The sequence below is a fragment of the Rhipicephalus microplus genome, chromosome 3, assembly GCF_043290135.1.
Source record: "Rhipicephalus microplus isolate Deutch F79 chromosome 3, USDA_Rmic, whole genome shotgun sequence".
Taxonomy (NCBI): domain Eukaryota; kingdom Metazoa; phylum Arthropoda; class Arachnida; order Ixodida; family Ixodidae; genus Rhipicephalus; species Rhipicephalus microplus.
Genome location: NC_134702.1, coordinates 107,471,014 through 107,615,192, shown reverse-complemented (window position 1 = coordinate 107,615,192; position 144,179 = coordinate 107,471,014). Strand labels below are relative to the sequence as shown.

General features: G+C 45.8%; 4 protein-coding genes across 4 annotated transcripts; 3 read left to right on the top strand and 1 right to left on the bottom strand.

Moving 5' to 3' along the window:
• Positions 1-30,337: 30,337 nt before the first annotated feature.
• Positions 30,338-36,319, bottom strand: LOC142802895 (uncharacterized). Its single transcript, XM_075887976.1, has 4 exons — positions 35,678-36,319; positions 33,345-33,707; positions 32,187-32,339; positions 30,338-30,745 (listed from the first exon to the last, which is right to left on the bottom strand). The coding sequence occupies exons 1-4, from the start codon at positions 36,131-36,133 to the stop codon at positions 30,647-30,649; spliced, it is 1,071 nt and encodes a 356-aa protein (XP_075744091.1). The 5' UTR covers positions 36,134-36,319; the 3' UTR covers positions 30,338-30,646.
• Positions 36,320-39,230: 2,911 nt separating this feature from the next.
• On the top strand, positions 39,231-97,223 carry LOC119184693 (uncharacterized). The gene is made up of 3 exons (XM_075887975.1): positions 39,231-39,249; positions 45,986-46,149; positions 96,594-97,223. The coding sequence occupies exons 1-3, from the start codon at positions 39,231-39,233 to the stop codon at positions 96,864-96,866; spliced, it is 456 nt and encodes a 151-aa protein (XP_075744090.1). The 3' UTR covers positions 96,867-97,223.
• A 5,129-nt stretch (positions 97,224-102,352) lies between these two features.
• LOC119184694 (uncharacterized) lies at positions 102,353-118,433 on the top strand. The gene is made up of 2 exons (XM_075890129.1): positions 102,353-102,811; positions 117,081-118,433. The coding sequence occupies exons 1-2, from the start codon at positions 102,512-102,514 to the stop codon at positions 117,351-117,353; spliced, it is 573 nt and encodes a 190-aa protein (XP_075746244.1). The 5' UTR covers positions 102,353-102,511; the 3' UTR covers positions 117,354-118,433.
• Positions 118,434-122,245: 3,812 nt separating this feature from the next.
• LOC119184695 (uncharacterized) lies at positions 122,246-133,340 on the top strand. Its single transcript, XM_075890127.1, has 3 exons — positions 122,246-122,695; positions 129,547-129,834; positions 133,264-133,340. Exons 1-2 carry the CDS (start codon positions 122,381-122,383, stop codon positions 129,811-129,813), a joined length of 582 nt encoding a protein of 193 aa, XP_075746242.1. The 5' UTR covers positions 122,246-122,380; the 3' UTR covers positions 129,814-129,834; positions 133,264-133,340.
• Positions 133,341-144,179: the final 10,839 nt, after the last annotated feature.

The window sequence follows — 144,179 nt, the reverse complement described above, 5'->3', positions numbered from 1 at the left end:
CAGTGAATTCCAACTGTTGGGTCTAGATGTACTTCAGTTGGGTGCAACGAAGTGTCTGTCAGTCCTTTTTTCCTGGTTTGTCCTCGAATTTTTTTTTTTTTTGCGCAGACTTGGGTGTGTTTGGTTTTTTTGACGTCTTTACATTAGGCATATCTGGTTGTTGCTGATTCCCAGATATCATGTTTGCAATTATCGGTTATTACATCATAAAAATATTCATGCCTGCACGTGCGGTGAATTAAATGGTCTGCGCATGTCCTCCAAGAGCCTATATATTGTGAATGCTTCATGAAAAGAAACTTAGTTGTGAGTTGGCGCTCTTTCTGTCTCGTCTTTTTTTCTCTTGGTCAACCTTGCGCCACGTATTTCAGCCTATAGGGCAGCTTATGAACTGCCGTGCAGCTATGTCAATAGTTCACCGCTTGTCTAGCCGAACGTGTAATTCATTATAGTGCGGTTTACCTTCGCCCAGCGCAAACAATAAATCACTCATTAGCACTGTTCTTTTGTTGCAACCGAGCACGGGACTCAAAATGTCGGCGTGCACTTGCCTTGCACTACGATTCACATTAAGTGAACAGCCACTATCAACTAACCTTTTGACTGGTATTAAAGCCAATAACTCATGTAACACCGAACACGGAGCTTTTGGGTTGCAATAGTTAGTTATCTTTAGAAACTGATAAACGTAGGAATAAATTAGCTGCTTTCAACTTGCCAATTTTGTAAATAATTTCTGCAGTCACTTTTTAGCGCCTCTCTCGCATGTTTATTTTTATGATCCCAGACTATCGATCTCAGCATACGGCGTGCGTACACCTTCAATAAATGTGTAATGAAATGAAAAGTGCGTTTTGTGAATAATAAAAAAAAACTCCCGGGGCCTGTATGCATTTGCCTAAGGCGAGTCGAAGGCAAAAATCATCATCATCGGCGCTTTCGAGCTCAAGTGAGCTTATGTATGACACACCTTGTTTTGAACTTAATCTGTAGCTTGTGATGGTGGTGATTCAAATAGCAGAACCGTTGGGAAGGGGTGGCACAGTTCAATCACACAGTCGTTATGCAAATTACATGGCATGACACCTGGTGATATTCTGCGCTTCCACCGAGCCATATCACCTCCGTTGACGTCGCTCTTCTCCAGACACGACAACTGTGCATATTCTTTTTGCAAAAGGGTTTCAAACATAGAGTTTGCTGAAATAACTAGATCGGACTTTGGTGCTGCGATCATCCAGCCCTCATGGGAATGAGGGCTAGTACAAAAATATGCCTAGCCTTGCTGCTTGCGGGCTTCAAAAGCATTTGTGGCTTTGTGTATTGCTGTGTTCTGGTTTTCTTTTGAACAAAAGAATGCAGTGATGCGAACTGCGTGGCCCGATTTGAATTGTTGAGCCTAAAATTTGAAGAGTTGAAGCGTAACTGCTAAAATATTTACCGATTGTTATTTCGTGACAAAGCAGCTCCAAGCCACGAGAAGCTAAGTCAAGCCAAATGTAAGAAGATTAGACAAATGTGTGTACTACCCATCTTTCCCATGCTGGGTGAAGCGCCGTGCGTTGCAGCTCCCATAGACAGTAGCGGCAGAGTTCCCTGTATTTACAGCAAACTGGTTTCAACGACTGGCGAGGCTCTGTGGTGGAGCACTTTACCGCCATTAATTGATTGATTGATTGATATGTTGGGTTTAACGTCCCAAAACCACCATATGATTATGAGAGACGCTGTAGTGGAGGGCTCTGGAAATTTCGACCATGGGGTTCTTTAACGTGCGCCCAAATCTGAGCACACGGGCCAACAACATTTCCACCTCCATCGGAAATGCAGCCGCCGCGACCGGGATTCGAACCCGTGATCTGCGGGTCAGCAGCCGAGTACCTTAGCCACTAGACCACCGCGGCGGGGCTTACCGCCATTAAGAGAGCCAAATTTAGTTCTCTCTTGCGTGGCCACCGCTACTGCGATACAGACAACTAAGAGCGCTGCTCGGAGAGTTTCGAGATGTTGTACTCCATAAATTATTGTAGTGTATACAGGCGATGTCATCCACGACCACTTTTCGCTCAGTATGAAAGAGCTGTCTAGTAAATGGAACGACGCAAAAATATAATGTGTGCGTGCGATATGTGAATATTGCTCATAAATTCGGAGTACATCATCACAATGCGCTCCAGCTGCTGCGCAGTGCAGCGTTTTGAGGCCTAATATAGTGCTTAGTTTACACTGAATCTTCCTACATCTTCGTATTATTCTCGTTACCATGACCTTATTTATGCAACGATAAAAAGTGATAGCACGTGTTTCACCAAAATTCCGAGTAAGTGGTTTTTGTTTTAGAGCGCTGCGCCAAAAGCAACGGGGACTGAATGATTTGTTGATCTTTTGTCTGTGCGCAGGAGTACGGGGTGTTTTACGTCCCAAAACCACGACATGATCATAAGAGACGCCGTATTAAGAGCTACGGTCACTTTGACTATCTGGGGCCCTTCAAAACGCACTGACATCCCGGGCCTCAACTATTTGGCGTCCACTAAAATGCGAGCGCCGTGGCATGTCTATAGAATCTTGCCTATTAGACTTTTCTTATTTGATATTTTTTATTTCTATTTGGCAGAATATGAAAAGGAAGAATGTTTTTTTCTAAACCATGCCGCAAATATATGCAAAGCTGTGACAAAAAAAAAGAACATAGCTTATCCACAAAGTTAATGTTGACGAATGGGTGAAAAAGCGGGATCGCTCGGTGTTACCGTAAGTCACCCGTGAGAGTGACCCCTCGCGCGTGCAAATGAGCGCCAAGGGGTGTACAGGATGTTTATTCGTCGTCGCTGGTATATGTTGTGTTGAGTTGCGAATTTCGTTTCGCTTTCAGTATAACGGCTTTGAGGTGGCAAATTTCGCCGAAAGTTGGCAAAGAAGAAGTCTATAGGCACGTTCTTCTGGTGGTTGTAGATTGTGTCCCGTCATACAAAATGTATCGTAAAACATATCGAGACGACGTATACTGCTCAAGCCAGTCGTTGTCCGCGATCTTTATCGTCATCTTCTTCATCAGCGTCATCGTCGTGGCGTGAGGTGGCTACCTCACATGTTCTGTGCCGTGATGGCAGAAAGGAAATGCGCGATCTGGAACACGTTTGTTCTTCATCGTCATTAGCATAATCGTTTTCATCACATCGGCGTCATCGTCATCAACATTACGGGCACGGTGCACGCCAGCGCCGCCAACGGAAAAGCCGCGACCTGAAGGACCTTCGTCCTGAGTGTGGTAAACAACTTAATGGACGATGGCAAAAAGGGAGAAGGGGAACCGAAGAGTTGTTTGTTAGGCAAGTTGGTACATACTTAGTAAACTACAAAAGCCACGAAACGCCGAAGTCTGTCTCTGTTTCTAGTGCCCGGCTTTTTTCCGATTTCGGTGTTTTGTGGCTTTTGTAGTTTACTAAGGGAAAGGGTAGGGGATTGAAAACGAAACACTAGCGTGTTCGGACGTCCCAGAGCAATTACCTACTCGCGTCAAACCCGTGGGGGCGCCGCTTCCGGCTACTGGCGTTCCAGGATGCCAAGCACGTGCTGGACCACGTCTTTCTGGTTGCCTGGCTCTTGGCCTATTGTTTTGCTGTAGATGTTAGTTGGCATTGCTTCTTGATTACCCGGCGATGGCGCACAATTCCAAAGGAGGTGTCTATTCGTCCTCAAAATATTACTTCATGAAGATTGCCATGTTACATGGTGCAGTGCTAGTGTCATATGAATTCACACTTTGTTCGAACGAATAGTTATCGCGCCAGCGACGCGCAATTAACGGGCGAGAAATATATAAACGGGGTTGCTGCACCTTGTCGTGTTGTATCGTGCGTGGGACACGACACGCGGCGAACACGAGGTCCGGGGCCTGAAGCACCGGCCAAGAAGAATGAACAGAGTGGCACACATGAGACCCAGTTATATGTGCACAAGAATCACTGTATATACATATATACAACGCCCTCTGTGGGGCGAGTGAAGCGAAACTGGAAGCGTAACCTAAACCACGACACCACATCGTTCCCCCCATCCTTAAAATGAAGAGGATGCGTGGTCATACACACAATAAATGCATGATAAGAACAAAAACGTATGGTATACACAAAAAAGTAGCGAGGTCCGCAGCATATCAGCGTGAATAAATGCTCAGCAAACACACGAAAATACAAAGGTAATGCACACTTGAAATAATAACATCACCATATGTGGGTTCCTGCATTTGAGAGCAGTGCCTTTCCTTCTTAACGTGGATGCGTCAGTGGGCCCGATGACGGACCTACCTACGTCCAACTATAAGCACCTGTACGTAGTTTATCATGGTATATACAATGACTATAGACCTAAAATGTCCAATGCGCCATTTGTTGGTGACTCAAAGCATCAATGTCTTGGCGTGGACCCCTCACATATATCACGATATGTGTAAGAGGTGTAATGAAAATGTAGACATCACCCACGCCGGTGCACCCGAAGCATTTCTACTCAACTTGTAGCGCTACCGATGCCAACGCTGTAGCGCAACAGTGGCGGGAGTCGGAGACAGCGAGTGTGACGCGGAACTGCGACAATATTTGATAACGCGCTCGACGAGTCGCTCTTTGCTCGAGTTGCCGTTGTTCGTACCGTTCGCTCGAACATCCTGCAATTCTCGACACTCGCAGAGATCACACAGCTTTAGCGACGTCTGACCGGGGTCAAAAAAAAAAAAAAAAAAAGGGAAGCATGTTGCGGGCGTCACTCGACGATCAGAATACGACGATTCGCGGTGCACGGACTCTGGAAGCGTGGCATGTCTACCTCTGCAGCCATCCGATCCCGTGTGGGAGCCTGCTGATGGGCCTCGCTTCGTCATCGACGTCGCAGTGCGGCAACCTGTGGCATAAGCACTGGGTAGTCATCTTCGACTTCGGCGAGAGAGAAGTGTTCGTCTGCGACGCCACCAAGGACAGCACCGGGGAACTGAAAGGGCGTGGGTTCTGGGAGGAGAAGACGTACGTCGACAACAACACCTACTCGGTTGAGGCAAGTACAACCAAATGTGGCGACTAAATTCTAGAACAATTTATTTTGGCGCCTTATTGGTCGCACCATAAAGGGCAGCAGTGTTGGGCCGATCTTAGTTAGGCTCGTTCTGTTTGGCGAAAAAAAAAACGGCAATGCTGACAAGCTTCCAGCCTAATTAAAATTTAAAACCTCAATGTTTCGCATGAATGCAACTACAAGTAGAAGAATTAATGTGAGTAATTCGTAATCAAGCAGGAAACCCCACACACGAGAAAAAAACTGACATCATCTAGTCTAATAATCTAATCGCACGCATGTGTGCTTTAATGCAATAGCTATAGACTGACTGCACATGCTTTTGTAAGGTCATATAACCGTAAATATGCTTTTTAACCAACCGAGCACTGTGGAAATTCCACCATTGCGGGCCCCACCTTTGCACATTGCACCATTTCCGTTGAGTCGCGACGCGCCTAGCATGGCGCTGCTGCGTGTCAAATGCACAGCCATTCGATGTGCTTCCCAATAGTCATGATAATGAATCAGGATGTAAAGAATAAAGAATGATAACATTTGCTCATTTAAACCACCGACGTTAGGTCAGTACCATTTTTATTTGCTATACAAATTATTTCATGGAAAATGCGGACATCGCCGGAACATGATAGTTGTTTTAGCCAACTCCAGAATCTATCTCAAATAAACGGTCGGTTAGAGGATAGCCTATTTGTTTTTGTGCTCACCTTAATATTGTACAGGTATACGTACAAACTTTATTAGCATTTTACAGATCTAATTCTCGTATACTACTCGTGCGTGCGCCAACGTTAACCGCCAATTTGTATGCTATATTTGAGAGAAGCTTGCCATAAGCAATCATTGTACTCAGCTTTTAGAGGCGAAGCTTTTTATCGTGTGGCTTGTGCGTCGCTCGTTGTAGTGGAGGAGGAATAAACTTTATTCATAAAGAGAAGGGGAAATGGAGAAGCCAAGTTTGACGGGGGTTACGTTGGGGCCCATAGGGCCGCAACACTAGCAGACCAATCCACCAGCTTGGCCTGTATAAGCTCGTTGTAGTGCGTAACCACCGGTGGCACATACCCGCAAGAGCGGTTATTAGAATGTCCGCTAGACGGCTGCACTTGTATTTGATGAATACATGATGAAAAGATGTGAGACAGCTGTACTTAGAGTGTTCACTAGATAGACAGACAGACATACAGGTGGACGCACGGACGGACGGATGGACAGACAGACAGAAGGACGGCCACACGAACAGACGCACAGATGGACAGACAGACAGACGAACGAACGGAGACACGGAAGAACGGACGTTCGGACGGACGCGTGGATGGACGCACCGACGGTCACACGTATGGACGGACACACGAACGGATGCACGGAAGAACGCATAGATGGACGGAAGTACAGACGGACTAACGAACGCGTTGCCCCACCAATCATCATTCACTCCGTGGATATCCTGTGATTTCTTTTAGGCGGATATACCGCAAAATTAGAGTCTGCGTTACATGGGGAGGAACAAGTCACGTGAATATTGATGTAGATAAAGGGCTGAGGCGGGGATGTATCTTTTGACGTTGTTACTTCATATGCATGGATGGAAATAGTGCTTGGCGGGAGAAGTATTGATCTCTATCGTTTACGCAAATAATCCAGCGTATGGTAATGCAGCGGCTCTTGGCTTTGTTTAATGCTGACGATATTTGCGTTATTCATGCCGAAAAATCCCTCGAAGTTGTGCACTTGACTGAGGCGAGTTTCCGTCTTCGGAACAATTACAATGATCGAACTATTATCCGGAGTTTCAGGTGGCCACATGTGGACGTGATTTTGAGACACGCCGGATAGGGGAAGTCTTTTCAACGTGCACCGACGTCCAAGTGCGGGGGCCTCCATCATTTTTCGCCTCGGTCGAAATGATCCCGCCGGGAGCAGAATCGAACCCATAATTTCCACGTAGCAGCTGAGCACCGTGCCACTGCACCACATCGGCAGCCATGGGGACTTAAGTGTATGGGAATTTCTGTAGACTGAATACTTTCCCCGAACGATCGCTTCCTTTACGCGAATGCTACTAACATACTTTTATTGTTAAACAAGAAAAAAACTAATTTATCATGCAGAAACTGTATGCTGTTCCAGTAATAAGTGTGGCAAGCATAGCTTCTCAGCTCGGGGAAAATAATAATGGTAATAATACCCAGGCTTTTACGCGCCAAAACCACGATATGATTATGAGGCTCGCCGTATAGTAAAGAGCTCCAGAAATTTCGATCACCCGGTGTTATTTGACGTGCAACGATGTCGCACAGAACGCGGCGATCCCCTAGCATTTTGTCTCCGTCGAAATGCGACTGGAATCGAACCCGCGACCTTGGGGTCAGTAGCCAAGCACCGTAACAGCTGCGTCACTACGGTGGGCTGAAAAAAGAAGTCTACATGTATTGAATACCAATATCGACAATTGATTGACAATGTCTACTTCCTGTCGAGGGAAAATGCTGCTTGCTTGGGCATTTCGAACGATACGCTTTCTAGTGCAATACAAAACCGTATGGCAATGAAGGATGGTATAAAAAGCCGCACAACGACACGTGGGCGTCCCTTGAGTAAGACGGGAAGTGCGCGGGCGCACTTCGGAAATGTGTGCCGGAAATCAGGCCCCGGAAACTCATCGTTATAGTTTCGGTTTCAAGAAACATGCACGCTCGTAGCGGCTGCCGGGCATCCTAATTTGGGGTTCACAAGGTGGGGTTGAGGTGAACGGTGGAATTTATTGACTTGCACAAGTTTTTACAAATAGCAAAAATAATCCAATACCCTTGTATAAAGAACTTATCTTTTTTATATATGTCTTTTCTTATTATTTATTTTGTGAATTTCAGGAAGTGATTGAGTTGCGTTCGTAGCGCTTGCCTCCGCTTCTTCTCACCCTTAGCTCAGTGGTATTAGAAGTTGGATCGCGCTCAGTTATCTCGCTTGGTTGGCGTGGCAACTACGGGAAAGATATGGAGGGCAAGTTGTGGCGGGCAGAGAACGGAAGGCGCAGTGAGCTGAACAAGTGAACTATGCATTCTTCGAAGATGGCTTCATCGGGCAACACATGTTTTCTACGGCTCTGTGGTGTGCCAGAACGAGAATTTCTAGTTTCACGAAGGTTTTTCAGCCTTTCCTAAAAGCAATGGGTGAGCACTATAATTTTGACCCATTATTTGAGCAGGTATTCATTTTCCATGAGTACACATGAGCAAACCCAGTTCAATGAAGCCTGACTGGACTGACAGAAGTGCAGTGTCGCTTGACTAATTGGTGAAGGCGGTAGCCAGGCTCCTGTCGGGAGAATGCGTTTATTGAAAGGCTTGAATTCGGGTTGGCTCTGCTGCATAGTTCTTTTTTTTTCTGTCGGTGTGAAGTTCAAATGATGCCATTTTATTATAGGCTGCTTCCTGCTCACGAATATTTTGTAGCTGGGGTTTGAAAATGTGTTAGTCTTTACTTCTAGTATAGTGTTATTCAAGTACACGTGATAAACTAAAGGCTTCTAAATATTATTACAGAGAATGTCGATGGAGCCAACGTTTTGACAAGTGAACATTTCTTTTTCAAGGTAACGCCTTTTCTCTCACGAAGACAAGTCAACCTGCCAAAACACTTTTTCCAGCGACGTTTTTTCATAAAAAACTTCTGATCGCTTCAAGCCTCTCCGTGCCTCTGAACTCCAGTCTCGTTTGGTACCCAAGTTCTGTATGAAAACTATGGGCCCCATCGTAACAAACGTGATTAAGTCATATACGACGTGTCATATACTAGCAATTGTTGAGCATTTTCGCAATGGTTCAGATATTCTGGGTTCAACGTTTGCTCATTATGTCCGTATGTCAGTTGCAAGTTGAAGCTGATTTTATATATTCACTTTTTCACTAGCCCCGCCGCGGTGGTCTATAATGGCTAAGGTACTCGGCTGCTGGCCCAGAATTCGTGGGATAGAATCTCGACTGAGGCGGCTGCATTTTCGATGTTGGCGAAAATGCTGTAGAACCATGTACTCAGATTTGGGTGCACGTTAAAGATCCCCAAGTGGTCGAAATTTCCGGATCTCGCCTCTACGGCGTCACTCATACTCATATGGTGGTTTTGGGACGTTAACCCCCGCATATATAATTATCACTTTCACACTAAGTGTATGTCTGGTTGTTTTTTTTACAAAACGTGCATTAAAATGTTAGTTTTATTTGTGCTGATCGAGCTCCGTCTTACTGAGGAATCGGTCGGCTTAACTTTAGCCTCTTCAGAAAAGATTAACAACAAAATGTTACGGGTGGCCACATCGCCCATGTGGCAAGCGGACCTGAAAGAACACACGAGCGCATTCCGCTTGCATCCGAAGTGGGAAAGGAGGGCTTCCGCGGCAACCCTCCTCCTCTCGAATTTTCATCCTTTTCCTTTCGTTTGCGACGTCACCAGTGACGTCATAAAACAATGTTCTGTTCGGGATTTATTTCTAGTAGCATGCCCAGCAACCGCCAGTGGTAACAGCGGCGTTGCCGCTGCCGAAAGCGAATACATAGGAGGAATAGGGAGTTTCTGCACTCTGCTCCGACATCAGTATCTCCATTTCGAAGGAAGTGGAAACAAGTTGAATATGCAGCATGCATCTGAATGTATACGTTTTAGATGCGAAGCATATCTTGCTTGGGCCTATGTCCCGCGGCATCGATGGTGTCCGCACTCACGCTACACTTGCGAAACTTTCCTCCTTCCCTATTTCCAACAGCTGCGCGTTTCTCTCTCCACTTCTCTCCACCACCTGCTTGCGTTTACTCTCCCTCAACGCCCTCCGCTCACTCGCTTCACAGCATCGATGCAGGGAGCGTCTGCTAGCGAGTTTCTTGATGGAAAAAAATCTCAGCACATCCACGGAGTGAATGATGATGAGTGGGCGAAGCTCCGGAGGTTTATCGGTAGAGCCGTGAATCTTCCGTCCACTGCGCCCAGTACACTATCAAAACAGGCCCTCCATCCGTTCATCTGTCCGTACGTATGTCTGTCTGTCTGTCTGTCCGTCTCCTATCCCACTAAAGCACGCGTCTCCTACTCATCGGAGTGGAAAGAGCGCCGTAGCGCCATCTTAGTGAGCACTCCGATTACTATATGGTGGCTACAAAAGACAACTACAACGGCAGATAAGCCTACGCCTTTAACAGCTTCCTAAAACCGCCTCCTCGCGCTGCACAACCGTTCACTGGTCACTCCGTATCTGTGATTCCGACCTATGACAACGGTTGTTCCTAGATTGAATTCTGAAAGTTGCCCATATCAGAATAAAAATCCGTAGATTGTCTTTTTTATGTTGTTATTCAGGCTAATTGACTTCTAACGAAGCATTAGGATAGCGCGCTTTGTGGCCGAGTTCTTCTGAATCTTGCTGAAATAAAAAGCACTATATATCAGCCACCCTTTAAGGTCTTTTCTTTTCAGTGTTCTGCGGAGTTGCACATAAGCGCTTGCAGATGGCACCAGTAGCCATAGAGACAGATTTGTCTATTGAAGACAAAGACGAGATTTTTCTGGTCAACTGGAACGGCGCATTTCTTTCACTTGCAGCTTGTGAGGTGGCGGTCTCTTTTCAATTTCACACATTTGCAATCACTATCGCATTTTGAGTGGATGTGTGTGGGCCCTCTTGAAGTGGCTCGTAGCTACGTCTTTCCTCTGTACTTCCAATCGACTCCCCGTTTGGCCAAACAATTCCGTCACTTTTCGCTCTCATGGAAATGTCACGACGGAGAGACTCAAAACACCCGAACAGTCTTCTAAGTCTCCATTCATGCTCTTTCCGCAATATTGAACCCGTACCACTTTACCTAATATTTAGTCCTGCTTTCGGTCTGTTCTTCTCTAAGCCTTCGGGTTATTTCACATAAAGACATTTCTCGGCGAAGACATGTAGTAAGCGTCAACTTGGTACGTAACTATCAGTATCGAACCAATAAAAACTTGGCAGCATATCCACGGAGTGAATGATGGAGAGTGGGGCGAAGCATTCGTCCGTCCATTCGTTCTTGCTTCCGTCCGTCCATGCGTCCATCTGCGTGAGCGTCCATCCGTCCATCCGCCCGTCCGTGCGTGCATCTGTTTGTGCGTCCGTCTCTGCGTTCGTCCATGCATCCGCCCCTGCGTCCGTTCATGCGTCCATCCATCCATCTGTCTGTGTGTCCGTTCGTCCATCTATTCAACACTCCAAGTACCACCATCTCGCATCTTTTCATCATATATTCCCCATATAGAAGCACCACCATCCAGCGGAGATTCCGAGGACTAAACGAGAGGTGGCACATGCACACTTTCTTACGGCTTGCGCTTCGGGTCTACCTTTAACCACCTCGAGTTCATGGTATATACTAGTTCATTGTATTCATGGCACTGCGGCCCAACACTCGCCAAACATTTATAAAACCAAGGAGGTTACGCCCAGCGAGTATAACGTAGCAACCCTTTCTTGTCAGATAGGGCTCAGTGTACATGCCAATGGCTGCTAATGGGAAATGGGAGGCAGGAGAATTCGGCTTTTAGTTTCTTACGGCTTGCGCTTCGTATCTACTTCCCACCTTTAACCACCTCGAGTTCATGGTATATACTAGTTCATTGTATTCATGGCACTGCGGCTCAACGCCCGCTAAACCTTTCTAAAACCAAGGAGGTTACACCCAGCGAGTACAACGTAGCAACCCTTTCTTGTCACATAGTGCTCAATGTACATGCCAATGGCTGCTAATGGGGATCGCAGCGTGCGCGTTAACTAAAAGCGAGATGCTCCTGTCTCTCATTCCCCATTAGTAGCCATCGGCATGTACATTGAGCACTATTTTTTATTGTTCAACTTCGCACGGAAAAAATCTCTCAACGGCACCACCTTGGAGGTCAAAATGTTATACTTGTTACGCACTGCAACGGCTACGAGAGACGAACGAGAGCCACTGTAAGGAGCTTCGCCCCTAAAAATTCCTTTGTTTCACAGAGCAGCAATAAATCAGAGCCCTCATTTTAGCACGTGCATGCTAAAATCTTACGACGACGAAGTTTCATTTCCCCCACTAATCGGCACATAATAATCTCGCGTTACAGAACTGATGAGTCCTTTCACTCGACCCAGCATAAAATCAAGGCTTTTAAATAGGAAATGCTTTAAATAGTTGTAGTTATCGCTTTGCAGACGATTGATTGATTGATATGTGGTGTTTAACGGCCCAAAACCACCACATATATGATCACGAGAGACGCCATAGTGGAGGGCTCCGGGAATTTCGACCACCTGGGGTTCTTTAACGTGCACCATATCTGAGCTCACGGGCCTACAACATTTCCGCCTCCATCGTAAATGCAGCCGCCGCAGCCGGGATTCGATCCCGCGACCTGCGGGTCAGCAGCCGAGTACCTTATCCACTAGACCACCGCGACGGGGCGGCTTTGCAGACGTACGAATTGAAAGAGCGGGATCACTAAGTAATGTATTTCATCGGGTCGAGTAATGCAACATTTGCAGATCCCTACATAAATCCCTAGATTTAAAAAAAGAGACGCCTAATCCCCAAAGAAAAAAGAAAATTCCAAGATCTAAGGATGAATCCCTATGGTTGGCATTACTGCCCCATACATATAGGCACTGGATCTTGACCTGCAAGGTATATAGTGCCGGTGGGAGATTTCTGGTGTGCTGTTGTCGAACAATGAAAATTCGCAGAGGGCGCGCTAACTAAAAGTGGACTGCTGGTCTCTGTACCCAATCGGAGTCTTCTGTCTCTCATTGGCCATAAGCAGCAATTAGTATGTTCCAGTAGGAAACACTTGCCTAACACTGCGTGCGTTGCGCCTCCGCAGATTCTCTCCTGCGCAACGCCCTGATCAGCACACAGCGTCAACGCAGCCACCAGTGTAATCATTAGCGCTCGCTGCTTCACATTTACACATGGTTCCTTTTAGCAGGAAGATGGCGTCATTTTCGTTGTTGTTGTTGTGTTGTTGAAATAAAAATAGACGGAGGAGTCGTCATCGCACGATGACACCAACTATCGGTTTCTTTAATTATTTTTTCTCTTCACGTGTAGGTGCTTGCGTGTGACTCGGCTGTTAGGATATGCTCAATAACAAGTGGCACCTCCCTACTACTCCCAAAGGCGTTGGTAGCCGCGAAAATACTCCCTCCGTTTTCAGTGGACACACTTTAATATGCTACATTACAATTATGTCAAATAACTTCCCTTATACTTTCCTTGCATTATCTGTTTGAGATCGTTAATATTGTGTCTAACAAGAAAGAACGAACCCTTATGTATACATACCCTTCCTTTCTTCATCCATTAACGAGAGTCTCTTTCTGGTAGACTTGATGCCTTTAGGCAGTATACGAGGTATTATTGATCAGCTGCCAGCACGCACTAAGTTCACGCGCTACGTGACGCCAAACCGAATTATAAAGCGTGTCCCACACTCGCCGCCATGGCTGCTGGTGGCGCTGACTGACACTCCCATGTTTAAACCACATACATACCCAATAAGCCCAATAAAGTGGATGGGGGCGATCACCATCATGATAGCTCAGTTGGTAGAGTATCGAAAGTGTCATTGGAAGGTCGCAGGTTTAGTTACTGCCCACGGCAAGTTATCCTTACATCCACTTTCTTTCTTGCTCTGCTATACAAGCTGTTATCGCCACGTGCGCAATCGTAAACGTGCAAAATCACCCCCCCCCCCACACACACACACACATGTCGATCACGCGTGATAGTCAAACAAAACGAGGCAGGATGGATGGGCGGCTGCGTATACCAAAGAAGGGCAGAAGACAAGTCACGTCTAATACTTCGCGTATATGGGTCATTCGAGATGTTACGGAAATCGCTGTTTGCGCCACGAAGTGCGCGAAGAAGGCGAGAAAAGCCAGGAGATACTTATGTGCTCGTTGTTTTGTACTCTGAGAGGTTGGGGAGGGACCTTTTAAGAAAAGTGACGGGGTTATAAAAGACGCCGATGTAGTGGCACGTCGTACTGATAATAACAGAAGGGTACATCAATACAATTGATGTAGGAAGTTATACTCCTTGTCTGAGAGTATAGGTGATGTAGAGGCGAGATGTTCCTTGTCGCTCTTTATTCGCAGAGGCACCTGGGACAGTACATACTTCTGAAGGAGCACGTCGAAAAGGTCGTGAAGAAGATTCGCTACATGGGCAAGTATCACTTCAAGAACAACAACTGCCAGAAGTGGGCGGAGAAGCTGCTGGATCATCTGGAAATAAGCGTGCCCAGAGAAATGCCCGATGCGCAGACTGTGTACGAGCACGCTAAACCCTCCGTCTTCGCCGCACTCAGCGGTATAGTAGGGATCGGTGTCTCGCTCCTTCTGGGTGTCGTATTTAGGGTACACAGCTAGTGGCCATCAAGGTGCTCTCGTAAACGAAAAAAAAAAGTGGTTGGGAGGTCCCACAAATGGCATCATGGTGGGCAGCACAACAAGCTTCAGGCTTTCTTCCCTGTGTACAACAGAACCCAGTCACTCAAGTCTTACTTTAAAAAAACCTCTGACTATTCCAATTACATTCAATTCGTTTAGGTGGTCCCTACTTTCGACAAAGAAGGGCTCAGTGAACCCGCCCCCCCCCCCCCCCCCATACATCTTCTACCCGTCCTACGCGAAGCCCCCTCCTCCTTTTTCGTCTCCTCAGCAATTCGCTTCCCTTAGTTTTTATTTCTGTTTGTTTATTCTTTTACGCAGCCTATCTCTCAGGGTCAGCTTATCTCAATATATTTTTATACGATTTCACCATTTTAAGTCCTTATTATCTCTCTTTCAATCCGTAATCCCCTTCCCCGCGCAGACTAACAAACTTAAATTTCTGCGGCCTCTACACTAAAGCTCTTTGTTCTCGATGCCAGATTACTCCCTACACCTGCTAATAAACTGCAATACTAAAAAAATGTGTATAACCCCCCTCGCCTAACTAACTGTAATCCTCTCAAATGTTCAGTTCTTAGGCCAGCGCCCTTCCAGACAAGAGGTTGTGAATTTGCTAACTTTCTTAGACTATTGTTCAAGTTTGTGTGCGGAAACAGACAGTATCTTGCTGTTGGCAATTCATGGAATCATCTCCTACTTTATTCAGTGTACTTCGGCGCGCACTGCTTGCTAAGCTTGCCATCCCTGCGATCGAGCTTCACGTGGTGGCACTCGTCTCGGTCCGTGGCGCAGCTTACCCACGTTGTATGCGTTAATCATTGGCTTTCGTCGATCTGCAAAACCGACCGAAAAACTAATGTTAATCAGAATTTCTGGCTGGTGTGCGGCGTCGACTGTGTATTATAAAACGCACATGTAAAACTTTTTTAGCAAGTCTAGCATGTGTTGTAGGCTATCCAGTAATTGGCGAGGAGAAATTAGAACTGAGATTAAGGAAAAAGAAAAAAAGATGTAAACATTTATTACAGAAAAAATTGGCCCCGCATCTGCATGTTGCACTGCAAATGTCGTCGAACGACGATATTCTTCCGTCTGGACAAAGTGACTAAACCATTTATTTGATGTTCTGCGCGAGAAAGTCGGTGAATGGGATTCTGGAGGCGGTGCGTTAAAGGGCCCGTAAACCGCCCAGAGGTCGGAAATCAGTTGTGGTGTGGAAATTGCGCACGAGTGTACGAAGAACACGGAGCAGCGAGAACTCATCGAAACGGTTCTTTACTAGCGGAGTTAGACGCGTTTGATTATCAAAGCAGTGACGACCACATCTTTCCCTCTTTTCTGTGTTTCCCTCGGCTGGTATTTTGTCCTATCGTTCCTTAATAGAGAAAGTAGCGACACTCTCCTTCATATCCTCTCCAAATTGTCCACTGATCTCCACTAGGGTTGCTGGATGGCGCTTCGCCGCTGTCGCGGCCTGGCGCGCGCACGGCCACCGGAAGTTCAATGGCTCGTCCCGGAAGTTGAGCGTCTGCTATGCTTCTCAACCGCTGATCAGCGTTCCCATTGACGCATTTTGCATTTTGTTCTCACTTTATTGCATTTTGGTGATACACATCGCGTTCAGATTACAACTTATGCTATACCGAAACATGCGACGTTAATATGAAGCAGTTTATAATTGCGAAGGAGAACGAAAATGTCACTTAGGTATCGGTTCGAGAGGAGACGACGCAGCTCGAACGGGTTTTATGCTGGCGAGTGGACTTTATGATTTGTGTTAGGATGCACGTCTTACAATAAATTAACAGTCATGAAGGGGCTTGTATTAGTCGAAAACAATAAATCAACAGCCGTGAAAGACTTTGGATTATCGGAAAATCAACTAGCTAAGCGAGTTCGATAACAACGCGGAGGAAGCTGCCTGAAACAGAATAACCGATTTGATGTTTGCTACGTGCCGGCCAAAAAAAAAATCCTGAAATGGCTGTGCGCAGCTTGCTCCTGTTTTACCTTTGAGGGTTAGTACATCGGAACCCTTTACAATATGAATTCAAGCATATGTATGTAACCAGCAGGTCAAAGTAAATTCCTTTAAAATGCGCTTTCTCATCATTGCCTGACAAAAGGTATCGACCTTTCTCTTGAAAGAAAATTTCTAGCTTATGAACACATTTATTGCTAGTTTTCAGGGACACCCACCCATTGCGCACACGCAGTGCCTAATGCAAACTGGTCTATCCAGATTTAGATTTGCCTAGTGGTTACGGCTTCAATTGGACATTTTAGTGTAACCCTTAAAGAATGATAAAGGAGGACGCATGGAACTGCTTCATTCGAATTGAGAGGCCTGCAATTGTACGAAAAACTCATTTAGTCAGAACGTTTGTGCACGTGTCCTTGTTACTGACAATGCAGTGCCTGGAGATGATTGGCAATAGTGCATGCAGGTTAATATTTAAGTATGCTTCCTGCCTCGCCATTGAAAACAAAACAGGCATACATGTACAAACATGGATTTCACGTGTTTATTGTACTCGAAGCACTTAAGAACTGCCACGTCACGTCACTTCACTGGTGACTGAAAATAATCAACTCTGCAAGTCGCTTGAAGCACTTAAGAACTGCCACGTCACGCCACTGGTGACTGAAAACAATCAACTCTGCAAGTCGCTTGAAGCACTTAAGAACTGCCACGTCACGTCACTTCACTGGTGACTGAAAATAATCAACTCTGCAAGTCGCTTGAAGCACTTAAGAACTGCCACGTCACGTCACTTCACTGGTGACTGAAAATAATCAACTCTGCAAGTCGCTTGAAGCACTTAAGAACTGCCACGTCACTTCACTGGTGACTGAAAATAATCAACTCTGCAAGTCGCTTGAAGCACTTAAGAACTGCCACGTCACGTCACTTCACTGGTGACTGAAAATAATCAACTCTGCAAGTCGCTTGAAGCACTTAAGAACTGCCACGTCACGTCACTTCTCTGGTGACTGAAAATAATCAACTCTGCAAGTCGCTTGAAGCACTTAAGAACTGACACGTCACGTCACTTCACTGGTGACTGAAAATAATCAACTCTGCAAGTCGCTTGAAGCACTTAAGAACTGCCACGTCACTTCACTGGTGACTGAAAATAATCAACTCTGCAAGTCGCTTGAAGCACTTAAGAACTGCCACGTCACTTCACTGGTGACTGAAAATAATCAACTCTGCAAGTCGCTTGAAGCACTTAAGAACTGCCACGTCACGTCACTTCACTGGTGACTGAAAATAATCAACTCTGCAAGTCGCTTGAAGCACATAAGAACTGACACGTCACGTCACTGGTGACTGAAAATAATCAACTCTGCAAGTCGCTTGAAGCACTTAAGAAATGCCACGTCACGTCACTTCACTGGTGACTGAAAATAATCAACTTTGCAAGTCGCTTGCGGATGTTTGGTCGTGTTATCTTTGCAGTAGCTTGCTTCGTGGCATGGTGCATCCTGATCTTCACGTAGCAGCCGATAACACATTTAACAAGACGCACAAAGTGGTTGGAGTCAACTGCTGATTCGAACATATATATGGTCATGCAGTTCCGGATAGAGCTTGTTCGTGCTCAGCACTCCCGAAAGTTCTGCCATAACCTTTGCTGTCACAGTGTCAGCTGCATTCTGTTTTGGAAGGCCTCCGTCGTGAACCTTCTCCTGCAGTCGAACAGCTTTTTCAGTCAGCTGACAGGTGTACGTTGTCGATGACGACGGCTTGGAAAGACCTCCACGGTTTTTTCTGTTCAGGAGTGCCGAACCACATGTCTCGGCAATGGTGGCCGAGTAGCATACTGCGCAAGGTATTTTACGTTTGACCATTCGGCAAACAAACCCTGCGATGTAACCAACGACGTTGTCATTTGGCTGTTCCACTGGGGTCACATCCACAATGGCAGTTCTCTGCTTAGGCGGCTTTCTCTCAGCAGTCCTCTGAAACAGCCGTGTTTAATTCACAGTTATGCTAATTTATTACTGCGAGTGCAAAATGCTGTAAGTAAAAAAATATGCTGGCGTCAAGCATATTATAGCAGTCTAGCAGTTTTGAATTATACCACTAGCATCTTAGACAGCTATCATAGCACCACTGAGATATATAACGCAGATAGGAGCATTTCAGAAATTGAAAGAAAAAATTGGGCACTTAAAATTCAAGACCTCGCGCTTTGTAACGTAATGGACATGTTTTTCCAATTCCGTTTCATTGCTTACAGTACATAATTTTCAGAGTAAGTCTGCGAAACAATTCCTCAACCACAGGTTCTCACAGCTACATTTAGATTTTATTGTGCTCCGAGCTAATTTGTAGGGCGTCATTTTTAAAGAGACTCAGCAGATGAACTACGAAAGAAGGTAGCGCCCATTCAGGCGATTTCGGTGTCTAATAAACGTAGCATCAACTGTAGGGGTAGTTATACGAACGCTAAACGAGCGAACTGCGATGGCCGAACAGTATGCTTTTTTTTCCGGGCCGCTATACCAAAATGCCGAGATGTCGTACTATACCTTTTCCAGGTGCTTCGGGAAAGAAAACAAGGTGGGCACGGCGTCAGGCTGTAGCCAAGTTCGTGCGCCCGTTCTGTCAAAACAGTTGTCAGTAAAGTGGTCACTGCTAATATAGTGGTTTTGGGACGTTAAACCCCACATATCAATCAGTGGTCACTGCTGAGTCTGCTACCTGGGGATGGAATCCATTTGTCCCTTCTTAAGTTTACCACCCAACGCCGGTATAAATCCGGCTTAGAGCGTGGGAACCTGCGTAACAAGAGCCACAGCTTAACAACGACACTGATATGACGTTTGCGTTTCGCTACGTATCACGCACGTCGCACACAATATTGTAATACTTACAAGTGGAACGTCTTCCCAGACGACTTCTCTGGTCTGCTGGTGCAGTTGACGGCGCAACAAGCAGGCATTTTTAGCGGAATGCGCACGAAACCAGCCCATACGTAGCACGCGCAATGCTGGAACGGCGGCCATTTGTCCGACTTCCGGGACGAGGGCTCGAACTTCCGGCGGCCGCACGCCGGAGAGCTCGAAGCGCCATCCAGCACCCTAGTGGAGATCAGTGAAATTATCCAACGCCTCCTCTCCTAAGTGTCCAAACCTTATCTATATCCTCTCCCAAACGGCCACCGTGCGGGCGCCGGCCCTATAAAACGGCACGCGCCACTTTCCTATCATGAATGCCTAGTCACGCTGATAACGCGCGAACCGTCTATTCATCGTCACAGATCTATCCGTGTTGCCCCTCCTTTCACTACCGCTGGGCGTCCGGTATTCCAAGTCTCGCACACCACGTACGTTATCAGTGTGAGGGGGCATTCTTGATAACATAGGGTACAGCTAAACAAGAAAACATAAAAAAGAAAGAGGTTCGCGCATATTTCTGGGCGACGGCCCGTGTAGCAGAGAGGTGAAAGGTGGGAGAGGAGGTTGCTCGGCGTGGCGGCACCAATTATTAGAAAGACGCTACTTTCCCAAGAATATTAACGAGCTTTATCCTCTCCCACACCGCTTTGCCCTCTCGCCGAGCGCCCCTCCCAATCTCGCGGGGACGGTTTTTTTTTTGCAGGTCGAACCGTTTCGCCCACGTGACCATTCCGGTGACGTCGCCAACACGTCACGGCTGCCATGGCGCTCTTCCTTTTTTTCCATTCGATGTCCGTTTTGAGTTGAGACAGTGAACACCGTCGAGACGAGTTTGGGCGAGATGAAAAAAAAACTGTGGTCTTGGCTGAAGAGGTGCCATAAAGTGACTGAAAAAGCCTTGGATGTGAAGATTCCTTCCTATGTGGAACATACGAATGTCCGCAAAGAGCACGTTCCGGGTCAGATCCGTCGTAATCGAGGATATCGTAAGCTGAGGGGTGTTTGCAATTCGTTTCGCGTCCGTATTCCGAGTACACAAACATGCGGAGGTCACTTCGGTAGCAAAGTGGCTTGTGCTTCTTGTTTTGCGCACTCTCATCGCTGTGAAATAGCCGGCCAGTGCCGTAATGCCCTGTGTTGAGACTTCTTATTCGCAACGTTTAGCGTTAGCAAACGACTGCATCCGCTGCTTCCAGTTTTTACGGACAAGCACGTACTATTACATGCTGATTGTAGGTGAACATTTTCGACAGATGGCTGGGTGAACTTTCACCCTAATAACATAAACTCTCCAACGAAGTTATATTCCAAAGATAAAACTTAGACTGTAAACTAACCCGACGTTTCAAGACCGATTCGGTCTCTTTTTCAGGGGTGACTGCTTGGACGGCTCCGAAGCTAGTAATTTTTCTTGGTAGTTTCACCCTCTTCATCGTCCCCCTTTCACTGTTATTGTTGCTGCGGTGTTTCTTCAACTAGTTTTGTAGACCGGGGACGTATACACTGGGTATACCAAGGGAACTGTCTCGTTCTGTCCTCGCGATTCTAACGATTCACGCGCCCGTAATGTGAAATGGGAAAAGGTCCAAAAAGATAACAAGGAAAACATGCATCTACACGGAGATCAAGGCACACACCGGACAATTTACTGATAAAGATGAGAGTTCAGCCAGACAGCGCATAATGCATTCGCACTTTCTTTCCAGTCCAAATTAATCGAACACGCGCAAATGTTTTGCAGCATCCACGCAATAACATGTCGTGACAGGCAAGCAAACGAGTGGCACACTAACGTTTTTTCATCATTTTACCACAAAACACGCCAACATATTTAGCTTACATAAGCAGCACGTAATCGTACGCGCTTCTCCGTATAAATTGTAAGCAGCGTATGCAGTCGTTTGCTAACGGCAAAAGTTGACGATAAGTCTCAACACGGGGCATTACGGCACTGGCTGGCTATCTCGCAGCGAAGAGAGTTCACAAAACAAAAAGCACAAACCACCTGGCCACCGAAGTGAGCTCCACATGTTTGTGTGCACGCAAGACCGACGCGAAACAAATTGCAAACACCTATTGGCACGTGAAAACGTCGACGACGACGGATCTGACCCGGAACGTTTGTTCCACTTCTCAGGAGGAAGGCATGTTCATATCCAAGACTTTCTTAGACACTTCTTCTTATCTCTTTAACAGTGATATTAGAATAGTTATCACATTTTTTCATAGTTTTTTTAACCTGGCCCCGGCTTGTCAAGACTTCAAACTTACGGCTAATTGTAAAAAAAAACGTGCCGTGGCAGCCGTGACGTTTTGGTGACGTCAACGAATTTCTCAAGTGGGCGAAACGGTTCGAGGTGCAAAAAAAAACAAAAAAAACTCCCCAATCTCGCGTGGCTTACGTCATCGCTTAGGCGCTGCTTGAAACACTGTCTACTTCCTGTTGCCGCGACTCCGGCCATCTACTCCGTCAGTTGCGTGCTATTGTTGGCGAACCATGACTGCTGTGATCGTGCCAGTATGGAACCTGCGTTGCGCACACGCCTTCGAAAAATCGCCAACGCTATGGACCCGTAAGGGGACAAGCCGTGCCCCACACGTGTCCACGCACGCGGGCAACACGACGAACAGCAACAAGCAGCGCGGGCAGCTGCTTGCAGACTGACCGGAAGTTTCAGGCCCTTGTTCGACCAGTCAAAGCATATTTGGCATTTTGGCTCGGCGCGTCAGAGATGTGGCACGGTGCGTCACGCGGAGGCCTGAAGGGCCCGGAAAAGAGGAGCGATGGTTTTTTGGAATTCGCGGCGCGCCAGCGGCTTGTAGCGCTGCCACGTTGTTATGCCAGCGAGTCCTCGTCAAACGTCCGTGCCTCTGAAAAAGGCAATCTGGGTCAAGGCCAGCCCGCAGTCCGCCTGGCGCGAACAACTCCACGGCGTGAACACGCGCGGCGCCTCTCTGGCCCACGTGCATTGAGTCAGCGGCGCACGTGACAGCGAGCCGGCGTCCTCGTGTCTGGTGGTCTGACGCATGGCGCGGCAACCCCATTGGAGGAGTCTGCCCTGACGACCAGCGGCGCTTCTGATTGGACATTTTGGTTGGACCCGGTGCATATAAAAAAAGCCCTGCGGCGTGTCGCGATCGGCGGTCCTACGCGAGAGGAGTCCCCATGTCGGAGAGCCGACATGTGTGTGAGTCGGCGGTCTTAGGCGAAAAGTTGACCTATGTGTTAGAGAGGAGAGCTCGGCTCTTCGAGTCTCTGTCGGCCCCAGTGCCGAAATTGTAACGCCTCTGTATATATGCTGTACATAAACATTGTTTAACTCACCGTCGTCTCGTCCGCTCGTCTTATCAGCTCTGCGCAGAAGCAGTCGCGAGCTGAGAAACATACGCTACCAAACGGCTGGTGACCTTCCCGACGGAGTTGAAAGCAGTGGCGCCTTCGGGGCCGTGTTGGCGTCCCCGTCTTTCGCAACAGTGGTGGCTTCGGCGGGATCGGTCCGTCTTTCGCAACAGTGGTGGCAGCGGTGGGATCGGTCCGTCTTTCGCAACAGTGGTTGGCAGCTGCGGGATCGGCCGGCGTCAGCGACATCGATGCGGTGAGTGCCTGATGTTTTCCCCTCAGTTCACCAGACTACTCTAGCTCAGGTTGTAGTAGTTTAGAGAAAGGCTGTGTGAAGCATTAGAGTGAGCTTTGATCGTTTTAAGCAAAGTCGAAGTGCTTTGAAACCAAAGTTAATGCGGAGAGGGTAAACACGGGAGAGTGAAAATTGCTTGCGCGTCTTGCTAGTTGACTTATAGTGGGAACGGCAAGTAAATTGTTAACAGGGGCAAACAGCAAGAGGCTAGTGTGAACGATGGAGAACCTTAAAGTGAAGGAACTCATCGAAATTTGTGAGGAACTCGGCATTACTTTGGGCCGTGCGAAACGAAAGCAAGCGATCCTTGAGATCATGAAGGATGAGGGAGTGTCGGCTGAGGAAGTCGATGAGGCCTGGGTGGATATTAAAGCACGCCGTGAGGAGGCTGAAAGGCGAGAAGTAGAAGCTCGCGAAGAAGCTGAAAGGCGCGAAGCTCGCGAACGTGAAGAAGCTGAAAGGCGCAAACGTCGCGAGGAGGCCGAGAGACAGGAGCGTCTCGAGTTGAAACGACTAGAATTGGCAATCCTACAGTGTTCGCAGGCGCCTAGCGTAGCTTCTCCAACAGCTCAGGTCAGCGGTTTTAGAATTCGGGACCAACTGCCACCGTTCGTAGTAGGCGAGGACATGGCGAAGTATCTCGTCAAGTTTGAACACGTCTGTGAGCGAAACGCTTTGGAGCGGTCTCTTTGGGCGCGGAACCTGCTAGCTCTTCTTCCCGGCGAAGTGTCCGACGCGATAACTTGCTTGTCGAGGGAAGCGTTTGAGAGCTATGACGAGGTTAAGGAAGTGCTCTTGAGACGTTATAAGTTGTCACCCGAGGCTTTCAGGCAAAGGTTCCGGTATGCTGAAAAGGGGAATGAGTCACACGTTGACTTCGCGTTTCGTCTTAAAGCCGATTTAATTGAATGGCTCAAGGGCGAAGGTGTTTATGACGATCGCGATAAAGTTGTGGAATGCGTTGCATTGGAGCAATTCTACCGTTGCATCGAGGATAATGTCAGACTTTGGCTGCAGGACAGACTTGGGGAAATACGGTAAAACAAGGCAGCTGAGTTAGCTGAGGAGTATTATACTCGCCGAAAGTTGCATAGCAGGGCAGTGCGCGTTGAAAGGGAAGAGAGAAAAGGGGGCTTTTCAAAGAAACCTGATCAACGGAAACCCGCTCCGCACCGTAATTTCAAGGACCCGTGTCTTACGAAGGACAGTGTAGGGGAAGGGCAAACAGTAGCGGAGAAATCGAGTGAGGTTTCTACCACACAGGCATTTGAATCGGAAAACAAACGGAAGCCGCTAATCTGCTACAACTGCAAAAAGGAAGGGCACATCGCGAGAAACTGTCAGGAAAAGTTTGCTTTCGCAACGATCCGAGAATCAGAAAAAAACATTCGGTTGTTGCAGCCGTATCTCAAAGAAATTAGGGTGAATGAGAAAACGTGTCGAGCACTTAGAGACTCCGCGGCAACCATGGACGTTGTCCATCCTTCATTGGTGTCTCCGGATGACTTTACAGGAGAATGCGCGTGGATCAGGCAAGTCGCCGAAGAGCAGAGTGTTCGCTTACCAATCGCCACCGTTGTCATTGAAGGCCCGTTCGGTAAGCTTCGCACCGAAGCGGCTGTGTCTGCTGCGCTAAACGATCGTTTTCCTTATCTTTTCTCCAACAATTCGGAGCAGCTTCTCAAAGAGCAGGGCAAATCGTTCTTCCCCAACTTAGCGTGCATGGCCCTCACGCGATCGCAAGCGCGGAAGCTATCGCGGCAGCTTGATCTGGTTCAATGCGGTGAACTCTCAAGTGACCTTGTCGGCGGGTCGACGGAACCCCAGAAAGGAAAGCTTCCGCATGAGTCATGTGAGCAGTCACGCGAGCGGCCCGTCGCCGAACCGACCGGCGCGGTTTCCGTAGAAAGGGGAGACGACATGGCACCATTGAGTCAGAGCGAGAGGGTTGCAACGCTCTCGCCTGTAGCGGAAAGTTGGAGCGAGCTGCCGAGAGTTGATCGAGAGACGCTCATTCGAGCGCAGCGTGAGGATCTCTCGATTGAAGCGCCAGTGGAAAGCCAAATTGAAGCGCTAGTGGAAAGCCAGAAAAACGCGGCAAAAGTGCTGTCGAAGGAGCACTACGAGGAATCGGTGAAGAAGCGTGCTTTTGAAGTTGATAATCAGGTAATGCTGCTGCAGCCGTCCAAAAGGAACAAGCTTGATGTTGATTGGGAAGGGCCCGCCAAAGTATTATCGAAGCCTTGCGATACAAATTATGAAGTGAAATTAGGAAGGCGGCCGGACAAAATTTACAACTTGATGAAACCATACGTTCAACATCAAGCGGTCGTAAATCTGTTGTTGAATGCTTCAAAGGAAGAGGAAGCAGAAATTTTGAGTTCTAGTGAGGTAATTGAAGGGGAATCGAAAGTAATCCGGGAGCAGATAAACCTAGAGCCTAGCTTAAGTGAAGGAGGACCTGAGAAAGATTGGTTCCGAGTTTGAAGACGTGTTTTCGGACCGCCCCGGAAACACGAGGGTGATCGAACACGATATCGAGCTAAGTGGTGAGGAGTCAATCCGTAGCAAGCCATATCGTTGTTCCCCTGTACAACGTCGAAAGTGTGAGCCGCTCTTGGTGCCGCATAGGTATCGTCGCCTAAAAGTGGCCGGTTACTGAGGTGGAGCATGTTGCTCCACAGCGCAACTTTGACGTTCGCTATCAAAAAAAAAGGGAAAGCTAAACGCTAATGAAGGTGCATTGAGCAGTGCGTTCTAGCTAGTACCTTCTCAACCTTTCGGTGTCTCGCTGGCGATTCGGGGCAAAATTTTGACCTCATCACGACCTGGGCCGAGCGCTCTCGTTCAGAGTGATCTCAAGGGGCCAGCTTTATGTGGTATTCTAATTCGTTGCGTTGTTGTAAGTGTGAAAAATTCAAGTTCTTACTTTAAGAGTCTTGTGTCCCACATGTGCCTCTTGATGTAGAGGGAACGAAATTCCGATAGACACTTAGCTAGGTATATGTTGTACTATACTTTGTCTGGTGTTCTGTCGGGTGACCGAAGGCACTTGCGTGTGTCGTGTGTTGTCTGTTGTCGATCCGTTCTTGGCAAGTTGCAGAACCATCGACAAGTGCTGAAACCGAAGATGGTCAGAAGAGACGAGCGAAGCTGGCCGGAGAGTTGTGGCGACAAGCCAGTGGAGCTGGGATCCGTCGTCAAGAATGGGATGTGTTCCTGGAACAGTCTGGAGCTGTATTCTCCCCATGGCCCTGGAGGCGAACCTGGAGGGACCTGGCGAACGAGCGCACCTGACATCCGAGCCCCGTGGAAGCAGCTCGGCTTTCCGGTGCATTGTCTGGCGGCGGGGGTGCTGTTATGCCAGCGAGTCCTCGTCAAACGTCCGTGCCTCTGAAAAAGGCAATCTGGGTCAAGGCCAGCCCGCAGTCCGCCTGGCGCGAACAACTCCACGGCGTGAACACGCGCGGCGCCTCTCTGGCCCACGTGCATTGAGTCAGCGGCGCACGTGACAGCGAGCCGGCGTCCTCGTGTCTGGTGGTCTGACGCATGGCGCGGCAACCCCATTGGAGGAGTCTGCCCTGACGACCAGCGGCGCTTCTGATTGGACATTTTGGTTGGACCCGGTGCATATAAAAAAAGCCCTGCGGCGTGTCGCGATCGGCGGTCCTACGAGAGAGGAGTCCCCATGTCGGAGAGCCGACATGTGTGTGAGTCGGCGGTCTTAGGCGAAAAGTTGACCTATGTGTTAGAGAGGAGAGCTCGTCTCTTCGAGTCTCTGTCGGCCCCAGTGCCGAAATTGTAACGCCTCTGTATATATGCTGTACATAAACCTTGTTTAACTCACCGTCGTCTCGTCCGCTCGTCTTATCAGCTCTGCGCAGAAGCAGTCGCGAGCTGAGAAACATACGCTACCAAACGGCTGGTGACCTTCCCGACGGAGTTGAAAGCAGTGGCGCCTTCGGGGCCGTGTTGGCGTCCCCGTCTCTCGCAACAGTGGTGGCTTCGGCGGGATCGGTCCGTCTTTCGCAACAGTGGTGGCAGCGGTGGGATCGGTCCGTCTTTCGCAACAACGTGCAGAATCGTTGATCATGACGGGATTTTGCGCACGACGCGCGCGTTTACTTGAAATGCTTGAAAGAAAATGGGGGGCCCTTTAGCTTTGCCTTCAAGAGTTGAACGCGATAGCGAAATCTAGTGCGCCCTTCAACCGCTAAGTGCATACTTATTGATATATTTTCTTACGTACACACGCATGCAAACACACACTCACGCACACAATAGATTGTGCCAGCGCGTTTGCGTGAATGGTACATACAGGTTTTTGATTTAAAGCAAGAGTCGCATGTCCTCCAAGATGCACGCCGCGTGCTAGCCACCTCGGAGGCCATAAAGAGTCTGACAATGGCTCACAGATGTCAGCACATTATCTAGCGTTTGATGTTTGCTTGATAGACGCCTCTGGAAAGGCATGATATGTTTTCCGCTAGATGGACATAGTTGTCCATTTTTACAGCTGTTTAAATGTTCCTGTGTGTTTTTAGCGGCGATGGCTGTACTATCCCGGCCTTTTATGACTGGATTTGAGGCCTCCCAAATGCGCCTACGAATCGCCGACTGGGCTCGTTTTCGTCGTGACACCTTTCGAACAAAATGCGTTAAAGGGGCCCTGAAACGCTTTGTCAAGTAACCGTAGAAAGAATTCACTAGAAGAGCTTATTGCCTCAAGAATTCAACGTCGCAAATTTTGCATGAATCCGTCCAGTGCGAGTGGAGTTACAAGTTTTTCGCATGCTGCGATTACATTCCCTCTTCTCTCGTCCCGACAAAAGCGCTGGAAGCTAAGCAGGAAGGGGCGGCAAGGGCATAGAAACTACACAACTCGTGCCTCGTGACCTTGAGCACTTTTTTCTTTGAATGCGCGGCTTTCTCAGTGTGCTCGCGAGCGCACGCGTGGACAAGTAGCGGCCTCCCGCTGTGATCTCTGTAACGAGCTTTTTCGCTCACGGATGATTTTTCGCTCACAACCAACGGGGCTGACACCAACGGCGGAATTTCTGCGACGCGAGCTCTCTAACGCGATCGCGTTAAAATATCGGAGGTGGTTTACGGGCCCTCTAAAGGGCCTCGATCAGCGCAGCGGGTATGTGCCACCACCGTGTCGTCTGAGTGAAGCGCAGAAAACGCCCGCCTTTTCATGCATAGCGTTGAATTTTCAGGTTAGCGTCATAAATGCTACGCTCCTTAGAATTACGTATGTATGACTTGTAAAAAGAAGTGCGCCACAGTATATTGACGCGTTGATGTTCTGCGTCAGAAATGCGCAAAATTTGCTTTTAAATCGATACTACGCAGAAGTATGAAGACAATAACATAGTCAAGAGTTCAACGGAATACCGTCTGGTCAGGTGAGGGCATTGTTGAAAAACAAGTCACTGACCAATGCCAAACAGTACAAATCACGTTTCGCAATCCGTACTGATTCCTTGTTCACAATCTCTGACATCGCCGACAGCAGGTTACACGTTGATAACATTGATGTGAATAAACGTTCAAAGACAAACTTCTTGAGACCACCGGCCATGCTACGGGCATGTATAAGTTCAATTTTCGTGCTAGTCTGCTACAAGTGGAGCACACGCGCCATTTTCCACGTCGGTCTTCAGATGTGCAGTTAGGATATTGCAATTAAGATATTCAAAGACATCTCGACACTCGTACTAATCAAGTTTCTCAAGCAGGAAACTGCATCGGAAGGAACGATTCTTAGGCTTTTAATGAGTTATCATTCAGTATTTCAGGTTCAGTAGAACGTGATGTCCGTGATAGATATTTTCACCTTTCAAAGTACCCTGTTCGCTAGCGAACACACAAATACACCTACTATTTTCTCTTTCTTTCTCTTTACTAATTCTCCCTCCTCTTCACCCTGCCTTTTCTTTGCCACCCTCTTGCTATATGTAGTATGGTACATAATATGCGAAGGTATGCTACGATATATTCTGCTATAGCGTGTGTCCATGTTGCAAAGAAACGAAATAATTAGTTTCCTCGACAATTCCTAAGGATGGTCACCTAGCTAACAGATGTGTACGAGCAAATGGGGAATCGGACAGAATGGTATATTGCATTAGCGAGATGTTTATCATTACCGTCAATGTGTTGTATAATTGGAAAAAGGCCTTTGCTTAATGGGACAGAATGGTATATTGCATTAGCGAGATGTTTATCATTACCGTCAATGTGTTGTATAATCGGAAAAAGGCCTTTGCTTAATGCATGCGTATCTGATTCAGAGCAGGATGCCCATTCTTCACTGTTATCTCGTTGTTGTACCGAACTACGAGTATAATGAACATGTTAGCTCAATCGGCATTGTATTTGCTTGCGAGTGCTTAACCTATGTTGAATAAGTACGACAAAATAAACAGACTATATAACTGAGTGGTTACGGCACTCAAGCTCGGGTCGTGGGCACGTAAATTTGAATACCGCTTCGCCAAGAATTTTTTTGTTTAATGAATTCCTCTTTTTTCTATCTTTCTCTCTGCACTAGTTTTCTCGCCAATCACAAATATTGCATCCCGCACCGATCAAATCGGCGCACGCGTTATGAGAGTTACGCAAAACAAGACGAAGGAAGAACGTTCCTGTTCATGATCACTTTGTACGTATACCCCATGCGTAAAATCTCGAGCATAGCAGCTCTGTTGTAAACAAAAAAAGACAAAAAGAGCTGCTCTTCTCGCACGGGGTTGATGTTCTGGCTTTTCGCGCTCCAAGGATCATCCGAATTAACCGGTTGCGCCGTATTCTGATTGAATTAACGAGAGTTTGGTGGCTTCAAACAATGCATATGCTACCCGGGACGAGCTAACACGTCGTAATTACCCGATTTTCTAAATTAACGATAGTCGCATGAACGGACTATTACTACACGCTTGCTCTAAACGCGAGTGAAACAATCAGGTTTTCCTTCTGTGAGGCAGGCAGGAAGGCAGGCAGGCAGGCAGATAGATAGATAGATAGATAGATAGATAGATAGATAGATAGATAGATAGATAGATAGATAGATAGATAGATAGATAGATAGATAGATAGATAGATAGATAGATAGATAGATAGATAGATAGATAGATAGATAGATAGATAGATAGATAGATAGATAGATAGATAGATAGATAGATAGATAGCTGTCTGCCCTTTGTGCTGCTCTCCACTGTTTGTGCCAGCAGCCTCACCAGTAACTATAAGAAAAGAGCCTTGAAATGCATACAATACGACAAGAAAGTATTTATTATTTATGATCCCGGCAGGGCCATCGTCAACACCGTAAAAACGTTTTTCGTTCAACTAAAAAGCAAGGGGCACTGTACAGGCTCAGGACACAAATGTCCTTGGGGGTAGCAAGGTCCAGGTCGTTGCCATTCAGTTTCAATGCGTAAACAGGCTATAATGCGGAATATCCGTAACCGTTGCACCTGACACCGGAGAGTTGTTCACCGGCTAGTTATCACGATCCTGTTCGCCTGATTGTTTAGTAGTGGTGCGCGTGAAATCACAGGTTAATCTCGATGGATCCCGTTGTTGTTTAACTTTCTTCGCAGGCAGAGGGATCTGCCGCTGCACTTTCTTCACCTCGGTGGTTCTGGAGGGCGTCTTGATGTCCAGGTGAAGCAGCGGCGGTCGCCTGCACGTACGAGAATGAAGATCATGAATGAGATGTATTTAAAGGAGTGAATTGTAACCTATAACTTGAATACCTATTTCAAGGCTAATAATGTTATTATTAGAAGATTGCAGTAGTACACGACTGAGTCAAAGCTATTCCGGGGTGAAAAAAAAACTGTGTGCTTTGAAAAACATACACCATCGAGCCAAATGCGCCACAAGTTAGGATACAAGAACTTGCAACCATCATAATCAGCGTGATCCTTACAAAGCAAACGCCAGCAAATGCAGCTCTGCAATACAAAGCTAGATTTTGTAAAAAAATACCTATTAGTCAACCGTGGTAATGTCATCTGCGTGAAATTACGTGTATTCGACATTGGGTATTGTTGATGCTGAGGACCGAAAGTATTTTCGGCATCCTGCAAGGACAACGAGTTTCAAACAGTGCCCGTATAGCTCTGAGAAACCTTCGTCTCCGGGTACTGTGAAATCTCACTACAGTGAATGCCTCCCGAACCTCAGAATGTGTCTAGTGTAAATTTATTATTTTTATTTCAATACACTGCAGGCCTACTTACTCCAAACCGGAGGGGCACGTCAGAGGAAAAAAAATAAAATACGATGGTACCTTAAAGGCTGCAATGGTATTATAAAGAACTAAGGCAGTACAATAAAGTTTCAACAACTAATGAAAATAGGTGCATACAATTTTAAATGATCTTATTGAGTGTGATGAAGCGTCAGCAAAAATGCCGTTGAGTACTCAGTGCGCATATTTATTTTCTGCAGGAATGCAGAGTAGCATGCCTGTTTTTTTTTTTTCTTTCTTGCCCCCGTAATACCAGTGGTCTTTAGTTCTGTCAATGTAGTCAAGTCAGCACATCTCTAGTGTGACGACCTAAACTGGCCTAACCACGCTGGTCCAGTGGCTACTCGGCTACCGACCCGCAAGTCCCAGGATCGAATCGCGGCTTCGGCTGCTGCATTTCCGATGGAGGCGGAAAAGCTGTAGGCCCGTGTGCTAAGATTTGGGTGCACGTTAAAGCACCCCAGGTGGTCGGAATTTCCGGAGGCTTCCACTACGGCGTCTCTCATATTCATATGGTGGTTTTGGGACGTTAAACCCCACATATCAATCAATCAAATTAACTATACCTTAACTGGAGAGTGTTCTTATACTGAGCTTCATCGTCAATCAATTGCCTCAAACAACACGCTTCCCTAAAAAATTTGCTTCGTACCAGCTCGTCGTCCACCGAAAAAAAAAACATTTGTGTGGACCACATGGTTCGTTGGAATGTGATAATTTTGCTTCATTACGATTGTGAACGTGCAGCAAAAGAGAATCTGGCTCTCGCTCGTCTTACCAGAAGCTGCGCCACGTCTCTCGTCAGTATTAAAGTATGCTAAATCACACGCAGCATTTCGTTGTGTATACTTGTCACTCGAGAACATACCTGCAAAAAGAGATCCCTGGATTTAAGCTCGGGAAATACGTTGAGAACCCAGGGGTTGCGAATTACGAGGGATTCCAGCACGCACTCCGCATGTTTCATCCCAGCAAAGCTCCAGGACCTGGACACGTACTGCTGTAATCGATGCATTGGGCCCTGCGTCACAGGTAGGGAAGAACCAGGCGTAGGTGAACGCTGTGAGCAGTACTTTTTTTGGTTTAATAATGACATTGAAACAGAATATATTCGTTCTGCCATCTGAGAAATTGAAAAATAAGGATACAGACGTCAAGTTCTCGCCCTTAATAATGTTATATATTAGCGAAATATAGCGGATAAAATATGCCATCAACCCAGCAGTAGAATTCCATCCGTATTACCCTTTATATTTCAAGCGCCTCATCAATTTGTTTAAATTTGGTTCTTCATATCTATTTCACTAGAGGTAAAGAAGTGACACAATCTCTCGGGTAATAAGCTAACTGATGCACACTACGAATTTCTTGACAGACAAAAACAGAAAGTATCTCAGATCAGCAATCTCGTCTTACAAGAGAACAGAAACTCGGTTATATTGAACTCTGAAGCGAGTAAAGTTGTTTGTACATATGCAATTTTCTTCCAGAAATTCTTCCTTTATTTTAGGTTAAAAGCAGAGAACTTGCTCGGCTAGGTGAAGCATTTCGATTGTGTAAGCGTCGGCATTCTTTAATATATAGTGATTTTCGGTTCGGTATAGACAATATGCGATGGTAAACAGCCTTAACCGATCCTATGATACAACATTTTAGCTGAGGATTCTTGAGAACACCATTATCCTAGCGACAATCGACCTTTTCCGGGGCCTAACAGCACCTCCAGAGGAGATCGTCGAAATATAAACGGGCGATTCCTTGGCCTCTGAAGTTGTCCACAGCGTGCCAGTAGGCCATCTCGGAGGCCTGCATTCGCGCCTTTTTCAGGGGGAGACACTCGCAAGTTTGTGACACCAGCTGTTGCTGGGTCCGCACCTGTGGTTGCTATTCGGCCTTCAAAACTCACGGTGCGTGCCTCGTCGATGCCAGCGCGCATGCGTACACTACCTGCCCGAAAAAGGACCACTGTTGCAGCAGGGAAGCTGCCTTCACTTTAAAGATGACATCCACGAAAGTGTGTACGTACCTCGAACCTGCCCTTGAGTATAACGCTTCCGATAGCGGCCCGGGTATGAGGCCATCGCTCGGCGAAGGCGCAGATGGCGTCTGCCTTCGCCTCGTCATACAGTCGCACCGACACTTCCCCCGAAACGTTCGGGAAAAGCCCAACGAGGTCCTTGGCGCGGGTCTGATACCAACCGCGGTTCACGTCCGAGCCTCGCCGACAGGACAGGTTACAGAGCAAAATGCCCAACAGCACGTAGAAATCATCCATCGTGGCGGGAAGATACCAGTCAGTCATCAGGTCCCTCAGCCGCTGGCGCAACTCCCCCTTGCTCAGTTTCAACGGTTCCAGTACCAGACCTTCTTTGTCGGCACTGTCCAAAACCTGCCAACAACAGGTAAAAAAAGCCATTTTTGATCATCCAGTTGGATTCCCACTGCATTCGGACCGTTCTTAGTAAGTAGTACTTAGCACTTCAGGGAATAAAACCAACGCTGCTAGACACGAGAAGTGAATTGAGAGTACCTGTCGAAAAACAATCAAGAGCACCTTATTGAAGGACCACAGTGCCTACATGTAAAACACGATTGGACAGTAATGCCGAGAAGAAAGCGAAACTATTTCGCAGTTAGCCAGAGTGACGGCATGCGTATTCGAAAATGTACCCGCATGTACTAATAGGATTCGACCATCTCACTCAGTGCGTAATGGTGGAGATCGTAATGATGACGTAAAGAAGCTATACGACATTGGGGCAGAGTTATCATTGTGATCGGCGTGCTGGGGATGCGGGATAAATAGATATATGTATGCGAAGAAGACTGGATTTCAAGCTGGTCTTAGTGAAGACGACTGTATATATAATAAATAAATACACCAGGACATGCCCCTGGTAACAATAGCTAGACAACCAATGAAGCTGAACTAGCCACCTAAAGAAACCAGAACACAGTACGCCCCCACCCCAAAATTCTTTTTGTGAAAGGGTACATGCAAGCAATATTTCCCCTCAGAAGCACATCTCTGTACTAACATCAACAATACGCACTTTAAAGACAGCCAACAATTAGAGCTTCTGTGAACCAAGAACTACCAAAACAAGCCATTCGATGTCATTTCCGCTCTCTATGGAATTCGTCCTATAAGCCTTGTGCCATAAGAGGCCTTAGTCGAGTCGACACTGCTATACAGAGTAAGAAGAGGATCAGCATATACTCCTGAATGGTTATTTAAAGTCAAGAGGACTCCTTCCCCGCTGTACACCGAGTGCAACGATTTCGGGGATATTCAACACTATGTCATGTCGTGCAAGCATTATTGCCGTAAAAGATAGACATAGCTAGACAGTACGAAGAAAGCATCGAAGGCTCCCCCACGGATGCTGTGAAGCCGTTGTGATTCCGGCAGTTGCGCGGTTGATGCGAAAGCAAGTGACTTGCATAGTCGTACGTTTTTTTTCCGAGAGACAGGGTTAAGCGATGCTTGGTGAGCCAAACTACATGGAAAAGCCACTCAGGTGGAACATATGCCGGCCAGGTCTGCCAGGCTAACCCCGCCTATAGCAACATCATCATCACCACAACCACGACGTAATGATTGGAGAATTGCGCATGGCATGAAACTCATTATACCTAAGTGTTACAACAATCGTAATATTGTGGCGCACGTGATGAATGACAAAAAGCAGATTGTGAACATTATGCCGCATAGAGTGGGACGTAACTGCATATCTAACATTTTCTTACTGTAGAATATTATTTGAGGGCCTTAATCAAAAATACCTATTCGAGCATCTTTTAAAATAAAAAATGCGTGCTCCTTGTTTGAAAGCTAATAAAAATTTGTTGGATTCACTTCGGTATCATTGGATTCGTACGCTGAAAAATAATGTTTGGTCAATGCAGAATGCGGGTGACTATCACGCATTGCTGGGCACATTGACATCCCGCAGATAAAAACAACAAAAGCATGTAGTACCATTTGTGCAATATAACGATAAGTCAATCTGATATGATCACCAGCCTGTAAGCTAGGTATATTCGTTCATTGCAATTGACCACATACAACAGATCGGCCTTTTTACTACGTCACACCGTAGCACCTTTAAAGAAGTCAGTTAACTGGCTTCACGAAATTCTTACTGAATTTTGTTTGCAATTGAAAATGAGGTAATCTCAGTTTGTCCAGATTGAACATTAAACAGGACTGCGTCAACACTTCTTCCACATGTAGGTGCTAAAACTATTGGGACTACATAATTTGGAACGAATAGACCTTCTTCTCTTAATTTATGACCGCACATCACCAGTTTACCTTATTTCGCGATCGCACAAGTGACAAAAGAGGTCACCCACTTTCTTGAAGTCGTCTCCGCACATCAAATCTATGAAGCCAAGCAAACAGGGGACAGCGGTGACCGGGTCCATACTTCTTGTCACGAGACGGATCCAGGTTGCGTTAAACTGCCCTAGCGACGGGAACACGAAAACCTTTTGAGTGGTCATTGCGGGAGGCGTAGATCTGCCGACGTCCGTGGTCTTCAGCGTCGCAGCTATGCAGAAGACGTCTTCGCGTGGTACGACATTGGCAGGGTTGGATCCGGGTTCTAGTCGCAGTGCTTGCGTCAGAAGAATGTTGGGCATGGCGGATTTCCGGAGCGCTAACGAGAGATGATTTCGGGGTCTCGGGTTTTCCTCGGCCTCCTTTAGCGTGGAAGGGTCGGGCGTGACACTTTCCAGGGGTTGAGGTTTCACTCCCCTCATCTGTGCTGTTTGCCACTGTGCGCAGACATACCCTTGAATTCGCTTCATTGGGCCCTGCGTGATGTTAAAGGAGAAAAAATAGGCGATTTCTAAAGGGCACTAACGAATATTACGACCCTAGTCTGTTTTGTGATAGAAGGTACAATAGTACAAAAGAGATGACGATTCGAGTGGCCTGGCAGTCTCCTAGCTATTTCCTTTCGAATGATATCTTCAGTTTTCGAGTAGTGAACAACAAAGCATGCAGGCTGGGACTTGTACAACATATTGTGCTCTTGGTCTTGTGCAAAAGGGCGACTCAGCACCATTAAAGAAAAACTAATATTGTGGTTCTTTTATGTAGATATTTAGAAAATGAGGAAAAGGAACTTGAACCAGTAGCATTACGAACATGTGAACTTCTCGAATAAAACTAATTACGAACGCTTTCGTATGGAATGGAAACATTTAAAGAAATTCTTTTAACATTAATATTTGTATATGAAACACAGAACAAGGAGCTTAGTATACTGCTAATATGTCAATCATTTGCAATATAAAAATCATTGAGTGCATTATAAGTCTTTAGAAGTAACCCTCAAACTACAGAAATTGAGTTATCATGAAGGGAGGAAAGACTTTCACAATACGTGAATTTGACACTTCACAGTATAAAATGCTCGTAACCGTTTCTATCGAAGTTTTGAACTTTGTGATCTCGAATATACCTCAATATTGGTAACAGTCTCAAACTTCACTCCGAACCACATTTCGAGGGGACAAATAGAGCCACATTATTCAATATATAGCTGGCTTCCATAAAATCGTACGTACCTTGAAACGACCTGCTGAGATAGTGCAGACGATCTGTGCTACGGTGCAGGGCCACATCTTTCCTAAAGTGGAAAGGGCGTTTGCCTGCGACTCACTGTACAGCGGTACTGGTGGTGGCTCCGAAACCAGCGGGAAAAGTAGGGTGAGGCCATTCACCCGGTCCCGGAACCAGTCGTGGTCGTAGATGGTGCCTTCCTCGCAGTTCACGTTGCACAACATTACCCCGAACAGCACGAAAACATCGTCCATCGTGGCCACGGGCTGCGAGCCGGACATCACCTTTTGCATGCGGCGGTTGTCGATCTTCACCTCTTCAAGCCACAGGCAATCATCTTCACTGCCTTGCGAAATCTGACGTGCAAATGGAAATACAAATGTGAATGCAAGGTTCCTGCGATATCAGTGTTTTTTTTTTCGAAAACCACTCACGTATACATCACAAAACAAATCAACGCGTTGAACTAACATCGCAAAGCTTTTTTGCTGCAATCCCACCATGCGACTCTGCAAAATCATGATACGACCTGGAGTTCCTTATCAAAATCATGATTTAAGCGATAATCAGTACGTTAGCTACCACGGTTTGTTCCCTACCTCTTGTCTCGCATAAAGAGGTAATCCACAACACACGCCATTTCACTTCTACATAAAACGAATGCTCTCTCTTACAGTTTCTTATCCAGTACATAGTGAAATCAGCCTGGTCATTGCATCGAAGTACAATATCCCTTAGTAGGACACTTTGGTTAGTTTAACTGAATTTCAATTTGTACATTTAGAGTCGAATAAACGGGCCCGGTAACACTTTCTCAAAAGGCTATGAAACGGACTCACTAGAGGGCTTATTGCCTCTCGATTTCACCACCGCGAAAATTTACGGAATCTTTCCAGTGCGAGCGGAGTTTGTCGCACATGGCAAATACATTCTCTCTTCCCTCGTCCCGACAAAAGCGCTGGAAGCTAAGCAGAAGGGATGACACGGGGACAGAAAATGCGTCACGCTTGCCTCGTGACCTTCAGAAGTTTTTGCTTTTTTTTTTCTTTCTTTGAATACGCGCCTTTTTAGTGCGATCGCGCGTGCACGCGTGGACAAGTCATGGCCTCCTGCGGTGATCTTAGCATCGAGAATTTATTGGGAATTCCAGGCTGCGTGCTGCGCTATAATTTTGGCTCGCAAGTTTTAGGGAGCATCGACTACACCGCTAGGCTGCGTTTTCTGACTATTCTCCAAAAGTGTTGCAGGCCCTTTATTACAGAGTTACATACACATAGTTTCACGCGTCAGTATGACCGTAAATAAGTTTTTATGAGGTTTTTCTAATTAAAATTTTGTGATTATGAATATTTATGAAAACTTTTCAACAATAAATATTTTTACAGCACACTTTAGTACGAGCTATAGTCTAGTCAATGTAAGACCGCAGTTGCAATTCGTAATCAAACGCTTATGCTCCAGTGAGCATGCTTTCGAGACTGTCGTTATAATCTAAATGACCGCTTATCTTGCCTTGCCACTCGTTCAGTTGGACTATTTTTCACGCTCTTAAAATCTGGACAAGCCCCATCTGTTTTAGAATCCGCATTCGATTGTAGACATCAGCTAATATCGCTCGACATACCCAAACCACCACGAAAAAGAAAAAAAAACTTGTTTACCTTGTAATAATCGGCCCTGCAGAATAGCTTGATGAGGCCAAACAGAAAGGCGACCACTGTGTCGACGTCACCACCCCTTGTTACCAGGCGAATCCAATCGGGGTTGAAATCTTGCACACGCATGGGGAAAGCGTAGACTTTCAGTCTGGGCACCGTGGTAGTCATGAAGCTGTAGAATTGCCGGCACTGTGAGTGAACGGGAGAGTTGGATGGCGCCACTTCCACCTTTGGTCGCAGCACAGAAGGCCCAGATTTCGCTTCTTCCTGAGCATGCTGCATCGAAGAGGCTTCGGGTGCGACGACTTCCAGGGGCTGTTCCGACGCACGAGGCTTTTCAACGGAAATTTTCAGAGGCTGTTTCACAGCAGGAGGCCCGGGAAAGATGGCACCACGGAACCGCGTAGCCACCGGATTCTCGCATTTGGTTGCCTCCGGGGCCTCTTGCAGCTCTGGAATCTCAGATCCAGCGGCATCGAGAGGTTGTGGCTCTTCGCTAGAACTGAATTCATCGACTTGCAGGGGCTGTAGCACTACACAAGGTCCGGCTTGCACGGACTCCTGAGCCTCGTGAACAGCAAGATATTCAGATATGGTGATAGGTACAGTCCCAATCCCTTGCACAGTGTGCAACCATGCGAAAACATACGGATTCAGTCGCCTCATTGGAATCTGCATGATGGGGAAAGAAAGTTCAAGTAAGCGACAGTTTTTCTATCACTCCTTTGGATAAGAAAGTTAGAAAACACACAGGGGAAGCTATTTGCATATAGCTTTCCAATGTTCTCGTGGTTCCTATACTGAATAACATCAACGTTGTGCAAGCCATGAAAAACAGCATGCCAGCGTAACGACAAATACTTTTGGTTAGTTGGAACTCATGTTAGACTTGTTTTAATCGACACTACTGCGATATCACTCCCGTCTTTTGTGAAGGAAAAAAATGAAGATTTAGGAGCTCGTTTTTTCTTAGTTCAATTGGTTAAAAAAAGTCTGTGTTTTTCGCCACTTTATTTGACACTTAATATGGCAGGGTGGTAATGTTGCGCAACAAGAAGTTGATAATTCACGATCCCATTATTATAATGCTGAAGCTCTTTAAAAAGTTTGGAATAATTCCAGCCAGTGTGATCACATCTTTTCCTTTCCAATACTTATTGTAAACATCAACCCCACAAACTGGAATCAAAAAGGGGAAAGAAATTACCTACTCAACTACTAATCATCTTCAGCGTCAATCAGATTTAATGCAATCAAAAACCGTGTAACAGTGATTCGAATAGCGAGAAAAGGTGATCTTAATCAATGCAAAAAGTACTCTCACTACAATCAAACATCATTTTCAGACGAACACACAAATTACTGATAACTACCGCTGTCAAGTAGTTCTTTTTTTTTCACACTGCATCGTCCTGTTTTCAATAAACTGCAAAGAACACCACGTAGGTTAAACCATAGGACATTAAGAAGGTTACAATGCCACATTAAAACCCTTTGAAGTATGATGAAATAGTGAATTGGATCCAGGAGACTCAATAGTTCTAGCAACACGTCGCTTTTTATGAATCAATCTTTTCAGAAGCTTTACTCCTAGATAAGCATACCACTGCTTAATATATAGCACAGTGGGCTAAATCTAAGTGATTTTCGAATGCTCTTAGCAATATTATTGATGTGTGCGTGCCTCCATTTGTGAGAAGTCTTGCTGCATTTAGTTAGAGATTCTTTTTATTATTTATTTTGCACAATACTCGTATGTTCGGTTGCCCACCCGGTACGTACCCATCCCATCGAACCACATGGCACAACAAAATCTGTGTTGGCTTAATTGTTTATGCCCGAAAATAATAGAGTTGGCTTGGCTAGAATGATAGCTTGTGACTTTGATTTCCATTTAGCTGCATCTACATATATAAAGCAAAAGGAACAGCCATTACTGATCACTAGCACGAGAGAAGCCATATTTTCCTTTTGTTAAACGAAAATAAGCATTAAGCTGAAGGTTTTATGAATTGCAATATTCTACGAGAATGGTGGCACAAACGAGACAAAGACTTTCAGAAATTAACATCATCATAATTACCACGAGTAGTTTCACAGGCTGTCCTAACAGCACGGTTGGGCACATACATAATTTTAACACGTACGAAATTACATCTATCACAGCATAACTATTAGAATATGACTTTCAGTGCTTCTTGAACATCAGTGTTCAACAATGTTAAAATAATGCGAATATATTCATTTATTCAGCTAGCTGCGAGCATATATTCAGCTAGCGATCAGCTATCTGTCCGTTGCCAACAAGGTGAAAGTAAATCATTGGAAAACTAAGGTCTCTTTATTATTTGATCTGCTAAAGAACCTATCAAGATTTTGTGGAGGCTACTGCACAATAAACCATATTTAAACAGCAGTAAAAGCACGTTAGTTCGATGTTCACCTCATTGGGAAAAAATGTTCGAAATAACCAAATTCCGAAATAGTGAAAGTATCGAGAAAAAAGGTAAGGCTGATCTGAAACATCAATTGATCTTCATCTTACTAATTAACGAGCAAATCCATTAGTCAGTTTGCATACAGCCGCCAGTTTTGGCATACGCGACTTCGTTCACAATGTGGCAAGGCCCGCGTGTGCCTGGTTTCAGGCACAGAACCTATCGCATATTCCACTCGTTTACGTGGATCAGTTATGTGATGCTGTGCGCACACTGCCCGAAGTGAAAATCGAAAAACTCAGTGCATCCGCTGTGAACAAATGTATGGTAGCTAAAGACACAGACATGGCGACCACGCATTTATGAAGGCTGTAGCTGTTTCGATTGTTCGCGGACGCAGTTGTCGCTTCTTTTCATCGAAATTCGCTTCGCGCCTTCAACCATCGTCTGAATTTAGCGGGTTGTGGGGCAACATGACCAAATCATCCAGAGTTTGATGCATGCCGATGAACAATATATTTGCTTGCCGGCACCAAAGAACATGCCAGACGTTTCCGAATTCGCGAGCTTTAAATTAATTAGTGCAAATGGTGTCACTGAGAAATATGGAAGTGTAGGAAATGTAGCAAAAACTATAAAAAACCACCAGGTCTGCGCGGAATGCACAGCACTGTCACAGCGAAAGCTGGAAAAGTGACCTTTCAGAGCCTTTTTATGGGCGAAGCTCCTTGAGCCATACGCATGTATACATGCATGTCTCTTTTGATACGTGACCGCCTAGTTCTATGACTCACTCAGCAGGCGTGGGCAGACGGATGAACAGACGGACAGGCAGACAGACGGACGAACAGACGGAAAGACAATCTTTATCGTGAGGTAAGAAAAACAAATCTTCGGCCCGCACCATCAACATATAACAGGCAATGCCAATAAAAAAATGAACAAGGTAGAGCCAAGTGAAATTTTGAGGGGGCAGGATGTGCAGGAGTGGACTCCACACCCAGTCGAACCAGACAAAAAAAAAACTCTTTGCTTGGTGTACAATGTTGATTTTGCTGCTAACATGAGACGGAGAGAGCCAGACGACAAGCCAGTGGGATGTTGCAAGTTTGCTTTTCGGGCCTTCAAGTGTTGCCCTGTCGAAACGACAACAGTGCACCGTCGGCGGCGGCAAGCGAAATGCCATCGAAGCCTTTTTTCGATGATTTCATTAGTAAGACTTGAGAATGGTACGAATGAAATACTGTTTTTAATTTATTTTAGGCATTTATAAGCATGAATAGTGTGAATGCGTAGAAGATTGAAAAGTAGCCCACTTTTGGTGGAAGCGTGAAATCGAAAACATACACTGCAGGCGCGCCGCACTGCTTGTCAAAGGCACGCGGGTATATGTTTCTGCAATTGATATCAATTAATTGCAGAAACTTTGCCGAGCACTGTCAACGAGGTGCTACGACATCTTGAGCTACAGAAGTGCAGGAAAGTTAGCGGTACACCTATGTTATTTTAGCGAAGTTTTCGTGGAGTGCGATGTATATATCAGCCAGCGCTGGAGAGCTTCTGTGCTCCGGGCATCTGCTTTAGGGCTATGCGTAGTATGTACCTTATTTGCACATGAACGCTAATTCATGCATGTTGTTGACTCCTGTACATGCTTAAACGTTACGTACGTGGCCTCTATTGTACGTGAACATTGCTTGACTCGCAATAAAACATTATATTGCTGCAAGTTTTTGTGATTGCGTTGTCCTTTCGCTCCACCTTTTGCGGCATCACTAACTTACTGAAGTAAGTAGGCGAGATACTTGTGAGCTTCTAGAAAGTAGTGTGCTGCAATGTACTATATATATATATATAAACGAGAGAAATCGAGAGATGGGGCTTCTGCAACGAGCGGGGGACAGGCATGACGCAGAAGCAGACGATTACGGTGTCGTCTGCTATGTGGAAGGCTAGCCGCCATATCGAGACGCCGTTGCGCTTTCGAAACGTATTCATTTTATACGCTGCTATAAATTATACAAACAAGAATCTTAGTTCCTAATTGCTGAAATATGTTATTTGAGTGTAACATATATTGAAAACTTTTTCAGTTATAAGTAAAATGGTAATTTTCCAATTTTTTTACAACTGTCGCCAGAATCCAGACGGCGCAATCATCGCATCCAATTTTCGTCCCCATTGGCTTTATGGGTATGCCACTCCCTTGCAGACGGACTGACAGACAACCGGACAGAGGATTCGCGGTTTACCGATAAAACCCTCGGAAGTTTTTCCTAACTCGTCATCATTCACCCCGTGGATATTCTAGTTTTCAACACGGAGTTTCTCATAAATACCTATAGAATACACTAGCCACTGTACCTAGAGGGAAGTGTGGCGCCACAGTCTATGTGAGTTTCTTAAGACATGGTGTTGGAGCGCTGGGAATGACGGTATATGTGTCTGCGAGGCTTGTGTGTGCTGCAATGTTGAGCAAGGCTTCGGCTCAAAAGCGAATACGATGGCTTGAATAAAGCTTCTCTAAAACAAAACGCTTATGTTTATAAGTGGATCTCATTCACGCGTATTCTATTCTGAAATAAAAGTCCACTTACTTTGACGGCACGACCAAGATGGCGTAAAGGGTGTTAAGGAAGTCAACTCACAAAGTCTGTTTAATTTCAGTTCTGTTTGTCGTTTACTCGGGAGGGACGGTATCTGCACCTGCTACCGTGATTTGCACATTTGATAAACACTAACAAATGCTACCTGTAACGATTGCCACTGCGATAATGGCAACGGCGCTATGTTTTTGTTACAATTTACAACCGCAAAAAAACAACAACTCAGTGGACTGAGCAGCAGAGAGAGTTTATCGGCGGTTACTGGCAAATTTCTTATCCGTTTCTCGCTCCTTCCAAAGGGCGATATCAGTTCAGGCTTTATGAAACTTCTATGCTCATTCGATATATACGCCCACACAATTGATTTTGATGTTTTTTCACACAACGCACACCGCAGTCGTGCCAGCGCACCGCTGTAGCTCTGAGGAACAACTACATAACCGTTTGGCCAAAGCGAATGCAGTGCGCCAGAAACATTATGCTATCATAATGCTTCAGTAAGCACACGAATTGACGTTCTAAGTTCTCGCATAACAGCCAGCGAAGTGCTGGCGAGAGCGACCGGTGGCTGTCGGTGAGGGGAGCCGTACCTTTGGTGGAAGTGCTGCAAGCGCGTCGCATCGATGTTTGTCGCTTCTTGCGCGGACACCGTTCACAATAAAAAAAGATTCATTTAGGTTAAGTGATGCCGCAGCTGTGCTGTATTGTCATTTTTTCTCATCGAAGGTATATATTCTAAAACCCAGAAGCGCCGATGACAGTTGTACGAGCTCGGTCGGTATGACTAACCTTTGGTGAAAATCATGGTGATAGAACAGAAGGGTGAAAGTCAAATTCACTGGGGCTCATCATGACGCATGTCGAAAGTGAAAAATTATGCATATTCGCACGCACTTAAAGTTACGGCTCAAACAATAGATTGTGCTAGAATTACCAGAGTTACGTTTCTAGCGTGGCGACATCAAGTGACTGCTGCGTTCTGATCTAACATTGAAAGGGGCAATTGCAAACTGGAGCCCATTTATTTGTCGACAACTGGGCGCCAATGTAAAACATTTAGTGTCATGTTCACAGTGACAACTCTAGTCTGCTAAACACCACAACAACAAAAAAACACATCGCGGATGTTGAACTGATATAAGTACGTTCGCGAAATGTAAACATATTCCCGGCCACATATTCTATGCTCCACAAAAATTGAACCGTTGTTGACACCACAGGAATAAAAAAACAAATGTACTAGAAAGCGTAATAAGCAGCATTGGTTTCTTTTGACCGTAAAAATATGTCTCTGCGCATTCAAGAATGAAACACTACAAATGAGTGATTTCACATACTGTCATGTGCTTTTCATCATGCCACCATCACCCACCAAGCTTCCATCATGCCACTGTCATCCACCTTGCTCACCAAGCCTTCCACAAAACACGTTGTGCCTCGCCACAATTATCCGTCTATTTTCCACTGACACCACCATCGGCTCGCCACCACCACCACCATCTGCCATCATTTTTTCCACTCTCGCCGTCATCAGCCATTATGCCCACTACAGTTCCCACCAGATCCACTAATATTTCCACCATATCCACTATTATTTCCACCATATCCACCAATGATTCCAGCATCCACCAACCCAGGATTTTCAATAGGGTGTCCATCCGTCCGTCCGTCCATCTAGTGAACACTCCACATACCGCCATCTCCCATCCCCTGTGGTACATACTACTAGTACGTGCTTGCGCGTGAGACACTAAAGTGAAAGAAAAACTTTGTTCAGAACGTTGCTGTTAATTAGGAGAACTTTTTTGTTCGCCATCTTGAGTTCATTACTAGTAGAGAAAATTAAGGCTGATGTTTTATAGGAGCTCTCCGCTACGGTGTCTCTCATAATCCTGTGGGGGTTTTGGGACGTTAAAGCCCACATATAAAAAGGTTGATGTTTTATTTTTAAATGTCGCACCTAGATTTCTGCGCCTGACGTCTGAAATTTACGAATGTATTTTGTGTATTTCCGTGACATGGATTCAGTGAAACTTTCTGAAACTTCGTATGTTAGGTATATGTATACCCTCAGATGACAATGTACTTTTTTTTATCAAACAGAACCTGCGCAGGACGCAGTTAACACCGTCAGAATTTACGACTTCACGGAGTTTGGTGCGGGAATCGCAAGGTGGCATTGTTGCCACGCGTTTTCTCGCATACCAAGCGTCCCAGCGTCGTCTCGCGGTAAGAGTAGTGTATATTGGACTCTGAAGCTGTACTCTACAAATACGCTAAAAAAATCGTTTTTCTTTTTAGTGTCCCTTCAGAAGTGCTCTAGTCTAAATAGCTCTTTCGTTTTCTTTATGCTTCTCTATATAACGCAAAATTCTGACACTCGTTCACAGACCAACGTGGGGCCGATCCTGGTGAACGCCTACCAGGACACGGGCGACCCGCTGAAACTGCGCAGTGCAAACGCAGCCTCCCAGTGCCCACAGCTAATGCAGCTGGCACACGAAGCTACCAGACAACAGGCCGAGACCGGCTACCCGCAGGCCGTCATAATAAGGTAATATTATGCCGGTCTCGTAATACTTCTACAGTCTTGTGAAGCTTTTTCTTGTTTTTATTTTTGTATATCGAGTTGTTCGAACTGACATTGCTGAATATTTACCCATAACTTGAGGCATTTCAGTCTGTACACTTATAATACCGGAACATGTACATGTATAATAATTTTATGTGAGATTCAATTGCTTCACTGTATCACTGCGTATTTTTGTTGCATTTTGTTGTATTTTTATGCATCATTCATGGTGAATTATTGCAAAATTTTATTATTGCCTTGATTTTTTCAATGTTTGAATAAATTTTATTGTTGTGTTTTCTACCTGCCTGGTCTTTAGCGACTGCAGCATGTTCTAAAAAAAAATTCTAGAATTAGTTCGTGTCAGCATCAACAGAAGGAAATTCAATCCATGATGAAAGAAACGAAGTCCATCGACAAAATAAAAGATAAAAAAAGAATAGCGTTTCAGCTCCTCTACCATGCCCACAATAGGCCGAACAACTATATAGTGAAACGGGAACCTCCTTTTTCTTTTAAACTTTTATCTCGTTTATGTGTTCATACAGTCAAATCTCAACAATTTGAACACGCTTAATTTGAACTTGCGGTTAATTCGAACTCACACTGAGGTCCCGTCGTAGTTATGTATATTCCAATGGGTAAAAACGCCCTGTAATACGAACGTGCAAGCACTTGCGACGGTTAATTCAAACATACCGCGCTCCGAAAATGCTCCAAAAAAAAAAAAACGCCAGGCTTGCGCGGAAGGCACATCACAGTCACAGCGAAACCTAGAAGAGCAGCCTTTCAGAACCTTTTTTGAAACACTCATTGGGTAACTACTGCAAGCACACTTGCTTGATACCCACTAGGTCATTATGAATAATTTTTTGGGTAGCAGGCCAGCATTCGCTATGCTATTTTTCGTCATTCTTCTGAGAAGCGTGGTATCTGCTAAACGCCTGCAAGTAATTTTGTGCCGATTGTCCATGCAGTGGCTGACGACGATGAGGAGTTAGGGCTGAAGTGGGTATGCGGCACAGTTAATACAGAAACAAGAGCAAGCTTATGGGATGATTTGGAGCATCGGACGGCCCACTCGTTACACTATTCGCATTGTGCGACGACTGGTTGTTCTTTAGCTGTTGTAAAACGCTTTATAAGTCGTATTAACGCGATTACTTTTCCGACATCCAGCCTGCCTAAGGCAAGTTTGACAATTAGTCGCAAGCACCGGTGTAGCTCAATTGTAGAATACTGGGCTGGCACACGGATTCGAGCCTCACTGTGTTATTGGTGCTAGGTTTATGCGCCCAATTTCGCGCCATGTGGTCACGGACCACGGCGGCGGCAGTGGCGGGCAACTGCGCGTGACCCGAATTGTGATCTCATAACAGCTTTCGCTGTAAAAATGCTTTATAAACACTCATTGGGATACTTCAAGCACACCGTGGGTACCCACAGCGCCATAAATAATCATAAATTTTGTGTAGAAGGCCAGCATTCACTATGCTATCCTTCGTCATTCTTCGAAGAAGCGTGGTATCCGCTACACACTTCTTGGAAGTTTTGTGCAATTTTTTTTTGTGCAGTGGCTGATAACGATGAAGAAATATGCGTGAAATAAGCGGGTAACCGCCACAGTTATTAAGTGATCAAGAACATGTTTTCTAATGGGTTGCAGCATTGGACGACCGACTCGCTATGCGATTTGCATTGTGTGACGCCTGGCTGTTCCTTTGATGTTCTACAGCAATTTATTACTTGTATTACCGTGATTATATCCCCGACATAGAACCTGCTTAAAGTCAGCTTAGAAACGAGTTCCAAGCACTGGCGTGGCTCTGTAATAGAATACTGGGCTGGGATGCAGCAGAGCCGGGTTCGAATCCTCTTATGTCACTGTTGTTTTGTTTTTATTTACTGAGTTTGCAGCACTAGCTTAGCTCAGTGGTAGAATACTGGCCAGGCACGCAGCAGACCCAGGTTAGAATCCCTTTGTGCCGTTGGTGTTTTTTTATTTTCCGAGTTTTTTTTTCGTTCGATACTGGTTACTCAATCAATTCGCATAAGTGTTTACTCAGTTGCCTCACAGTAGAAGCAATCAGTGAGGAGAGCCAGTTTCACTCACACACAGCCATAAGCCCTTGGCGAAGAACAGTGCAGCGTGCGTGGACACCATTTTTATTAGGGGGAAGGGGGGAGGGAGTATTCGCCTTCTCGCGCACTCGCTTGAAAAACTTAAATCCTTCATCTGATATTATGTTCTGCTCCTTTATCTGGTCAACGAAATTCCGAGAAGCCTCAATATTTCAAAAGGCCCCATTGTAACTGCAAAGGTGTATCACCTTTCTTTTTCAGCTGTTAATTGTACCTAGTTTGCGAATAATTCAGTTTGTTTTTCCTGTACCACCCTTTTGTAGGTGAAGTTTGCGGGTGCTGGGGTTTCAACAGCTCCATCAATGAGATGTGCTTTAGTTGAAATTGTATTTCCATAACTTTTCAGAGGAGCTCATTGCCATAAAGAGAGACATATCGCAACATCAGAAATTTTAGCATCGGGAGCGTAGTGCTCATGAAATGTAAAAAAAAACTCAAAATGCCATATATGCAGAGCCGGTGCTACATAACCCTTTAAAAAACGAAGCGCTTACTTGTATACGTACATCGGACTATGTACAGATCTACGCCTTGAGGAGCTCCAGCCCTAAAATAGTCATGCATTAATAGCAAACACAAATAGTGCCAGAGTCAGGACTCTGATAGTACTTTGATTCGCGGAGATCCACTAATGTCACTGCTAGATGAGTAACAAAGATGAGTTATCACAAGGTGCGCACGAATCAGCGATGAAAAGCTAGAAGGGAAGCATTGTACTTAGTATGTCGGAAAATGGGTCCATATTCAACAGTCTGGGATGATAGTGGCACTTTGCGATAGGTAACGGCGCACTGGAAGTGATAAACAAAGGTAGTATAGTTGTCATTGTAGTATAGTTGCAGATCCGAGTCATTTGTTCAAAGTAAACTGAATGGCAACTATCGAGTTCAGCGTATTTCGCGTGCCCTCTAAAACCGTGAATCGTAGTTTCCTTTATCCCTAGACGGAAAGCAGTATAAAAGCTTCATCCTTTCTTTACTATACGCTATGGGGCAGAAATCTTGGGACCTGCAACAAGTGCTTAACATAAATTGAGGACGACTTACCTAGTCATGGAAACAAACAAAAAGCTGAAAAAGTAAACCGTATTTGAATGGGCTATCAAGCGTACCTAAAGCTACTTGGTGAAAAAAATAACGGCATAACCACGGAATGAATGATGATGAGTGGGTTGAGTGTAGCAAGTGGTAGTTTGGTCACTTGCTACAAAGCGAAATTGTCATGCGAAGGGCATCATAGCCGTCGTAGCGTACACTTCTGGGCACTTTGTCACGGTGAAACCGATCATGCGAGAAAAGAAAAAGAAAATCGTGAAATGCTTTTGTGGCTTCCTTATGCCACACGAAACCGCGATCAATTTGCCATATTGTCATTGAGCTGCTTTTTAAAACTTCTTTTCGCCATTCATGAGTAAGCGCGCAATACTTTTCAATCTAGCAACAATGACACTTTGTCGCCGACATGCGGTTGCAGCCGTCGCGACGCTTGTCTCTGTCGCTAGGAAATCGCGTGCATGAGTTTTGGGCTTTATAGCCCGCCAGCACATATGCGTGCTTAAGAGTCGCCAAGACGAGTTTCAACAAGCGCGATCAAGGTAGTTACAGGTACTGACGTAACTTCGTTGTCACGTGTAATCCCTCCCTTAGTTTTTTTTTTTTTGTTTTTAGTGCACCCATAGTTGAGAAAAAGGAGAGAAAGTGCTCAAAGCGCCCAACAGATCTATGTATCTTCACTTCTTGACAGATTGGGCAAATTTGGCAGATTCGAGTAATTGATTCGTGAGGCCATACCTTACATAATGAGGACGTTCAACAAATAACAGAAAAATCAGTGCACGACCTCTTTAAGATTCAAGGAGATGCGTGTGTGAGTGAGGAAACAGAAGCGCGTAAAAGTCTTGCTGCGAAATGTACTCCTTCGGCGCTTCCGCCCCCATTTCCCATTGCGATGCTATAGGGCTTTGCACACCCAAGACAATATCCTCTCGACATGACCATGCACTAGAATTAGACAAATACATCGCTCTTGCTGGGTAAACAAGGCATATACGGTTACTTCACCAACGAACATGTATGGAACGTAGGGCGAGGGGATTAGAAATTATTGAGAAACAATGCTGTCCCGAAAAGGAGAAGCTCGCAATTGTTGAATAAAGTCCGAACTTTACCTACAGGATTGAAACTTGCGAGATGACCGAGAAACTGAAGATATGTTCGAGGACAATGCAGAGCCTGATGGTACACGGAGGGGTACACACTTAGCTGGTATAGGGACATCTTGAAAGCACAGAGCGATACTTTCATGCAGCATTTATTCCTACACTGTATTAACAGCAAATAATAGTTTCAAGTATCGTTTTGTGGGTCGTTTTCTATTTGTCATTTTATTCGTGCACTCCAACCGACTCCATAGCGCCATCGCGGCCGCTGGGTGAAAGAGCACTCTTTCATCCAGCGGCCGTGATGGCGCTATGGAGGTGGTCACTAACGCAAACTTTAAAACTAATTAAAAATCATGACCTTCCAAGCTATATTCTTTGTTGATATCTTGCAGATATACGAATCTTCATGAGAATTCATCCCGCAAGTTATCTCGGCCCCGAAATTTTGTGTCAGTACACCTTTAAACCGGAAAGCTACCATTTTGGCAAGTGCACAAATGTACACACGGGTGAGATACAAGCCAATAGCGACAGAATATTTTTAGCAACACGAAAAGTTTACTGGACAGTCAGCTCGCCACATTGCACACCGCAAATCTTAGATGTGTAGCTCATAAGCGAGTGAAGATAAGGTTTCTATTTTAACTGAAAGAACTGTGACATATAACAATCATGAAAGGGGCAATCTGTGCATGCAGCATTCCTTCTGAAGGGTTTTATTGGATACACGACCTTTGTCGAAAAAATGCGCCCGTGGAAATCTCTAATTATCTGTTATTTGAAGAACGCTGCAATAGGTACCACGTAAAAATATCACTTACCTCTCCAAGATGTTGTACGATGTGACAAAGAGGTGACGACGGTAGTCCAGTGACGAACGTGTCTAGCCGCTCGTCGGTTTGGGCAAATTCGTTAAAAACCGCGCCGCGAATGAGTGCTGGCGATGACAGGAGCTAATGCTCTTTCCAAGACACCACAGACAGCTGCTGCTGTGTACTTGATGTGCTAGCAGACTCAACTGATCGAAGCAAGTCGCGACTGCTTTCTCCGTGTCCAAATAAACTCTGATCGACTGAGGCGTCTCCCCATTGGCCAATTCCAGTACTGTCACGGTGTATGTGCACGTGACAATGTCTTCGCACGAATTCTAACCTCTCATGAGGACAAGCAGAAGCAGCTATTCTTCCCCTTCATGCACCCCCATCTGCCACCTTCCTTTGGTAGAGACATTCCTTCGAACGCCTGAGTACGGAACCGGTTTCCTGTTAGCGCCTTGCAGGTTATCAGCTACCATTTTTTGACAAAGCGCCTCCAAGGCTGTGTGTATAAGAACGTTCCGTGAACAAAATATTTTGTGAGTGGAGAAACGCCCCCTTCTTTTGAAAATGTCTGGTTATCCACGCTTCCATTGTACGTCAGCCACATTAGCCCTGGAGCGTGGGTGGCAGTGAAAGGTAAAAAAGGGTGAAGTTCTCCAGGAGAACCACTTGCTTTGTGAAAGGAGGAGCTGGTTCGGGAGGAACAATAAAATGAACTTTACTATGCTTTGATTGTGTAGCACGTTGTTACAATGAAACCCATGCAAAACCCATACCTGAGTAAGCAAAATGTTGGTACTTCTATATTCATTCGACCATAGCTCAGCCGTCTTCTTCACTGAAGTGCCCCGTAAATTTTTCCATACGTAGTGTGCATTCACGTGCACCGTAGTGGCCATCCTCGGGTACCAGCTGGTCTGGTTGGGACGCTGCGTGAACTTCTACAAATTTATTAATTGATATGTGGGGTTGACGTCCCAAAACCACCGTATGATTATGAGAGACACCGTAGTGGAGGGCTCCGGAAATTTCGACCACCTGGGGTTCTTTAACGTGCACCCAAATCTGAGTACACGGGCCTACAATATTTCCGCCTCCATCGAAAAGTCAGCCGCCGCAGCCGGGATTTGATCGAAGCTATCTGTGGGCAAGGAACTTGCTAGCGCATGCTCCCTCTGTAGACAGTAGTCCAAGGGTGTTTCAATTAAAAAGAACAAGCAATAAAAAATAAGCGTTATGCGTCTCCAAATAGCGTGGTATTGTTTTTAGCTGTAGATAGTGTGTCAGAATACTTTTTATTCGCCAAGCAAAGTAATAAATATTGCTTAATGAACGTTTAACGTTTAAATCCTGACTCCAGAGAAAGAAAAAACAGTGCAAGACTTTCAGCCCATATCCAGAAGTAACAAAATTTTCATTTTTAGGGTAACAGAACGGTGCTGGTTGATTTTTTTTCCAGTGTTTCTATATATATCTATATCTATCTATCTATCTATCTATCTATCTATCTATCTATCTATCTATCTATCTATATATATATATATATATATATATATATATATATATATATATATATATATATATATATATATATATATATATATATATATAGAGAGAGAGAGAGAGAGAGAGAGAGAGAGAGAGAGAGAGAGAGAGAGAGAGAGAGAGACGGACACACAGATGGACGTGCGGACGCACGGACGGTCACACAGACGGACGCATGAACAGACAGATGCAAGAACGAATGGACGGACGGATGCTTCGCCCCAATCTCCATCATTCACTGCGTGGATATGCTGCTATTTTTTATTTTTCTCTTTCACGATATTGCATGACTCAGTATATAATACTGCTGTTTACCACTCTGCATATCTCACGGAAAGAAATCAGAAGGTTTTTTTTTTCTTTTCTCATTAGTTACGAAGAAAAAAAAAACCTTACCGTTCCCTTCGTGAACTAATGAGAGACGACTGAAAGGCGATAGCTATCCTCTTTTTCTTCCTATTCAATGCAATGAATGTTTCCTACTTCCCTCCGCGGTATTTCTGCGCCCAACTTGGTCTTGTTACTGTCTCGAAAATTGGAGACAAAGCTAGGTTCCTGCCCCTCAGCTGGTTATGCACTACCCTTATGATCGGCCAATTTCAACCCAGCGAAAATGGTATATGATGCAGTCAAGTTATGTGACCTTCCGATACGTCACAAACATTTATGATATGTGACGTCATATGATGACGTTTTCGCGTAATGACGATTTCTTGTATCACTCCTGTTCACACCAACGACGCGAAAAGACAAGGGACACTGCCGGCGATCAGTTTTCGCCTTTGATGAGGTGTTTAAAGCTGTCACCTTAATGCACTGTACGGCTGTAGCTCAGTAAAATTACAGCTTCCGCTGCTGTTCGGGGAAGCATGCTTGCAGTAATCACTGGCGGAACAATCGGTCTCCTAATAAGTATCCGTACTACACCCTAATACGTAGCCGTCATTTACAACCCGAGTATTTTATATATTATACGCAGTGGTGGCTGAAGACTACCCGTCGCGTTTGGCAACATGGCAATTGGTATCACTAAACGGGAGTGCGCTGCATCCGAACAATCAACCAATCAGTCTATCAGTAGCAAAGCTGCCTCGCTGTCACTGCCGTGTGCAACGCTAACATTACGCCCAGAAGCTGAATGGGAACCCATGCGCACCACACAGCCATTCGACCTCTACTTTGTTCGCTGCTGAATTAAGAGGCTAAAGGGAAGAAAAAAGAAACAGAGATAGTAGCCTGGTATTAAGGCTACAACAATCCGCCCACGAATACACAGACAAGCTCGAACAACTGACCACAGGCCGCGTTTTTCATGCATGTCACCTTGTGTCAAGTTGAAGAGTCCCTATTAGACTTCAGACTTTAACAGCGCCGGTTCAAAACATAGGCCATGATTGCAGAAATCGCGCCGCATATGAAGCTGTTCTTGTTTATTTCATGATGATTTCTTTGTTGAGGCTCTCAAAGGGTGAAATAACCTACCGTAGTTCCTCATTTCCTGACACTTGCTTTTTCTTGGTGGCAACACAAGTAATGCTTTGCGAAGAAAACAGATGATGACCTATATCCCAGGAAGCAGTAGAGCGACATTTTATGCTATTTAGTGCATGAAATCCAGGCTTGCACATAATGTACCACGCCCCTAAAGAGTAGCAAGCATCGGGGCGCATTAGGCCCCCAAGCTTGTATTATTATCTCTTGGCAAAGGCATCTCTCAAAAAACGGCTTTCAATTAGTAAAAAAAGCAACTCTAAGTCAAGGGAACACCATGGTGACAAAACGATCTTCCGCTGATTACTGGCATGAGCTATCGGTATCGGCTCAGCAGATGATGCGCGAGCGCCTCGATCGAGTAGTCGCGAACGACACATGCCTTCGAAAACAGCTGGGTAAAGTGCTTCACTATTCTCGTTTCCAAGTTTCCATTACACCCTAAGCAATGCGAATACAGCCGAAAACCAAGCCGTATGACAGCTTCGATCGAAGCCTCGGCATTCGTTGGCGCGAGAGACGACGCGGCGGCATGTAACTCCAGTTACGGTGCCTGGTGGCAAAACGCCGCACTAGCCCCGACGGCCCATGGCCTCCGAGATGGAGGGCGCGCAGCGTGTTCCTCTTCGGCCATTCCAATCACCGCGCACCCCAGCATACAAACGAGTAAAGCCTCGCGTGCCAGGCTACCGTGAGAGGGCGCGGATTTTGTCAGCGGTGAACACCACGGCAGACAGCCGTGGTGTGTTACTACAGTGTCTAGACACTGTAGTGTTACTGCATTCGATTCCAGCGTTGCTCGTTTTCTCTTTTTTTTTTCGCATACGAGCAAGAATCAATGGCAGAATCTTCTGTCTGAACTGAAGGAAAGCATTTTTCAGGGGACACCACGGCAGACAGCAAACCTCGTGAGGTTGCAGCGTGCGACATTTTTTTTTTTCTTTTTTGCGTACCAGCGAGAATTACCGTCAGAATGTTCTTGCTGAACTGAAGGAAAGTATTTTCTTGTTACTGCATTTATTTTGGTTCCATTTAGGAAGAAAAGCAGGGTAACCTTGACATTCTCCTGATAGGGTATTCCAAGAAGCTATCAATTTTTCTGTAGCAGTATTATTAATAAAAGTCTTTTTTATTTGCGGTCCGGTTTGGTTTGGTGTTAAACACCTTGATTTGAAAAATATAGAGGCATTTTAGCATTCCTCTTTTCTGGAGACTTGTATACTGAAAAGTGGGCTAATTATCGCAGTTGATTCGTATTGCTCTCTTATCCTGTCTCAAAATTTTACTGTTATATCCCGCACGGATTCCTATGAGGTGGTCAACCAAAGCGCAGTTACGCTCTCAGTAACTCAGTGTCCTGTTCGTGTCATTGAAGTAAGGTACGTGAGAAGTAGTTTTGTTGGAACATTGTAGAAGACTTCGATTAGCCGGCCTACAATCGCTGCCCACGTTTTCACAGTGAAAGTGCCTGAGTTGTGATCGTCTCTTTTAAGTGTGAATACACTCTATAAGCGACCCCAAACCATCCACCGCCGTCGGCGGCGTCCACAGTCTTCTCTCTATCTTTAAAAGAAAGAGGACTTGGCGGGCCGCAGCGCGACGCTCTACCGAATAAGCCACGGACGCGACGCTGATATCGGTGTCGATAACGCGCCTTATACCCCCTCCCCCTTCGCTCGCTCCTCCGCTCTCCTCGCTCGCTGCAGCTGCGCGCGCACCCCTCTCTCTCGCGCGTTCGCCTTCTCTCTCAGTCTCCCGTCGAGAGTGGGCCGTGAGGGAGAGTAAAGTTAAAATCCGTTGGCATTCGCCAGTGAGTTAACATAAACTCTCCCGTATGATCAAATTGCGATTCCCAGGAACCATTACACCATAAAGGCACCATAGTGTGAATAATAAATATAATAGTGCGAATTAATAAGTACCCCTCATAGCATCACCCCATGTATTCGCACTTAACCATGTTCACCCTCGGGGAAATGCTTGGGAGTTTTTTTTTTTTCGTCATGTGAACTTTGATTGTGCTTTGGTAGCACAATAGCAAACTCAGTACATTCAACTACATCCAAATCAAAAGGTCGAAGATGTAGCATAACGGCATGTTTCTAGTGAAAACTAAGTATTCGCCGAAGTAGACTACTGAAGAAAAAAAAAAGTGCAAATTGTCACTGCTCTTTAACACCGCAGTGTTTCAAATAAGGTACATCAAACTCTGAACGCGTGTATTGTACTTCTTGAATAAGCAAAGCATTTTGACGTTCGTTCTTACATTGCCTAACATATTCATTGAACACCGTAAAATTCACAGGGCGAATGGGTGACCATAAGTGACCAAAGCGTGCCTGTAACTAGCTCGTGGTCGTTGCAGAACCGGTGACGTTCAATCGAGACACCGTTTAGATGCATTGCGACCGCCTGCACCCTCCTCCCTGTATTCTGCTTCTGCGGCTCGACGGGAGGATTCAATAAACGGCATTTTAATGAAAAACAGCGCTGTTTCCATGAAAGGAAAGAAAAAGCAACATTTTAAATCAAGTGTAACCCGTGAGAATAGAGCGTGTTACTCTTCTGGGTTCACTTGTTGATTGCGCTGTGATCTTTTTCTTTGCCAGTGCCCTCCCTACTATGCAGCCTGCATACTTCAAAGCACAGTTAGTGTCCAGCACACCCGGATCTCTTGCAGAAAGATCGCAATTATAAGCGCTCTAATATGAGGGGATCAAATCTACAGCACAAGTCAAATTGAGAATATATACACCCAAGCATTGACTTCGCCTCTCGTACACCTTGGCTCGATCTTTACAAACGAACACAAATTGATATAAAAGCGCGAAATCATTTTGTTTCTCGCCACATGGAAGCTTCACCAACAGCGCATCAGCCTTTTTGACTGAAAGAAAGAGCGCCGTGGTGCGGAGAAAAGAGCGGGCTATGCCCACCTCTGTAAACACGCTCTCTCCATCCGTTTGGGACTCTCTCCATCCGCTCTCTCCATCCTATCTGGCATGTGTATTGTCTTTGATTCAGATGTCTAACCTAAGCTCTTCTTACAGATAATCTTCGGGTCCACAACAGTGAACGTGTTGATAATCTTTCTAAAGAGTGATGCGGGGCATGGCCAGGTTAAGAGAAGCTGTCCGGGGGACACACCAGTAGGTGTGCTTTTCTGGTGTATAGGCCAATTAATCATGTCCCATTTTTTATAAAAACATTGGGGTGATTCTCAAAATCACCACAGTACCCACGGCTACTTTCCGTGGTTATTCGAAACAAACCTTATATTACAAAAAGGTCGGGACAAGCGATCACGTCGGAATAGCCTGATTTTACAAATTAACGAGCGTTGCATTAACGGGCGTTTGTTACACGCTTGCTCTAATTTTGAGTGCGTGAGTGGAACATTCAGGTTTGTCTTTTTTGAGACAGACAGACAGACATACAGATTGACAGACAGATTAGATAGATAGATAGATAGATAGATAGATAGATAGATAGATAGATAGATAGATAGATAGATAGATAGATAGATAGATAGATAGATAGATAGATAGATAGATAGATAGATAGATAGATAGATAGATAGATAGATAGATAGATAGATAGATAGATAGATAGATAGATAGATAGATAGATAGATAGATAGATAGATAGATAGATAGATAGATAGATAGATCTGTTACCGATGAATCGGTCGCTACTTCTAACCATTTTAACCAATATTTTCACTCCGTATTCTCTCCAATCCAAGATGGTACACCGTACAACATGCCTCTCCCAAATCTGTCCTCAGAATTTATAATCGTTGAGGGTGTTATTAACATGTTACTCAACCTAAAAATTAGATCTTCCGTTGGGCCCGACAACATACCCAATGCCTTCTTGCACCGATACGCTGAGCCGCTAGGGCATATTCTTACTCACCTTTTTAGGTTTTCATTTGACTGTACGGAAATTCCTGACGACTGGCGCATGGCCTGTGTCGTACCAATCTTCAAAAAAGGGGACCGCCTCTTTGCAAACAATTACCGCCCTATCTCCCTGACTTCTAGCATCTGTAAACTCTTCGAACATGTAGTATCAGATTTTATTGTCTCGTTTTTAGAAGCCAACAATATTCTAACGCCTTGTCAGCACGGGTTCAGAAGACGCTTATCTACGCTTACCCAGTTAGTAACCACTATTCATGAACTTGCGTCTTCACTCGATAAGGCTGAAAAAATCGACGTCATTTTTTTAGATTTCAGCAAAGCATTCGACCGCGTTACTCACAGTAAACTAATCCTAAAGCTTCAAAAAATTGGCTTACCAACAACACTCATAAAATGGATCCAGTGCTATCTGTCTAACCGCAAGCAGTTTGTTAAAATCAGTACTTGTTTTTCTGATACTCTCCCTGTAACTTCCGGTGTTCCTCAGGGCAGCGTGCTGGGACCCGTTCTCTTTTAAATTTATATCAATGATATTTCTGACGTTATCCACGCATCGTCGATTGGTTTAAAGTTGTTTGCGGACGACTGTGTACTCTTTAAACGAATTTCATCCCCAAGTGACCAAAGTAACCTGCAATGTAACCTTGATGCTGTCTCTGATTGGTGTGAAAAATGGTCCATAGAACTGAACTGTGACAAATCTGTGTTGCTCCAGGTAACTAACAAAAAATGCATTCACGTCCTCCTACAGGCTCAATAACCACACGCTGAAACAAGTAGACGAATATAAATATCTGGAGTTACTATAACAAGCCGGCTAACTTGGTTCAGTCACATTAACAAAATTTGCGCATCGGTCTCCAGAAAACTCGGGTTCATCAGGCACAAACTAAAAGCCGCTCCTCCACGTGTTAAATTGCGAGCTTATAATTCCATTGTTAGGCCGCAACTCGAGTACGCAAGCGCAGCATGGGACCCATTCCTTAAAAAAGACATTCACAAATTAGAAATGGTGCAAAGAAAGGCAGTCCGGTTCATCTTTAACAGCTATCATAGCCGAGCTTCTCCATCGCGTCTCATGGAAAACAACAATATAATGACCCTGGAACACAGGAGGCAGGTTGCGCGTCTACGATTTCTGTTTTTGCTTAATTCCCAACAATTCAATATTAATCCAGGACTTTATATTCAGCCCCGCTTATCTCGTTCAACTCGAAGCACCCATGAGCACAATCTAACTCAAATTTTTGCACGCACTAATCTTTTTAAGCACTCCTTCTTTCCCCGCACGGTCGAGCAGTGGAATAGATTGCCTGTTGATGTGTTTTCGGCGCGTGATTAGTCGGATTTTGAAAAGCGTGTACTTTCTGCAATATTTTAAACATTCACTGTGCCGCTATGTTTCTTTGTGTACTGCTATTTTTTTTTTCACAATTGTTGGACTGTTTTCAGAATTGTGTACCAATTTACCATGCGGATTTATGCTTTCTATGTAATTAATCTCTGCCCACCTGCTTGGTCTTCGGAATGCAGTATGTCTTAAATAAATAAATAAATAAATAAATAAATAAATAAATAAATAAAAGATAGATACCTGTATGCCCTTGGCACTGCTCTCTATTCTTCATGCCAGCAGCCCCACGACTCACGTTAAGAAAAGAGGCTTGAAATGCATATACCGCAAAAGAATATTTGTTTTATAGGATCCCAGCAAGGGCATCGCCAACATAGTAAACACTTTTCTCATCCAACCAAGAAGCAAAAGGCACTGTACAGATCGTTTCCATTCAGTTTCAATACGTAAACCTGCTATAGTGCGGCATATCTGTCGCCGTTGCACAAGACACCGGAAAGTTCTTCACTGGCTAGTTATCACGATCCTGGTCGCCTGACAGATCAGTTGTGGTGTTCTGAAAATTGCAGGATAGTCTCAACGGATCCCGTTGTAGTTGAATTTTCGTCGTAGGAAGCGGGACCTTCCGCTGTACTTCTTCTGTCTCGGTGGTTCCGGGGGGTGTCTTGTAGTCTAGGTGAAGCTGCGGCGGTCATCTGCACGTACGAGAATGAAGATCATGACTGACATGTACATGGAGGAGTGAATTGTAACCTACAACCTGAATACCGTATTTCAAAGATAAAATTTTTGTTTGAACAATGGAAGTAGCAGATGACTGAGTCAAATATATACTGAAGTCGCAAAAAGATTCCACCGCGGAAAATTTAACCAATGCTTCGAGCCAAATACACCGCAAGTTCCGATTCAAAAGCTTCTAACCGTCATCAGCAGCGTGATGCTTACAGAACAAACATTAAAATAAAAAGCTTGACTCTGTGAAAATTCGTGTTAGTCAACAGTAACTACTGGCAGGTGCGTAGCCAGAATTTTTCTTTTTTGAGGGGGGTGGGCACCAGCTAGATTTCGGGAGGGGCACCCCCATTGAAACAGTCAATTTTCGCTCTCTATGCCATGGCGAAAAAAAATTCGGGGGAGGGGGTAAAGCACGTGCACAGTGTGCCAACCCATGGCTATGCTCCTGAGTTCTAGTACTACCATCTGTGCGAAATCCCGTGGATTTGACATTGGATATTGTTGAAGCTGTGGACCTGAAGTGTTTTCAGCATTCTTCAAGGAACACGAGTTTGAAACAGTACCCGTAATGCTCTGAAAAACCACCACCTCAGGGTCCTACGAAACCTCAAGAAAGTCACAGCTTTGCAAGCCTCGGAGAGTGACATTTTATTTACTATATTTATTGCAATACACTGCAGGCAAACTTGGCCCAAGCCATTGGTCTATACACGTCAACAATGAAATACATATAAGTAGGAGCCAATATATGCAATGCTACAATAAAAATCTAATTCGGTACAGTAAATTACCACATAGTACGTTAGAATGCAATAATTCGTCTTTATTACCGTTGATAATAGGCGTTGAACGCGGATCTGGCTCTCGCTAGTGTCATTAGAAGCAGTGCTACACCAACATGATAATTATACTGTGTTAAATCGCAGACGTTTTCGTCATGCACACTTGTCATTCGAGTACATACCTGCAGAACGATATCCTTGGGCTTCAGCTCGAGGAAAATGTATATGTCCCAGAGTCGCAACTTACGAAAGATTCCAGTTCACTATCCGCATCATTCATCTCATCACAGCTACAGGAGGCGAGGACGTACTGCTGCAACCGATGCATTGGACCCTGCGTCACAGGTAGGACAAGACCAGGCATGAGAAAAAATTGTGAACAGTACTTTTCTTGACTTGGAAATGACATCATAAGCTATATCTGTTGTTTTTTACCTTTTGAGTATATGACAATGGAAAAATACTAGGATAACATCAACTTCTCCTCCTGAACATTGGCTATCATTTGAGAACCATGAAGAAAAAAATATCAACAACCTAGCAGCGGAATATCATCTGTCTTACCATTCATGTCTAAGGTGCCTTATCAATGCAGTTTAAATTTGGTTCTACATATCTCATTATACTATATGTAAAGGACACGAAACAAGCTCTCACGTAGTAAACTGAAAAAGGCTCACTGACGAATTTCTAGACAGACTAAAAGGAAAAGTAGCTTAAATCAGCAATGTCCTCATACAAAAGAGAACAGAAACTCTGCCACAATTTGAAGGGATCTAAAGTTGTTCGTACATGTGCTAATATTGCCGAGAAATTGGTCATTTGTTTAATGTTTCGAAGTAGAACGCTTGCTTGGCTATATTCAGCAGGTCTATTGCAGTGAGCATAAACATTATTTTATAATATAACGAATTCTCGTTTGGTATGCACAATATATATATACAATACGAGATGGAACGCAGTTAGAACTGATCATATAATATACCGATTTGACACTGGATTCTTGAGAAGAGAGTGTTCCCATTAGCTTTTTCTGGGTCCTAACACCACCTCAAGTGACGATCGAAAGATGAAAAATAAACTGGTATCCCCTGGCCTCTGAAACTGTCTGCCGCGTTCTGGTAGGCCATCTCAGAAGCCTTCACCCACCGCTTCCTTTGGGGAAAACATTCGCGAGTTTTTGACAACATAGGTCACTTTGTCGACCCGTGTGGACGCGATTCGGCCGTCAGAAGCCGTGGCGCATATGCCTCGACAATGCTGGTGTGCATGCGCAGACTCAAACAAATAACTTGACTGATCCTTTCATGTCAGAACCGGTATAACACGAAAGCAAAACGTGTTTTTGCGGAGGTGGTTGAGCATTTATTTCGCATTGTTCCAGCAATACTAACAAATTGCAAAGTCACGTTAGCAACGTGAAGCAGCTCAAAACTTGCAGCGCACACCTCAAGCAGAAAGCACGCACGAAATTAGCATACACAGGGCGAGCGAAGACTAACGACTGTCACAATTCTTCCCGCGTGGTGTGTCAGCAGCGTGCTCCTTTCGTAATCGCGACCGTGGCAGCGTGCCAAGTCACCTTCGACCTGTGCCGAATTACGAGTCTGATAAGCGCACGCGCAGGAGAGACCTCGCTTCGTGGGGGTGGCGACCTTGAGAGCACGTCGACCTTGAGACCGTCGCGCCATCTCGCCACTGATAACGAAAAGGCGCTAACATTTCGGAGCTCTGAGAACTGCCAAACGGTGTATATAAATGACCGACCGTTAGCTCTCCAGACGTGCTGAAAATTGAGAGGTTGCTGGCTCAATTATCCGCGACAGAACCTGTTAGTATACTTCTTCAACGTCATTTCCGTGACGGAAACACGTCAGTGGAGCTCTGTTAAACTCCCACTTAAACACTTTTGTGATAGTACGAAGACCATGACAGAGAACGTACCTCGAATCTGCCCTCTAGTATAATGCTGCGGATCGCGGCCCGGGTATGAAGCCACCGCTCTGCAAAGGCGCAGGTGGCGTCTGCTTGCGCCTCATCATACAGTCGCACCGACACTTGACCGGAGACATCCGGGAAGAGTTCAACCAAGTCGCCTGCCCGGGTCTGGTACCAACCGCAGTTCACGTCCGAGCCGCGCCGACAGAACAGGTTGCAGAGCTGAATACCTAGAAGCACGTAGAAATCGTCCATGGTGACCGCAGGATACCAATCAATCATCAGGTCGCTCAGCCGCTGGCGTAACTCTGCACCGCTCAGTTCCACTGCCTCCAGTGCCAGGCCATCTTTGTCTGCACCGTCTAAAACCTACCGACAAAAAAAAAACCAAATGTTAGCATCCAGTTCTATACCAACTTCATGCGGAAAGTTATCGATACATACGTATTGAGTACTTCAAAAAATAAAAGTAACGCTACTGGTCTGGGGAAAGGCTAGACACGACAAAAGAAGAGAAAATACCTGTCAGACGACTAACAACAACAATACACGAATAAAACGACCAGAGAATGCAGGGAAGATAGCGAAACCATTCATCAACTAGCCATAGTGATGGCATGCGTAGACTCAAAAGTACCTACAAGTACAAAGTGGGTTCAACCGTCGTCCCTCTGTTGGTCAGTTCGTAACGGTGCAGGTTGTAATTATCAAATGAAGGAAATATACCACATTGATGCACAGTTGTCATGATGGATGTTATAGTCGCGTCGTTCGATAGACAGATCCTGAGCGTATGAAAAATACTGACTTGCATGAATGTCTAAATGAGGTTACTGTGATGAAAATGCACCTTTAAATTCCCCATCAAAAAATTTGACAACGATAATACGTGATCGAGCCACCTGAAAGATCCAAAGCGATCCCTGCCCCCCTCTTAAAACTCTGTTTGAACAGGTATACGGAAGCATCACCCTCATGAAAACATTCGCCTATAGCTAACACTAGCAATACAGAATGGTTCGAGACTTGCGCCCGGGATAGAAGTAAATAGACCTAAATTTTACAGCAAGTATAATACTATGGCGTACGGGAAGTATGACAACATGCGCATTGTGAATATTGTGTTGCACAAAGTGCGATAATACAGAATTTGGCTTGTAGCCTTCACTGTAGATGCATATGTAATATTGTCTAACTGTCGATCATAATTCAAGGCCCTTTTCAGAGACATATATTTAAGCATCTTTAAAACTTTAAATGGGGGCTCCTTTCGAGGTAGCCATTCAAAATTTATTTGATTGGCTGCCGTTTTTAGTGGACTCATTTTCTGAAAAGTAATACTACCCAAAAAAAGAAAACTAATTTTTCCTTCGAGTAACTAAATTTTGGGCCATGCTAAATGCGGACTACCTTCATTCATTCCATCACGAATTCAAATGTGTAAAATAAAAACAACAGACATAACACCATTCGTCAAAACCTTTATGGTATATAACGAAAAGTAAGCCTGTAAGTTAGATTGCTTTGTTCATTATAACTTGTCTCATTCAACCATAAGGCCCCTTTTTACGCTAAATTATAATACCTCATAAAGAAATCAGGTAACTTGGTTCATGAAATAACTTCTGGAGTTTATCTCCAATTGAAAATAAAGTACTCTTGGTTTGGCCAAAATAAACACCCCCGGATTCTGTTAACGTCTTTGAAGGTATTCTACGTTTGTTGTATATGTTGCCATTAAAACTTATGTGAGTTCATAATTTCAGAAGAATAGACCTCCCTATCTCTGGTTATGAACGCACTCAACAGTTTACCCTATTCTGTGATAATTGAAGTAAATAAAAGAGGTTACTAACCTTCTCGAAATCTTCTCCGCACACAAGACCTATGAAGCCAAGCAGACAGGGAACAGCGGTGACCGGGTGCATACTTCTTGTCACCAAACAAATCCAGGTTGGATCAAACTGCCCTACCGGTGGGAACTCGAACATCTTTTGAGTGGTCTTAGCGGTAGTCATGGATTTGCCAGCGTTTGGGGTCGGCAGCGTGGTGGTAGCGACGGAGGTGACGTCTGCGTGTGAGAGGTCCACTGTAGGGTGGATAGCGGGCTCTTGTCGCGACTTTTTGGCCACAGGAGTATTAGGCATGCGAGATTCCTGCTGCACTGACGAGAAAGGATTCCATGGCGGCGGGGTTTCCTCAGCCTCTTGTGGCATGGGAAGCTCAGATGGTATGCTGTCCAACAGTTCCCGTTCCGCCCGCCTCTTCTTGGCTGTGCGCCACTGTGCGCAGACGTAGCCTTGAAGTCGCCTCATCGGACCCTGCGTGAAGTGAAAGAGGGGAGATCAGTGATAAGTCAAAGGCACTCAAGAATATTACGTTCCTAGTCTTTTTTCATGGTGGAACATTGAAGGCACAAAAGACATGACGGTTTTAGTGGCCTTGCAGCATTCTAGCCATTCCCGTTTGAATTTTGTTTATCGTTTGCAAGCTAACAACGAAGCATGCAAGCATGCCGGCAAAACGTCTTACTATAGCACAACATCCTGGTCTAGTGCAAGAGCGCAACTCAGCTTCATAATAGGAAAACCAAGGCAGCGGCTCTTTTATTTGGAAATGTAAAAGAAATAGGTAAAGGCACTCGATCCATAGGGTCACAAAATTATAGCATTTGAGGATAACACTAATTGCGAGGACTTCCTCACGCAAGGAAACAGTTTTAAGAAATATGTTCAACATTGACATGTCAATGTCTCACACACATACTTCGTGCATTTTCCACTTTCGATTATAGATTTCGGATAGCCAATGATTAGGTGCAATATAAGTCTGTGGTAGTGACTCTCAAAATAAAGAAAGAGCTACCATAGAGGGCAGGAATACCTTCACCACTACATGACGTGGATTTCACACAAGCAAGCACGTCGCTCGCAATAGTTGCTTTCAAACTGTTGAATATGGTGAACTTTAATATACTTTAATATTGCTAACAATCCTAAACTTCCCTACGCACCACATTTCGGATGTAATGATTGATATGTGGGGTTTAGCGTGCCAAAACCACCATATGAATATGACAGACGCCGTAGTAGAGGGCTCCGGAAACTTCAACCACCTGTGGTTCTTTAACGTGCACCCAAATCGGAGTACACGGGTGTACAGCATTTTCGCCTCCATCGAAAATGCAGCTGCCGCAGCCGGGATTTGAACCCACGACCTGCGGGTCGGCAGCCGAGTACCTTAGCCACTAGACAACCACGGCGAGGCACATTTCGGGTGTACAAGTAGTGCACGATCGGTCAACGTATCCTCTACTTTCATCAAATCGTACGTACCTTGAAACTGCCTTCAACGACAGTGCGGACAATCTGCCATATGGTACAGGGCCACAGTTTTCTTAAGGTGGAAAGGGCTTCTGCCAGTGGCCCACTGTACAGTGGCACTGGCGGCGGCTCGGAAACCAGAGGGAAAAGCGGCACGAGGTCATCCACCCGGTTCCGGAACCAGTCGTAGCTGGTACCTTCCTTGGAGTTTACGTTGCAGAGCATCACACCAATGAGCACGAAGACATCGTCCATCGTGGCGACGGGCTCCGACCCGGACATCACGTTCGACAGATTCAGGCTGTCGATCTTCAACGCTTCCAGCCACAGGCCATCTTCTGCGCTGCCTTGCAAAACCTGACACGCAAATGTAACAACAAATGTCAGCCGGAGGTTCCGGTATATCAAGTTATTGTCAAAAACCACTCGCGTACGCATTATGCAGAACAAATCACCGGAAAGCCTCATTGCTGAAATGCCACTCCACGAGTCTGGAAACTCACGACAGCCCCCGAAGTTCCACCACAAAATCATGATTTGCACGATGTTCAGGATGTTAGCTTGAACGCTTTGTTTTCTTTCTCTTGTCACGGATAACGCGGTAATCAGCAACGCATGCCCTTTCACTGCTTAATAATGTCTTCGATAGAATACTTCCTAACTTATTTTATCAAGTCCACAATTAAATCACTGCTTTATTGTGCCAAAGGTTAATATTTTTTTATTTAGAATTGGAGTTTCACTTAGATTTAAATTGCAGTTTAGGGTGTTCTAAGTAAAGAGTTCGATACAATAAATTTTCCATAAAAACAAAGGTAGATTTTTTTCCAGCAGTTTTTCTAACTCAAGTTTGTGATTACGAACACAGTATGCAAACGCTGCATCCGTAAATCTTTCTGTCCAATTTAGTGCGAGCGATACTGCACTGGCAATTGATATTCAAATGCTTATGCCCCAGTCAGTGTGCCATCGAGACCGCCTTTGTGGTCTAGGTGGCTTCTGGTTCTGCCTTGCCACTCGTTCAGTTGGACTACATTTCGCGCCCTTGAAACGTGGGCAAGCTCTTTTTACTTTAGTATGCGTGTCCAAATGTATACACCGGCTGATCTCGTTAGACATCCCGAAACCACCACAAAAAGAGAGCTTGCTTACCTTATAGTAATCATCTCTGCAGAAGAGTTTGATGAAGCCAAACAGAAAGGCGGCAGCTGCGTCAACGTCACCACTCCTTGTTACCAGGCGAATCCAGTTCGGATGGAAATCTTGCTCACGTAGTGGGAAAGCGTAGACTTTCAGTATGGGCGTTGTGGTAGTAATAGACCTGTAGAACTTACGGGACTGCAAATGCACGAGAGAGTTTGATTGCGCTACTTCCACGTTTGGTAGCACCACAAAAGGCCGAGACCGCTCGCCTTCTTGAGCCTGTTGCACCGCAGGGTCTTCGGGTATGACGACTTCCAGGGGCTGTTCCACAGCACGAGGCCCGAGAAAGGTCGCGCCAAGGGGCTGCGTAACCACTGGTGCCTCGGATTTGGTTGCCTCCGGAGCGTCTTGCAGCACTGAAATCTCGGATACGGCGGTATGCAGGGGTCGTGGCGCTATGGTATCTCTGGATTCATCGACTTGCAGGGGCTGTTGCACGACAGGAGGCCCAACTTGCACTGACTCCTGAGTCTCTTTTACAGCAAGAAGTTGAGATACTGTGACAGGTATGGTCTCAATCCCTTCAACAGTGCGCAACCATGCGGAAACATATTCATTCCGTTGCTCCATTGGACCCTACGTAATAGAGATAGAAGGTTCAAATAAAAGAAAAGTTTTATCTTGCACTTCTTTGAATAATAAATACAGAAAACAAACAGGGGAAGCAGTTTGCATGACTTTTTGCAATGTCCTCGCAGTCCCTGTACTGTATAATATCAACGTTGTGCTAGACACGAGAAAGAAGTATACTGAAGTACCAGCAGACCATTCTGACAGGTTTGACTCCTCGGTGAACCGGTTTTAATTCCCTGTACTACGACCTCTCTCCTGACTTCGTTGAAGGAAACAAGTTTTCTTGTTAATTCTGTTAGTTTCCAAAACTTTTCTGTGTTGTTTGCCACTTTGCTGGAAACGTCTTATGGCAAGGTGGAAACTGCTGCGATAACTACCAGATAATCCACAAATGGAGCACTTTTTATGGTAAAGCACTCACGAATGGTGCGAATAACTCGAGCAAATGTGATCACAACGCTTCATTTTGAATACACATTACAAGCTCAAACCGTACTATGTGGAATCAAAAAAAAGAAACAAATTAACTACTCTATTGGTCACCTCCACCGTCAATCAGCTGTAATGCAACCAATGAATATGGGGCAGCGATTTCAGTATTAAAGAAAACTTGTCTTAACAATTGCAAAGGTATCAATGCTGCAATAGAGCATTATTTTCTGACGGGCACCCACGTTACTGATAGCTACCGTTGTCAAGTAGTTTTTTTTTTTTTCGCACTGCATCGTACAGTTTTTTTAAGCGCAAAGGACACCGCGAAAGTTAACTTGTAGCACATTTAGAACTGTAAAGGTTCACGTTAAAAGCCATGGAAGAATACCAACTAGTCGACTAGATCTAGAGGACTCAATAGTTAAAACAACGCGCCACTTATTAAAACATCACTATTTTGAGAAGCTTTACTCGTAGAATAGCATATCACTGGCTAATGTAACGGAAAGTAAGACGCACACTCCAAAATAAAAGAAGGTCAGAGAGAATTCTGACACGCTAATACTCTTGGGGTACTCACTTGACCCCTTTTGGAACGTGGAAGCAAAATGAGTTGCCATTAAGAAGGGAGTCATATAATTCTCGCGGAGCGCGTTTCGATTGCCTTACGTGTGCGTCCGCTGTGGACAACAACATAGTGCATCCATCCGCTGTGGACAAAAAGGGGTCGCTAAAAACGCGTTCATGTTGTCCACACAGGTATACGAAGGCACGCACGTGGCCTATGCCCAGAGTCGGAACTAAAGGGGTGAGCACTGCATCCGCTGCTTAATTAACCAGGCTAGCTAATGCATAATTGTCGGTGGACACCACATGTTTATGAAGGACCGCAACTATTTTGGGTGTTCGTGAACGCAATTTTCACTCACTCTCATTGAAATTTGCTTCGCGCCTTCAACTGTCGTCTGAATTGACCCGGTTACGGCTAAACATGACCTAGGGAAATTCCAGTGTTTTCTCAATATTCACCGATTTCCATAAAACTTTGAAAATGTATTCGCGTTGCTACCGTGGTGATATGTTCCCAATTATGCAACTTTAAGTCACTTACGTTTTTGAAAAGCAAATTTTAAAATTGGTAGCTGATTCTGCAATAACACTTGTAAACGGGGGCTACCCTGCCTAATGACGCCAGGGCCTACTCTTACTTTTTAACCCCGCCTTTTCCGGCAGACGGTTTCAAAGCACGATTTTTTCTACGAGGTGACGACAACACGAGCGCAGTTCAGTTTTGTCAGCTTCATACAGCGTGTTAGCATAGTCATTGACGTCGGGTCTTACAATATTGAGCAAATAGGAAATTGATTCGGGCCACGTCAGATGTTTCAGGCGCCGGAGGGTCGAAATAACAAAAAATTCATGCTTCCGCGCTCCGATAGCAGCTGCAATCATCGCTGAGCTTGTCACTGGTAGGTTCCGATTAGCCGCACAACTTGATTCCTGCTCGGATGACATCGCCAACTTGCTTTTCGCGCATCAGACGATCGAGGCACGAGAGCTATGTTTACACGCTGGCCTGCCGTGGCGGGGTGTGTAGCGCATCTCGTGACGTCATCGGCGACGGATTCTTGTAACCTCATCGAATATTCACCATGGACGACAGAGCCGCTCCATGTTTCTGTTTCTGTTTTGACTCCTCATATTTTACTTAGTTATAATTATGGACGTGTGCCTGGGCAAATGAACCACCCTAGTTTTCTCAGGGCTGTCAATACTAATAAAAAGTGGCATTATCTCAGTACGGTTGAAAATACACCGGAGTTTCCTTAAACGATATGTTTGCCGGCACCGGGGAGCACGTCAAAATTTTCCCGATGAATGGGTGTTGAACTAAAGTGTTGCACTGTATCAGTTAAGTTACAGCTAAATACGGGGAATATAACCAAACCATATCATGTAGCTTTCACATTTTTCGCAGGAACATTCAATCCCTGTCAGAATATCTGAAGTGAATTTCAGCAAGAAATACGAAACCGAGGTTTACGCAAACCACATATAAAATAATTAGAGGTAAACGTATTTAACAGATGTTTTCCTGGCTGAGTGCCAATTATACGAGAAAATTAACTATGCAGCCACGTTTAGTCTCAGTCTTTATTGTTGATATAAAATTAAAACTGGCCTCATACGACGGGTCAGATTTTAATTTCAACAAGAAAGAATTAAGCTAAGAGTGGCTAGAGAGCTTTTTTTTATTTGTACAGATATAATATATTTTAAGAAATCTACAATGGCTCCATACACCCTCCATATTCGTTGATTTCAAAAGCAATAAGACTCTAACAGAGCATGGCGTAAACCAGAAAATTATACTTTATTTTTTTTTCTAATTAACGTGTGTTTCTAAGAGCTTTTCACACCCATGCACTGAGAGCGAGTAGAGAGAGCGCACTATTAGGAATACCTATAAACGGCGATTTACTAGTCATTGCTAGATAAGTAACTAAGAAGAGTGGTAGGAACCTGCAGAAAATTTAGCCCACTTCTAACCAATGGTTTCTCCATACCGCCCTTGACATAGAATAGGCTCACTGCGATATAGGGCATACGTGTTGGAGCTGTGCACTGCCACATTTCCGAGCCCGACCCCGCTGACTGCATCGAAGGGACATAATTTTAGTCTGTCTGGCAGACCGATATTCGCAAAATGCTAGCGTACGTGTAAATGAATACTAGGCATGAACAGTGCTCGAAAGCTTCCGGAAAAGATGGCCGCGGCACTGAAAGCAGTTCCCTCTCCATCAAAGCTATTAAGTTCCCGTCGTGCACTCTGCAGCTTGCTGCAGAGTGCACGACGTATTGACGAATTTATTTGCTCGAGATTCATCTCCTGAAGCTTCAACAGCGAATTCTTTGTTGAGGTTCGGCACCGTTTTTGAGAGACTTACTGAAATAATCTATGCTGTGGGCATAATTATCGAATCTTGGTGGACATGGATCGGGTGTTTGTGAGTTGTATTTTATCGCCTGTAGATGGCGCAGCTTGACGTGATGGCAGTTAACGGAACCGCCTTTGCGTGAACGAAATGCCGGACAAGCTAAAAATATTTAAAAACCAAATTTTAAGCCCGACCCACCTCACCTTATGATGGTTTGTTGCGGAGAGAAGATATTGCTTTCCCATAAAGTGATAATATAGTGAACATATCGAACTGAAGCATAAGCAAACGACACACGACAGGCACTATATATGCAGATTTCTAGTTGTTAGGGAAGCAAAATCAATGATTCAGCTTGTATGTAATGCGACGCTTTTACATCACATATTCATGCAGCCGAACTGAAGTTTCAGTCACAACGCGCATTGGTATCCGGAATTGCAATATATTTTTGGCAACCAAAGCAAGCTTGAGATTTTTAGCCTTCTTGTTCTTCCAGAACTTCACTTCACTGAAGCAGAAGAGGAGAATGACTTAATTGGTAGATAATCACAGAGCTCATTTGGTGTGCTCATTGATACGGGCTGAAGAGCAACTCCGGCACATGTATATTTTGTCATTATTCCGACTTTGCCCCTAGCCCGATAAAAAAAAAATGTTGCTCAAGCCAGACACAGTCAGAGAAAATGTTGGCCTGCCTGAGCCCATAGGTGGGGCACCGTATGCCGTATCAGTAACAAAACAGTTCTCGTTTCGGAAAGCACAGCCAAGCCATCTACCATCGTTCTTACAGTGATCGTGCAGCACGTACAGGAAGGAGCTCAAAAAAGCGAGGGCACATGGTACCATGCATCTTTATGTCAAAAGAAGAGAACTAAGGCTACAAAAAAAATGTCAAGCATCACTCCATGTTTATACGCTTCCTGTATATATTTTTCCGAGCATAATTATCTAAAAAGCTTTCAATAAATAGATAACGAACATGCTTATTTGATCCCTCTTGGGTGAGATACAAGTCAGCAGCGACAGCAAATTTCTAGCAGCATGAAAAGTTCACTGGGCGGTCCGAAAAGCTTACATGTGGAGCTCATAAGCGAGTGAAGATAAGGTTTCTATTTTAACTGAAAGAACCGTGACTTATAACAATCATGAAAAGGGACATCTGTGCATGCAGCATTCCTTCTGAAGGGTTTTATTGGATACACAACCTCTGTCGAAAAAATGCACCCGCGGAAATCTCTAATTATCTGTTATTTGAAGAACGATGCAATAGGTACCACGTAAAAAATATCACTTACCTCTCCAAGATGTTGTACGATGTGAAAAAGAGGTGACGACGGTAGTCCAGTGACGAATGTGTCTAGCCGCTCGTCGGTTCGGGCGAATTCGTTAAAAACTGCGCAACGAATGAGTGCTGGCGATGACAGGAGCTAATGCTCTTTCCCGGACACCGCAGACAGCTGCTGCTGTGTACTTGATGTGCTAGCAGACTCAACTGATCGAAGCAAGTCGCGACTGCTTTCTCCGTGTTCAAATAAGCTCTGATCAACTGAGGCGTCTCCCCATTGGCCGAATTCGGTACTGTCACGGCGTATGTGCACGTGGCAATGTCTTCTCATGATTTCTAACCTCTCATGAGGACAAGCAGACGCAGCTATTCTTCCCCTTCATGTGTTCCTCATCTGCCTGCCTTCCTTTGGTAGAGACATTCCTTCGAACACCTGGGTACGGAACCAGTTCCCTGTTAGCGCCTTGCAGGCTATCAGCTACCATTTTTTGACAAAGCGCCTGGTCTATGATTCCAAGGACTGAAGGCTGTGTGTATAATAACGTTCGGTGAACAAAATATTTTGTAAGCGGAGAAATGCCCCCTTCTTTTGAAAGTGTCTGATTATCGACGCTTCCATTGTACGTCAGCCACATTAGCCCTGGAGCGTGGGTGGCAGTGAAAGGTAAAAAAGGGTGAAGTTCTCCCGGGGAATGACTTGTTTTCTGAATTGAGGAGGCAGTCCGGGATGAATAATGAAAGGAACTTGACTATCGCGTGGATCAGTTGCAAGAAATTACAATGCAACCCGTGCAGGCACGTGAGTAAGCACATTTTCGGTACTGCCGTATTCGTTCGATTATAGCGCAACCGTATTCCTCACTAAAGTTTCCCGTAAATTTTTCCATACATCGTGTGCATTGACCTTCACTGTGGTCACCATATTAGAGTACCAGCTGGTTGGGACGCTGCGTGAATTTTTACTGGAACGTGCGGGGCGAGAATCGGAGATAGCAGATTAGTCCCGGTCTCCCCCCCCCCCCCCTCCTCAACGTTCTTTTGCGTTCACGTGGGCTTGGCGTGGCTGGTGAATAGATGAAAACAGGGGAGCACAAAAGAAAATGGGGACGGAAGGATGGTGTGTGCTCTCCTGCGCTGACACTCTCGAATGAGATAAAATGTCACGGTTGCCACCATGTTTCGGTACACAGAGAAGAGAACCTCTCTGTGAAGTCACGTGAACAGTATGTGTTGACTTGTATTGCTGCTCAAAGCTAGCGACTTTCTTCATAAGTTTCACTGTCGGGAACGTCATTCTTCAAGCAATGCGAATTCCACTGGTACAGTATACGTGCATATTTGCAGTAGCTTCAGAGAGGACAAAAATAAAAGAAAAAAACAGCAACAATACATACTGCTTGTATACTCATCTTTATGTTGGAGCGCCGGTAACTGAACTACAATGCGCTTACCGCAGTTGACTAGGGTGTTGGCCATAATGAGTAAGAACAAATTGAAGACAGAGCCACATGCGACAGTTCCGAGCAGTAGAGATGAATCAAAACGGGCCGACTTTTGTCAAGGGTGTGAAATATCTCACCGATGGCATCTTCCAGTGCATAACCGAGATCTCGAATTGCGTGCATACGTCTCGTTGTAACAGAAATGCGTCCACCATTCCCGCATCTGAGATGATGTGAGTAGACTTGTATTCGAATAAATATTTATTTCTGTGACATGGTGACATATGTCAGTAAACCACTTTACGGGCAAATATATATAATTTTGTGCTGCCTTGTCTTATTCTTTTAATTATGCATGTTCATGTCCATTCCGGCAAAGCTACAGTTAGCCAGCACGAATGAAATGAGAAAAGTCGCTCTGGTGATTAAGAAACATTAATAAAATATAGCACCAAATGAAAAATAACGAATGAAGAGTGAAGTACGAAGCAACATACTTGAATACAGTTTTTCTTTTCTTAAACGTTACTTCAACAATAGTACACTAAAATACCAAAAAATAATAATGGACGCTTCCCAAAATTTCGAGTGTGCCCGTGAGTACTCTTCTCGAACAACATCAAGTAGGCTTTCCCGCAGCAGGGTTCGCCAACCAGAACGCTCGTTCTCAGCCTGCTTTTGTAGCTCTAAGCCCTTTCGTTCCGCCACATTCTAGTGTGGGAGAACGACAAAGGCTTGACGCTTTTCAAAGCACACTGCAGGAATGTCACGCCTCGTTGTACGTTACTCCAGTGCACCAAAGCAACGGGAGGAACGGGATAAAGGGAAGGCACGGGCTAATCGTGACTGAAAAAAAAAAAATAGTTTGCTGGTTATTCTGAAACTGGCTCGCTCGTGCGCAGTTACTCTTTGCAAACTATATATACCTTGTTACACACGATTGAATCATAAATGTGGTGCAATATAGATCTCAGTTATTCCATTTACATTGGTATGAGTTTTCATGCTCTGTGTACGTAGATTTCGCTCCGCAGGCAATTTTTTTACATCACTTCGCATAATTTACTTCACTTGAAGCAAAATTGGCGAAGTCTTCACCGCCCTCGAAATACATCTTTAACTGTTTTCAAAATACGACAAATAGATACTTTTGTTTTGTGAAAATATGAGTCCGTATGAAGCCACCACTAGCGCCTGTTGGTTATGTTTAGATTGTTAGTGTCTGTTGGGTTTCTTGTTCCCGGATCGGACGCCTCAATGTTCTCACTGGATATACGGGCAGCAAGTGCTCGATTACTAAGTTTTTTTTTTTTTTTTTTTTGAGTCACAAAAATTGACCACATTTTCTTTTTTTTCTTTGAAAAATACGTTTGAGGAAACGCTTTGTGAGGTCTTTTATTGTGCCAAGTTTGTTTCATTAGTTCAAGACAACAATGAAAGTAATAGGCACATGCTAAGTGGAGGAAATTTCTTCGTCTATTTGCTATTTTACGAAATTCCTTCTGTCGATTTCATGTATATTCTGCTATCTTTAAAAAAGCTTACAGAAATATTTATCTAGCATATGTAACGTCTTGAATCGCACGATCCTGCTTAATCCGGCCACGCGTTCTTTTTTTTTTCTTTTCCAGAAGATGATACGTCCCTGATAGGCATCTGGAAAAATACGCGGAACATTTCAGTACGTGTGACGCCGACCAGTCATGTCAAACTTTTCCTAGAGTCATGTGGGTGTGCTATTATTCCCTGTGACATCGTTTGCGCCTCGTGGCACACGCGCGTCTTGCAGATTCAGCCCGATCACGGAGAAGTATTTGGTGGTGGTGGTAGTGGTTAAAAGAAGAAGGCGCCTAATTTTTGCAGCACGGTAGGAAGCGCAGCGCGGCACCTGGTAGTACTTGAGGAAGAGCGACTCCCAGGCCACGCCAGCGGGCGAAAGCGACGCAACAGCATCACGCATTGTGTCCTCTGAGATAACAGACGCATGTAACCTGCCGCACGTTTGCCATCTCGGAGGCCACGCCCGGAGCCACGTGGTTTACACCAACGCTCGGCAGATGACGCTTTCAGCGTGTTTCGGCTTTCAGCGGGTTCTGTTCGGGCTGTCAAGGTGGATGGACGTGTTTTTTTAGCGCTCCGGATCGACTGAGCAGATAAGTGTTTTTGCATGTTTTGAGCTTGTCTTTATAATTATAAGGCTGCGGTTGAAATCTTCGTAGCACTTATTTTATGGCACGGCTTTTTCGAGGGCCAGTCACCAGGTATTTATTAGTTGGTGCGGGTGTGTGTGTTTGAAAATTTTTTTGTTGTTTTTTTTTCTTTTGCCACCCCATGGGGGAGGTGCGCGTACATTGGACACGCAAATTTTTGTAGTAGAGCTTAGACTTTCTTTTTTTTTCGTAGTGCAGGGCTCGAGTTTAGTAATTATCGAGTATAGGGACAATTGGTGTCAGAAAGACATGGCTAAAAAGACTGTAAGGTGTTCAGGATGTGGAGTGGGGTTGAAAGTGGACCCAAGCGTAGAAGCGGATGGAGAAGAGGCTGACGCGAAGTGTAGGCAATGTGAGGTCGAGGGAAAAATGGAGAAAATGATGGTTGCCCAGAGTGAACTGCTGATGAGAATCGCCGAGCTCGAGACTGCGTTGGCGACAAAGCAAGAGAAAAGAGTGCATATTACGAATGATTTGAAATGGCGTGCACATGTCGAGAATGTATGCTGTGCCTCTTACAGAAAACTGCGTTTCTTGCGTGCTAAATTACCGAATGCTACGAAAGACGTCAAGCTGCTTGCATATAAAACATTTGTACGCCCTGTTTTAGAATATGCTTGTGCTGCCTGGAGCCCCCACCAAAAGGATTTTATAGATAAACTGGAACGAATTCAGAGACTTTCCGCGCGATTTATATGTTCGAAGTATAAAAGGACTGATTCGGTTACCGAGATGCTAAAACTAAGTGGTTTGGAATCTCTAGAAATTAGACGACAAAAGCAGCGCCTAAAAGTATTTTTTCAGATATTGCATGGTCAAATAAAAATAGATAGAACAATTTACGTACACCCCCCGCATAAGCTCAGCAGCCGGATCAATCATGACGCGGCAGTTCGCCCCTTCGGTGCTCGCACGGACGTCTTTCGCAAATCTTTTTTCCCTGATGTTATAGAAGCGTGGAATAAATTGCCGCGACATATTGTTGAAAATTCTGACGTTAAAAAATTTGAATGTGCTCTTGATGTTTACTTTGCCGAGCAATGAATATGCTATTGTGTTATTGTTCAAAGTGCTGAAAATATCAATGTCTGTATTTACTTTCCATATCCTATGCTTCCCTCCCTGTAATGACCCTCAAGTGAGGGTTGACAGTATAAATAAATAAAATAAAAATAAAAAATAAAACGAGGGCAATGGGAGAAAGAGTGAGGAAGCACTAGTGAAGCTGAACAAAGAAGCGGCCTACGGAGAGAACAGTAGGGAACCGGCAACCATAACGGTGGAGAAGGAAGAACAAGCAAGTTTGGTAAAAACAGGTTTAGCCGGTTCAACTGTCGTAAAGCCCAGCTTCAGCGAGGTGGTGGTGGGGCTGGGAGGGAACAAAGCAGCCGGCGTCACAGGTGCAAGTAGCCCCCAGGTGCAGGACGCTCCAGCTGAAAAGTCACAGCATGTGATAATCGCCGGGGACTCGAATTTAAATTGATGCACAGAAGCCATCAAAGAGAGGGTAAGAGGTGACAAGAGGGTTGCAGTAGGGGCGTTCCCAGGACGCAAGCTTGAAGCAGTCATGAGGCAAGCGAGCGCAAAACTCAAAACAACAGCTGGTAGACGAAACCTCGTGATAATTTCAGGCGGTTTAAACGATGTCTTGAATGAAGATACAGCAGGACTAGCAGCCACACAGGCGAAAGGCGTCGATGACATGCGTGCCACTTCTCCTAAGGTACAGGTAGCGATATGCACGATACCGGAGGTACCGGTGCGTGATAGCAACCTGCAAAGAGCGGTTGTCAACGCAAACCAAGAGATATGGCGGATGAGTCGAGAGAAAGGCTTTGAGGTGGTGTAAATAAACAGAGAGGTGCATAGGTGGGGTGGTTTTCAACGAGACAGAATTCACTTCGATGGGCGGCTAGGTCATGAGGTGGGTTGGCGACTTGCAGGACGCGCAGTAGCTTTTTTGGGGGGCAAGCGAGCCCTTCGGGGTGCAGGATAGCTAGTTACGAGGAAAACAACCAGAGACACTCTTCGACAGGTGGTATGGAAAGTTACGATTCCAAAGTGGCACCAATATCTAAGATAGGTAGGGTCCGGGGCATAAATAACGTAGCCACGAGCGCCGAGCCAATTCAGACATAGGGTATATTAACATGCAGGGTGGTAGAAACAGGCTGAAGTCGGAAGAGATAGAAGAACAGCTAAGGGAAGAGAGGCCGATGGTATATGGTTTTGTAGAAACACATCTCAGGGACATGGAACAACCTCCGAACAATCCGGACTACGCGTGGGAATATTGTAATAGAACAGAAGGCAGTAGAAAGGGGGGTGGTATTGGGACATTCATTCATAAAAGTACGGACTGGCAAAGGGTCAAGCAGGAGTGCAAGGAACATTTATGGCTAAAAGGGAAAGTGGCAGGTCAAATGACACTCCTTGGTTTCGTGTAGTTGTGGACGGGAGCAAAGGCCAGAGAGGAAAACCAGGCAATGGTAGAGTGTACATGAAAGGACATTCAGGAGTTAGGAAGAGAGTGCGAGACAATTATACTAGGAGACATGAATGCGCACATAGAAGATATAGACAGGTATACCGATCCGACAGGCAAAATGATTATGGATATGTGTGAAAGGTTTGACTTGATCATGTGCAACAGTACCGAGAAGTGTGAAGGGCAAATAACATGGGAGGTAGGAAGGCTGCAGTCGACGATAGATTATGTACTGATGTCACATAGGATGTATGATAAGCTCAGGGGTATGCACATAGATTAAGGTGGCTCCAGAAGTCTGGGTAGTGATCACAAACGTATCAAGCTAAGTTTTGGAAGAGCGGTGAAAGTGGGAAGGAGACAAGATGAGCAACTACAGGAAAATTTTTAACAAGAAAGGCAAATTGAAATAGCCACTAAACAAATTGAGAAATTAATCACTGAGGATAATAAGACAGTGTGGACATACACGAATCTAATTAGACTGTTTGAGCTAGAGCTTGCTAAGACGCGTGACAAGTCACCCCGGAAAAGAAGACACAAACCCAAAAGTTGGTGGGATGAGGAAGTTAAGAGAGCCATAGCAAAACGTCAGGAAGCCTCTAGGGAACACAGACATGCTAAGAAGCGGGGTGAACCGACAGATGATGTTGAAAGAAAATGCGAAACCTTTCTAAGCTGTAGAAAGGATGCATTCCCTCTGATCAATGAAAAGATTAGAAGAAAGGGAGCTCAGTGGCTGGCAGAAGTACATAAAAAGAATAGAAAGGCAGCTGCGAAATTTTGGAACACTCTAAAAAAGAAAGAAGACGAGCCTAGAGCAGAGTTTTATAACTACAGCCCAAGGTGCTAGGCTAGAAGGGGACGAAGCCATTGAATATATAAGAACAAAGGTTACAGAAAAATTTCAACAAAGAAGTACTTTATGCACCACAATAGACAAGGACGAATCAAGTGGTGCAATGGCTCCATTTTCACAACAAGAGTAAGAAAGGGCTGAGAAAAGGGTTCCTAGTAGTAGATCAACAGGCCCAGATGGCATTCCAATTAGACTGATAAAGACATTAGGTCCGAAGTCTAAGCAGGCTTTGAGAGAGGCAGTGAGCACAATAATAATCGATGGTGAAGTTCCCGATGGATGGAAACTTAGCAGGATGTGCATGATCTATAAAGGAAAGGGGGACAAAGCTGACATAAACAACTACCGTCCTATAACAGTGACATCAGTGGTCTACAGGCTGGCGATGCAGATTATAAATGAAAGACTGCAGGGATGGATAGAGGATGAGGGGGCGCTGGGGGAACTGCAGAATGGGTTTCGGAAACACAGGACGTTGGAAGATAATCTCTTCTCACTGACGCAGTGCATCGAAATAGCAGAAAAAGAACACAGGCCCCTGTGGCTAGCATTTTTGGATATCAGAGGAGCGTACGTTAGCGTGGTTCAAGAGGAATTGTGGGGAATACTGGACACACTAGGCGTTGAACATGTAGTCACTAATCTTTTAAAGGATATTTATAAAGGTAGTAAGGTAGTTATAAAGTGGGAAAAACAGGTATCCAAGCCTGCAGAGGTAAAACGGGGGCTTAGGCAGGGGTGTCCCCTGTCACCCTTATTATTCATGGTGTACCTACAAGGATTAGAGGCCAAATTAGAGGGAAGTGGACTGGGATTCAACCTCTCTTTAGTCAAACAAGGAAAACTCATTGATCAGGCACTACCAGCATTAATGTACGCAGATGATATAGTGCTAATGGCCAACAACAAGGAAGATTTGCAGAGATTGATGGACATCTGCGGTAATGAGGGAGATAGGTTAGATTTTAGGTTCAGTAAGGAAGAATCAGCAGTCATTATTTTCAATGACAACGAAGGTAGTGAGCTTAGAATACAGGTGGTCACGCTAGAGATAACAGATAAATACAAATATCTGGGCGTATGGATAAGCAACGGGACCGAGTATCTGAGGGAACACGAAATATACGTGACGACTAAAGGTAACAGGAATGCAGCAGTCATGAAAAATAGGGCACTGTGGAATTACAATAGGTATGATGTTGTCAAAGGAATATGGAAAGGGGTCATGGTTCCTGGGCTGACATTCGGCAATGCCGTCTTGTGCATGAGATCAGAAGTGCAAGCAAGATTACAAATTAAGCAACGTGGAATAGGCAGGCTTGTTTTAGGAGGTCGCGGGCATACACCAAATCAGGGAGTAAGAGGTGATATGGGATGGACATCATTTGAGGTCAGGGAAGCTAGCAGCAAGATAAAATTTGAGAAGCGATTGAGAGAAAGGGGGGAAGAGCGTTGGGCTAGGAAGGTTTTCAGCTACTTGTACATGAAGAATGTGGATACAAAATGGAGGAAGCGAACCAGGAAGTTGACTGGTAAATACTTAGAAAACAGCAGGTGACCAAACCAAAAAGAACTTTCGGTTAAGAAGAAAGTGAAGGAAACGGAGACTGACATGTGGAGAATGGGCATGATTAAGAAGTCCGCACTAGAGATCTACCGAACATTTAAGCAGGAAATTGCCAAGGAAAGGATCTATATGATAATACTCGGTGTAGTTCTCTACTGTTTGAGGCCAGGACGGGAGTATTGCGAACCAAGACATGCAGAAGGGTTGTTTGTCTCTTTTCTTGTGTCCCGTTGTTTGCGCTTCCAATTTTTTCATTATGAACCAAGACATATCGGGCCAAATACGAATGGGCAGACTCGGTATGCACTGTGTGTGGAAAGGAAGAAGAAACTGCCGAACACTTGACAGTGTTCTGTTTAGGGCTTCACTCTATAGTCAGGATGATGGTGCAGAGTTTTTCAAAGCTCTGGGGTTTAGGGACAGGGAGGGCAAAATAGACTTTAAGCGGGTAGATTTGACTAGAAGGAGGTTATCTGATTGGTGGTTGAAGTGAAGGCATGAATAAAAATTCAACCCTTACGGCAAAGTACGAGTCCTCAACCTCACTATTTAAAGAAAAAAAAAGAAATAAATCTAGTTTTTTGTTGACTAAGTATTGCGGCTTGGTGGCGTTAGCCACCAGCTGATCTAGATGGTACAGCCTTATCCATTCAGTCCATCCATCCATCCATGCATTCCTTGTTTTACATGCGTTTTTAGGTACGCGAATAATGAAAACCGTGATAGCGCCTCTTACCCAGTGAAACCTTTCAGGTTTTTGTGTGTAACATGAATGAATAGATGTGATAGATATTTCATTGGCAGTTACAAATTGATACTGCCAGAATTAAGAGCCACAAAGCACTTGAATGGCTGCCTGTAATGGCCCAGGAGCAGAAGACGGCTGCTGCCTGCACGCGCCTCTCGTTCCTCGCTCGCATGTTGCGGGCTCGCATGCGTGCGTGGCCTTGCTTTCTCTCTCTTTAATGCGCGCAGTGGCAGTTGCTTCAGTGCATTTCGCCTGCGGCGCTGACTTATTGCGCGCGCTTTTTACGCGGGGATGATAGAGAGTGCTTTGCAGAATTCGAGCAATGCTTCTTCACAATGTGGATTCCGATTGAACCCCCCAAAAACACGTGTGTCTTGTTCTCTAGAAAAAGATGCACTCACCCCGACCCTGACATTCAATTGCATGGTCTACGTCTGTCTGTTGATGCCGAATACAAATTCTTAGGCCTAATTCTGGACACCCAGCTAACCTTCGTACCACACATTAGGTATCTAAAAAACAAGTGCATCAGAACCATGAATGTTCTAAAAGTGCTGTCGCGCAGTATGTGGGGGAGTGACAAGAAGTGTCTCATGAACTTGTACAGTAGCCTCGTACGCACTCGCTTGGATTATGGAGCAATAATCTATCAGTCTGCGACACCCACCGCCCCAAAGATGCTTGACCCTATTCACCACCTAGGCATTCGCCACTCTACGGGTGCCTTTCGCACTAGCTCCGTTGAAAGCCGGTACGTGGAATCGAACAATTGGTTACTCCACCTACAGAGATGTCACGTCTTTTTCTATACTATCTCAAAGTGAAGGCAGACAAGGACCGCCCTTCAGATTTCACAATTGATGACACGTATACTTCTGTTCTGTTTGAAAACCGTCCATCTTTGAGAAAATCCTATTCACTACGTGTGAGGGGCCTTTCTGAGGAAACCGGTGTGTCGCTCGAATATCGTCTGATGGCTCCTACAGCATGCCCGCCACCATGGTGGGGGCAATTGATAGATTGTGATGTGTCTTTTTTAAATATTACAAATCATGCACCCACTGCACATATCCGAACATACTTCCTAAAACTACAACAAAAGTACACATGCCCTGAGTTCTTTACAGATGCCTCAAAGTCCAACACTTCTGTTTCATACGCAGCCATTGGCCCACCCTTCTCAAATACTGGCGTCCTGCATCCTGATGCAAGCATTTTTACAGGAGAAGCCCATGCTACGCTTGCAGCTGTTAAACGCATTGTACATATAAAACTACAAAAAGCGGTAATTTACACGGATTCTCTGAGTGTGGTGAAAGCCTTGAAAACACTTAAAAAACGCAAAAACCCGGTTCTTGAGTCCTTTTATTCACTCTTATGCACAGTCTACTCATTTAAACAGCATGTTGTAGTTGGCCGGGTGCCGGGTCACCGTGAAATACAGGGAAACGTTTTGGCAGATCAGCTGGCTGCATCCGCCAGCAACGATGTCGCTAATGCATCAATACCAATTCCTGCACTTGACATGAAACATTCTCTGAAACGAAAGCTCAGAGGTTACTGGCAAAACATGTGGGACAGACACACAAGTAATAAACTACATTATATTAAGCCACAACTTGCTCATTGGCCGCCACTATCAAAATCACGACACACAGAAGTAACACTTACAAGGCGAAGAACAAGGCTTGCATACTCTGCACATTCATATATTCTGTCTGACAGTGATCCACCATTGTGTGCGAGATGTGGAGAACCACTTACGGTTCTCCACATCCTCCTCCAGTGTAATGAGTTGGACGCTCTAAGAAAAAAGCTCTTTTTACTGCCCTACCGACCGCAGCTCCCAATACACCCTGGGATGCTTATCGGTAAGGATCCGATTTTTAAAATTCACTCATTGTTTACGTTTTTAAATGATGTATATAGTTTTCACTGCATATTTCAAGGTGATCTGTAGCAGGACCTGTGGTGACTACATCTCCGCCATAGTCTCATTATCATGTTTCAACATTCACTCTCACTGCACATATTTCACGCCACTGTCATGATTTTAATACTTACGTTTTTACCTGCGTTAGCGCGAGAAATTTTAAGGCCCCTTTACAGCCACGCACCATATCATTGTTCATATCTCTAGTCTATCGAAATGGCGCTCTTTGGCCATCAATTGGCCCTTGCGCCATTAAAAAACCACTAATCATCATCATCTCCTTCTTCTTCACAATGTGGCGGAAGCGTCTTGTGCCCAAATGCAACAGTGGTTACGCATCCTGCAAAGAGAATTACCTTCGAAGTTTCTAGCGACATGGTCACCTTGGAAGCGTGGGCACGCGCCATACCTAAGAAGGATTGCGAACTGATGTCTGGTGACTGTTTGTGAGAAGCACTTCTCGGGCGGTGACTCTGCCACGCCATGTTCCATGACATGCTACATGACACTGCATGACATTCATATAGCTTTTTTTTTCGTAGCAGCTTTCAGCAGTGTTCTAGCTTTGTAGCCGAACAGCTGCATGCCACGAAGATTGCATGGGTGTGATTCCTACCTACCACCGAAGACATTCGTATCTTTCTTAATTTCGCATTGACGGACAACGCTGATTTTTTTTTTCTCTCTGCAAACGACGCCGACGCCAGCCTTCCTGCGAAACGAGGTCTGTTACGCTGTCGCATTAAAATTTAGAGCGGGCGAGAACGCACTCAAACGCCCAGTTGGACCGGTAGCAGTACTGCTGGATGGGAGACAAATCAGGGAGGCAGATGTAATACGCGTGCTTGGCATGTGGATACAAGGAAATTCGGGAACGTCACACACACTACAAAGGCTACGGGGAACCACGGCGAATGTGGCCCGGATGATCAGGCGGATAGCAAATAGCGAAATGGGACTAGAGGAGAAAGAAACCATTGCACTCGTTCATGCATTTGTGATCAGCCGAGTTACGTACGCGCTACCGTACCAGACAATGACAAACCAGGAGACAAAGCAAATAAACACAATAATAAGGAAAGCATTCAAAGCAGCATTGGGGATTCCGGAAAATGCCAAAACCGAGAGGGTAGAGAAATTGGGCATATACAATACCTTTGAGGAGTATGCGAATGCGGTGCTTTTATCTCAAAAGGAAAGGCTCAATTCAAGCTATCATGGGAGAAGAATTCTGGAAAAGATGGGATATACATTGCGACCGTTATATTGTGACGAGGAAACGGTGCTAATAGATGCGGAAAAACGCACACATTTAACTGTGGCGCCCATTCCCAGAAATATGCATCCAACGTATCACGCAGGAAGGAGGAAAGCGAGAGCAGACTCCTTACGCAAAGCATTTCAGAATAGCTCAGAAGCCGTCTTTACAGACGTAAGTAAAGCGAGCAGAGCGTCACATGTAGTGGCAATTGTAGCACAAAATCACACCACAATGGCGTCGGTTAAAACTTGTTTCACACGAGTGGCAGAGGCGGCAGCAATAGCCATAGCCATATCCAACGCAGAAATCAGGGGAGAATCAGTGGTTGTGCTCTCCGATTCACAGGCGGCATGCCGAATGTTTCTCCGAGGAACGCTACCTAAAATAGCGTATAAATTTTTAAATAAACCCATAACAGGAGACCATCACATTATATGGTGTCCTGCTCACGAAGGTTTGGAGGGGAACGTCGTGGCAGACCGTATAGCTCGAGGCATCACCAACCGAGCGACGGCAGGCCACGACGTTGAACCTCTTTCCAATTAGCGTGACATCCTCCTCCAACAAAGGAAGCAACGAAAGGAATATGGGCTTCCACATAAGGACTTGGATAGCCAGCAAAGCAGGGATTGGAGACGCATACAAACCAATAGCTTTCCTAATTTGTACCATCTAAGTAGAATATATCCCGCAAGATATAAAGACACCTGTCCGTGGTGTTCACAAGTACCAACACTCAGCCACATAACATGGGAGTGCACCCAGAGGCCCACACACATCGACAGCCCACACATCACGAAGCAACCACACATGTTTCACAGGCAGTGGGAGGCATGGCTTGCGGACGAGGACAAGCAGAGCCAAATAGCTTTGCTTGACCAGGTCCAGCGAGCCGCTCGTGCCAGCGGAGCCCTGGACTGAGGGCAGGACCAAACTGCCTGCATTTCAAAATTTTTTTTTCTCTGAATAAAGTTTCTTCCTCCTCCTCCTCCTCCCAGTTGGACTTGAAGTGGGAACGGCGAATCGGAGCAGAGTTGCCTTGAACGAGAGCGGGGTGAGAGTGGCGTGTGCGTTTTTCCTCCGCTTGCAGAGTTTCATGACAGAGGGCGCGTAAGTGTCGTGCCCGCTATAGTTACTGTATATGTATATGTATATGTATATGTATATGTATATGTATGTGAAGGTAGCATATAGAGTAACTCTAGTGCACGCTTTCGTGAATTTTTCAGGGCGCCTGAGGGAGTGCATTTTCGCTTACTCAAGAATTCTTGCTCCGTAGCTGTGATTAGACTTTGCAACCGCCAAGAGAAGGTTGTGCGCAATAGTGTTCCTCGATGCGCGCGACCCCTTGTAGGAGCAGCCATCTATCTATCTATCTATCTATCTATCTATCTATCTATCTATCTATCTATCTATCTATCTATCTATCTATCTATCTATCTATCTATCTATCTATCTATCTATCTATCTATCAACGAAGTAGTGCTCTCGCGGACGTTTCGTTATTAGGACGTATACCAAACTTTGTCTGGCATGACGTGACTGTCTGAAGAACGGACATGCATTTCACGGATCATGACTTATGACATACATTTCATGAACGACATGATTGGTCGCTCATCGGCCACGGTCTTTATGGTCTCGCGGCTGTTTCGTTAACGACGGAGTCACTTATACTTTCTAGCATAATACGCACTGTCACGCCAGCTTTTCCTGTGGTGCGCCTCGCGCTCGCTCAATATCGATCACAAACAACAGCCGGCAAAAAGTGCTGCCCTACCGCATATTCTAGATTGGCTTGACTGAAGCTGACACGCGCATTTCCAGCAATACAGACTCTTATGGCTGCGACACCAACACCGCCTTATAAACAAAAAAGCTATGTCTTATATCTTAATGCCGTATACGCTTGTCTTTATTTCCACGCATGGCTGATTTTTAACACATTCTTGACATCACACGATGGATGCGCCATTCTTTTGTAACAGGTATTATGAGTGTATCAGCGCGTGTGTCCGTCTGTTACTCACCCACGACATCTTTCACTAAATCCATATCGCTGCTGGATGGATGGATGCTATGAGCGTCCCCTTTATAACGGGGTGGTGACAAGTATGCCACCAGGCTCGACAAAAAAAAAAAACCCTTTTTTCCTTTTTTTTTTATGTTGGCCTAATGCCTCTACTTCGATAAATTCTATCTTAATGGAAAAAAGGTAAATTTTCAGCTTAAGTTCTCTGCCATTTACGGCACACTGTCCATATTTTATTTTTCCAATATTTATTTTTGTCCTTTCTCTCTAATTTTCTGCCACCAATACTCTAACCTTCTCTTACTTATTTCAATCGCGGGTGTGTTCAGCTTTCCATTGTTGTCCCTAAAACCCAAGGCTTCCTGTAGGCTCGTGCCCAAACGTACACCTGGGTGGATATCTCCACATTCAATCAGAACATGCTCCGCCGTTTCCTTATCTTTCCCGCAGCATGTGCATTGTTCTTCTTCTTTACTGAATCTTGCTTTATAACTACGCGTTCTAAGGCAACCCGATCTCGCTTCAAACAGTAAAGCGCTTCCCCTTGAATTATCGTTAAGACATGCGTTTAGACATGCTGATGTCAATGCTGCAGCGCCGTGGCGGCCGGCACCGGAAGCAGGGCGGCGGATGCGGTTGCATCTCGGATGTATGAGTGCTGATAGACATACACTTAAAGATTCACACTTCCTTCGGGTGTGCGGTTCGTGCAGTTTGTACTCGCCGGTGTATTCGGCAATACTGTACCGTCGCGGAGGCCACGCTCACTCTGCGACGGCTCCCCGGCGCCCCGAAAAAAAACGTGCAGTGGACAATGGTACTAGAGGAAATAAGTTCAGCGATCCTCGAATGCACTCCGGAAACGTGTGATGCCTACCTCTGCAGCAAGTCGATCAAGTGCGGGTGCCTACTGAACGGCATTGCTTCATCATCGCAGTCAGTGTGCGGCAACTTGTGGCACAAGCACTGGATGGTGGCCTTCGATTACGGCGGAAACGAGTTGCTCGTCTGCGAAGCTACCAAGGACCGTAAAAAGGAGCTCATAGGGCGTTGGTTCTTGGAGGAGAAGACGGCCGTCCACAATGCATACTCGTACGAGGCACGTAACAGCAATGCTGCTCTAATGTAGTGGCTTCATTCCAACATGAACTGTTTTTTTTTTTTTCGCTACGATGACCACATGCCGTATAGTAAAGCGTAGGAATGGCTCACCGATTAGATTCGTTTTACTTGGCACGCAAAGCGTACATTCAAACTAGCTTTAGCGGGAGTTATGATGCTTCGCCTTTTCACGTGAATGGTCGTTTAGAAACATTAATTGGATCCATCCGCAATTGTGCACTGAAAACACTTGACTGCAAAAAAAGATATAATGCAATTTCTCTTAAGCATAACCCAACGCAATAAGCTAAACGTATACTCTACGTGCTCATATAAGAGTAATCGACATGCTTATGTACATACCATATGATAGTACCTGATGCGCGTGTTTCGTGACCAATCGAGCACTTTGCACATTTAGGTTTATTTTTCAACTGAATACATGCGTCACACTTGGCCACGCGTTCACAGCTAGCAGCTTCGCGGCGATCGGTCATACCGGAGGATTATCGCTGTACGTATACCTATAAAATATTTTCCGTAAACATCTGGACGTCACCATCTTGCGCTGTTTAACCGTTGTTTTCTTTTTCTGGTTGAAAACGCGAACCACGGAGGTTAACAACCCAATATAACCGCACTCTTACCCACCCGTGAAATCACTCATACTCCTATTCTGCACAGTCGACCATTATGTTCGAGGTGCGATGCGCTAGGATTGGCTCGGCTGCATGTAAAGTGCATAATCACGGTATTCAATGTGGATACCATTAGTCATAATCAAACTGGGGCAAAACAGTAAAAGGAAAAAGAAAAAAGGGGATAAGATTCACGGACACAGAGCGCTGATACGGCAACAGTGATATTCGTTACTGATGCAACCATTTCTATTGCAAATATATACATGGGCGGCGCATAATCGCAGTTTTGATAGATAGATAGATAGATAGATAGATAGATAGATAGATAGATAGATAGATAGATAGATAGATAGATAGATAGATAGATAGATAGATAGATAAATAGATAGATAGATAGATAGATAGATAGATAGATAGATAGATAGATAGATAGATAGATTGATAGATAGATAGATAGATAGATAGATAGATAGATAGATAGATAGATAGATAGATAGATAGATAGATAGATAGATAGATAGATAGATAGATAGATAGATAGATAGATAGATAGATAGATAGATAGATAGATAGTTAGATAGATAGATAGATAGATAGATAGATAGATAGATAGATAGATAGATAGATAGATAGATAGATAGATAGATAGATTGATTGATTGATAGATAGATAGATAGATAGATAGATAGATAGATAGATAGATAGATAGATAGATAGATAGATAGATAGATAGATAGATAGATAGATAGATAGATAGATAGATAGATAGATAGATAGATAGATAGATAGATAGATAGATAGATAGATAGATAGATAGATAGATAGACGTTGAGAAACGACGGACGAGCGTGCAAAATGTTTACATCTTCCGACGTTTTGGTGGGAGGGCCTGTCATTTCTCTCAGTGTTTCAACAGGAGGGTCTGAATTCGTCAGGGACGATGGCAAGCGCTCCTGCCGAAAGGTTGGAAGAAAAATAAACGTTTTCTCACGTTCGTTGGTCGTTTCTGAACGCATACAAAGCACCGGATCTGCGAAAACACCTGTTGATACATACATACATACATACATACATACATACATACATACATACATACATACATACATACATACATACATACATACATACATACATACATACATACATACATACATACATACATACATACATACATACATACATACATACATACATACATACATACATACATACATACATACATACATACATACATACATATTCTACACTAATGTCAGATATATACGTGGAGGCACAGGAGGAAGCCAAGTTGCAAAGAGAATAATGAATGCTGCAGTGAAGAAACAAGGAACGTTATGTGATCGGAACTGGTTTGTTGTATTTGACCTAGCTGGAGCATATTCATATTTATTTTCGCGCAAGCAAACGGGGACAAAGATGAGAAACACACAGATGGATGCAACTTTTTTTACCAGATTGCGCTGATCTGAGGGGTTTTTACGTGACCGTTTTCAAAAAGATAAACCAGTTGTTGGAGAGTTAAACAAAAACCACAGCATATCCACGGAGTGAATGATGAGTGTGGCATAGCGTCCATCCATCCGTCCGTGTGTCTTGTTGCCTGTTCGTTCGTCCGTGTGTCTATGCGTCCATGCGTCAGTATGTCTGTCCGCTTGTCCATCCATCCGTGCGTCGATTTAATAAACACTCAACGTAGCGCCATCTCGCAAATTTTTATGATGTATTCATCATATACAAATGCCGCCTTCCGGCGGACATTATAAAGACTAAACAAAAGGTGGCTACTACGACGACGACGCGGGACATTCTATTCGCGGCGTAAGAAGCTTCGCCCCTAAAGCTCATCTTTCTTCCCGTGTGCTTGCGCAAAAACTCTAATCTGAATATGTTCCAACTAGGCCAAATTGCAGCTTTGCGCGCAGGTTTGGTTGTTCTATGAGTTACACACTGGATTTAATTGATGTGCATTAAATCTGAGGTGTAATCAGGACAAGGTATCAGTAAAAAAAAAGGCCGCCTGCATCCTCTCACGGGGGAACTCAAGTAAACGCGTTGAAGGGGGGGGGGGTGGTACTGCGTGAATATTTTGTAATTGGGTATGGTTTGGGAATGCTTAATTTTTATTTGTTCTTTGTTAATCCTATTCATTGAATGAAGGAGAAGCGTTGCCTTAAACGAGTGGTGGGACGCTGATGTGCGATTCGGTGCCTACATATACGGGGTTGCGCATTGCGTTGTGCAGCTCGAGCAGTCGGTTTTCAGTGGCAGACGCTGCCTTCGTCGGCCTTGCGAGACGAGAGAGGCAGGGAGAAAGCAAAGAGTTGGCACGAGACGCAAGTATGCAGCACGATACGCGAGGCGTTAAGATGCGCAGTTTGGGTCCGGACATCGCCGTTGACGCACGATGCACGACATTGTGCGACTCAGAAATGCTCCGCATTTAAAACAGAGCCGCCTCGCATTTAATACTCACGGTAAGAGGATAAATGTAAAGCTGCTAAGGGTGATATCGTCTTGTCAAGCTTTGCGTAGAGAGAACCGCTGAACAATATCAGGTTCAGAGGTATGCTGAAGGATTGTTCAGGCATTTTGCAAAGGAACAGCGAGAACTCGGAAGGCCACCGGCAGGTATGCAGTTGACAGTGTAGACGACGTGGTAAGAAAGAGCGTTAACAGAACGTCATCGAAATGGAGGAAATTACTCGCAAGCGGCGATGGAAGAAAAGTCGGCTCTAGACAACTAGAGAAAGGATGAGGAGGGAACCGAGAGAGGAGGAGAACAAGCTTAGAAGGCCCAACCGCATGCACGCAATTTTCTAACGACCGCGACAATCGAAAGAGACGAGGGACAAGACTTGCTGTCGCGGAAGCCCATCCGTCGCCGCCACTTGTCGCAATGTCGCGTCGCCCGTTTCTGGAAAAACAGAACAGATAGCTTGTGACCCGGAAGCCAGCGGGGCGATTTCCGGCAAGATGGCTGTGGCCCTGCAGTCCTCGCTGCGTTTGCGATTTGCTCTCGATGCTTGTTATCCGCTCGTACTTCAAGGAGTGCGAGGTATCGACCATAGAGTTCCTAATATACACTAGAGGGAACTCAGGTGCTAGTGATTGATTGATTGATTGATATGTGGGGTTTAACGTCCCAAAACCACTATATGATTATGAGAGACGCCGTAGTGGAGGGCTCCGGAAATTTCGACCACCTGGGGTTCGTTAACGTGCACCGAAATCTCAGTACACGGGCCTACAACATTTCCGCCTCTATCGGAAATGCAGCCGCCGCAGCCGGGATTCGAACCCGCGCCCTGCGGGTCAGCAGCCGAGTACCTTAGCCACTAGACCACCGCGGCGGGGCTCAGGTGCTAGTGCCTATTGGAGCTGCAACACACGGCGCTTCAGCGAGCATGGGAATGATGGGTAGTGCACACATTTGTCTAATCTTTGTACTTCTGGCCTGTTTCTGGCTCCGTGTGTGTTCGTGTCGCTTGGAGCGGTTTTTTTACGAAAACATAAATTAGCAAATGTTCACCGTTTGCGCTTTACAACGTTATTCTTTTAGACTTGCCATATCGAATCAAGTCACTAAGTTCGAAAAGGTTCGTTCTTTCTTTCAAAAGAACTCCGTAACCAGCAATAAACGAAGCCGCAAGTACGATTCGCCGCCCGCAAGTACGAAGACTAGCACAATGTGTGTACTACCAATCATTCCCATGGTCGCTCAACGATGGCAGCGCCAGAGTGCCCTCTAGTTAATTTTGGGAAACTCTATGGTATCAACCACCTTTTCTACATGCTCATCTCGCTCGGAGAGTAAGAGAGCGGCTGTATTTTGTCGTGAATATTGTTATCCAAGGTTTGTTTTGATGTTTCGACGGTAGCTTGTGACAGCAATGGTCGCTTGCTGCAATACGAAATCGTCATGCGAAGTGCGTCATAGCCGTCACAGCGTACGCTCCTGGCGGGACAACCTGTCGCGGTTAAACCGAATGCGAAAAAAAGAAGGTCATGAAACTCTTTTCTGGCTTCTTTATGTCACACAAGACAGCAATAAACTTCGGATGCTGTCATCGAGCTACGTTTAAACTTATTTTCCCAATTTATGGGTATGCGTGCGATTGTTTATCAATCTAGCAACAATGACATGTGGTTTCAGCCGTGGAGAAATTCCTTCCTGGTTGCAGCCAACGTGACGCAAAAGCGCGACGGGGCAAGTCTGTCACTGTCGCTAGTAAATCGCGGGAATGTGGTTGGGTCTTTATATCGAGCAAGCGTGGCCTGTCCCCTAATTGGGTGACCTGCAGAGGGCCACGGTCGCCTTGAGAGCCTGTTTAGCAGGCAAATACTTTATTATAACTCAGAGAAAAACGCTTTACAGATTAAGACAAGCTCGAGTATTTCTACAATGCGTTCTTCGAAGCACAAGCGTGCACAGAATTTTTCGGAAGGGGATTGACTTGTGGGACATGGAAAGTGGTTCTTGCGAGTGTTGGCTTATAGAAAGATCTCATGGGCTTTTGTTTTATTGGGGCCATACAAGGGGGGGGGGGGGGGGGGGTCAGGACATCCAACTGCCCTTCCGCTCCCCCTACTGAATCTATCAACGCATACAAAACAACTCGGTGACGTACCATAAATGCATGTACTCTTCTGTACGTTAGCTAGCGAAGCTATGAAATACGCTTTCGTAAATGTAAAGATATCCGCAGCACTCTAAAGTTAGAAAAAATGTCCTTTCATTCTTTTTTTTTTTTTTTGAGAATGCTTACTTGCACACGTATACGACTCTCTTTGAAGAGTCACGTGGACTTCCTCTAGGGGTCACTATAATACCGTCTCTCCTATCATTAGGGAGCCGCATATTTGCGTTTTTGTCTAACAGTGAAAAACTTGTATATATATACATATATATATATATATATATATATATATATAAATATATATATATATATATATATATATATATATATATATATATATATATATATATATATGTATATATATATATATATATATAAATATATATATATATATATATATAAATATATATATATATTTATATATATATATATATATATATATATATATATATATATATATATATATATATATATATATATATATATATATATATATATATATATATATATATATATATATATATATATATATACTTGCTCACGGCTGGTTATTTTTTCATCCACTTTTCTTTCTTCTTATTTACATTCCATTGGTTCTAAAAACTTCCGCTGTACATTCCTTGGCATTACTGTCTTTTAGATCTCATTAATATTGTGTTAAAAACACGGAAAAACAAGCCCTTAGGTATACACTTCCTTCCCTTATTTCATTGAACGAAGGTCTCCTACTGGCGGACTTGGTGTGTTTAGGTTGTATAAGAGGGACAATTAATCAGCTGCCCGCTCATAATAGGTTCACGTGCTACGTGACGCCAAACATGCGCATAAGAGTGTCTTCACACTCGTCGTTTGGCTTATAGATGGCGCTGACTGTCACTCCTACTTCTAAATTCACATATAAACCCAAAAAAAAGTGGATGGAGGGAAGGCCACTGTGGTAGCTCAGTGGTTAGAGCATCGAACGCGTTATTCGAAGGTCGTAGGTTCAATTCCTGCTCACGGCTGGTAATTTTTTCATCCACTTTTCTTTCTTCTTATTTACATTCAATTGGTTCTAGTAACTTCCCCTGTACATTCCTTGGCATTACTGTCTGTTAGCTCTATATATATATATATATATATACTTCGTCGAACCGGATGGAGTGTTCGATTCAATGTATGTCATGGAGACGGAGACTGCGATTTTCGTTCATTTGGCACTGTATTTTGACGATCTCGAGAATATAGGAACAGTAGTAATATAATGCTAGGCAAAGTCCACGAAACATGCTAACGAAAAGCAGCACTTCCGACTCGTTCTGCTTTTGGCGTTTAATTGAGTTGTGAAAGCCACAAATCCTGCTCGAGAGATTTATAAAGTGCGTGGCGAAGGATAATTGCCTGTAGAAACGGCTCAAATTCACTTTGAACACTACAAAGAGAGCGATTTCGCCATCAATGACATGTGATTCTTGAGTAATCACGTTGAAAAATAAAATGAAACAAATTCCATATATAACAGCCGCATCTTGCCAGTATTTACATGCGGAGCAGAAACCTGGACGCTTACAGAAAGGGTTCAGCTTCAATTGAGGACGACGCAGTGAATGATAGGAAGGAAAACGATAGGTGTAACCTTAAGAGACAAGAAGAGAACAGAGTGGATCAGGGAACAAATCGGGGTTAAGGATATCATAGTTGAAACCAAGAGGAAAAAATGTACATGGGCCGGGCACGTAGAAAAGACAACCACTGGTCACTAAGGGTAACCGACTGTATTCCCAGAGAAGGCAAATGCATGAAGGGGAGACGAAAGTTAGGTGGGCCGACGAGATTGAAAAGTTTGCCGTTATAACGTGGCAACAGAAAGTACAAGACTGGGTTGATGGGCGGATCATGGGGCATGCCTTTGTCCTACAGTGGCGTAGTCAGGCTGAGGATGTGCATGGACACGCATAAAGCATGGTTACCCCCACCCCAACCTGAAAAAGTTTGCGGCTACGTTTTTGGTATAAGGCATTCGTCCTTGGGTATATACGCAATGCCATGAGAACTCAAGCTTTCGGGGCCTCGAGTGCTTGCGTACCCAGCAATAAAATTCTCTATACTTGCGTTATCGTGACTGCCGCGCAATGCGCACGTACTTGCAATTCTAGAGAGTTCCGATATGCACAAACCAATGTACGCCGTAGAACGGAAAACTTTACATGTACAGACATGTCATGAGCATACACAATCAACACCGAAAGTGCTACTATAAGTTATGCGCTATTCATTAGCGAATCAAGGTCACCCTGTTTAGCGGTGCCGTTTACGGCGGACCAGGATGAGCTAGTTGCACTGGGTGACCAGACGAGTCGGTAGGCGGGTATAGTTGTGACCTCGAGAGCGCTTCTTCTCTAACCTCTTCCACCGTATTCCGAAGAAAGAGGAAGCACGCTTCGCCACCGTACACGCTTACCGTTTTTGCTATAGCGTACTTCGGTAACTTGCTAGAAGATTCTGTCAGCCTCTTCAGCCGAATTTCGAACATTTAAAAAGCACGCAATATGCTCAGTGCTGTATTTACGTTCTGCGTAGTTTGACCGTGCAATATCGTGGTGTGTAGCCTGGTGCAACGCGCGCTATCGTAGAACTGCCTAATGAACTCTTTCCCACGAAGAATGGCTACCAGCGTTGCTGCTTTAACGATTGAATCAGCGCTAAAGACGAAAAGAACACAGAAGTTTTCTTTTCGTATTCGTCGTTAGCGCTGCCTCAAACACGTAAGCATTTCAACTAGCCCAACTTTCCATTCTACTGCTGCTTTCACATTCACCGTTGGTGTCCCGGTGTTCTCTTACAGACTCACATATTCCCTGTCGCTCTTCATTCGCAGAGACACCTGGGAGAGCACACGCTACCGAAGGCGCGCGTCCAGGACGTCGTGAAGGAGATGCGCTACATGGGCAAGTACCACGCGACAGAGAACAACTGCCAGAAGTGGGTCATGGAGCTGCTGCGTCGACTCCGAATGCAGGCGCCACCGGACCAGCTCGACGCGGAGACCGTGGTCGGCAGCGCCAAGCCAGCCGTCATCACTACCATCGTCGGAATAGTGCTGGCCGGTGCTGTCGTGATTGTGAAAGGCACTTTTGGGGTGTGCAGCTAGCGCCAACCAAGGCGTGGCGGCGAGTCCTCTTTCGGCGATGTGCCACTGAGCCACTCGTCATTATTGTGTTTATTTATCAATACCTTCAAGCTGAAAATGCGTTAACAAAGTGAATGATAATAAAAAAAGAACTGCTTGTTCGTTAGCCGCTATAGTTCAAAATATGATATTCGCCAGCGAACTAAAAGGTGGTAACACATCGAGCGGTGAAAACGGAAGTGAACAGGGGGGTTCTATTCTGTAGCGTTCACCGGTCCGGAAGAATCATAAAATCAGTTATTCATGACAGACAGGTGCTTTTGATGGAAATTAGTGTGACCTCACAAATAAGATGCTAAATAAAAACTATTGTTCGACGATGGTGTATAATTAATTAACTGACCAGAACCCTCTGTACTGCTCAATTTTTGTGTCCACGCATTTGTAGACTTGAGTTTAAGACTGTCTTGACATTCTCAAATCACTGTTAAAAATGCGCCCGGGATAAACCTGCTTTTACATGTGGGCACTTGTTCGTGGAACAACATTTTTGTAACAATGTTTTTTTTTGTGATGTTTGAGCAGTATGACGAAGAACTGTATCTTAAGTGTTCTTTTATTATTTTCTTTGCATGCTGACCCGACCAGTCGTGAAAACGTTTATGGTAGAAGTTTAATTTCCTGTGTTTCGTATTTTAACCCAATATGCCGATCAACTGATGTTACGTATACCTCGTGTCTGCAAAGTTTCGCGCGCACTTGTTGCCTGTATTTGCTCAACTGTGATGCTGCGAATCTAGATGGTTGCTGGACATGCTTCTTTGTGGAAAAACGTTGTCTAATAAACGTTTTCATTAGACAAAATAAAAAAAGATGACATCATTTTGATGTAGGGCGCTTGTCTTGCGCGTTGGTTTTGTGTAAAAATAGCTTCAAACGCCTAGTGTCGCGTGTACCTTCACGTAACACACACACACACACAGACACACACACACGTGTGACCAGACTTTGTCAAAGTGACAGTCTCTCTCTCTCTCTCTCTCTCTCTCTCTCTATATATATATATATATATATATATATATATATATATATATATATATATATATATATGTGTGTGTGTGTGTGTGTGTGTGTGTGTGTGTGTGTGTGTGTGTGTGCGTGCATGTGTGTGTGTGTGTGTGCGCGTGCATGTGTGTGTGTGTGTGTGTGTGTGTGTGTGTGTGTGTGTGTGTGTGTGTGTGTGTGTGTGTGTGTGTGTGTGTGTGTGTGTGTGTGTGTGTGTGTGTGTGTGTGTGTGTGTGTGTGTGTGTGTGTGCATCGTGCGCCTTCCGAACACAGCGGCCACTTCTTCGTGTGACGACGCCTTCCACCAGGCCCTTCGATGTGACAACCTTACACGCATCATTCGTGGAGAGGTCGAGGCAGCACAACCGGTAGCCACACCATTACCGACGCCTACGCCTTCCCCGACCACGATCTCTTTAATACAAGCGGTCGTTCGTCAAGAGCTATCGAATGTCGGCCTACATCCTGTTCCTACCGTATACTCTGCTGAGCCTTCTTATCGTACCCCTTCTGTGCCTCGCCCTTGTATGGGCAGTCGCCAAGTTTCGCCCATACCTGTCCGGGCGCTCATTCCGTGTTGTCACGGATCATCACGCGCTCTGCTGGCTAGCCTCCCTGAAGGACCCCACGGGACGTCTCGCTCGTTGGGCTCTACGCCTTCAAGAGTACACGTTCTCTGTAATGTACAAAACAGGGCGATTACATCAGGATGCGGATTGCTTATCCCGCTACCCTGTTGACGAAGCAAGCGATACTGACGCTATCACGGACGTTTTTTTTCCGTGTCGCAGCTGTTGAACATTGGCGAAGAGCAACGTCGGGATGCTTCTTTACGAGCCATCATTGACAAACTGGAGTCAACGCCTCACGACCCGTCCCTACGAATGTTTTTAGTGAAAGACAGGATCCTATATTGCCGTAACCTTGTTCCTTCGGATCAAACTTACTTCCTGTCATCCCAGCGCACCTGCGTTCCACTGTCCTGCATCAACTTCATGACGCTCCCATGACGGGCCATTTGGGCGTTTCTCGCACATACGATCGGGTACGACGTCGGTTTTTTTGGCCTGGACTTGCCCGCTCTGTTCGACGCTATGTCGCCGCTTGTGAGTCCTGTCAGCGTCGCAAAACGCCGTCTGCCCTCCCAGCCGGCTACCTTCAGCCGATCGACGTTCCCAACGAGCCTTTCTTTCGAGTTGGTCTCGACCTGTTGGGCCCTTTTCCACTCTCCACAGCCGGAAATAAATGAATTGCTGTTGCCACAGACTACGCGATGCGGTACGCAATCACACGAGCACTCCCGACCAGCTGCGCTACCGACGTTGCGGACTTTCTGCTGTACGACATAATATTAGTGCACGGTGCTCCCCGTCAACTTCTCACCGACCGTGGCCGCACGTTCTTATCAGCTGTTGTTCATGAAATCCTGAGGTCTTGCCATACCAAGCACAAATTTACTACTTCGTACCATCCCCAGTCAAATGGCCTCACGGAGCGCCTTAACAGGACCCTAACCGATATGCTTGCCAAATACGTTGCGCCAGACCACCATGATTGGGACATTCATTTGCCGTATGCGACGTTTGCCTACAATTCATCTCGTCACAACACTGCCGGCTATTCGCCTTTCTATCTTCTATATGGCCGGGACCCAACTCTACCCTTAGACACTTTACTACCTGCGGCCACTGAATATGCTGGGGAAGCCATTGCCCGCGCCGACCACGTGCGCCAAGTCGCCCGTAACCGTCTACAGGCTTCACAGGCGTGCCAACAACAGCTTTACAATCCTCACCATAGGGACGTGCACTTTTCTCCGGGTTCTCTCGTGCTCCTCTGGTCACCTACTCGGCGTGTGGGACTGTCTGAAAAACTGTTGTCGCCCTACACTGGACCATTTCGTATCGTTCGAAAAGTGGCAGACGTCACGTACGAGATTGTTCCAACCGAACCAACAAAGTCATCGTCAGCTCCGAGTGACACTGTTCACGTGGCTCGGCTAAAGCCCTATTACCCCGACATCATCTGCGTAAATTTAGCACCGGGATGGTGCTTCTACCGCCGAGGGCTATGATACATAACAGCCGCTAAACATGGCTGCATGAAAGAGGAGGACGAAGTGGGTTTTCCGTTTGATGCTGGTCTGGCGCCATCTTGCTCGTCGAGTTCTGTGCGCTGTAAATAGATCATTAAACAAGTTACTCGTAACATTATATATATATATATATATATATATATATATATTGTTATGACGTTTATTAGCCGGCACACAGCGAGTCTACACAATTTCGACAGTAACGGCCAAGCACGGACCCTTCGCGCGAGCAGCGTGCGCCCTTTTTGGGCAGACCCACTAGAAAGCACTTGAGAGTTCGACCCATTTCAGTGTTCGGCGGCTTCTCTACAATTACCCCGGGGTCGAAGAGGCAGCCGCCTGGCGGCCTAACAGCTTGTCACTACGAGCGGGTTATAGTAAGCCTTCAGGCGCTCCACGTTGACTATGTCGTTGACTATGTCACGTATATTTCGTGTTCCGTTAGGTACTCGGCCCCTATGTTTATCCATATGCGCAGATATTTGTATTTATCTGTTATCTCTAGCGTGACCTCCTGTATTCTAAGCTCACTACCTTCTTTATCATTAAAAATCGAGACTGCTGATTTTTTCTTACTGAATCTGAAATCTAATCTATCTCCCTCAGTACTGCAGATGTCCACCAATTTCTGAATATCTTCCTTGTTGTCGTCTATTATCACTATATCATCTGCGTACATCCATGCTGGTAGTGCCTGTTCAATGAGTTTTTCTTGTTTGACGAAAGAGAGGTTGAAAACCAGTCCACTTCCCTCTAATTTGGCCTCTAATCCTTGTAGGTACATCATGAATAACAAGGGTGACAGAGGACACCCATGCCTAAGCCCCCGTTTACCTCTGTGGGCTTAGATACCTGTTTTTTCCACTTTATAACTACCTTGTTACTTTTATAGATCTTCTTTAAAAAAATAGTGGCTACATCTTCCACGCCTAGTTTGTCCAATATTCCCCACAGTTCCTTTGAACCACGCTATCGTACGCTTCTTGATATACAAACGTGCTAGCCACAGGGGCCTGTGTTCCTTTTCTGCTATTTCAATGCACTGCGTCAGTGAGAACAGATTGTCTTCCAACCTCCTGTGTTTCCGAAACCCATTCTGCAGTTCCCCCAACAACCCATGATCCTCTATCCATGCCTGCAGTCATCCCTTTATAATCTGCATCGCCAGCCTGTAGGCCACTAATGTCACTGTTATAGGACGGTATAGTTGTTTATGTCAGCTTTGTTCTCCTTTCCTTTATAGATCATGCTCATCCTGCTAAGTTTCCATCCATCGGGAACTTCTCCATCGATTATAGTTCTGCTCACCAACTCTCTCATAGTCTGTTTAGACTTCGGACCCAATGTCTTTATCAGCATAATTGGAATGCCATCTGGGCCTGTTGATGTACTACTTGGAACCCTCTTCTCAGCCCTTTCCCACTCTCGTGAAAATGGAGCCATTGTGCCACTTGATCCATCTCTGTCTATTGTGGTGCATAAAGCACTTCTGTGTTGAATTTTTTTTTTGTCACCCTTCTTCGTATATATTCACTAGCTTCGTCCCCTTCTAGCCTAGCACCTTGAGCTGTAGTTATAAACCTCTGCTCTACGCTCGTCTCATTCCTTAGGGAGTTTAGATGGTTCCAAAATTTCGCAGCTGCCTTTCTATATTTTTTATGTACTTCTGCCAGCCACTGGGCTCCCTCCCTCCCTGCTCGCCATGGATGGATGGCCCCTGCTCGCCGTGGTTGGATATACATTTATACAATGCCCTCTGTGGGGAGAGTGAAGCTAAACTGGAATCGTAACCGAAACCACGACACAACATCGTTCCCCCATCCTTAAATTGAATAGGATGCGTGGTCATACACACAACCAGTGCATGATAAGAACAAAAACGTACGCTATACACAAAAACGTAGCGAAGTCCGCAGCATATCAGCGTGAATAAATGCTCAGCAAATGCACGAAAATGCAAAAGCAATGCACACATCAAATAATAACAGCACCATATGTCGGCTACTGCTTTTGAGAGCAGTGCCTTTCCTGCTTAACGTGGATGCGTCGGTGGGCCCGATGACGGACCTACCTACATGCAACTATAAGCACCTTTACGTAGTTTATCATGGTATACAATGACTATAGACCTAATATGCCCAATGCGCCATTTGTTGGTGACCCAAAGCATCAATGTATCGGCATGGACCCCTCGCATATATCACGATATGTGTAAGGGGTTTAATTAAATTATAGGTATCACCCACGCCGGTGCACCAAAACTTTTCTACTCAACTTCTGTCGCTACCGATGCCAACGCTGTAGAGCAACAGTGGCAGGAGTCGGAGGCAGCGAGTGTGACGCGGAACTGCGACAATATTTGATAACGCCCTCGACGAGTCGCTCTTTGCTCGGGTTGCCGTTGTTCGTACCGTTCGCTCGAATATCCGGCGATTCTCGACACTCGCAGAGATCACACAGGTTTGGCGACGTCTGACCGGTGTCTCAAAAAGAAAAAAAAGGAGGCATGTTGCGGCTGTCACTCGACGATCAGAATACGACGATTCGTGGTGCACGGACTCTGGAAGCGTGTCATGTCTACCTCTGCAGCCATCCGATCCCATGTGGGAGCCTGCTGATGGGCCTCGCTTCGTCATCGACGTCGCAGTGCGGCAACCTGTGGCACAAACACTGGGTAGTCATCTTCGATTTCGGTGAGAGAGAAGTGTACGTCTGCGACGCCACCAAAGACGGCACCGGGGAACTGAAAGGGCGTGGGTCCTGGGAGGAGAAGACGTACGTCCACAAAAACGCCTACTCGTATGAGGCAAGTACAACCAAATGTGGTGACTGAATTCTAGAACAATTTATTTTGGCGCCTCATTGGTGACACCGTAAAGAGCAGCAGTGTTGGGCCGATCTTAGTTAGGCTCGTTCTGTTTGGCGAAAAAAAAAACGGCACTGCTGACAAGCTTCCAGCCTAATTAAAATTTAAAACATCAATGTTTCACATGAATGCAACTACAAGTAGAAGAATGAATGTGAGTAATTCGTAATCAAGAAGGAAACCCCACACACGAGAAAAAAAACTGAAATCCTCTAGTCTAATAATGTAATCGCACGCATGTGGGTTTTAATGCAATATAAGTAGCTACAGACTGACTGCACATGCTTTTGTAAGGTCATATAACCGTAAATATGCTTTTTAACCAACCGAGCACCGTGGAAATTCCACCATTGCGTGCCCCACCTCTGCAAATTGCACCATTTCCGTTGAGTCACGACGCGCCTAGCATGGCGCTGCTGCGTGTCAAACGCACAGCCATTCGATGTGCTTCCCAATAGTCATGATAATGAATCAGGACGTAAAGAATAAAGATTCATAACATTTGCTCATTTAAACCATCGACGTTAGGTGAGTATCATTCTTATTTGCCATACAAATTATTTCATGGAAAATGCGGACATGACCGGAACATGGTAGTTGTTTTAGCCAACTCCAGAATCTATCTCAAATCAATGGTCGGTTAGACGATAGCCTATTTGTTTTTGTGCTCACCTTAATATTGTACAGGAATACGTACAAAATTTAATAGCATTTTACACATGTCATTCTCATATACTACTCGCGCGTGCGCCAACGTTAACCGCCAATTTTTATGCTACATTTGAGAGAAGCTTGCCATAAGCAATCATTGTACTCAGCTTTCAGAGGCAAAGCTCTTTATCGTGTGGCTTGCGCGTCGCTCGTTGTAGTGGAGGAGGAATAAGCTTTACTATTCAGAAAGAGAATGGTAAATGGGGGAAACCAAGTTTGACGGGGGCTAGGTTGGGGCCCATAGGGCCGCAACACTAGCAGACCAATCCGCCAGCTTGGCCTGTATAAGCTCGTTGTAGTGCGTAACCACCGGTGGCACATACCCGCAAGAGCGGTTATTAGAATCTCCGCTAGATCGCTGCACTTGTATATGATGAATACATGACGAAAAGATGTGAGATAGCTGTACTTGGGGTGTTCACTAGATAGACAGACGGACATACAGGTAGACGGACGGACGGACGGATGGACAGACAGACAGACAGAAGGACGGCCGCACGAACAGACGCACAGATGGACAGAAAGACAGACGAACGAACGGAGACACGGAAGAACAGACGTTCGGAAGGACAGGTGGATGGACGCACCGACGGTCACACGTATGAACGGACACACGAACGGATGCACGGATGGACGCATAGATGGACGGAAGTACAGACGGACTAACTAACGCTTCGCCCCACCAATCATCATTCACTCCGTGGATATCCTGTGATTTCTTTTAGGCGGATATACCGCAAAACTAGAGTCCGCGTTAAATGGGGAGGAATAAGTTACGTGAATATTGATGTAGATAAAGGGCTGAGGCAGAGATGTACCTTTTGACGTTGTTACTTCTTATGCATGGGTGGAAAGAGTGCTTGGCGGGAGAAGTATTGATCTTTATCGTTTACGCAAATAATCCAGCGTATAGTAATGCAGCGGCTCATGGCTTTGTTTAATGCCGACGATATTTGCGTTATTCATGCCGGAAAATCCCTCGAAGTTGTGCAGTTGACTGAGGCGAGTTTCCGTCTTCGGAACAATTACAATTATCATACTATTATCCGGAGTTTTAGGTGGCCGAATCTGGACGTGATTTTGAGACACGCCGGATAGGGGAAGTCTTTTCAACGAGCAGCGACATCCGAGTGCTGGAGCCTCTACCATTTTCCGCCTCGGTCGAAATGGTCCCGCCGGGAGCAGAATCGAACCCACAATTTCCACGTAGCAGCTGAGCACCGTGCCACTGTACCACATCGGCAGCCACGGGGACTAAACTGTATTGGAATTTCTGTAGACATAATAGTTTCCCCGAACGACGGTTTCCTTTGAGCGAATGCTACTAACATCTTTTTTATTGTTAAACAAGAAAAAACAAATTTATCATGCGGAAACTGTATGTTGTTCAAGGGATAAGTGTGGCAGGCATAACTTCTGAGCTTGGGGAAAATAATAATGGTAATAATACCCAGGCTTTTACGTGCCTAAACAACGATATGATTATGAGGCTCGCTGTATAGTAAAGAGCTCCGGAAATTTCGATCACCCGGTGTTATTTGACGTGCACCGACGTCGCACAGAACGCGGCGATCCCTTAGCATTTTGTCTCCATCGAAATGCGACTGAAATCGAACCCGCGACCTTGGGGTCAGTAGGCAAGCACCGTAACAGCTGCGCCACTAGGGCGGGCTGAAAAAAGAAGTCTACATATAATGAATAACAATATTGACAATTGATTGACAATATCTACTTCCATTCGAGGGAAAATGCTGCTTGCTTGGGCATTTCGAACGATATGCTTTCCAGTGCAATACAAAACCGGATGGCGATGAAGGATGGTATAGACAGCCACACAACGACACGTGGACGTCCCTTGAGTAACACGGGAAGTGCGCGGGCGCACTTCGAAAATGTGTGCCGGAAATCAGGCCCCGGTAACTCATCCTTATAGTTTCGGTTTCAAGAAACATGCGCGCTCGTAGTGGCTGCAGGGCACCCTAAATTGGGGTAACAAGATGGGGTGTAGGTGAACGGTGGAATGCACAAGTTTTTACAAATAGCAACAATAATCCAATACCCTTGTATTAAGAACTTCTCTTTTTTATATATGTCTTTTCTTATTCTTTATTTTGTGAATTTAAGACCAGGCGAAGCACAGGAAGTGATTGAGTTGCGTTCATATCGCTTGCCTCCGCTTCTTCTCACCCTTAGCTCAGTGGTATTAGAAGTTGGATCGCGCTCAGTTATCTCACTTGGTTGGCGTGGCAACTATACGGGAAAGATATAGACGGCAAGTTGCGGCGGGCAGAGAACGGAAGCCGCAGTGAGCTGAACAAGTGAACTATGCATTCTTCGATGATGGCTTCATCGGGCAACACATGTTTTCTACGGCTCTGTGGTGTGCCAGAACGAGAATTTCTAGTTTCACGAAGGTTTTTCAGCCTTTCCTAAAAGCAATGGGTGAGCACGATAATTTTGACCCATTATTTGAGCAGGAATTCATTTTGCATGAGTACACATGAGCAGACCCAGTTCTATGACGCCTGACTGGACTGACAGAAGTGCAGTGTCGCTTGACTAATTGGTGAAGGCGGTACCCAGGCTGCTGTCGGGAAAATGTGTTTATTGAAAGGCTTGAATTTGGGTTCGCTCTGCTGCATAGTACTTTTTTTGCTGTCGGTGTGAAGTTCAAGTGATGCCAAGTAATTATAGGCTGCTTCCTGCTCATGAATTTTTTGTAGCTGGGGTTTGAAAATGTGTTTGTCTTTACTTCTAATATAGTGTTATTCAAGTACACGTGATAGACTAAAGGCTTCTAAATATTATTACAGAGAATGTCGATGGAGCCAACGTTAAGACAAGTGGACATTTTCTTGTCAAGGTAACGCTTTTGCCCTCAGGAAGACAAGTCAACCTACCAAACACTGTTTCCATCGACGTTATTTCACGAAAAACTTCTGATCGCTTCAAGCCTGTCCGTGCATGCCTCTGAACTGCAGTCTCGTTTGGTACTTAAGCTCTGTAATAAAACTATGCGCCCCATCGTAACAAACGTGATTAAGTCAAATACGACGTGTAATATACTCGCAATTGTTGATAATTTTCGCAATGGTTCAAATATTCTGGGTTCAACGTTTGCTCATTATGTCCGTATGTCAGTTGTAAGTTGAAGCTGATTTTATAGATTCACACTTATTCACTAGCCCGCCGTGGTGGTTATAGTGGCTAAGGTACTCGGCTGCTGGCCCAGAATTCGTGGGATAGAATCTCTACTGAGGCAGCTGCATTTTCGATGTTGGCGAAAATGCTGTAGGTCCATGTACTCAGATTTGGGTGCACGTTAAAGATCCCCAGGTGGTCTAAACTTCCGGAGCTCGCCACTATGGCGTCACTCATACTCATACGGTGGTTTTGGGGCGTTAAACCCCACATGTATCATTATCACTTTCACACTAAGTGTATGTCTGGTTGTTTTTTTTTTTACAAAACGTGCATTAAAAAGTTAATTTTATTTGTGCCGATCGAGCTCCGTCTTACTGAGGAATCGGTCGGCTTAACTTTAGCCTCTTCAGAAAAGATTAACAACAAAATTTTACGGATGGCCACATCGCCCAAGCGGCCAGCGGACCTAAAAGAACACACGAGCGCATTCCGCTTGCATCCGAAGTGGGAAAGGAGGGCTTCCGCGGCAACCCTCCTCCTCTCGAATTTTCATCCTTTTCCTTTCGTTTGCGACGTCACCAGTGACGTCATAAAACAATGTTCTGTTCGTGATTTATTTCTAGTAGCATGCCCAGCAACCACCAGTGGTAACAGCGGCGTTGCCGCTGCCGAAAGCGAATACATAGCAGGAATAGGGAGTTTCCGCACCCTGTTCTGATATCAGTATCTCCATTTCGAAGGAAGTGGAAACAAGCTGAATATGCAGCATGCATCTGAATGTATACGTTTTAGCTGCGAAGCATATCTTGCTTGGGCCTATGTCCCACGGCATCGATGGTGTCCGCACTCACACTACACATGCAAAGCTTTCCTCCTTTCCTATTTCCAACAGCTGCACGTTACTCTCTCCACTTCTCTCCTACCACCTGCTTGCGTTCACTCTCCCTCAACGCCCTCCGCTCTCTCGCTTCAGAGCATCGATGCAGGGAGCGTCAGCTAGCGAGTTCCTGCCCCGCCGCGGTGGTCTAGTGGCTAAGGTACTCGGCTGCTTAACCGCAGGGCGCGGGTTCGAATCCCGGCTGCGGCGGCTGCATTTCCGATGGAGGCGGAAATGTTGTAGGCCCGTGTGCTCAGATTTGGGTGCACGTTCAAGAACCCCAGGTGGTCTAAATTTCCGGAGCCCTCCACTACGGCGTCTTTCATAATCATATAGTGGTTTTGGGACGTTAAACCCCACATATCAATCAATCTATCAAGCGAGTTACTTGATTGAAAAAAATTCCAGCACATCCACGGAGTGAATGACGATGAGTGGGCGAAGCTCCAGAGGTTTATCGGTAGAACCGTGAATCTTCCGTCCATTTCGCCCAGTACATTATCAAAACAGGCCGTTCATACGTTCGTCCGTCCGTCCATACGTCCATACGTATGTATGTCTGTCTGTCCGTCTCCTATCCCACTAAAGCACGCGTCTCCTACTCATCGGAGTGGAACGAGCGCCGTAACACTATTTTAGTGAGCACTCCGAGTACTATATGGTGGCTACGACAGACAACTACAACGGCAGACGAGCCTGCGCCTTTAAGAGCTTCTTAAAACCGCCTCCTCGCGCTGCACAACCGTTCACTGGCCACCCTGTATCTGTGATTCCAACCTATGACAACGGTTGTTCCTAGATTGAATTCTGAAAGTTGCCCATATTAGAATAAAAATCCTTAGATTATCTTTTTCATGTTGTTACTCAGGATAATTGACTTCTAACGAAGCAATAGGATAGCGCGCTTTGTGGCCGAATTCTTCTGAATCTTGCTGAAATAAAAAGCACTATATATCAGCCACCCTTTAAGGTCTTTTCTTTTCAGTGTTCTGCGGAGTTGCACATAAGCGTTTGCAGATGGCACCAGTAGCCATAGAGACATATTTGTCTACTGAAGACAAAGACGAGATTTTTCTGGTCAACTGGAACAGCGCATTTCTTGCACTTGCAGCTTGTGAGGTGGCGGTCTGTTTTTAATTTCACACATTTGCAATCACTATCGCATTTTGAGTCGATGTTGTTATGCCTGCGAGTCCACAGCGAACGTCCATGCCTCTGAAAAAGGCAATCTGTGTCAAGGCCAGCCCGCGAGCCCGCCTGACGCGATCAACATCTCAACGGCGTCATCAAGCGACGGCGCCTTTCTGGCGCGCACGTGCAGTGAGTCATCTCAGCCGCGAGCCCGTCGAGTAAACAACCGGCGTCTTCCTGTCTGGCGGCTGACGCAATGCGCGGCGATGTCACTCGTCCTTGGGTGCAGCCACCTGCAGCGCAGCCTCTCCAGATTCGATGACAAAGAAGGACGCGGCCCAGCGGCGGCCTCATTGGAGGATTCGGACCTCGCGACCAGCGGCGCTTCTGGTTGGACATTTGGGTTGGACCCGGGGCATATAAAAGAAGCCCTGCGGCGCGTCGAGAGCAGACCCCTTAGACAGCAGACCCATTTGAGAGCAGACCTATGTGTTAGAGAGGAGAGCTCGGCTCTTCGAGTCTCTGTCGGCCCCAGTGCCGAATTTGTAACGCCTCTGTATATATGCTGTACATAAACCTTGTTTAACTCACCGTCGACTCGTCCGCTCGTCTATCAGCTCAGCGCAGAAGCAGTCGCGAGCTGAGAAACCTACGCTATCAAACGGCTGGTGACCTTCCCTGCGGAGTTCGAAGCAGTGGCGCCTTCGGGACCGTGTTGGCGTCGCCGTCTTTCGAAACAGTGGTTGCAGCGGTGAGATTTCGTAGAGCCCTTCGTAACGTCGTCGGAGGCGCGCTTCGCAACAGTGGTGGCAGCGGCGGGATCGGCCGGCGTCAGCGACATCGATGCGGTGAGTGCCTGATGTTTTCCCCTCAGTTCACCAGACTACTCTAGCTCAGGTTATATTAGTTTAGAGAAGGGCTGTGTCAAGCATTGAAGTGAGCTTTGATCGTTTCAAGCAATGTCGAAGTGCTTTGAAACCGAAGTTAATGCGGAGGGGGTAAACACGGGAGTGTGAAAAATTGCTTGCGCGTCTTGCTAGTTGACTTATAGTGGGTACGGCAAGTAAATTGTTAACAGGGGCAAACAGCAAGAGGCTAGTGTGAACGATGGAGAACCTTAAAGTGAAGGAACTCATCGAAATTTGTGAGGAACTCGGCATTACTTTGGGCGGTGCGAAACGAAAGCAAGCGATCCTTGAGATCATGAAGGATGAGGGAGTGTCGGCTGAGGAAGTCGATGAGGCCTGGGTGGATATCAAAGCACGCCGCGAGGAGGCTGAAAGGCGCGAACGTTGCGAGCGCGAGGAGGCCGAGAGACAGGAGCGCCTCGAGTTGAAACGATTAAAATTGGCAATACTACAGTGTTCACAGGCGCCTAGCGTAGCTTCTCCAACAGTTCAGGTCAGCGGTTATAGAATTCGGGACCAACTGCCACCGTTCGTAGTAGGCGAGGACATGGCGAAGTATCTCGTCAAGTTTGAACACGTCTGTGAGCGAAATGCTTTGGAGCGGTCTCTTTGGGCGCAGAACCTGTTAGCTCTTCTTCCCGGCGAAGTGCCCGACGCGATAACTTGCTTGTCGAGGAAAGCGTTTGAGAGCTATGACGAGGTTAAGGAAGTGCTCTTGAGACGTTATAAGTTGTCACCCGAGGCTTTCAGGCAAAGGTTCCGGTATGCTAAAAAGGGGAATGAGTCACATGTTGACTTCGCGTTTCGTCTTAAAGCCGATTTAATTGAATGGCTCAAGGGCGAAGGTGTTTATGACGACCGCGATAAAGTGGTGGAATGCGTTGCATTGGAGCAATTCTACCGCTGCATCGAGGAGGATGTCAAACTTTGGCTGCAGGACAAACTTGGTGAAGTACAGCTAAACAAGGCAGCAGAGTTAGCTGAGGAGTATTATACTCGCCGAAAGTTGCATAGCAGGGCAGTGCGCGTTGAAAAGGATGAAAGGAAAGAGGGCTTTTCCAAGAAACCTGATCAACGGAAACCCACTCCGCACCGTAATTTCAAGAAGGGCCCGTCTCTTACGAAGGACAGTGTAGGGGAAGGGCAAACAAAAGCGGAGAAATCGAGTGAGCTTCCTAAACAACGCACTGATACCACACGGGCGTTTGAATCACGGAAGCCACTTATCTGCTACAACTGCAAAAAGGAAGGGCACATCACGATAATCTGTAAGCAAAAGTTTGCTTTTGCAGCAATCCGAGAATCGGAAAAGAACACGCGGTTGTTGGAGCCGTATATCCAAGAAATTAGTGTGAATGGGCAAACGTGTCGAGTACTTCGTGACTCAGCGGCAACCATGGATGTTGTCCATCCTTCATTGGTGTCTCCGGATGACTTTACAGTAGAATGCGCGTGGATCAGGCAAGTCGCCGAGGAGCAGAGTGCTTGATTACCAATCGCTACGGTTGTCATTGAAGGCCCGTTCGGTAAGCTTCGCACCGAAGCGGCTGTGTCTGCCGCGCTTCTCGATCGTTTTCCTTATCTTTTCTCTAACAACTCAGAACACCTTCTTAAACAGCAGGGTGAATCGTTCTTCTCCAACTTAGCGTACATGGCCCTCACGCGATCGCAAGCGCAGAAGCTTTCGCGGGAGCTTGATCTTGTTCTGTGTGGTAAAACAAGTTCAAAAGCAGCATATCTGTGTGATCTTAGTGGCTAGTCGACGGAACCTCAAACACGAAATTCTCCATATGCGTCGTTTGAGCAGTCACTCGAGCGGTCCGTCGCCGAAGTGACCGGCGCGGTATGCGTAGGGGGAGACGACATGGCGCCATTGAGTCAGAGCGAGAGGGTTGCAACGCTCTCGCCTGTAGCGGAAAGTTGGAGTGAGCTGTCGGGGGTTGATGGAGAAACGCTCATTCGAGAGCAGCGTGAGGACCTCTCAATTAATGCGCTAGTGGAAAGCCACACGAAAGCTTCACAAATGTTGTCGGAGTACTACGACAAATCGGCAAAGAAGCGCGCTTTTGAAGTAGGAAGTCAGGTAATGCTGCTGCAGCCGCCAAAAGGAACAAGCTTGAGGTTCATTGGGAAGGGCCCGCCAAAGTAATATCGAAGCTTCCCGATACGAATTATGAAGTGAAATTAGGAAGGCGGCCGAACAAAATTTATCACAGTAACTTGAGGAAACCATACGTTCAACGTCAAGCGGTCGTAAATTTACTTTTAAGTGCTTCAGAGGAAGAGGGAGCGGAAGTTTTGAGTTCTAGTGATGTAATCGAAAGGGGATCGGAGGTAACCTTAGAGCAGTTGAACCTAGAACCTAGGTTAAGTGAAGCCCAGAAGGAGGACCTGAGAAAGATTGTTTTGGTGTTTGAAGACGTGTTTTCGGACTGTCACGGAAACACGACGGTGATCGAACACGATACCGAGCTAACTTGTGAGGAGCCAATCCCTAGCAAGCCGTATCGTTGTTCTCCTGTGGAACGTCGCAAGTATGAGCAGCTGTTGGTACCGCATAGGTATCGTCGCCTAAATGTGACCGGTTACTGAGATGGAGCGTGATACTCCGACAGCGCAACTTTGTCGTTCGCTACAAAGAAAGGAAAGCTAAACGCTAATGCAGACGCATTGAGCCGTGTGTTTAGTTAGTACCTTCTCAACCTTTCGGTTTCTCGCTGGCGATTCGGGGCAAAATTTTGTCCTCATCACGACCCGGGCTGAGCCCTCTCGTTCAGATTGATCTCAAGGGGCCAACTTTATGTGGTATTCTAATTCGTTGCTTTGTTGTACGTGTGAAAATTCCAGTTCTTTTAAAAGTCTTGTGTCCCACATGTGCCTCTTGATGTAGAGGGAACGAAATTCCGATAGACACGTACGTACCTAGGTATATGTTGTACTATACTTTGTCTGGTGTTCTGTCGGGTGACCGAGGGCACTTGCTTGTGTCGTGTGTTGTCTGTTGTCGAACCGTTCTTGACAAGTTGCAGAACCATCGACAAGTGCTGAAACCAAGGATCGTCAGAAGAGACGAGCGAAACTGGTCGACAAGTTGTGGCGACAAGCCAGTGGAGCTTGGATCCGTCCTCAAGAATGGGATGTGTTCCCGGAACAGAGTCTGGAGCTGCATTCTCCCCATGGCCCTGGAGGCGAACCTGGAGGGACCTGGCGAACGAGCGCGCCTGACATCCGAGCCACGTGGAAGTAGCTCGTCTTTCCGGCGCATTGTCTGGCGGCGGGGGTGCTGTTATGCCTGCGAGTGCACAGCGAACGTCCATGCCTCTGAAAAAGGCAATCTGTGTCAAGGCCAGCCCGCGAGCCCGCCTGACGCGATCAACAACTCAACGGCGTCATCAAGCGACGGCGCCTTTCTGGCGCGCACGTGCAGTGAGTCATCTCAGCCGCGAGCCCGTCGAGTAAACAACCGGCGTCTTCCTGTCTGGCGGCTGACGCAATGCGCGGCGACGTCACTCGTCCTTGGGTGCAGCCACCTGCAGCGCAGCCTCTCCAGATTCGATGAGAAAGAAGGACGCGGCCCAGCGGCGGCCTCATTGGAGGATTCGGACCTCGCGACCAGCGGCGCTTCCGGATGGACATTTGGGTTAGACCCGGGGCATATAAAAGAAGCCCTGCGGCGCGTCGAGAGCAGACCCCTTTGACAGCAGACCTATTTGTTAGAGAGGAGAGCTCGGCTCTTCGAGTCTCTGTCGGCCCCAGTGCCGAATTTGTAACGCCTCTGTATATATGCTGTACATAAACCTTGTTTAACTCACCGTCGTCTAGTCCGCTCGTCTATCAGCTCAGCGCAGAAGCAGTCGCGAGCTGAGAAACCTACGCTACCAAACGGCTGGTGACCTTACCTGCGGAGTTCGAAGCAGTGGCGCCTTCGGGACCGTGTTGGCGTCGCCGTCTTTCGAAACAGTGGTTGCAGCGGTTAGATTTCGTAGAGCCCTTCGTAACGTCGTCGGAGGCGCGCTTCGCAACAGTGGTTGCAGCGGTGAGATTTCGTAGAGCCCTTCGTAACGTCGTCGGAGGCGCGCTTCGCAACAATGTGTGTGGGCCCTCTTAAAGTGGCTTGTAGCTACGCCCTTCCTCTGTACTTCCAATCAACTCCCCGTTTGGCCAAATCATTCCGTCACTTTTCGCTCTCATGGAAATGTCACGACAGAGAGACTGAAAACACCCGAGCATTCTTCTTGTCTCCCTTCATGCTCTTTTCGCAATATTGAACACGTACGACTTTACCTAATATTTAGTGCTGCTTTCGGTATGTTCTTCTCTAAGCCTTCGGGTTATTTCACATAAAGACATTGCTCGGCGAAGACATGTAGTAAGCGTAAACTTGGTACGTAACTATGGGTATCCAACAAATAAAAATTAGCAGCATATCCACGGAGTGAATGGTGGAGAGTGGGGCGAAGCATTCGTCCGTCCATTCGTTTTTGTTTCCGTCCGTCCATGCGTCTGTCTGTGTGACCGTCCGTGCGTCCATCCGCCCGTCCGTGCGTGCGTCTGGTCGTGCGTCCGTCCCTGCGTTCGTACATGCATCCGCCCCTGCGTCCGTTCATGCGTCCATCCTTGCATCTGTCTGTGTGTCCGTTCTTCTATCTATACAACACTCCAAGTACCACCATCTCGCATCTTTTCATCATATATTCCCCATATAGAAGCACCGCCATCCAGCGGACATTCCAAGGACTAAACGAGAGGTGGCACACGCACACTTTCTTACGGCATGCGCTTCGGGTCTATATACTTCCCACCTTTAACCACCTCGATTTCATGGTATATACTAGTTCACTGTATTCATGGCACTGCGGCCCAACGCTCGCTAAACCTTTTTAAAACGAAGGAGGTTACGTCCAGCGAGTATAACGTAGCAACCCTTTCTTGCCAGATAGTGCTCAATGTACATGCCAGTTGCTGCTAATGGGAAATGAGAGGCAGGAGAATTCGGCTTTTACTTTCTTAAGGTTTGCGCTTCCGGTCTACTTCCGATCTTTAATCACCTCGAGTTCATGTTATATACTAGTTCACTGTATTGATGGCACTGCGGCCTAACGCTCGCTAAACCTTTCTAAAACCAAGGAGGTTACGCCCAGCGAGTATAACGTAGCAACCCTTTCTTGTCAGATAGTGTTCAATCTACATGCCAATGGCTGCTAATGGGAAATAAGAGGCAGGAGAATTCGGCTTTTACTTTCTTACGGCTTGCGCTTCGTATCTACTTCCCACCTTTAACCACCTCGAGTTCATGGTATATACTAGTTCACTGTATTCATGGCACTGTGGCCTAACGCTCGCCAAACCTTTTTAAAACCAACGAGGTTACACCCAGCGAGTACAACGTAGCAACCCTTTCTTGTCAGATAGTGCTCAATGTACATGCCAATGGCTGCTAATGGGAAATGAGAGGCAGGGAAATTCGGCTTTTACTTTCTTACGGCTTGCGCTTCGGGTCTACTTCCCATCTTCAATCACCTCGAGTTCAAGTTATATAATAGTTCACTGTATTCATGGCACTGCGGCTCAACGCCCGCTAAACCTTTCTAAAACTAAGTAGGTTAAACCCAGCGAGTACAACGTACCCTTTCTTGTCAGATAGTGCTCAATGTACATGCCAATGGCTGCTAATGGGAAATGAGAGGCAGGAGAATTCGGCTTTGCACTTCGTATCTACTTTCCACCTTTAACCACCTCGAGTTCATGGTATATACTAGTTCACTGTATTCATGGCACTGCGGCCCAACGCTCGCTAAACCTTCCTAAAAGCAAGGAGGTTACGCCCAGCGAGTATAACGTAGCAACCCTTTTTTTGTCAGATAGTGCTTAATGTACATGCCAATGGCTGATAATGGGAAATGAGAGGCAGGGAAATTCGGCTTTTACTTTCTTACGGCTTGCGCTTCGGGTCTACTTCCCATCTTTAATCACCTCGAGTTCAAGGTATATACTAGTTCACTGTATTCATGGCGCTGTGGCCTAACGCTCGCTAAACCTTTTTAAAACCAAGGAGGTTACACCCAGCGAGTACAACGTAGCAACCCTTTCTTGTCAGATAGTGCTCAATGTACATGCCAATGGCTGCTAATGGGAAATGAGAGGCAGGAGGATTCGGCTTTGCACTTCGTATCTACTTTCCACCTTTAACCACCTCGAGTTCATGGTATATACTAGTTCACTGTATTCATGGCACTGCGGCCCAACGCTCGCTAAACCTTCCTAAAAGCAAGGAGGTTACGCCCAGCGAGTATAACGTAGCAACCCTTTTTTTGTCAGATAGTGCTCAATGTACATGCCAATGGCTGATAATGGGAAATGAGAGGCAGGAGAATTCGGCTTTTACTTTCTTACGGCTTGCGCTTCGTATCTACTTCCCACCTTTAACCACCTCGAGTTCATGGTATATACTAGATCACTGTATTCATGGCACTGCAGCTTAACGCCCACTAAACCTTTCTAAAACTAAAGAGGTTACACCAAGTGAGTACAACTTAGCAACCCTTTCTTGTCAGATAGTGCTCAATGTACATGCCAATGGCTGCTAATGGGGATCGCAGCGTGCGCGTTAACTAAAAGCGGAATGCTTCTGTCTCTCATTCCGCATTAGTAGCCATCGGCATGTACATTGAGCACTATTTCTTATTGTTCAACAACGCACAGAAAAAATCTCTCACCGGCACCACCTTGGAGGTCAAAATGTTATACTTGTTACGCACTACGACGGCTACGAGGGACGAACGGGAGCCGCTATAAGGAGCTTCACCCCTAAAAACTCCTTTGTTTGAAAGACCAGCAATAAATCAGAACCCTCATTATATGCACGTGCATGCTGAAATCTTATTACGACGAAGTTTCATTTCCCCCATTAATCGGCACATAATAATCTCGCGTTACAGAACTGATAACCCTTTCGCTCGACCCAGCATAAAATCAAGACTTTTAAATAGGAAAAGCTTTAGACAGTTGTAGTTATCGCTTTGCAGACGATTGATTGATTGATATGTGGTGTTTAACGTCGCGAAACCACCATATGATCATGAGAGACGCCGTAGTTGAGGGCTCCGGAAATTTTGACCACCTGGGGCTCTTTAACGTGCACCCAAATCTGAGCACACGGGCCTACAACATTTCCGCCTCCATCGGAAATGCAGCCGCCGCAGCCGGGATTCGATCCCGTGACCTGCGGGTCAGCAGCCGAGTACCTTATCCACTGAGAGGTTGGGGAGGGACCTTTCAAGAAAAATGACGGGGTTATAAAAGAAGCTTATGCAGTGGCACATCGTACTGATAAGAACAGAAGGGTGCATCAATACAACTGCTTTAGGAAGTTATACTCCTTGTCTGAGAGTATCGGTGATGTAGAGGCGAGATGTTCCTTGTCGCTCTTCATTCGCAGAGGCACCTGGGCCAGCAGACACTTCTGAAGGAGCACGTCGAAAAGGTCGTGAAGGAGATTCGCTACATGGGCGAGTACCACTTCAAGAACAACAACTGCCAGAAGTGGGCGCAGAAGCTGCTGGATCATCTGGAAATAAGCGTGCCTAGGGACATGCCCGATGCGCAGACTGTGTATGAGCACGCTAAACCCTCCATCTTCGCCGCACTCAGTGGTATAGTGGGGATCGGTGTCTCGCTCCTTCTGGGTGTCGTACTTAGGGTACACAGCTAGTGGCCATCAAGGTGCTCTCGTAAACGAAAAAAAAAACGGTTGGGAGGTCCCACAAATGGCATCTTCGTGGGCATCAACACAAGCTTCAGGCTTTCTTCCTTGTGTACAACAAAAACCTCTCACTCAAATCTTACTTTCAAAAATCTCTGACTATTCCAATTGCATTCCATACGTCACCTTTAGGTGGTCCCGACTTTCGACCGACAAGGGCTCAGTTAAACCCCCCCCCCCCCTTCATCTTTTACCCGTCCGACGCAAAGCCCCCTCCTCCTTTTTCGTCTTCTCAGCAATGCACTTGCCTTAGTTTTTATTTCTGTTTGTTCATTTTTTTTCACGCTTCCAATCTCTCAGGGTCAACTTATCTCAATATATTTTTATACGATTTCACCATTTTAAGTCGTTATTATCTCTCTTTGAATCCGTTATCTCCTTCCCCACGCAGACTAACAAATTTAAATTTCTGCAGCCTCTGCACTAAAGCTCTTTATTCTCGATGTCAGATTACTCCCTACATCTGCTAATAAACTACAATACTAAAAAAATGTGTATAACCCCCCATCGCCTAACTAACCGTAATCCTTTTAATTGTTCAGTTTTTATGCCTGCCCCCTTCCAGACAAGAGGCTGCGAGTTTGCTCTCTTCGGCCATTGTTCAAATTTGTGTGCGGAAACAGACAGTCTTTTAGTGTTGACATTTCATGAGATCATCTCCCACTTTAATCAAACTAAACAAAGTGTCTCTTGTGATGCTTAAACGCTGTTACAGTGCACCGTATTAAAAGTGCTCGTTTTATATGCTTTACATGCTAACATGATGTGCTGCAATAGTCACGGCCGCTGGATCAAAGCGCTTTGATCCAGCGGCCGTGCAATAGTATAGATTTGTAATTTATGTTTCAATTCCTTTTGTATCAAATAGTAATCGAATACGCTGTTTAACTGATACATACGTGTACTTTTGTGTGCAGCTTGGGCATGTATTTTTTACCTGTGTTTGTTTTTGCGTGACGTTGCGTATCCAGGTGGTTACCAACTCGTTTTCCATGCGACCTTGCGTTATGTAATAAAAGTTTCATTCAATTCAGTTTTCTTTTTACGACCTAAATACTTCCTTAACAGCCTGTGGACTGTGCGTGTCAGGCGGAGGTGGGGAGATTATACCAGCTCTCTTTTAGAAGGAAGAAGGGCCACCATGTATCGATATTTCGCAAAGGACACTCTTCAGATTAACGAAATACACACTAAGCTCTTTTTAACGGCTATCGACACCCGCCTCTCTTTTTCTCAATGTTCGCTCTTTCTCGTACAGTTATTTAGCCGTGGCATTCAACTTCACGCCGTACCATATTTCCATGACAAAACGAACAAAGAGAAGGGTGCCACAAGCTAAAGGACGATTTCTGTGTCATCCTGTTTTTCTCAAGCACATGCCTTCGGGGTTGTGGTGTTGTTACAGTGTGTCGAACTCTGCGTGCAGTGCAATCTTGGCGCCAATCCAATGCTGACAGATCAGTTATGGTGGCTACATAGATCAGGTAAACATTTTTGTCCAAATGTTCTTCGTTGTGGTTGCCTGTCGCTGAGCGCAGCGACGTGAACGACCACCGACCGCATCGCGTTTGTCAGCTGCTACATCGTCAACTTCGAAATCAACCACCGTGAGCGGCTTTTTGTGAAATCGTGGCGCATCGCCAGGTAACGTCAAGCGGTCTACAGGTACTACGCAGAGCATCTGCTCTAACGAGAGAGAGAAAGAGAGAGAGAGAGAGAGGGAGAGAGAGAGGTTTATTTACAGAAAGCAGAGAGGTCGGCCAGAGCGATAGCTTGCTCTAGCCTGCTACTCTACACTGGAGCATCTACTTTAACGAGAGAGAGGGAGAAAGGCAGGTTTACTTACAGAAACGCAGAGAGGTCAGCCTCAGCGAAAGCTTGCTCTAGCCTGCTACTCTACACTGGGGGAGGGGGAAGGGGAGAAGAAAGACTAATGGATGACGATGGTTAGATAGAGAGGTGAGTATATAGAAATCTGTCTAGCTGAGAAAAATTTTATAGCCACGCATATAGTCCAGTTGCTTCCAAGAAAGGTTGTAACCGCTCTTATGATCACAGTTGCACTGTTGGTGTCTGGCCATGGGCCCAACACGGTCTCGTCAGTTAAAGACCTACTGCAATAGCGTTCAATAGAAGAAATCAGTGTTTGTCGTTCACGTGCGTATGCTGGGCAGTCACAAAACATGTGCTCAAGTGTTTCTGGCACATCACAGTGTTCACATTTAGAACCGGTGTCACTACGACCGACTCTAACAAGATTTGGCACATTCTTAACATATCGAGCTTTACTTGGCCAGCTGAAGATATCACCGCATATAAGCAGCGCCAACTTAAAAGTTGCACACGAGTAGATTCATGTTGTAGGTGTACTGTTTGGTGCCGTGGTACCAGCTGTAGGTGAGAGATCCCGCTGTAAGTTTTCGTCGGGTCCAAAATGCTCGTGACCTGGCTGTTAAAGCCTTAACGAACAGGGACTCCAGTGCTGACCCACGGATCTGCAGAAAACACTTTCGTGACAAGAGAGAATAATTGGTAGAGACGAAAAGGCAGGGAGGCTAACGAGTCCAGAAAAGCCGGTTCGCTACCGCATACCCGTAAGACGGGAAAATAAATATCGAAAGAGGGAGAAGAAATACTGGGAAGAGAGAGAAACATGGCACATAACAGCACATACCGAAACTGCGCTCAACTACATGTTCATCTCACTCGCGTGGAACGAGACATCACTGCCACAGCCACTTGTTCCATTCAGTTTTGAAGATGATATTCTTTTTTGGGATACTCCAACGCACAATATTGTGGTCGGTATGTCTTTTGGTCCTCCCGTCCAACTATCCAGCCACCTGGCGTAAGTTTAACCTCTCGATCAACGCCCAAGCACTTTGGTCTGGTGACTGCGTTTATACTCACGAGCATCGTCAACCAAAAAGCAAATATTACGCATATTTAAGGCACGACATCAATACTTAAGTGTTAGGCAGTGTGTCTTTTTGTAGATACGTGATTCGCAGGACTAGAGTGTTTATTACGCCGCACTGAGAATGCGACACTATGAATGAAAAATAAGTGGATGTTTCCTGCGCTCCACAAAACAATTCAGCGGCTTTAACTAAAACGACCTGATGTTGCCATTTGCCAGTGGCTATACGTTGTAAAGCATGGCCTCAGAGAATGCAGTGCGTGGCTGTTTTCTTTTTAGCCGTCCCAATCACGCGGAAAGCGCGTGTTTCCAAAGGTGGGCGTGGCCCGCTCTTTTCTTCGCACCGCGGAGCCCTTTCTTTCGGTCGAAAAGGCTGCCGCGCTCTTGGCGAAGCTTCTATGTGGCAAGAAAAAAATGTTTTTTTGCGATTCTATATAGCTTTGTGCTCGTTTGGAAATGTCGGGTCAAGGATTTGATTGATTGATATGTGGGGTTTAACGTCCCAAAACCACCATATGATTATGACAGACGCCGTAGTGGAGGGCTCCAGAAATTTCGACTACCTGGGGCTCTTTAACGTGTACCTAAATCTGAGCACATGGGCCTACAACATTTCCGCCTCCATCAGAAATGCAGCCGTCGCAGCCGGGATTCGATCCCGCGAACTGCGGGTCAGCAGCCGAGTACCTTAGCGACTATACCACAGCGGCGGGGCTATTTTCTTGTCAAATAACCAGGTGAATTGTGCACAAACGCAAGAAGAGTTCTGCTTGATAATGGTGAATGCTTCAATGATCTCACGCGTGTGCTGGTCCGAAGGGCTTCTGGGGACGATGGCCGCATTGAAATTCGGAATACAATGGCATGATTTGCAATGCAGTGCCCAGTTGCTGCCTTGCATCAGCAAGCATTCTAAGCAGTCCATGGTCGAGGTCACTCAAACACATCTCATTATCAAGCAGGGCCATCCAGTTACCTGAGAAGGAAATTGCATGTCTGCTAGTTTAACAGCTTCAAAAGCCTGAAACCTCTAGTCTTCCTTTTATTATGTGCACCACGTTATCATCTCTTGTTTCTCTCGCTTTGGGGGTGTATGATAAGCGAGCGTCAGTGAGGCATGAAAGCGTTGCCAAAAAACAAAGTATCTAGATTGATGGTTGAAAACGGCGCCGAGAAACTGTGCGGTCCTTCAAAGCGTTTTCACAGTGAATGGTAGATGCGCTGTTTGGTGCGTTGGTTTTGGTTTCGCCTGCTAAATTAGCCAGATTTCATCACTCCGCGGTGATTACCATGAGGCCATCTTTGAGAAATTTCGAGGTGGCTATCTACTATGCGTAGGAAGGACTTGTACTCGCCTATTAGACTAGACCGCTTATCTGCACTGGTTAAAACTTAATTGCTTTGGCTTTCATAATCATTACCGGGATTGATGTTCGTGCGCATCTTAAGGTGTCCTCTGCCACTGAAAAGGTAACGCCACAAGCAGCCCGCAGATATTGCTTTTCTGTAATTTTTATTATGTTTGACGCATTTCTTAAAACACACAGCCCCTATACGTACGGCAGATGACTCGGCGCAGTATGTCTTCCCCGCCATACAGTTGTCTCCCCAAACATATTTGCATAAAAAAACATTTCGCGGTCGGAAAAGCACATGTCCTTCACACCACTTGTGATAATTTCTCGCTCAACAGCTGGCAGCATGCTACATAACTCTGCCGTCGCGATATGCACATCGTCTAAACAACCATGCTCCACCAATTGTTCTTGTTCTTTTTTTCTAAAAAAACAAATACTTGAAATAAACCCATCTTCAGCTCTTGGTTTGCTCTGTTTATTTTTTACACAACTCATATCGCTGGCGAAAGCAGCGCCACAGCATTGCGGCGGCAGGTGGCGGACACAGCTCGGTTGGCGGCGCCACAGTGTAGTAGGTATTCTGTGCGGACACGCAATCCGCGTGTGAACCTGCGTTGGGGCAGTTCCCGTAGCTCGTACTCGTCTGGTTATCCGGCCGTAGCGGACAGCTGAGGAGAGCTCACCGTATTTCGGAAAACATGGCGAAACCCGAGTCACTGGGAGAAAATGCCACGTCGAGCACTTCGAGGCAATCGCAGCAGTGCGTTGTCTACTTGTGCCATGCACCGATTCAAAACGCGAATTCCGCTGGCGTGAGCCTGCTGTCGTCGTTCGCTTCAGCATCGCAGCGGGTATGCGGCGATTCGTGGGAGAAGCACTGGCTGGTGGTCTTCGACTACGGCGAAGACGTGGTGCTCGTCTGCGATGCGGACATGGACCACTCGGGGGCACTGACGGGGCGCAAGTATTGGAAGAAGCGGACGGCGGTCTTCAATGGGTCGTACTCGTACAAGGTGAGCATCGCAAGACCGTAATATCGGAGAGCTTTGGAATACTGAATATCAGAGAGCTTCAGAACACCGTGCGCAAAGCTTGCAAGTGTTGCGTGACGCGAGCCAGCAAGAGGCAAGCTGACGACGCAAATGCAAAGCTTTGCATACTCTATATAAAACTCTTCTTTTTATCACTTCTTATCTCACTGCTGTTTGTGTCTCGTCAGCCAACGAGGCAAATACCGAAATTCAGCAGTGGCGTGAATCAAGTTCGTTGCACTTGAAATTGAAAAACGTTACTGCCAACCAATGTATACGTACGACTTCTTGTCAGAACCTCGAATGTTCCCTACAAATGTGAATGCTAAAACGTAGAAGCAGGATATTTGCACATTCTTGTCTCATCGCCAAGACGACACAACTTAAAACGTACATGTGAAGACACAACACAGGCTCTGTGTTGTCTTCACTTGTCCTCGTCTGTTTGAAGCGCTGTTTTTTCTACTTAATCCTACTGCAAAGTATTTTTAAGGGCAACTGACGAACGTTACAGATGTGGTTGTTGTCATCCGTGCAACGACATACGTTAGCATCCGAATTATGGAGCGAAAAAGGCAGTGTTTAAGAGTTGCGGTAGCACTTGAAAGGTTTAGGTTTATTCAGCGTGCTTTCTGTGTTCCTACAAAATTCGGTGCGAAAAGGCGTGTTTTTGCCATACGGTGTTTCCCTTCAAAGCCCAAAGCATTGAAAGTTTTTTTTTTTAATATGCACCTGTATTCTTGTCTTGTTCAAGAAACGATGGGGCACGCTTCATGGAGCTTGAATGATAAGCGTTGAGAGGCGGCCGGGGAATCCCCGTGGTCGAAAAAGCCAGACGTAACATTATACGCCCCTCGTCCGGAGTTCACAGATGAGGGGGAGGCATCGTAGATGAGGCTTGCGGCTAGCTTGGACTATCATCGCACGTGGTGGTCGCACTCTCTTTCGACTCTTCTCGTAACATCAGCCATTCTAGTTTGGATGCCATGGCTGGAAATACAACCCGCGACTGCGCCGTGCATCTGTCAGTCACTTTTTCGCTGCTAAGGTTACGCTGCATGTTCACAAAGGAAGTTCGTGTTTGGTCTTCCAATTGCATGTGGTGCGCGTTACTCTAGCGATTTCATCGTCCGCCTATTCAATTGTGCCTGACTTAGTGCTCTGTTGCACTTTTTGTTGCGAAGTTAATGTTGTATATCGTTAAGGACAGGAGGGTCAAAGCGGCACAAAGTACCGTATTCACGCATGTGGAATGCAAATTTCAGTCGAAGTGTGTGCGCACATTATGCGGTAAATAGACGTGCACGGAGCTAATGGACCAAGCAGTCATATCAAAACTTGCAGAGAACTGTGTGTACTATCTGACAGAAGCAGTATTTCATTGTGAAACGAGTGCTGTTACTTTTTAAGCACAGTTTACAGGCGGGGACACTACGGGGAAGGGGGTCATCGTGCGCGTATTCGAATTTGCGGCAATTTCGATTTCGCGATGACCTTCCTGCGCAGAGCAATCCTGCCGACTGGCCGTCTTCTTGCTCAGCAGATCGGGAAGTCATGTGGAGTGGTCGCAGAGACACGGTTTGCTAACAGTGGAACATCTGTTCGAATTTATAAAACGGAATTTCCCTTTGCCGTTTCTCAGAGCGACGCTTTATTCGGAGAGAAAAGGAAAGTGGCGTAGCGGCTATAGCAGAACGTGACGCTTATGCGCTGAAACATCGCTAGTATTGCACGTAAATCACACCACAAGAAACCGAATTGCCAACCCAGGTGAAGGTATAGCCGATCGGGAGCAGTTCCGAAACTTTACTGGTATCTCTTGGGGTCTGAGCGTTTATTACCTTAACGCTTTGCCGATAGTTGGCGCTTTTAAAAGTCTACCTAAAGCGCAGCTGCGGGGTTTTGGAGCCGTCTAGGCTCCCTGGGAAATGAGACGAGCCTAGAGCAGAACTTTATAACTACAGCCCAAGGTGCTAGGCTAGAAGGGGACGAAGCTATTGAATATATAAGAACAAGGGTGACAGAAAAATTTCAACAAAGAAGTACTTTATGCACCACAATAGACAAAGACGAATCAAGTGGTGCAATGGCTCCATTTTCACAACAAGAGTGGGAAAGGGCTGAGAAAAGGGTTCCTAGTAGTACATCAACAGGCCCAGATGGCATTCCAATTAGGCTGATAAAAACATTAGGTCCGAAGTCTAAGCAGGCTTTGAGAGAGGCAGTGAGTACAGTAATAATTGATGGTGAAGTTCCCTATGGATGAAAACTTAGCAGGATGAGCATGATCTATAAAGGAAAGGGGGACAAAGCTGACATAAACAACTACCGTCCTATAACAGTGACATCAGTGGTCTACAGGCTGGCGATGCAGATTATAAAGGAAAGACTGCAGGCGTGGATAGAGGATGAGGGGGTGCTGGGGGAACTGCAGAATGGGTTTCGGAAACACAGGAGGTTGCAAGACAATCTGTTCTTACTGACGCAGTGCATCGAAATAGCAGAAAAAGAACACAGGCCCCTGTGGCTAGCATTTTTGGATATCAAGGGAGCGTACGATAGCGTGGTTCAAGAGGAATTGTGGGGAATACTGGACACACTAGGCGTGGAACATGTAGTCACTAATCTTTTAAAGGGTGTCTATAAAGGTAACAAGGTAGTTATAAAGTGGGAAAAACAGGTATCCAAGCCTGCAGAGGTAAAACGGGGGCTTAGGCAGGGGTGCCCCCTGTCACCCTTATTATTCATGATGTACCTACGAGGATTAGAGGCAAAATTAGAGGGAAGTGGACTGGGCTTCAACCTCTCTTTAGTCAAACAAGGAAAACTTATATCAGGCACTACCAGCATTAATGTACGCAGATGATATAGTGCTAATGGCCAACAACAATGAAGATTTGCAGAGATTGATGGACATCTGCGGTAATGAGGGAGATAGGTTAGATTTTAGATTCAGTAGGGAAAAATCAGCAGTCATGATTTTCAATGACAACGAAGGTAGTGAGCTTAGAATACAGGAGGTCACGCTAGAGATAACAGATAAATACAAATATCTGGGCGTATGGATAAGCAATGGGACCGAGTATCTGAGGGAACACGAAATATACGTGACGACTAAAGGTAACAGGAATGCAGCAGTCATGAAAAATAGGGCACTGTGGAATTACAATAGGTATGATGTTGTGATAGGAATATGGAAAGGGGTCATGGTTCCTGGGCTGACGTTCAGCAATGCGGTCTTGTGCATGAGATCAGAAGTTCAAGCAAGATTAGAAATTAAGCAACGTGGAATAGGTAGGCTTGCTTTAGGAGCTCACGGGAATACACCAAATCAGGGAGTACAAGGTGATATGGGATGGACATCATTTGAGGGCAGGGAAGCTAGCAGCAAGATAAAATTTGAGAAGCGATTGAGAGAAATGGGGGAAGAGCGTCGGGCTAGGAAGGTTTTCAGCTACTTGTACATGAAGAATGTCGATACAAAACGGAGGAAGCGAACCAGGAAGTTGACTGGTAAATACTTAGAAAACAGCAGGTGGCCAAACCAAAAGGACTATCGGTTAAGAAAAAAGTGAAGGAAACGGAGACTGACATGTGGAGAATGGGCATGATTAAGAAGCCCGCACTAGAGATCTATCGAACTTTTAAGCAGGAAATTGCCAAGGAAAGGATCTATGATAATACTCGGGGTATTTCTCTACTGTTTGAGGCCAGGACGGGAGTACAGCGAACCAAGACATATCGGGCCAAATACGAAGGGGTCGACACAGTATGCAGTGCGTGTGGAGAGGAAGAAGAAACTGCCGAACACTTGATAATGTTCTGTAAAGGGCTTCACCCTATAGTTCAGGATGATGGCGCAGAGTTTTTCAAAGCACTGGGATTTAGGGACAGCGAGGGCAAAATAGACTTTAAGCGGGTAGACTTAACTAGAAGGAGGTTATCTGATTGGTGGCTAAAGTCAAGGCACGAGTGAAAATTAAACCCCTCACTGCGAAGTACGAATCCTCAACTTCAATATTTAAAGGGAAAAAAAAGATAAATGTAATGGTTAGTTCACTAAGTATTACGGCTAGGTGGCGTTAGCCGCCGCCCGATCTAGGGGGTACAGCCACATCTATCCATCCTCAAGCCAGCAGCTTGGATTGAAAACAACGTGTGCCGTCGGGGAATGATGAATTTCAAAATGTGGATGCAAAAAAGCAAAACAAAGCGTCCAAGTTGCTCGGCGACTCTGACAACAGAGGATCTAACCAGTTTCAAACATGTAAAATTTATTGGGAGAACGGACGTGCGGATAAGCTCAACGGGTGAGCGTGCACAAGTTGGCATCAAGCATCGACTTTTTATCGTTCGGAATCTGGAGCTTCACGTCTGCAAAAATCTGCAATATAAACATTAGAGTTATTAGCTTGTAAGTATAGTTTGTTAATGCATGTTACCGGATTATACATGTTTACCGTGTTACCGAAAGGAACGTATTAGAAAAGTGTTTAGCTTTCCATACGTCAGCGCTTACGTTTAGAAGAGTGTAAACTTTTTTCTTGGTGAAACATTTCCATGCGTACGTAAACATTTACTTTACTCTAATAAAGCTTGTTCTTGGCCCAGTGTGTTCGAAATGCTTGAAGGTATAGGTTGCACGAAAAAAAAAAAAAGACATGCTTACTATGGAGGACTCAGGTGATGTCTGGCTGCACATGTGGGATTCTCATGTCTTTTTTGGCGAATGCACACAACCAGAATCGCAGGTACATTATTTTTCAGGTATTTTGAGGGAATAACGGAAGGAAAAGTCAACGAATCCGTAATTATGCCTTTGCAAGGCATTTACACCAGAAGTAAAGTGCACCACATTAAAGAGCAATTGTGTGCTTGCCTGGTACAACTCGGCCCCGCCAGAGGCCACCACCTATCCGCCCTCTCAAAAGCTTTAAGCCATAGAATTTCCTGCGAATACACTAGAGGAAACTCTGGCGATGTCTAAGGGAGCTGCAATTAAAGCATGGTGCATGGGAATGATGGGTAGTGCACAAATTTGTCTAATCTTAATAGTTTTGGCTTTGTTTGGCTTCGTGTAGGTTGGAGCTGCTTTCACCAGACGCGACAATCGGCAAATATTCAGCAGCTTCATATCATCACCATAAGATTTTTCGCTCACCTATTCAAGTTTGGTCACTAAGTTCATGACTGACCATTGTTTTATTCGAAGTAAGAAATTCCACAACAATAAACAAAGCCACCAGAGAGTTTGAAGCCAGCAAGCACGAAGACTATAGGAATTCGTGTACTACCCATCATTCCCATGGTCGCTGAACGACTGCCAAGTCAGAGTTCCCTCTAAAGTCGATTTTAGGAAACTCTGTTTTAGGACCAATGCGCTTACGGCTTCGGTATTCTCGGTCTTCAGAGCTTTGGTAATCCAGATCAAACAACGCATGGTCGTAATTGGTGCTGGCACTGCGGCTTATTGGGACTCAGAGGCTGGAGTCTGCGAAATGTGCATATCACGAGTAGCCACGAGCGTAGATGGATTCGTGAGCTATGGTGGAAACGCAAAACGTATCTGGCGATTAGTTTACGTTCCGTGAAAGCAACTCTACGTTCCATGAAGGCACACATGCGTGTGCACATTCCATCAGGCATCCCGGCTACCTAAAGAAGTATACGTGCAAACTGAAAGCCCCCGCGGCCGATGACCACACTTTTCACCTTTGGGGGGATACTCGGGAAAGCAGGTTGGAAGACCAAGCCAACTTCATATGAATGGGAACTTGAGCTATAGTTGGCGAGTGTTCACCTTTGGCTGATGCGTCTGTTCTACTGATTCGTATTTTTCGTCATCGCCCCGTGGTGCTGCATCAACCAAAGATAAACAAGCTGACTTCTTTAGTGTGCATTTTGAGAACATATCAATTTTCTTTCACATTAGGACATAATCTAAAGATGCGGTATGTTGCGAAGAAGCTTGTTGAGATAATTCTGAGCGCCACCCATTAGGACGATGGAAAAGAATAGAGCAGTAGCCCATAGAAAACATACTGAAAGCGAAGCCTACAACAGACAATTCTGTCTGGCAGAACTTCACGTTGCACTGAACTCTTGCAACCATTCTACTATTCCATGATCTGAAATGTTAAGTGTCAAATAATCAAGCTTCTGAAACAAGCACACACAAACGCACTTTGGTCTTTGTGCCTTGAACAGTTATAGCCCTGTGGGGCAACGAGTCACGTTAACAGGTTACATATTGCGTACAAAAGTGCGGTAACCCGAGTCGGGGATGCTAGAGGCATTTAAAGAGACATGAAAAGTTTATTATATACAGACAAGAGTTCATACTTGAGGACTTCAGGTGACCTATTTAATGTACTTCCTCAAGGTTGTTACTTAGGTCTGTTGGTTTGCTAGTATACCATCTTGGAACAAATGATAGTACGCTAACATGTTACGAGCACGGAGGAAAGACGTTTTTGTCGCGCTATTATACGTTCAATATATGAAGCACACCGACTCTCCTCATCGATCGTTCTGATGTAGGTATACCGTTGCACATAAGCAACGTGTGCACAAGAGACGATGTAAAACACATGTGATGCCAAACATATAGTATGATTGATCGTTGCAGCCCACTATTTTGAAATCAGTTCGGACGGCAGACATTCGCCGTCTCGCGTTACAAGTGCGACACCCGTCGGTCCAACTTTTTATTGTTCTGGAATGAATGAGCTGACACAAGGTATTGCCGCTAGCGTTTCAGCTTTCACCTATTGTCCTTCGTTTTCGCTTTATTCCGCGTTCGCTATATCCGCACTCTTGACTTTTTTTCGTAGAAACGCCTGGGAAAGCACACTATTCCGAAGGCACGCGTCGAGGAGGCCATGCTCGAGATGTGCGACTCGGGCCAGTACCACTTGACGAGGAACAACTGCCAAAAGTGGGCCAAAGAGCTCCTGCGACGGCTCGGAGTGGTGGTGCCTCCGGACGAGCCGGACGCGCAGACCGTGGTCGAGGGTGTCGTCCAGCCGGTCGTCAGCGGCGGCGTACTGCTCGCAGCCTTTGCTGTGGTGAAGTTCATCTTGTTCTGGGGACGCATTTAGGACCAACCAAAACTACTACAGGCACGGTGACGAGTTCTTTCACGGCGTGTTAGCGTTTCACAGCGCATCAAACTAGTATACTGTAGCAAAAAAAAAATCGCAGGGTCAGGTACGCATTCGCCGAAGACAAGATGATGGCGAAGATCATTATTAGATGCGAAGCGTCTTATTAGCCAACTTGATGCGATGGCGTCTCCGCGCCACTACGCATGCGCGTCCCCTCCCTTTTTCTCCTCTCCTACGCTCCCTTTTTCTCGCTTCGCAACGCCGAAGCAGGCAACGCCTGCCAACAAGTTTTTAATAAAAAATGGTCTGCTAGCGCTGCACAATCGTTCACTGGCCACCACGAAGTTAATATATTCTGGCCACCCCGTATATATGCTCCCAAAGCAAGGCTTGGTGGCACTGCGACTCTGGAAAGGAATGACGATAGTTATAGCGCGAGAACAAAACGACGACACAGAGACAAGAAAGACACGAGCGCTTCGCGTCCTTCTCGTCTCTGTGTCGTCGTTTTGTTCTCGCGCTATAACTAAAGTCATGCCATACGAACTAGCCCAAGCTGCCACACTTCTGGACAGGCAGTGTCATTTCTGGCAGAAAAGTGAAAACTGGGGATGTACTTCGCACATTTTTCCCTTCTCTCCGTCGCATTGTGCCGTCTTCCGTGCACGTGCGGGACTGTCGCGCTCCAAGCTGGAATCTCCCAGCTGGACAGGCACTTCGAAAAGCAGACGTATTAAAAGCAGAAAAGTTTGTTAATCACGTTTACATTGTGGAGCTGACAACGATGGTCGAAATAAATTTCCGAAGTCCGCGGCAATGCCGTGTCGATGTAAGCTTCCTTCTATCATACGTTAGATATGCCTAGTCGTCTATACGCTGGGCGAAATGAAGCCAGGCACGCGATGGATGTTCCACGTTGCCGGCAACGAAGAACATTTGATCGTTGTTTTGATGTGCATGCTGGCAGTTGTAGACGCGTATTCTCGGGAACGAAATTTTGTAGCGTGAAAGAAACAAAGATGCCACAGCCATAGCACTAAAAAGACTGATAAGGTTAGTCATGTCCTCCTTCCCCCTGGAGCATCACTGGCTGATTAATCTGCCATGCAGTTAGCTTAGCATAAGCGCTGCGACACAAGTTAAACTGCGCGCCTCATTTTTTTCTTGTTCTTTTTTTTTTCAATTACCACGTCGTGCTTGCCCTCCAATTTTATGAGAATATCGATTGCACAAGTGTACAAAGCCTGCTGCTCAAACGCGGCTCATCGTGAGAGGGTGCCGAATTTCTATCGGGTGTGCGAAGTGCTCGGGCCATTAGCGCGCACGTAAACGCACGCTCGAAGCACTCTGCGAAGCGTGGCACGCAGACACGAAGCGCGCGTGAAAGAAAACCACACATCTCCGAATGCGACGATTCGTGTATAAGTGCCAGTTAGACTCAGCGGCTCGATACCGTCCTAATGAAGAGGCAAAAACAGGAACGCACCAGCAAAGCGATGTCAAGATTTGCTGAAAATGCGCATACGCGTGCCACGTTCGTTCCGGTGCGACGATGCAGCCTTTCCGATGCGTGAATCGCACGCAGTCCTCCTTTGACGATATGCGGAGTTCAATTGAAACCAATCGACAACGCAACGCTAACCAGGTTATGACGTACGCGAGTGTTAACATCCAACAACGACAGCTATGCGTCTCACAAACACAAGGAACCTGAACGCAAAGTTGTTTCAACATACAACCGTAACTGGACTTTCACGATGCGAGATGACAGCGAGCAATGATTACTGCAGTCATTTCATAGGCGCGCCGCGTTACGTACTGGTTTAGGTAGTTGAAATGATTAGTTTCAAGCGATGAATTGAGATAATCAAAACGTACGGCGAGGCAGAGTTAACTCATCATTATTTTTTTCACGGCGGTGATCCACGCTTCTCTTTTTTTCTTTCTTGTACGACTTGTCCGGCAACAGACAGTTTTGCTGTTTGATCGCGTGGACTGCACTGTTGTGGCACACAATACTTTAGAGCTCGCCGACGCTTCTGTGGGGTCGCTTCTGCCATCGCAGGAAGCTAACTTCGAACAGCAAGTATCTCGTTTCAGCGCGCCAGGCTCGCACCGATTCCAGAACGTGTACGGCGAGTGCCGCACGTGCTTCCGCTGTGGTGAAACACTGGATCGCCTGCGGCCCGATTTCCCGGGAGCTTGGCGCCAGAACCGCAGTGCAGTTTTGCCGTCGACCCGCAAACTTGAGGTTTTCGTCGCTATATAAACGCTGGATCTTGACTTCCAAGTTACTGCCGGTGGGAGATTTCTGCTGTGTGTTTTTGAACAATAAAAACTCGCAGCGTGCGCGTTAACTGAAAGCGGACTGCGGGTATCTATGTACGATCGGAGTCTTTCGTCTCTCGTTCCCCGTTAGCAGCGATTGGCACGTTCCAGTAGGAAACATCGATCTATCACTGCGTGCTCAGCGCCTCCCCAGTCTTCTCTCCTTCGCAACGCCGTGATGAGCGCTGCAGTGTAAGCGTCAACGCCCGCTGCTTCGCATCTATACACGTGGTGCCCTTTAGCGATACATGGTGTGATTTTTCTTATCTCAGTTGAAGCGTTTATCTCCCCTCCCCCACCTCCGAGCGCTTTGAGCACTTACTGTATTCTTGCACTGCTTCCAGGATCGAAGACATTGAGTCGAACTTGGTTATGCTCTGCCTTCGAGATTTCACCACTTTGCCAAAGCAGTGATATTATTTGACGGCATTATCACGTACAAGTTCTGGCACTCTGTGACGTCATGGTAACGTCATATGTTGACGTCGCCACATATTTTTTTTTTCTCACTCGTGCCGACGCCGCGAAATGCCGACCGTTTCTGCGTTTGATGAAGAATGTAACGCTTTCGCCTATCTATTTGCCGATTATTACTACACTTACAATTGCTTCTTTCAGAAACGTAATCGATTGCGGGAACAACTTGATACCTCAGGAATGTACTAGGTAAATAGTTGAGCGAACATCGATTGTGGCGTTACTTTTCTTTAAATTTTATGTGTCTAACACTTGTTCATCTACACGTGCCAGGAAATTTCTTTACGACATAATAATGATTCAGATGAAGCGGCTCACACATAAAAAATTGCTGTAGCACTACGTGTCTTCTCAGGAACCTCGCGAACAATGGGAGTCTCGTTGCTTTTACGCTATCTGTAAGGTATATGCAGGTAAATGAATGAACCATGCATGTGAAGGTATGCTGCCCAGCTCTCAGGTTCACCACGTGTTAATATATTCCAGGGCGGATCCGCGTGGCTGATACCAAATAAAAATTTTCTGAACCTTTTTTTCCGTGTTGAGCTAACTGATTTAGCGTGCGCGCATGTATTCCATCATATGTCTTGGGTATGAATACTTTGTTGCTATTTGACCCCGTTCCCCATTTTCTTGCAGATTCCCGGACAAGGACAACTTACAGCAGTGCCTTCCCGTGTTACCTTTCATTAAATAAAAATGTTTCACAATTCCTTCTTGACAAAGGCGTGAAGTAAGTCCTAAGCATGCGTGTTCGTCATTTCCGTTTTTTTCTTCAGCTTTGTGGCGTCGAAGCGAATGTTACTCCGGAAAACGCGTAAACTTTTTGCTCAAGCGACTGACCACCGTCCCGACACTCGAAGTATAACTTCTTAGAGAATGCACTGCATAAATAAGTGAATATTTTTGGCATATCGAGAAGGTGCTCGAGACGTGCTTATATACTGAACGCGTGGCTTTCTGTTGCAGAACGTACCTTTTGTGCTGAATGCGCTTTGTTGTGATACCTGTCGACAACCTATGGTCGTTGTACGTGCTATCAAATAGTCGATAGTGTATTCGCCATCTTGCCTGCCTGGTAAACACACCTTTCCAGCGTAGCCACGCGTTGTTGGGCAGCGAAAGCTCCTACGACATCACAACAACCGATTTTGGTGGCGTATATAGTTGTCCGATGCCGGAATTCGTAACCGCTGTTGTGCACGATGAGAAATGCACTCACAATGGAGTGGCATTCGAAGGAAGGCCCCCTGCATGACAGTCGAGTAATGTACCACAGAGCAGCACCTCTATTTTTCAGTGCCCGCGTGAAGGAGCGAGTTTAAATGGGAAGCGGCCGTCGGTGCTAGTGCGGCGTTTCGCCGCCGGGCGCCGCATTAGGAGTATAGACATGTCACCGCATCGTCCCCCGCACATACGAATGCGTGGCTGCATTCAAAGCTGCTCGATTTTAGATTATATTCGGGTTGTTTAGGGTATAATGTAAACTTGTAAACGAGAATCTCCAAGCACTTGCTCTGGACATGTAGCTCATTTCGAAGGCATGTGTCGAACGCCATTACTTGATTGAGGCACTCCCGCGTCGTCTGCTAGGCCTATACCAGATACCTTATGCCAGTAATCCACGGAAGATCATTTTGTCACCGTGACGTTCGCTTGGCGGCGAGTTGCTTTTTTCACTAACTGAAAGTCCATTTTTGGGAGAAGCACTTGCCAGCAGCTAATAGTAAAGGCTTCAGTGCCTAAAGTTCCCTGATGCTGCCTAATGTTCCAGGCGTAGCAGATAATGCGCAAAATACAACGAGACTGCTTCCGGGGATATAGGTGATCTTCCGTTTTCTTCGCATTGCTTTTGATGATTGCATGTGTTGTCACTGAGATAAAGCAAGTGTGAGAAATTTAGAAACAATGCCAGGTGCTTTCGCCATTTAAGAGCTTAAACGATGAAATCATCGTGAAACAAACGAGAACAGCTCCGTATGCGCCGTATGCGTCATGATTTCTGCGATCGCGGCCTGTAAGTCTAATGCCGACTCTCAACTTGAGCCAAAGTGACAGGCGTGAAAAATGCGTCATGTGGTCAGTTGCTTGAGCTTGTATGTGTATACCTGGACGGATCGTTGTAGCCTTAATATCCGGCTAGCTGCTCAGCTCTGTTTCTTTCTCCATCCTTCTGGCCTCTTATTTCGGTAGCAAGCGAGTAGAGGCCAAATGGCTGTCGACCCGGACGCTTTAATTGCATGAGGCACCCTAGCTGTTCAGTCGTAAAAGCACGCATTCATTACGACACAGTACATGATAATTGTCGCTTGTTTCGTCGATAACGCATGTGGTGCCCATGGGCTCCTACTCAGCTTCGGGGCGTGATGTAAGCGTTGCACACAGCAGTGATCGCGAGGCAGCGCTGCTACTGATACTCATTCGTTGACTGCTCAGATGCAGTGCACTCCCGTTTAGTAATAGCTATTGCCACGCCACTAAACGTGAGGGGTAATTTTCAGTCACCAGCTATTATATTCTATGAAATACTCGGGTATAGTAAATGACGGCTAGATATCCGAGTGCAGTAGGAGACCAATTGGCCTGCCTGATTAGTTCAAACGCCCTCCTTCAAACACCAGTGCCATCTGCAATTTCACGGAACTGCAACCGTACAGTGCGTTAAGGCGATATATCCTTAAATGCCTCATCACAAGCGAAAACTGATCGCCGATAGCGTCCGGCGTCTTCTTGCGTCGGCGGCGTCAACACGAGTGATGCAAGAAATACTGATTACTTGAAGACGTCATCATATGACGTCACAGATCATAAATTTTGTTCCGTATTGGTCACATAAAACTTGACGGCATCATATTACATCCTCGCGTAATTGAAACGGACCGGTCACGAGGGCAGGGCTTAACAAGCTAAGGGGCAGAAAACAAGCTTTGTCTCTCATCCTTGAGGCTATAAGAAAACAACGTTGGGCGCAGAAATATTCCAAAGGGAAGTAGGAAACATTCAGTGCATTGATTCGGAAGAAAACGAAGATATTCCAAAATGACTTGTTTTTGGGCAAGTTGGTGCACACTTGGTGCAGATCACTGAGACACCAAAAAACATTTCATGAAACAGGAGGAGCAAAAGAGAAGACAGAACACCGCATTTTCCTTCTCTTCTGCTCCTCCCCTTTCATAAAATGCTTTTTTGCGCCTAAGTCATCTGCACCGAAAACGAAGATAGTTCTTGCCTTTCAGTCGTCTCAGGCGAATTCATATGGCAACCTGTAACTTCTTTTTTTTTTTACAATGAGAAATGAAAAAACACCGATTTATTTTTGTCAGGTATACAGAGTGGTTGATTGATTGATATGTAGGGTTTAACGTCCCAAAACCACAATATGATTATGAGAGACGCCGTAGTGGAGGGCTCCGAAAATTTCGACCACCTGGGGTTATTTAACGTGCACCCAAATCTGAGCACACGGGCTTACAACATTTCCGCCTCCATCGGAAATGCAGCCGCCGCAGCCGGAGTTTGATCCCGCGACCTGCGGGTCAGCCACCGAGTACCTTAGCCACTAGACCACCGTAACGGGGCATACAGAGTGGTACACAGCAGTATATATATATATACTGAGGCATGCAGATGATGAAGTTGCAATAGCTTGAAATAGAAAATACAATAAAACGCAAATTTTAATAAAGTCGAACGCATAGATCGAACCGGTAGCACGGCCTGACAGAGCCAGGAGAAAACAGCGTGCCGCTATGTTCGTGTTACTCTTCACCCCCCCCCCCCCCTGCACCTGCGAAAGCCGGCGAGAGACACGAATGAAAACTAGCTCGCATGAAATCACAAATTCGGTACTTCCCAATTCGCGCAGCCGTTCAGCGCCAGCTTCCCGCAGTCTACTCGCGCCGCGCCGCCATGCAGTAGCGGCGAGTGGAGGAAGCGCGCGCTCGACGGCCTGGGCCACGCTGGTGTAAATTTCCTTCGCGAAAAGGTCAAAACTGAATGCAGCGTGACGTCGAGCAAGGAATCAGACGAGCGTGGTGGAAGAGTAATACGACCACGCGTCACACCATGCGATTTGCGTCATCAGTGGGTGGTTTAAAGTTCCGGAATCCATCGCAAAGGCCTCGGTCAAAACATCTCGCCATCACTGCAGGTGTGTGGCGACAGCAGCCCTGAATATTCCCCCGTCAAATTTTTGAGCTGTGTCGAAAAAAGCATCTTGTGGTCTGTCAGGCAATTTTATACGCATTCGCATCGTACCGTTGGTATTTGACTGAAATGTTTCGTGCAGGTTTCTTTGAATGCCCTTCAGTGTATTTTTGCGAGAAAAGCGAAGCAGTTATTGCTGCGAAATGTCCAAAAAAATGTTTCGAATTTTTTATAGTACCAGAACACGCGCGTGTTAGATGCTCTAATTTGCGAATAATTCACATAACTGCCCACAGTGCGAGGATCTTGCGCATCCAAGCTTTGAGGCAAAAAAAGTGATGGGTACACAGGCATTACAACGAGCATCGGCACCAATGTCAGCATTTATTTCTTTTCTCTCGAAACAATGGAAATGTAAAGCGAAGGGCAGACGTGGCGTGTGGACTAAGTGTACTTCGGCGCGCACTGCTTGCTAAGCTTGCCATCCCTGCGATCGAGCTTCACGTGGTGGCACTGGTCTCGGTCCGTGGCACTGCTTACCCACGTTTGTATGCGTAGATCATTGGCTTTTTTCGATCTGCAAAACCGACCGACAAACTAATGTTATTCAGAATTTCTGGCTGGTGTGCGGCGTCCACAGTGTATTATAAAACGCACATGTAAAAGTTTTTCCACCAGTTTTGCATGTGTTGCAGGCTAGCCAGTAATTGGCGAGGAGAAATGAGAACTGAGATGAAGGGAAAAGAAACAAGATGTAAACATTTATTAGAGAAAAAATTGGCCCCGTATCTGCATGTTCCACTGCAAATGTCGTCCAACGACGATATTTTTCCGTCTGGACAAAGTGACTAAACCATTTCTTTGATGTTCTGCGCGAGAAAGAAAGTGAATGGGATTCCGGAGGTGGAGCGTTAAAGGGCCCGTAAACCGCCCAGAGGTCGGAATTCAGTTGTGGTGTGGAAATTGCGCACGAGTGTACGAAGAACACGGAGCAATGAGAACTCTTCTAAACGGTTCTTTACTAGCGGAGTTAGACGCGTTCAATTATCAGAGCAGTGACGACCACATCTTTCCCTCTTTCCTGTGTTTCCCTGGGCTGGTATCTTCTCGTAGCGTCCCTTAATAGAGAAAGTAGCGACATTCTTATTCATATTTCATATCCTCTCCAAATTGTCCAACGCCTCCTCTCCTAAGTGTCCAAACCTTATCTATGACCTCTCCCAAACGGCCACCGTGCGGGCGCCGGCCTTATAACCCGGCGCGCGCCACTTTCCTATCATGAATGCCTAGTCACGCTGATAACGCGTGCACCGTCTATTCATCGTCACAGATCTATCCGTCCTGCCCCTCCTTTCACTATCGCTGGGCGTCCGGTATTCCAAGTCCGCACACCACATACGTTATCAGTGTGAGGGGGCATTCTTGGTGGAATAGGGTACGGCTAAACAAGAAAACATAAAAAAAGAAAAAGGTTCGCGCGTATTTCTAGGCGACGGCCCGTGTAGCAGAGAGATGGAAGGTGGGAGAAGAGGTTGCTCGACGTGGCGGCTCCAATTAATAGAAAGATGGTACTTTCCCAAGAATATTAAGGGGCTTTATCTTCTCCCACACCGCTTTTCCCTCTCGCCGAGCGCCCCTCCCAATCTCGCGGGGACGTTTTTTTTTTTTTTTTTGCAGGTCGAACCGTTTCGCCCACGTGACCATTCCGGTGACGTCGCCGACACGTCACGGCTGCCACGGCGCTCTTCCTTTTTTCCATTTGATGTCCGTTTCGAGTCGAGACAGTGAACACCGTGGAGACGAGTTTGGGCGAGATGAAAAAAAAAATACTGTGGTCATGGCTGAAGAGGTGCCATAAAGTGTCTGAAAAAGCCTTGGATGTGAAGATTCCTTCCTATGTGGAGCATACGAATGTCGGCAAAAAGCACGTTCCCGGTCAGATCCGTCGTCATCGAGGATATCGTGTGCTGAGGGGTGTTTGCAATTCGTTTCGCGTCCGTATTCCAAGTACACAAACATGCGGAGGTCACTTCGGTGGCAAAGTGGCTTGTGCTTCTTGTTTTGCGCACTCTCATCGCTGTGAAATAGCCGGCCAGTGCCGTAATGCCCAGTGCTGAGACTTCTCATTCGCAACGTTTAGCGTTAGCAAACGACTGCATCCGCTGCTTCCAATTTGTACGGACAAGCACGTACTATTATTACATGCTGCTTGTAGGTGAACATTTTCGACAGATGGCTGGGTGAACTTTCACCCTAATAACATAAACTCTCCAACGAAGTTATATTCCAAAGATAAAACTTAGGCTGTAAATTGACCCGACGTTTCAAGACCGATTCGGTCTCTTTTTCAGCGGCGACTGCTTGGACGGCTCCGAAGCTAGTAATTTTTCTTGGTAGTGTCACCCTCTCCATCGTCTTCCTTTCACCGCTATTGTTGCTGCGGTGTTTTTTCAACTAGTTTTGTAGACCGTGGACGTATACACTGGGTATACCAAGGGAACTGTCTCGTTCTGTCCTCGCAATTCTGACGATTCGCGCGCCCGTAATGTGAAATGGGAAAAGGTCCAAAAAGATAACAACGAAAACATGCATCTACACGGTGATCAAGGCACACACAGGACAGTTTACTGATAAAGACGAGAGTTCAACCAGACAGCGCATAATGCATTCGCACTTTCTTTCCAGGCCAAACTAATCGAACACGCGCAAATGTTTTGCAGCATCGACGCAATAACATGTCGTGACAGGCAAGCAAACGAGTGGCGCAATAATGTTTTTGCACTATTTTACCAAAAAAACACGCCAACATATTTAGCTTACATAAGCAGCATGTAATCGCACGCGCTTCTCCGTACAAATTGTAAGCAGCGGATGCAGTCGTTTGCTAACGGCAAAAGTTGACGATAAGTCTCAACACGGGGCATTACGGCACTGGCCGGCTATCTCGCAGCAGTGAGAATTCACAAAACAAGAAGCACAAACCGCCTGGCCACCGAAGTGATTGATTGATTGATATAAAAGGTTTAACGTCCCAAAACTACCATATGATGATGAGAGACGCCGTAGTGGAGGGCTCCGGAAATTTTGACCACCTGGAGTTCTTTAACGTGCACCCAAATCTGAGCACACGGGCCTACAACATTTCCGCCTCCATCGGGCCACCGAAGTGAGCTCCACATGTTTGTGTGCACGCAAGACCGACGCGAAACAAATTGCAAACACCTATCGGCAAGTGAAAACGTCGATGACGACGGATCTGACCCGGAACGTTTGTTCCACTTCTCAGGAGGAAGGCATGTTCATATCCAAGACTATCTTAGACATTTCTTGTTATCTCTTTAACAGTAATATTATAATAGTTACCACATTTTTTCATAATTTTTTAACCTGGCCCCGGCTTGTCAAGACTTCAAACTTACGGCGAATTGTAAAAAAAAAAAAGTGCCGCGGCAGCCGTGACGTTTTGGTGACGTCAACGAATTCGTCAAGTGGGCGAAATGGTTCGTGCTGCAAAAAAAAAAAAAAACCGCCCCAATCTCGCGTGGCATACGTCATCGCTGAGGTGCTGCTTGAAACACTGTCTACTTCCGCTTGCCGCGACTCCGGCCATCTACTCCGTCATTTGCGTGCTATTGTTGGCGAACCATGGCTGCCGTAATCGTGCCAGTATGGGACCTGCGTTGCGCACACGCCTTCGAAAAATTGCCAACGCGATGGACCCGTAAGGGGACACGCCGTGCCCCGCACGTGTTACAGGCACGCGGGCAACACGACGAACAGCAACAAGCAGCGCGGGCAGCTGCTTGCAGACTGACCGGAAGTTTTAGGCCCTTGGTCGACCAGTCACAGCATATTTGGCTCGGCGCGTCAGAGATGTGGCACGGTGCGTCACGCGGAGGTCTGAAGGGCCCAGAAAAAAAGAGCGATTGTTTTTTTGGAATTTGTGGCGCGCCAGCGGCTTGTAGCGCTGCCACGTGCAGAATCGTTGATCGCGACGGGATTTTGCGCGTGTTTACTTGAAATGCTTAAAAAAAATTGGGGGCCCTTAAGCTTCGCCATTAAGAGTTGAACGCGATAGCCAAATCTAGTGCGCCTTTCAACCGCTAAGTGCATACTTATTGATATATTTTGTTACGTACACACGCATGCACACACACTCATGCACACACACTCACGCACACAATAGATTGTGCCCGCACGTTCGCGTGAATGGTACATACAGGTTTTTGATTTAAAGCAAGAGTCGCATGTCCTCCAAGATACACGCCGCACGCTAGCCATCTCGGAGGCCGTAAAGAGTCTGACAATGGCTCACAGATGTCAGCACATTATCTAGCGTTTGATGTTTGCTTGATCGACGCCTCTGGAAAGACATGATATGTTTTCCGCTAGATGGACATAGTTGTCCATTTTTAGAGCTGTTTAAATGTTCCTGTGTGTTTTTAGCGGCGATGGCTGCACTATCCCGGCCTTTTATGACAGGATCATGAGGCCTCCCAAATGCGCTTACGATTCGCCGAATGGGCTTGTTTTCGTCGTGACACCTGTCGAACAAAATGCATTAAAGGGGCCCTGAAACACTTTGTCAAGTAACCGTAGAAAGAATTCACTAGAAGAGCTTATTGCCTCACGAATTCAACGTCGCTAAACTTTTATGAATCCGTCCAGTGCGAGTGGAGTTACAAGTTTTTCGCATGCTGCGATTGCATTCCCTCTTCTCTCGTCCCGACGAAAGCGCTGGAAGCTAAGCAGGAAGGGGCGGCAAGGGCAAAGTAACTACACAACTCGTGCCTCGTGACCTTGAGCACTTTTTTCTTCGAATGCGCGGCTTTCTCAGTGTGCTCGCGCGCGCACGCGGGGACAAGTAGTGGCCTCCCGCTGTGATCTCTGTAACGAGCTTTTTTGCTCACGGACAATTTTTTGCTCACAACCAACGGGGCTGACACCAACGGCGGAATTTCTGCGAATCGAGCTCTCTAACCCGATCGCGTTGAAATATCGGAAGTGGTTTACGGGCCCTCGAAAGGTCCTCGATGAGCGCAGCGGGTATGTGCCACCACCGTGTCGTCTAGGTGAAGCGCAGAAAACGCCCGCCTTTTCATGCATAGCGTTGCATTTTCAGGTTAGCGTCATAAATGCTACGCTCCTTTGAATTACGTATGTATGACTTATAGTATAAATAAGTGCGCCACAGTATAGTGACGCGTTGATGTTCTTCCTCATTATTACGCAACATTGGCTTTTTAATCGATACTACGCAGAAGTATGAACGCAAAAACCTAGTCGAGAGTTCAACGAAATACCGTCTGGTCAGGCGAGGGCATTCTTGAAAGACAGGTCACTGACCAATGTCAAACAATACAAATCACGTTTCGGGATCCGTACGGATCCCTTGTTCACAATCTGGGACATGCCAACAGCAGGTTTCGCGTTGATAAAATTGGTGTGAATAAACCCTCCAAGACAAACTTTTTGAGACCACTGGCCATGCTACGAGCATGTATAACTTCAACTTTCGTGCTCGTCTACTACAAGTGGGCACACGCGCCATTTTCCACGTCAGTCTTTAAATGGGCAGTTAGAGTATTGCAATTCAGATATTCAGAGACATCTCGACACTCGTACTAATCAAGTTTCTCGCGCAGGAAACTGCATCGGGAGGAACAATTCTTAGGCTTTTATTGAGTTCTGATACAGTATTTCAATTTCAGTATAACATGATGTCCACGATAGACATTTTCAATTTTTGAAGTTTTCTGTTCGCAGTCAGCGAACACACAAATACAGCTTTGCGCATATTTACTATTATTGTTTTCTCTTTCTTTCTTTCTACTAGTTCTGCCTTCTCTTCACCCAGGCTTTTCTTTACCACCTGCCTCGCCGCGGTGGTCTAGTGGCTAAGGTATTCGGCTGCTGACCCACAGGTCACGGGTTCGAATCCCGGCTGCGACGGCTGCATTTCCGATGGAGGCGGAAATGTTGTAGGCCCGTGTGCTCAGATTTGGGTGCACGTTAAAGAACCCCAGGTGGTCAAAATTTCCGGAGTCCTCCCCTACGGCGTCTCTCATAATCATATGGTGGTTTTGGGACGTTAAACTCCACGTATCAATCAATCAATCGATCAAATCATTTCTTTGCCACCCCCTTGCTATATATATAGTATAGTATACATTACGCGAAGCTATACTATGATATGTTCTGCTACAGCGTGTGTCCATGTTGCAAAGAAACGAAATAATCAGTTTCCTATACAATTCCTAAGGATGGTCACCTAGCTAACAGATGTGTACCAGCAAATGGGAAATCGGCCTTAATGGTATATTGCATTAGCGAGGTGTTTATCATTACCGTCGATGTGTTGTATAATCGGAAAAGGCCTTTGCATAATGTACGTATCTGATTCAGAGCAGGATGCTCATTCTTCACTGTTATCTTGTTGTTGTACCGAACTACGATTATAGAACATGTTAGCTCAATCGGCATTGTATTTGCTTGCGAGTGCTTTACCTATGCTGAATAAGTACGACAATCTAAACAGACTATATAACCGAGTGGTTACGACACTCAAGCTCGGATCATGGGCACGTAAATTTGAATACCGCTTCGCCAAGTTTTTTTTTGCTCAATGAATTTCTATTCTTCCTATCTTTCTCTCTGCACTGGTTTTCTCGCCAATCACAAATATTGCATCCCGCACCGATGAAATCGGCGCACGCGTTATGAGAGTTACGCAAAACAGCACGAAGGAGGAACATTCCTGGTCATGATCACATTGTATATATAACCCCACGCGTAAAAGCTCGAGCAAAACAGCTCTGTTGTACAAAAAAGACAATAAAAGAGCTGCTCCTCTCGCACGGGGTTGATGTTTTGGCTTTTCGCGCTCCAAGGATCATCCGAATGAACCGGGTTGCGCCCTATTCTGATTAAATTAACGAGAGTTTGGTGGCATCAAACAATGCATACGCTATCCGGGACGAGCGAACACGTCGTAATTACCCGATTTTTTAAATTAACGATAGTCGCATGAACGGACTCTTACTACAAGCTTGCTCTAAACGCGAGCGAAAAAATCTGATTTTCCTTCTGTGTGGCAGGCAGATGGATAGATAGATAGATAGATCCTTATAAGTCTAATGGAAATATTTATCTTGCATGTGTAATGTCTTTGATTCCGCTGTCTAACCTAAGCTTTTCTTGCAGGTAATCTTTGGGTCTACAACAGTAAACATGTTGATAATCATTCTATTCAAAACATACCTGATATTTCAAAAAGGTCGGTACAAGCGATCACGTTGCAATAGCGTGATTTTCCCAATTAACAAGCGGCGCATTAACGGGCGTTTATTACACGCTTGCTCTAAATGCGAGTGCGTGAGTGAAACATTCATGCTTTCTTTTTCTCAGAT

Bases quoted from the DNA above. Each gene is read 5' to 3' on its own strand.
- LOC119184695 (XM_075890127.1), top strand. From the start codon at position 122,381: ATGGCGAAACCCGAGTCACTGGGAGAAAATGCCACGTCGAGCACTTCG. The intron at 122,696-129,546 runs GTGAGCATCGCA...TTTTTTTCGTAG, and splicing joins ATGGGTCGTACTCGTACAAG to AAACGCCTGGGAAAGCACAC.
- LOC119184694 (XM_075890129.1), top strand. From the start codon at position 102,512: ATGTTGCGGCTGTCACTCGACGATCAGAATACGACGATTCGTGGTGCA. The intron at 102,812-117,080 runs GCAAGTACAACC...CTTCATTCGCAG, and splicing joins AAAACGCCTACTCGTATGAG to AGGCACCTGGGCCAGCAGAC.
- LOC119184693 (XM_075887975.1), top strand. The intron at 46,150-96,593 runs GTAATATTATGC...CTTCATTCGCAG, and splicing joins CCGCAGGCCGTCATAATAAG to AGACACCTGGGAGAGCACAC.
- LOC142802895 (XM_075887976.1), bottom strand. From the start codon at position 36,133: ATGAAGCGAATTCAAGGGTATGTCTGCGCACAGTGGCAAACAGCACAG. The intron at 33,708-35,677 runs GTGGGTGACCTC...TGTTGTTGGCAG, and splicing joins GCGGAGACGACTTCAAGAAA to GTTTTGGACAGTGCCGACAA. The intron at 30,746-32,186 runs GTATGTTCTCGA...TCGTACGTGCAG, and splicing joins CCAGGGATCTCTTTTTGCAG to GCGACCGCCGCTGCTTCACC.